The sequence below is a fragment of the Doryrhamphus excisus genome, chromosome 23, assembly GCF_030265055.1.
Source record: "Doryrhamphus excisus isolate RoL2022-K1 chromosome 23, RoL_Dexc_1.0, whole genome shotgun sequence".
Taxonomy (NCBI): Eukaryota; Metazoa; Chordata; class Actinopteri; order Syngnathiformes; family Syngnathidae; genus Doryrhamphus; species Doryrhamphus excisus.
This window is the reverse complement of record NC_080488.1, coordinates 4421763-4555000: the sequence shown is the minus strand read 5'-3', so window position 1 is coordinate 4555000 and position 133238 is coordinate 4421763. Positions and strand designations below refer to the sequence as shown.

At 39.0% G+C, this 133238-nt stretch overlaps 4 protein-coding genes across 5 annotated transcripts; 3 read left to right on the top strand and 1 right to left on the bottom strand.

Annotated features, from left to right (window-relative positions):
• Window positions 1-51858: 51858 nt before the first annotated feature.
• nkx1.2lb (NK1 transcription factor related 2-like,b) lies at window positions 51859-57255 on the top strand. The gene is made up of 3 exons (XM_058063738.1): window positions 51859-52346; window positions 53920-54142; window positions 56238-57255. The coding sequence occupies exons 1-3, from the start codon at window positions 52050-52052 to the stop codon at window positions 56978-56980; spliced, it is 1263 nt and encodes a 420-aa protein (XP_057919721.1). The 5' UTR covers window positions 51859-52049; the 3' UTR covers window positions 56981-57255.
• uvssa (UV-stimulated scaffold protein A) lies at window positions 54594-77581 on the bottom strand. The gene is made up of 15 exons (XM_058063737.1): window positions 77486-77581; window positions 76980-77107; window positions 76740-76893; window positions 76325-76501; window positions 74870-74990; window positions 74316-74717; window positions 73375-73484; window positions 73157-73288; window positions 68544-68655; window positions 64682-64880; window positions 63977-64105; window positions 63715-63898; window positions 62261-62366; window positions 59959-60136; window positions 54594-59188 (listed from the first exon to the last, which is right to left on the bottom strand). The coding sequence occupies exons 1-15, from the start codon at window positions 77552-77554 to the stop codon at window positions 59095-59097; spliced, it is 2295 nt and encodes a 764-aa protein (XP_057919720.1). The 5' UTR covers window positions 77555-77581; the 3' UTR covers window positions 54594-59094.
• A 219-nt stretch (window positions 77582-77800) lies between these two features.
• Window positions 77801-85127, top strand: spdl1 (spindle apparatus coiled-coil protein 1). Of its 2 annotated transcripts, none has more exons than XM_058063443.1 (14): window positions 77801-77969; window positions 78372-78542; window positions 78761-78937; window positions 79580-79774; window positions 79851-79991; window positions 81082-81180; window positions 81280-81390; window positions 81911-82051; window positions 82291-82391; window positions 82502-82622; window positions 82767-82833; window positions 83788-83973; window positions 84041-84113; window positions 84627-85127. In XM_058063443.1, the coding sequence occupies exons 2-14, from the start codon at window positions 78372-78374 to the stop codon at window positions 84769-84771; spliced, it is 1728 nt and encodes a 575-aa protein (XP_057919426.1). In that variant the 5' UTR covers window positions 77801-77969; the 3' UTR covers window positions 84772-85127. The 2 variants fall into 2 exon arrangements, with proteins under 2 accessions (XP_057919426.1, XP_057919427.1); XM_058063444.1 differs by having other exon boundaries at window positions 77843-77963.
• A 954-nt stretch (window positions 85128-86081) lies between these two features.
• Window positions 86082-107578, top strand: trappc11 (trafficking protein particle complex subunit 11). The gene is made up of 30 exons (XM_058063810.1): window positions 86082-86227; window positions 86833-87063; window positions 88124-88293; window positions 88399-88469; window positions 88608-88722; window positions 89834-89933; window positions 90004-90077; window positions 90543-90639; window positions 90928-91061; window positions 91683-91824; window positions 92479-92572; window positions 93843-93922; window positions 94111-94189; window positions 96106-96160; window positions 96258-96403; window positions 97619-97680; window positions 99072-99204; window positions 99378-99508; window positions 99595-99720; window positions 99822-99997; window positions 100102-100250; window positions 100360-100481; window positions 101286-101405; window positions 101475-101540; window positions 101670-101817; window positions 103372-103483; window positions 103652-103743; window positions 104825-104958; window positions 106111-106275; window positions 106973-107578. The coding sequence occupies exons 2-30, from the start codon at window positions 86857-86859 to the stop codon at window positions 107015-107017; spliced, it is 3345 nt and encodes a 1114-aa protein (XP_057919793.1). The 5' UTR covers window positions 86082-86227; window positions 86833-86856; the 3' UTR covers window positions 107018-107578.
• Window positions 107579-133238: the final 25660 nt, after the last annotated feature.

Sequence of the window (133238 nt, the reverse complement as noted above, 5' to 3'; positions counted from 1 at the left end):
CAAGCAATAACAAAACTATGTTTTCCTAATACTGGACCAGACGGGTATTTCTTACTGTTTGTTTTCATGTTGCATCTTGTTGTTTGTCGTGTTTTTGTAGTGTTTTGGTTTGATTACAACCATGGAGGAGGTGGCTACACAGCTGACTGAAGGAGGACATTATATCATTCATTCATTCATTCATTCAGTTACCACTTCCACACAAAATAGGAGAACTTATTCATTCATTCATTTTCTAACGCTTATCCTCACGAGGGTCGCGGGGGTGCTGGAGCCTATCCCAGCTGTCTTCGGGCGAGAGGCGGGGTACACCCTGGCCAGCCAATCACAGGGCACATATAGACAAACAACCATTCACACTCACATTTTGGAGTCGCTAATTAACCTAGCATGTTTTTGGAATGTAGGAGGAAACCGGAGTACCTGGAGAAAAAACCCACGCATGCACGGGGAGAACATGCAAACTCCACACAGAGATAGCCGATGGTGGAATTGAACCCAGCTAGTCTCCTAGCTGTGAAGTCTGGCGCTAACCACTCGACCACCATGCCGACCGACATTATATCATTCATTCATTCATTTTCTACCGCTTTTCCTCACGAGGGTCGCGGGGGGTGCTGGAGCTTATCCCAGCTGTCTTCGGGCGAGAGGCGGGGTACACCCTGGACTGGTCGCCAGCCAATCACAGGGCACATATAGACAAACAACCATTCACACTCACATTCATACCTACGGACAATTTGGAGTCGCTAATTAACCTAGCATGTTTTTGGAATGTGGGAGGGAACCGGAGTACCCGGAGAAAACCCACGCATGCACGGGGAGAATATGCAAACTCCACACAGAGATGGCCGAGGGTGGGGATTGAATCCTGGTCTCCTAGCTGTGAGGTCTGCGCGCTAACCACTCGACCGCCGTGCCGCTAGACATTATATCAATCCCCCCCAAAAAAACAATTGCAGTGAAACCTTGGTTAGCGTCATTAATCCACTCCAGAAGCTCTGGCTTAAACCAAAACGTACTCTAACCAAGTAAGAAATGCAAAATTGTGGTGTCAGTTTTTGATGTAAATAAAAAAAATTCTAACCAGGTTTCTACTGTGTCACCCATTGTGATTCAGGGAGATATCGTTGTTGTACTCGGAAGAAGACACATAGGAGGCCAGGTGAAATGTTGGGTCAAACGTCTAAACCACATCGACAAACGCACACACACACACGTACTTTATGACGTGCTTACAAACAGAGAATGGTAGCCAGAGCAATGAAACGCTTGGCCAATATAATGTGTGTTTGTATGTTTTTTTTATTTGCTTCAGCCAGTGTGTGTGTGTGTGTGTGTGTGTGTTGAGTTGTGTATCAGTGTGCTAGCTGCTGATAAATGGTCGGATCTTTAGCGAACTTATCTCTTTAAGTGTTGTAGCGTGAAGGATGACATTATTTGGAACCGCTGGCTAACTTGCTGTCATGACGGCACCTCACCAACCTATCCATTTACCAGATGGCCTGATAGTGTCCCTGCACGGGGGACGTGCACACACACACACACACACACATGCACACACACACACATATGCACGCACACGCTTACACACAATAAGAAACCGTGTGAAAATTACAGAGTGTGTCAGTTCCCACAACTGATATACATACACTTCCCCGATAGGAACACACACATACAGATAAAATGCAGCCACCAAACAAGCAGCCCCACTCTTACTTCATCTTATCGCATCTTAGCAGAGAAAAATAAGGATTGATCAAATTACTATTTTTCAAAGTATCCCACATAGATCTGTGTCTTTGTGTGCATTGCGTGTGTGGAAAATGCTGAGGTGAAGTGGGCAGAATTTAATGAAGTCCTTACATGGTACATGGACAAAATAAAAAGCCAAAAAGTTACCACTTCCACACAAAATAGGAGGAGAACTCATTCATTCATTCATTCATTCATTTTCTACCCTTATCCTCACGAGGGTCGCGGGGGTGCTGGAGCCTATCCCAGTTGTCTTTGGGCGAGAGGCGGGGTACACCCTGGATCGGTGGCCAGCCAATCACAGTTTTGCACATATAGACAAACAACCATTCACACTCACATTCATACCTATGGACAATTTGGAGTTGCTAATTAACCTAGCATGTTTTTGGAATGTGGGAGGAAACCGGAGTACCCGGAGAAAACCCACGCATGCACGGGGAGAACATGCAAACTCCACACAGAGATGGCCGCGGGTAGGGAAAGACAAAATAAAAAGCCAAAAAGTTACTACTTCCACACAAAATAGGAGAACTTATTCATTCATTCATTTTCTACCGCTTATCCTCACAAGGATCGCAGGGGTTGCTGGAGCCTATCCCAGCTGTCTTCGGGCGAGAGGCGGGGTACACCCTGGACTGGTTGCCAGCCAATCGCAGGGCACATATAGACAAACAACCATTCACACTCACATTGATACCTATGGACAATTTGGAGTCGCTAATTAACCTAGCATGTTTTTGGAATGTGGGAGGAAACCGGAGTACCCGGAGAAAACCCACGCATGCACAGGGAGAACATGCAAACTCCACACAGAGATAGCTGAGGGTGGAATTGAACCCTGGTCTCCTCGCTAACCACTAGACCGCCGTGCCGCCCTAGAATAATAATATAAACATAAAATTGTGGAATGTTTAATAAAAAACAAACAAAAAAAACAAGCTAAGTGCACAAACTAAGTATTTGATTTCCTGCTGATTTAGTATGTGAACAGTCCCTCATTTTTATGATAGCTTTATTTTAACAGAGAAACCGAATAAAAAAAAGCATTAAATAAAGGTTATAAATCTCCCTGAGCTTCCACCTTATCGCGGTGGAGGAGTTTGCATGTCCCAATGATCTTAGGAGGTAAGTTGTCGAGGGCTTTTATGCACCTAGTAGGACCACCCAAGGCAAACAGGTCCTAGGGGACCAGACGGAGAGGAACTCAAAAGACCCCTCGCCCGGATGTGGGTCATCGGGGACTGTGAGTGAGTTTCAATGGTGAGTATGTTTTGGTCGAACTGAGCTTTGGTGTCTTTGGTGGACAAGAGGGTGGTCTTCATGTGGGGGGGGGGGTCATCATGACCATAGTCTCCACAGTTCAGTGAAGTGGCCGGGGTGAGAATCAACACCTTCAAGTTGGACTCCACAGTTCTACCCCAGTGGTGGGCAAATGTTTTACAAAATTTATGGGGGGGGGCATCAAAAGGTTGTCTCAAGCCATGATGCCAGGTTATATGTTAAGTTTAAATTAAATACTTTGGAAAGAACCGGCGGGCCATATTCAAACACTTGGTGGGCCGGATGTGGCCCCCAGGCCATAGTTTGCCCATCCCTGTTCTACCCCATAAAAAGGGGTGGAGGATGAGATCCTGTGCTAAGATTGGTGCAGCATCTACAGTAATGTCTACTACTTACAAAAATTGTACGCAAACCAAACATTTTTCTCAGGGGCGTACCTTAACCAAGGTTTACCTGTATAACTATTTGCATAATAGTTTGATTTTAAAATTTGATTGGTATAACAGGATACATCAGCGGCTATTTTTAGCCCAATCATTTGCCTCGTCTTACGGCAAGTTCTTGCAATCACAGGGCACATATGGTTGTAGTGAATGGTTGTAGACAAACAACCATTCACACTCACATTCATATCTATGGACAATTTGGAGTCGCTAATTAACCTAGCATGTTTTTGGAATGTGGGAGGAAACCGGAGTACCCGGCGAAAACCCACGCATGCACGGGGAGAACATGCAAACTCCACACAGAGACAGCCGAGGGTGGGGAAAGACAAAATAAGAAGCCAAAAAGTTACCACTTCCACACAAAATAGGAGGAGAACTCATTAATTCATTCATTTTCTACCGCTTTTTCTCACGAGGGTCGCGGTGGTTGCTGGAGCCTATCCCAGCTGTCTTCGGGCGAGAGGCGGGGTACACACTGGACTGGTGGCCAGCCAATCACAGTTTGGCACATATAGACAAACAACCATTCACACTCACATTCATACCTATGGACAATTCGGAGTCGCTAATTAACCTAGCATGTTTTTTTGGAATGTGGGAAAAAAAAGGAGTACCCAGGGAGAACATGCTAACTCCACACAGAGATAGCCGAGGGTGGGGAAAGACAAAATAAGAAGCCAAAAAGTTACCACTTCCACACAAAATAGGAGGAGAACTCATTCATTCATTCATTTTCTACCGCTTTTTCTCACGAGGGTCGCGGGGGGTGCTGGAGCCTATCCCAGCTGTCTTCGGGCGAGAGGCGGGGTATACACCCTGGACTGGTGGCCAGCCAATCACAGGGCACATATAGACAAACAACCATTCACACTCACATTCATATCTATGGACAATTTGGAGTCGCTAATTAACCTAGCATGTTTTTGGAATGTGGGGAAAAAAACGGAGTACCCAGGGAGAACATGCTAACTCCACACAGAGATAGCCGAGGGTGGGGAAAGACAAAATAAGAAGCCAAAAAGTTACCACTTCCACACAAAATAGGAGGAGAACTCATTCATTCATCCATTTTCTACCGCTTTTTCTCACGAGGGGGTGCTGGAGCCTATCCCAGTTGTCTTCAGGCGAGAGGCGGGGTACACCCTGGACTGGTGGCCAGCCAATCACAGGGCACATATAGACAAACAACCATTCACACTCACATTCATACCTATGGACAATTCAGAGTCGCTAATTAACCTAGCATGTTTTTTTGGAATGTGGGAAAAAAAACGGAGCACCCAGGGAGAACATGCTAACTCCACACAGAGATGGCCGAGGGTGGAATTGAACCCTGGTTTCCTAGCTGTGAGGTCTGCGCGCAAACCACTTGACCACCGTGCCGCCCACTTTAAGAATTATTATTCTTTTTAAATTAAAGCCGTCAAACAAACAAACAAGAGTAGTACAGTTGCCTCCAACCTTTGCAGATTGTGATGAAAGTAACACAAAAGTATTTTTTTTAAATCCATAATGACATGCTTCTAATGTAAACGTACGCTTGTGTACGTGTGCGAGGCTCTAATGTTATGTTGTGACAGGGACTAATGTCTAAATCAGCAGACTCTATCGGCCTGTCGCCCTGTTCTGCTACAAATGTCAGCTGTTCCCGGCCAGTGATTTGCATAATGCAAAGCCTCTCAGTTGTAACGGTCCGATTAACGCCAGGGAGCGACATGACCAATCCTGAGGCACCAAGCCATTAACTGTTGCTTTGGCTGGGAACAACTGTGATTAGTTGTAATGGATATGTGGGGGGTTGAACACTTGAAGAATCAAGAGAGAAACGCTCTGTTTTCACTCCTCTTTTTCATTATTATTAATTGCAGATATTCACCGCAAAGGAAATCTGTACTGTAGGATGAAATAAAATAGATTGTTTGTGTCTTTTATACACATAATGACTTGAAATGACTTTCTTAAAGAGACAGGACCCATTTGTGTACTTGCTGGTTGTGAACTTGCTGATCAAATACTTCTTTATCTCAGTGTCATACAGTCGAACCTTTGTTTTCAAAACATCACGTTTTTTTCAGTTTGAGTCAAAGTGTTTATGCATTGTCTCGGTTTTCGTACCCGGACCTGGTGTGCTAGCCTAAATTTGATCTTAAACACATGTAAAAATTAAATTCTAATGCCATGAAATTGTAATAAAAGACCAGAATTCAAGCAGGGAGAGTGGTTAGCGCACAGACCTCACAGCTAGGAGACCAGGGTTCAAATCCACCCTCGGCCATCTCTGTGTGGAGTTTGCATGTTCTCCCAAGTGCATGCGTGGATTTTCTCCGGGTTCTCCGGTCTCCTCCCACATTCCAAAAAAACATAAATTAATTAGCGACTCCAAATTGTCCATAGGTATGAATGTGAGTGTGAATGGTTGTTTGTCTATATGTGCCCTGTGATTGGCTGGCCGCCAGTCCAGGGTGTACCCTGCCTCTCACCCGAAGACAGCTGGGATAGGCTCCAGCAACCCCTGCGACCCTTGTGAAGATAAGCGGTAGAAAACGAATTAATGAATAAGTTCTCCTATTTTGTGTGGAAGTGGTAACTTTTTGGCTTTTATTTTGTCTTTCCCCACCCTTAGAAAATATTTTTTTAATATAGAAATTAGCATTTGAACAAAAAACCCAACACAATTAGGCATTTGGTATTTTGCCAAAGTGGTAAGAAAAAATGATTAATCTGTTAAGTTTTTGGAGCAGTTTTGAAAATGCAGTGCAAAAAAATGACAAAAAAAATTATTAATTATATATATAATTAATTTAATATTTTTATAACATATATATAAAATTAATTTTATATTTTTATAATATATATAAAATTAATTTAATATTTTTTATAATACATATATATAATAAAGTTATAAAAATATTTTAATTGATATTTTAAAACACAGAAATGCACTTCCCGTGTCATGTGACCACGCACTATGCCTGATTGGCTGGCAATTTTTTTGCGTAATTTGTTATAAAAATCATTCAATAACACAATTCAGTGTGTAAAAAAGCAACAAACCGTCACTTAAAGACTATTAGCAACTGGGCTGTTTCCAAATCAGATGTCAGAGTCAAGGCCAGCTAGCAGGCCCACGGTCACATCTGACAAATGTATACTCATCAATGTCATCAAGGAGTAGTATATTTTGCAAACGTGACCCATGTAGTATATTCGCCATCATTTGACTTGCTAAACTTCCTGAATGGATTTTCCTTTTCCATGACTTAAACACCTGCTATTACATCCATGCGGTCTCACCCCATGCCGCTCCCACCTTCCCAACACTCTATTATCTTTATGTATTTGGTATTTCATTTGGTATTTTGCCTAATTTGAGAAAAAAAGAAAAAAATGATTAATCTGTTAAGTTTTTGGAGCAGTTTTGAAAATTCAGTGCAAAAAAAATACTAAAAAAATTATTAATTATATACATATATATATATAATTAATTTTATATTTTTAAAATATATATATATATATATATACAAAATTAATATAATATTTTTTATAATATATATATAATTAATTTAATATTTTTATAATATATATAAAATTAATTTAATATTTTTATAATACATATATAATAAAAATAAAAAAATATTTAAAATGATATTTTAATTGATATTTTAAAACACAGAAATGCACTTCCCGTGTCATGTGACCACGCACTATGCCTGATTGGCTGGCAATTTTTTTGCGTAATTCGATATAAAAATCATTCAATAACACAATTCAGTGTGTAAAAAAAGCAACAAACCGTCACTTAAAGACTATTAGCAACTGGGCCAAGGCCAGCTAGCAGGCCCACGGTCACATCTGACAAATGTATACTCATCTATGTCATCAAGGAGTAGTATTTTTTGCAAACGTGACCCATGTAGTATATTCGCCATCATTTGACTTGCTAAACTTCCTGAATGGATTTTCCTTTTCCATGACTTAAACACCTGCTATTACATCCATGCGGTCTCACCCCATGCCGCTCCCACCTTCTTTTTTCGCCGCCTCTCTTTCTAATAATCCAGCGGCAGTGTTTCTAATCAGAGGTGAGGAGAGCGAATTAGCAGCCGTCCGATCCCCTCTCCCGTCTCATCAATCGGCTGTAACCGAGTGGAAGCAAATCTCCTCTGCGAGACAAAATGAATATGTAGCAGATCGGGCCGGGTGTGCTCGCCTAACCTTTTGGCGCCACGTGACCCGTATCGTGGGGGTGGGGGGGCCCACGTGCGGGTTTGTGTATATTTGAATGTGTCAGGGCTGTGCAGACGGCAGATAATGGGATGACAATTGGCTGTATGGCAGAAATCAGGGAAACACTGAGGTGTGTTATCTGGCTGACAAGCCTTCTTACTCGTCCAGATGCAAACTCCCGCACACATTCACCTGGATGCTTTCTCCCCGCCCCAAATTCAATCAGACAGTCCATCCGCCCTGCAGAGCAATGTGCCACTGCCCCATGCATGACAGTATCAATTCAATTACCCAGGAAATGGATCCATATTCAACTCATATGAAGTCATACACAGGCCAGGAGGGGCTGCTGCTGCTGCCGAGACAAAGAAATGTGCATTTACGCTGTAATAACATTCATTTGGAAAGCATTCTCAGCCAGGCATTTGTCGCTGTCACATCACGTTATCCGCAAATCAGGCTTACCAAATATCAATTCATTTTCTAGCAGAGCAGCCAAAGCTAACAGTGGGGAGAGAGCAACACACACACACACACATATACACACATATTAGGACACATGCAAAGAGAGAAAAAAAAAAAAAAAAAAAAAAAAAAAGAGATCATGGACTGCTGAGGGGCCCCTTGTGGCGGCAGCACATTTCTACTCACAAATAATCAAATGCAGTCAAGACCTCGCTAATCTCTTCCATTTCAACCTTTACGCTTCTCCTACAAAAAAAACACACACACACACACACACACGTCGAAAGTAGCGCTCATTCCCACACGGGTGCTGCGACGGTACGCCGTAAGTCACGGTTCGGTACCTTAGTTGAAGGTCACGCTTCAGTTCATTACAGTAAAAGAACAAAATGCAAAACCCAAAACTGGCAAGCTTTTTTCCCCCTCAAGTCAAACTACTATCAGGCAAACTTTTCATAATATTCGTTTTTTTTTGTAAAATTGTGACTTTTTCCCCTCACAAAATTTTCTTAGTTTTACAATTTTTTTTCAGGCGGCACGGTGGTCGAGTGGTTAGTGCGCAGACCTCACAGCTAGGAGGACCAAGGTTCAATTCCACCCTCGGCTATCTCTATTGAGTTTGCATGTTCTCCCCGTGCATGCATGGGTTTTCTCAATGAATTTTTTTCAATGAATGAATGAGTTCTCCTCTTATTTTGTGTGGAAGTGGTCACTTTTTTTTGCTTCTTATTTTGTCTTTCCCCACCGTCGGCCATCTCTGTGTGGAGTTTGCATGTTCTCCCCGTGCATGCGTGGGTTTTCTCCGGGTACTCCGGTTTCCTCCCACATTCCAAAAAAAAAACATGCTAGGTTAATTAGCGACTCCAAATTGTCCATAGGTATGAATGTGAGTGTGAATGGTTGTTTGTCTATATGTGCCCTGTGATTGGCCGGCGACCAGTCCAAGGTGTACCCCGCCTCTCGCCCGAAGACAGCTGGGATAGGCTCCAGCACCCCCTGCAACCCTTGTAAGGATAAGCGATAGAAAATGAATGAATGAGTTCTCCTCTTATTTTGTGTGGAAGTGGTAACTTTTTGTCTTCTTATTTTGTCTTTCCCCACCCTCGGCCATCTTTGTGTGGAGTTTGCATGTTCTCCCCGTGCATGCGTGGGTTTTCTCTGGGTACTCCGGTTTCCTCCCACATTCCAAAAACATGCTAGGTTAATTAGCGACTCCAAATTGTCCATAGGTATGAATGTGAGTGTGAATGGTTGTTTGTCTATATGTGCCCTGTGATTGGCTGGCCACCAGTCCAGGGTGTACCCCGCCTCTGTGTGCCTGAAGACACCTGGGATAGGCTCCAGCACCCCCGCGACCCTCGTGAGGAAAAAGCGGTAGAAAATGAATTAATGAATTTCCACTTGTATCCCATGAAATTACGTTATTTTTCTTACAATATTATGATTGACTTTCATCTCGTAATATACAATGTTTTCTCGTAATATTAAAATTGTGTTCTCGTGATGACTCATCTTGTAAAAATGACATCATTTGCTCTTAATATTCAAATCTTATGAAATGATGACGTTTTCTCATGTTACGATTTTATTCTCATAGAACGACTATTTTGCAAAATGACTAAATAATAAATGAATAATAAAAAAATAAAAAATAAAAAATAAAAAATAAAAAATAAAAAATAAAAAATAAAAAATAAAAAATAAAAAATAAAAAATAAAAAATAAAAAATAAAAAATAAAATTAATAATAATAAATGAATAAATAATAAAATGAATGAAAATGAATGACCCTCATTATAACCTCCTTCTGTCTGTATTATATGTTAACAACACTAAAGCATAACGGCTTCAATATAAACATACACCGTGTCAGCGTTAACAATAATTACAAAGTGGCAGAAAGCAGCAGCATTTTAACAAATCAATTGAAGAATGCTTAGCTTGTAAAGCTGTGTGTGTGTGTGTGTGTGTGTGTGAGACAATGCGGGTATTTCTAAAGAGACGTACTTGGCCTCACTGCTGGAAATGTGTAATTGGAAGGATAGCTACGGGCCGAGCCACAAATACAATGTATTGATCCACGGCTTCTCCAATAAAGAGCCTCAGGCTAAACACTCACCACAGCATCAGCAAGACGTGATACCGACTTTATTCACATTTTGTTCTTATCACTTGTTCATCATGTAATCAATACGTTTCTCATTTCTTTAAATGGGCCAAATATCCTGAATATGATTTGCGCCGTCTACGCGTGGAATGTTGCTTTAAGGAGTTGAATAAGAAAACTTATCAAAACTGCGATAAAGCAGGAAGTCAAGTTGTTGATGTTGAGCCATCGCCGGTTTGCAGGAAGCCATTAGTTGACCTGAGCATCATTTGCATGTTAAGTGGTGTCAATCTGCATCGATTCCCAGCTAAATGAAATGCACTTCTTCAATAGCGCCTTTGCTTTGCAAAGCCCTCCTAGCCGCTACAACCCTTTTTTATTGGATTCAGATTAACATGCTCGCTACAGCCCTCTAAACCACTTATCTTTAATTAAAATCACTTCCTGCTGTAGATTCGCCAAACGGGATTCTTACCTGCCTGATCCGCAACTGCACAAATGGCTTTGGATTTTTTCCTCAGGGCTCATAATGAATGGTGAGACCGCTTTCAAGTGTGCAGGCATAGAACTACATTTCCCATCATCCCTCTCTGCAGTATTCACTTTCAGATTGTATTTTTTTTTATAGCCTGCAAAGCTTTAAATATGGATAATGATAATGCAGGGACGAAAATCACAAGCAGGATAATATCACTGACTTTTCCTGTCTATGGAAGTACGGCAGTGACAAGCACCTTCCTGCCCAGTCCTGGTTCTTTGTTACTTGGAACACAACACAGCTAAGATGTTGATGTCCGATAATTAATCAGCTGATATCAGAAGAGTTGGACAATATCAGCAAAAATATCCGACCTCCCTAGTATATATAATTTGAAAAATTGGGCTGCACGGCTAGGAGACCCGAGTTCGATTCCATCCTCGGCCATCTCTGTGTGGAGTTTACATGTTCTCCCCGGGTACTCCGTTTTTTTACCCACATTCCAAAAACATGCTAGGTTAATTAGCGACTCCAAATTGTCCATAGGTATGAATGTGAGTGTGAATGGTTGTTTGTCTATATGTGCCCTGTGATTGGCTGGCCACCAGTCCAGGGTGTACCCCACCTCTCGCCCGAAGACAACTGGGATAGGCTCCAGCACCCCCGCGACCCTTGTGAGGATAAGTGGTAGAAAATGAATGAATGAATGAGTTCTCCTCCTATTTTGTGTGGAAGTGGTAACTTTTTGGCTTCTTATTTTGTCTTTCCCCACCCTCGGCTATCTCTGTGTGGAGTTTGCATGTTCTCCCCGTGCATGCGTGGGTTTTCTCCGGGTACTCCGGTTTCCTCCCACATTCCGAAAACATGCTAGGTTAATTAGCGACTCCAAATTGTCCATAGGTATGAATGTGAGTGTGAATGGTTGTTTGTCTATATGTGCCCTGTGATTATACCCCGCCTCTCGCTCGAGGCGACAGCTGGGATAGGCTCCAGCAGAATGAATGCATATATCAAAGCGGGTATTCGTCTTTCAAGTACATCCCCGTTTTGTAGGGGAGTGTATATACTAGTACACGGATATTTGACCACATTTGAACCTTAATTAGGGGCGTCACTGTGCTGCTACACAATCCAATTATGTTGCGTTACATGATGCATGCACATGTCTAATCAAAATAATCTTCCACAATGCTATCATCCGTATCCTCTCGCAGGTAATTTTGGACACTCCTTTATCAGACTGGTAATAGAGGGCTTTGCTCTGATATCTCACATCACACACGGGGGCCACTATCCAACTAATTAGCTGCACCCCGTGGGCGGGAAGATGAGGGGGCATCCACCGCCGCTCGTACAAAGACACACGGAATTTGAATATTAAAAGAAAAAATTCAATCAATAAAAAGGCACGGTGCAAGTAGCAAGTACCCCCCCCCCTCTTAACATTAACAATTATAGTGATTAACAGTGACACCCAGAGCTCATTTTTCACCAGCAGCGGCAGGAGAGAGAAGAGATAAGCTTGTTTATTGGAGAGGGCCCTTTTCTCAAGGTGCACTCGTTCATCATTTTGGTTGAGGGGGTTGGTGGTGGTGCTGATGCTGTGTGTGTGTGTGTGTGTGTGTGTGTGTGTGTGTGTGTGTGTGTGAGAGATGCTAACGGGGTGGGGGGCAGTGTCTCTATCACTAAAAGAGTGACCTTGTGCCTGGAAATGTTTTTAAATGGTAGTGAAATGTGGTGGAGAGCTAATGCTTTTCCACCGGACATGTTTTTAAAATGTTTTTAATCGATGTATTAAGTAAGAGTCAAGAGGAAAATCTCCCCTGGGGTGTTGGTGGGGGTGGGGGGTGGGATTAACATGTCACGTTCAGCCTTTTATTTTGTATGCTTCTCTCTACTGGTTCTCCTTTTGGGGATTCCTTTAGACATAGACTTCCTTTATTGTCATTGCACAATAACAAAATGTTATTGCCTGGCCCCCGTATAATAATAAATATAGTGGGGAATAAATAAATGACATCAAATATGAACAACAATGTAGAGCGTAAACAGTAAATTGCACAAATAATGAAAAATAATTTAGACATACTTGCAGCCATTTCCCAATTAGTGGCGTTCAAAAGTGTGACAAAAACTGGCATCTCCTGCAGTTTTTCTACTACAGTCTAGTATTTTGTACCAATTATGGTAGATTATCTTGATCTTAAAGGGTAGTTTAGATTTTTTGACGAAGTTTTATGACATATGTCACAACAACAACAACAACAACAACAACAAAGGAGGCGGACAAGGCCTGACTAAACAATGCTAACATTTAGTGCCACAAATTACACAACACCCGGCGGCGGCAACACAGGCTACAACACCCGGCGGCGACGACAACACAGGCTACAACACCCGGCGGCGGCGACGACAACACCCGGCGGCGGCGACAACACCCGGCGGCGGCGGCGGCGGCGACAACACCCGGCGGCGGCGGCGGCGGCAACAACACCCAGCGGTGGCGACAACACAGGCTACAACACCCGGCGGCGATGACAACACAGGCTACAACACCCGGCGGCGGCGACGACAACACCCGGTGGCGGTGGCGACAACACCCGGCGACGGCGGCGACAACACCCGGCGGCGGCGACAACACCCGGCGGCGGCCGCGGCAGCGACAACACCCGGCGGCGACGACAACACAGGCTACAACACCCGGCGGCGACGACAACACAGGCTACAACACCCGGCGGCGGCGATGACAACACCCGGTGGCGGCGGCGACAACACCCGGCGACGGCGGCGACAACACCCGGCGGCGGCGGCGACAACACCCGGCGGCGGCGGTGGCGACAACACCCGGCGGCGGCCGCGGCGGCGACAACACCCGGCGGCGGCTACAACACCCGGCGGCGGCTACAACACCAGGCTACAACACCAGGCTACAACACCGGCTACAACACCGGCTACAACACCCGGCTACAACACCCGGCTACAACTACAGCCAAGCTCCGGCCGTCAGTCTCTCCCCTCATGTGTCCTCACCTCAAGGCTTTTTATGCTCTCAAGGTGTCACCCAGCCCAGGTGTAGCGAGTTGACCGAATTAGCAGCTACACCTGGTCCTGCAGTAACATGGAAATAGAGGACTCTCCATAAGGCATCATTATTCCTTCCTTTTATGGGTCTGATATCCAAACAATATGTAAAAACAGTATCCATCATTAATTGATGGTTAGGAGACCGTAGACAGTGCAAAAAAGGTAATTGGGTCAATTGGGTAATTGGGTTAATCTACACAGATCTGTGTAGATTAAACCGATTAATCGACATAAACTTCAAAGTGTTGTAGTGTCTCCATTTCGATCGTAGAGTCATTTTTTCAATATTACATGAATGAATATTACAAAAAAAAAAACAGGTTGGTTTATAGCTTTGTCAACCGGTTGAGATAACACCGCACCTGGCGTGGACATGGCGTGCGAAGGTGTTGGAAACCGCATACTTACCTGCTACTCATACTAACGTATTGAGTATGTAGTGTGTCTACACTGGCAGTATGAGATTTTTGAGTTCACGGATGCGTACTGCATTTGCCAGAAATGTTGAGTATGTATCGTCGGCTTACTACTCATACTTAAATTACCCAGGATGCAACGTGATGTCGCCGCTGAGCAACAGGATGAACCAAACAGCGATGTCAAGCAGGATATATTACGAGTTGGTTCGCAATATAAAATATAAATAAGTATAAAAATAAAAAATAAAAAATAAAAAATAAAAAATAAAAAATAAAAAATAAAAAATAAAAAATAAAAAATAAAAAATAAAAAATAAAAAATAAAAAATAAAAAATAAATAAATATAAAAGTAAAAGCAGTGATTGATCACTATGTTTTTTTGTATGAGAAAAGTAAGGGGGTGTTTTATTTTGTGAAAATAACCTGAAGTGCGTTGCTCACTTCGGCTAGCTTAAATTTTTCATACTTAAATTACCCAGGATGCAACGTGATGTCGCCGCCGAACACTGAGCAACAGGATGAACCAAACAGGGGTGTCAAGCAGGATATATTGCGAGTTGGTTCGCAATATAAAATATAAATAAGTATAAAAAAATAAAATAAATAAATAAAAAATAAAATAAAAAATAAATAAAAAATAAAAAATAAAAACTAAAAACTAAAAAACAAATAAATAATAAATAATAAATGATAAATGATAAATGATAAATGATAAATAATAAATAATAAATAATAAATAATAAATAATAAATAATAAATAATAAATAATAAATAATAAATAATAAATAATAAATAATAAATAATAAATAATAAATAATAAATAAATATAAAAGTAAAAGCAGTGATTGATCACTATGTTTTTTTTTGTATGAGAAAAGTAAGGGGGTGTTTTATTTTGTGAAAATAACCTGAAGTGCGTTGCTCACTTCGGCTAGCTTAAATTTTGCCGAATTCGTCGGAACAAAATTGTAATAGGTTGCTATTTGGACAAATAAATGGCACACTCGAAATCTAAATGGCCACTTTCTCGCCTGATTTAAAAAAAAAAAATCTCAATAAAGTTATATATTTCAAAGAGTTTAAAGCGAAAGTGAAATCAGCTTCAGCCTGTCGATTTCGTCTCAGGTAGGAGCACAATGCATTGTGGGTTATCATGTAGTACGTTGTAGTGTAAACACTTTGCATACTGCATCTAATGGATTGGGTATGCGGTATGTAGCATGGAAGTATGTAGTAGTTAGTATATGGTTTCGAACACAGCCATATTATTTTAATAAGTTAGTTAATTTGAGAAGTCTCTTGCAAAACGAACGATAGTAACCGACAAGACCTAAAAAAAAAAAAAAAAAAATTTTTTTTTGGTTAGCGGGATATTTGGTTACCAGGATATTAAATACCATGTTTTCCAGACAATAGGTCTTTTTTTCATAGGTTGGCTGTTTCTACAAATTATACTCCAGGGTGACTTACAAATGAAAAAAAAAGGCATTAAATAAAACTATTATTAGTATTACCAATACAAATATCCAAAAATGCACAACACCAACAGTTTTTTGTCCCACTAAGTGCCGAACCAAAACTAAAAAAAACTCAACTCGACGACCCCCCCCAGACGAAATCCAAAGTGACAAGATCCTACTTCCTATCAGGGACTAAATACAGTACAGGACAGATGTATACTCACTTTTAATCTATTTAAATGCATAAAAATATTCACAATCCACAGCACACGGCTACCAAACAATTCATGAAGTCAGTAACTCCAAATGGAAAAATGTCATTGACAACCAAGATTGCACTTAGCAACACACCACACGGCCAACAAACATCTATGGCCATCAGAAAAACAACCGCAAAAATGGCAGCAACAACAACAACAACAAAGGAGGGGAGACCAGACCTAACCAAACAATGCCAACATTTATTACCCCAAATTACTCACTCGTGTCCTCACGTCGAGGCTTTTAGGCTCCCAAGGTGTCACCCGGGTCCAGGTGTAGGGAGTTGACCTAATTACCAGCTACTCCAGGGCAAAGCAGAGCACAGAGAGGGCGGGGGGAGGAGCAACACAAACCTGGCGACAGGGCCTGTCACACCTTCCCCATCGGCGGTGTAGTACATCAGCGGTAATTTACCCTCCATTTCATCCCGAGAGCCCAGTTCTGGTCAGATAACAATTAATTGTCAATTAATTGTTGGTCAATTAACAGGCAATAAATTAGGGATGATTGTAACTGTAATTGTAATTGTAAATGCTTAAATAGCATATTTATAAATCGTATCGTATCATGTACAGTACTGTACTGTATCAGGGTGTTCATATCTAGAAGGCTCTAATAATGTTAAAAAAACATATTTAGAATACTGTAAACATGTTTTCTATGCTGTAACTATGAAAACATTTGATTTATAACTATGAGGAATCGTACTTCACAGAAATTCACTTATCACTCATTTTAATTTATCATTAACTGGTATAAGTGAGGGATGACTGTACAGTATTGTACAGTACTGTACTGTATTGGGGTGTTCATAACTGGAAGGCTCTAATAATGTTAAAAAAACATATTTAGAATACTGTAAACATGTTTTCTATGAAAACTACGAAAACATTTGATTTATAACTATTAGGAATCGTACTTCACAGAAATTCACTTATCACTCATCTTAATTTGTCATTAACTGGTATAAGTGAGGGATGACTGTACAGTATATCAATATTAAAAAAATCAGGGTAAACAGGGTAATTATCAAACTGTTCAACGGTTCATAAAATTGTAGTTTTTTTGTTTTTTTTATCAACTCCAAGTCCAAAAAATACGGTATTATTTTTTTTTGCTCCAGGGACTTTGTGGTCAGCTCCTACTCAGGTCCTCCCTTTTCCCGATATGTTGAACCTCCAACACGCTCTTGTCCGTATACGTTTAACAATAACACAATAACATCATTAATTACCGCTAAGCCTAATTAAAATGACACCCATCCAAAAGGTCGCAGCCGCAGCCTTGTGTACGATAATGTCACCCAAGCAGACATCAGAGGACATTTTATCCTCAAGAGTTCCTCATCGTTTGGACCTCGATGCAGACACCAGAGTTATGATTGTTGTCCAAAAACAGTTAATTAGAAAGATACACCACAGGAGGACAATATATGAATATGAAAACATGCAGGAAAGGAAATGTTTGTTTCAGACATGCTGATTACTTTAAAGAATATTTCCAAAAATGCGCCTGACGCTTCTCCAAGAAAAGCTTTCATACTTTGGAACGTTGGAAAATCTGACTTTGGATTTATAATTTTGGATTTATAATATCCATGCATCCATTTTTGTACTGCTTATCCTCACTAGGGTATGTCAGCCAGTCAGCCAGTATCTTTAATGCATTTGACTGCTCTAAAAAATTACTTTCTTCACCCTTCATTCATTCATTTTCTACCGCTTTTCCTCACAAGGGTCGCGGGGGTGCTGGAGCCTATCCCAGCTGTCTTCGGGCGAGCCAGATAGTATCTTTAATGCATTTGATTTCTCTAAAAATTACTTTCTTCCTCCTTCATTCATTCATTTTCTACCGCTATTCCTCACGAGGGTCGCGGGGGGTGCTGGAGCCTATCCCAACTGTCTTCAGACAAGCCAGTCAGTATCTTTAATGCATTTGACTGCTCTAAAAATTACTTTCTTCCTCCTTCATTCATTCATTTTCTACCGCTTTTCCTCACGAGGGTCGCGGGGGTGCTGGAGCCTATCCCAGCTGTCTTCGGGCGAGCCAGCTAGTATCTTTAATGCATTTGATTGCTCTAAATATTACTTTCTTCCCCCTTCATTCATTCATTCATTACCGCTTTTCCTCACGAGGGTCGCGGGGGGTGCTGGAGCCTATCCCAGCTGTCTTCAGACAAGCCAGTCAGTATCTTTAATGCATTTGACTGCTCTAAAAATTACTTTCTTCCCCCTTCATTCATTCATTTTCTACCGCTTTTCCTCACGAGGGTCGCGGGGGTGCTGGAGCCTATCCCAGCTGTCTTCGGGCGAGCCAACCAGTATCTTTAATGCATTTGACTGCTCTAAAAATTACTTTCTTCCCCCTTCATTCATTCATTTTCTACCGCTTTTCCTCACCAGGGTCGCGGGGGTGCTGGAGCCTATCCCAGCTGTCTTCGGGCGAGCCAACCAGTATCTTTAATGCATTTGACTGCTCTAAAAATTACTTTCTTCCCCCTTCATTCATTCATTTTCTACCGCTTTTCCTCACCAGGGTCGCGGGGGTGCTGGAGCCTATCCCAGCTGTCTTCGGGCGAGCCAACCAGTATCTTTAATGCATTTGACTGCTCTAAAAATTACTTTCTTCCCCCTTCATTCATTCATTTTCTACCGCTTTTCCTCACCAGGGTCGCGGGGGTGCTGGAGCCTATCCCAGCTGTCTTCGGGCGAGCCAACCAGTATCTTTAATGCATTTGACTGCTCTAAAAATTACTTTCTAATAATGTTAAAAAACGTATTTAGAATGCTGTAAACAGGTTTTCTATGCTGTAACTACGAAAACATTTGATTCATAACTATTAGGAATCGTACTTCACTGAAATTCACTTATCATTCATTCATTCATTTTCTACTGCTTTTCCTCACGAGGGTCGCGGGGGTGCTGGAGCCTATCCCAGCTGTCTTTGGGCAAGAGGCGGGGTACACCCTGGACTGGTGGCCAGCCAATCACAGGGCACATATAGACAAACAACCATTCACACTCATATTCATACCTATGGACAATTTGGAGTCGCTAATTAACCTAGCATGTTTTTGGAATGTGGGAGGAAACCAGAGTACCCGGAGAAAAACCATGCCTGCACGGGGAGAACATGCAAACTCCACACAGAGATGGCCGAGGGTGGGGAAAGACAAAATAAGAAGCCAAAAAGTTACCACTTCCACACAAAATAGGAGAACTCATTCATTTATTCATTTTCTACTGCTTATCCTCACAAGGGTTGCGGGGGTGCTGGAGCCTATCCCAGCTGTTTTTGGGCGAGAGGCAGGGTACACCCTGGACTGGTCGCCAGCCAATCACAGGGCACATATAGACAAACAACCATTCACACTCACATTCATACCTATGGACAATTTGGAGTCGCTAATTAACCTAGCATGTTTTTTTGGAATATGGGAGGAAACCGGAGTACCCGGAGAAAACCCACGCATGCACGGAGATGGCCGAGGGTGGAATTGAACCCTGGTCTCCTAGCTGTGAGGTCTGCACGCTAACCACTCGACCGCCGTAAATTCACTTATCACTCATCTTAATTTATCATTAACTGGTAAAAGTGAGGGATGACTGTACAGTATATCAATATTTAAAAAAAATACGTTATTTTTTTTTTTTGTTCCAGAATGGAAATAATAAGTAAAATAAGTCTAACAAATCAATAAACGTAAACATATAAACCAAGATGATGAAAAGGGTAAAACATTTGGGTGCAAAATAACCCGTACGAGTGAATGATCTTCAACGTGCACACCAATATGCAGTAAAATGTCAATCCAGCAACGGCGCTTGGCGTATTGATTTTGATAGCAGGGATTAGTCCATTTGCAGACCGAGTACACAAAGCTTGCAGTTTTTTTTTCCCGCTGGTCTTATCAGCGGGTGAAAGAGTGGTGTAAACACAAAAGGCCTACGGTGGTAGGTCATTGAAGTGCTCACGCTGATTGCTCTCTCTATCTGCTCCATCTTAATAGGAGCAGTCATAATTTAGCGTCCAAGTCTCTTTCAGTCACCTTGCTTTAATTATGACGTATCGATCGCCTGCTCAGGTGTACTTTGGCTTAATGAAATCTATTGTTACCTCTCATTTTCTCTTCTATTTTCCTGTCTCTGGAGGCTCTTTGTGCTACGAGGAGACCACTTCTCTAATCGGGAGTCGTTTTCATTTTCTCTCTTTTGTCTTTTGGCTGTAAGTGTGCGTTCTAAACACGCGCGTTTTTTTTTTTTTCACATGCGGGATTCTTGTGTGGGGGGGGGTCCGTACTGCTGTCAGCGCTTATCTGCAGCTTCCTGATTCCCTTTCATTGACTCTCAGCAAATCAATTCACTAAATGATGCAATTACACTCTCTCTCCCTCATCAGCCACACATTTAAAGTTGAGAGGTTTATTTTGGATCAATCCAGACCACTTTGTGTGCAAATGACACAATTGTATTATCTTCGCATTCCTGTGTCATCCAATTGGACCAAACCCAGGGTGTGAATGTCTAATGGGAGAGCATGTCCTTCAAATACACTCTGTCCAGCACAGGAGTTACAAATATAATATACAAGAATATTCCCAACATTCTGGGAAAAATGTTTATCCAAAGTGAATATGAAGCGTCCCCTTTGGAGAAGAGGAATCGCTTTGGGCTGTTTTGAGAAATAATAAGCTGATTTTGTAACTGTGTCAAAGTATTTTGATCACTGAAAACCGATACTCCAATGATACTCAAAGTTGACTTAAAGATGCCCTATAATTTCAATGCCTCCACCTTATAAACACAAAATAAATTAAAAAAATATTTATTCAAAATTTTATAAACTGTATTACATTTAATTATATATTTTAATTAATTCTAAATATAGTTTACATAGTGTAAATATTAATAAAAAATACAATTATTTATTGATAATATATTAAAATTAAACATTCATTAATTTTCTACCGCTTTTCCTCACGAGGGTGCGGGGGTGCTGGAGCCTATCCCAGCTGTCTTCGAGCGAGAGAACATGCAAACTCCACACAGAGATGGCCGAGGGTGGAATTGAACCCTGGTCTCCTAGCTGTGAGGTAGAGGAATAAATCATAATTAAATATTAAAGAAAAAAGTAAAACAGGCTAAATGGAGGTTGTGCAAAATCTGGACAGGGAAGGGTCCGAGAACAAACAAAACAAAACAGGGGTCCAGGCAGCGGATGTGGTTGGAGGGACTAGACCGCTGTGCCGCCCATTTAATTATATATTTTAAATAATTCTAAATATAGTTTACATAGTGTAAATATTAATAAAAAATACAATTATTTATTGATAATATAATTAAAATTAAACATTTAAAAAGTAAATCAAAAATACTCTTCATAGCTCCCAAGGGCTCCCGAGGACTTCCGGACAACAGCCGAAACCCACTTTCTAATTTTGTCGGTATAGGAGTTGAGAATAAATGTGGTCAATACATGTTTTTGACGGACTACCCGTATTTAAAAAAAAAGAGCGACAGCATATCCCGGGAATGCCCATAGGAAGGAAGTCCGTATCGCATTGGCGTAACAAACTCTGAAACAACATTCAGCGCATTGGCTGGTTAAAGCCGGGGAATCTACTGTATTTTTAAAATATTGATGATTTCAAACTGTATTTTGTTTCTTGTGGATGTTATATTGCACCATTAGTCCTCCAAGATGGTGAGCTGTGAGGTCTGCACGCTAACCACTAGACCGCCGTGCCGCCATTACATTTAATTATATATTTTAATTAATTCTAAGTATAGTTTACACAGTGTAAATATTAATAAAAAATACAATTATTTATTGATAATATAATTAAAATTAAACTTTAAAAAAGTAAATCAAAAATACTCTCCATAGCTCCCAATGGCTCCCGAGGACTTCCGGACAACTGCCGAAACCCACTTTCGAATTTTGTCGCTATAGGAGTTGAGAATAAATTTGGTCAATACATGTTTTCATCCTGTATTTTGTTTCTTGTGGATGTTATGTTGCACCATTAGTCCTCCAAGATGGTGATCATCCGTCCATCAAAGTCAATATCAATCTGTTTTTCCAACCACATATAGCAGCTGACTTGTGTTTACACCATCCAATGAAGGTGTTCAAACGCTGCTTTCCACCAATTCATTTTTAGTGCATGTAAGCGTAGTGAGTTCCTGTTCCAACCTCCAACCCGACCCTCAGCAGTCCATTCTCCAAGGATAACAATCCATTGTGCTTTGCTTTATGTGCGTGTGAGCGGCACAGCTGTGGCATGGCGGTACAGCTTTAAGGGAGTCAGTCACCCATGTCCTTGTTTGACCCCAGTCCTTTGCTCCCTCTGTCTTGGCTGCGTTTAGGTTGCTTCTAACACCAGTCATGTAGAAAATACTCTGATCCCTGGCTTGACGAGTCCCCTGTGTGTGTGTATGAGGCTGAGCTGGACAAATCTAGCAATCTATTAGCTGGCACCGGCGCTGTCTCGTCAAACATTGTTGACTGAAGAAATGATGGCGTGGCTTTGTCGGCGTTACATCATCACCTCATCATCACTTTTCATAATATTCATCTTACAGACCAAATTTTCAGACGTTTAGATGCCTTTTTGGGTTATTAAAAAGACAAGCATTATTAGCCGATAAGGATTGTCGGATTTGTGTGCGGAACACAGACGATAAATGTATATATTTGTGAATTTGTGAAGAGGGAAAAACATCATGATAGAAACAGAGGGGGACCTATTAATTCAATATTTTATAAATTTAATAATTACATATATTATTATTATTAGATAAATAAATGTGTAATAATTAATAATTATATATTATGATAAATTATATATATATATATTAAATATTATAATTAAATAATATATATTTGAATTAATTCTAAATATATTTTACATAGTGTAAATATTAATAAGAAATACAATTACTAATTGATAATATAATTAAAAGATTTTTTTTTAAAGTAAATCAAAAATACTGTCTATAACTCCCAAGGGCTCCCAGGAACTTCCGGACAACTGCCGAATCCCACTTTGCAAAGGTATTGTGGGTCAATCAATATTATTATTATTATTATTATTATTATTATTATTATTATTATTATTATTATTATTATTATTATTATTATTATTATTATTATTATTATTATTATTATTATTATTATTATTATTATTATTATTATTATTATTATTATTATTATTATTATTATTATTATTATTAGATAAATAAATGTGTAATAATTAATAATTATATATTATAATAAATTAAATATATATATAAAATATTATAATTAAATAATATATATTTGAATTAATTCGAAATATATATATATATAATATTATAATTAAATAATATATATTTGAATTAATTCTAAATATATTTTACATAGTGTAAATATTAATAAGAAATACAATTACTAATTGATAATATAATTAAAAGATTTTTTTTTAAAGTAAATCAAAAATACTGTCTATAACTCCCAAGGGCTCCCAGGAACTTCCGGACAACTGCCGAATCCCTTTTGCAAAGGTATTATGGGTCAACCACGTGTGTCACCCACATCATAAATGTCTCTTTCAGCTGTCATACGACATCAGTCAGTCGACAGTAATTCAAACGATTCCTGATTCGCCGTTACGGCTCGGTGGCAAAGTCGCCGGTGAATTGATATCAGCAGTGACACACCGAAACAAAACATTCTGTCATTGTTAAGAACGGCCATAGTAAAGCTGCTTGATAGAACTGTGCACCATAAGCCCTCCACCTACATTACAGTATTTTGGTACCCAAATGTCCTTCCCACTGTCCACGGTCGTCAGTAGTACCAAATCTCAAAAGCACCCACTCTCTTCTCGTCATCAGTATTGTCCATGACTGACTCCCATACGGTACGTGGCCATGGGAAAGACCAATCCACATTTTAATGGGTACAAAATCACCTTCCTTTTAGCTGACAACTGTTTTTTTATGCATCATGTTCGGACCAATTTGGACCGCCTGTGTGAGGCACACACACACACACACACACACACCACTAAACATTGACAATAAAAACATAAACCATAAAAACAAAACTATGTCCTGAGGGCACCAAAGATGATGATGCTAAAACAATTTGTGCTGTCCTTACAATTTGCTGTTTGACTCCACTTTGAAGCTGGTTTGGAACAGGTTTCCACTAGCTAGGTTGTTTCTGTCCTTCCGAGTAAATTTCATAGTACCGTCTAAGTCAGGGGTCTCAAACTCGCGGCCCCACGAGCCGCATTTGGCCCGCAAGACGCTAGTTTGAGGCCCCCCACCTTGATACCAAAGTTTAATGTTAAAATGACAGCTTAAAGCTGTATGCACACCGGACACAACATGATTTTGCCCCCGCCCATACTGTTACCCTACCCTGTTACCCTGCCCTGTTTTTCTTTGGATTAGCAATGAAGCTAAAGGCTTATATGACGCTGGGTACAAATAAATGCAGGAAATTATTTGGAATAAAACGGAGAATACACGTCAAGATAAAGCATCTCATCAAACATGTTGTTAAAGTAACGATGCTATTTGGGTGATGCTAACTTGCTAATTGGGTAAAATTATTAAGTTTCATTAATGTTCATGTTAAAGGTTAAATAACTGTTAATACTGTAAAAAATAATTTCTCTACCAACTGTATGTGGTTTCTTACGTTTTTATTATTTGTTTTTTTATTATTATTTTACTTATTTATTACTGATTGATTGATTTATTGTCTTTATTCTTAATTTGTTTTTTTTTAATTTTTATTTTGTGTATAGAAAAATAAAAATTAAGATATTTGAGAACAGTGGAATTTTTTATCAGATATTTTGGTGTGGAAAACCGGAACCAAAGTACTGAAAAAGTGTAGCAGAAGCAAAAGCATTGAAGTTTTTTTATTGATTTTTTTCCAGTTTTTAATAAATGCGTTTTTTTTTTTTTTTTTTTTAAACCTGATGCCAGAACCTAGCTCCGGTGGCCCCCGGGTAAATTGAGTTCGAGACCCCTGGTCTAAGTACAAGTGAGCTGTGAAGGAAGTTGATGAGTACCCCCTTTGTCAAATAATAATACAGTGCAGCTCTTTCCAAACACAACAACCGAATAAGACAGAATACAAAATCTAATAATGAATCACTTTTATCACAAATGTTGATCCGAAATCTGAGAACATCACCGTCAAGGAAGCAGGCGATTTTTGAGGGGGCGGGTAAAAATAGACATTTTTATGAGCGTATTAATTACTCGTAGTTCTTCACCACTCACTGGTGGTCCCGGAAGGTAACACCCACAAAAATAGGGATAATTTCAATACAGCACATTTAGGACATTTTAAGTGTTCTTACGGGTTAATAAACCAAGCAGTACACAAATCACGTTCATTGTACTTTGTGTTGAAGTAATTTACAATTAAAATGTGAACTTATATATATATAATATTACATATATACAGTTATATAACGGCTACAGGAATAGGAAGTTCCATTTAGTCATTCAAATAACCTTCACTTAAATGCTAATGTTATTTTAAAATTATAGAGGAAAAAAAAAAATATGAGGAAGCAGAAGCCGGGTCTATGTTGAGCGAGGAGGGGGAGGAGGAGGCCCTCTAAATCAGTGAGCTTGGTGTCAACACCTCCCCAGGGCCTTCTGAAGCCACTGAGCTGAGAATAACAAATGGCCGTCACTGGCCGGGCAAAAAGCTGTGATTATAATTATCACATCCCACACTGACCTTGCATAAACCTTAATCCTTCTCCAATGGAGCATTTAAATAGGCTGCCAACAGAGATGGGAGCAAGAGGAGGAAGGAGGGAGGTGATATGAGAAATGGAGGACATGTGCAGGAGAGAGCGAATGCAGTGAAGGAGGTGGAGAAGAGAAAAAAAAGAGCAAAAGCGGAGCTAATGTAGGCTTCATCATCAACGTCGGCGTCATTAGGCTTATTTTGGGGGGGCTCACGCTTTCCAGTAATATTCTTAAATCATTTGTTTTTATTTTATTCTTTTAAAGGTTGTTTCATATTCCTGAGATCCTGAGGGTCATTGAACATCTCACTCAGAGGAGCCGAATACGTCAAGACACGGGACAATACATTTATTTCTAGTCTTCTCACATTATTAACCGAAAAACCTGAATGTAAAGCAGGTTTAGCCACCTCTGCTGGGTCCCTCCAACCGCATCCGCTGCCTTCCGACAGGGCCCCCTGGATCCCTGTTTTGTTTTGTTTTGTTTGTTCTCGGACCCCTGACTTTTTTCTTTAATATTTTATTACGAGGGGCGGCACGGCGGTCTAGTGGTTAGCGCGCAGACCTCACAGCTAGGAGACCAGGGTTCAATTCCACGATCAATTCCATCTCTGTGTGGAGTTTGCATGTTCTCCCCGTGCATGCGTGGGTTTTCTCTGGTTTCCTCCCACATTCCAAAAACATGCTAGGTTAATTGGCGACTCCAAATTCTCTGCAAGGTAAGCTTTCTAGATCTTCCAATCTCTGCACCTCTTCCTACTTCTGACCCAAAGGATCTTTACTATACCTCTGTATTATTAGATATTCATTCATTCATTCATTTTCTACCGCTTTTTCCTCACGAGGGTCGCGGGGGATGCTGGAGCTTATCCCAGCTGTCTATAGGCGAGAGGCGGGGTACACCCTGTACTGGTGGCCAGCCAATCACAGGGCACATAAAGACAAACAACCATTCACACTCACATTCATACCTATGGACAATTTGGAGTCGCTAATTAACCTAGCATGTTTTTGGAATGTGGGAGGAAACCGGAGTACCCGGAGAAAACCTACGCATGCACGGGGAGAACATGCAAACTCCACACAGAGATGGCAGAGGGTGGGAAAAACAAAATAAAAAGCCAAAAAGTTACCACTTCCACACAAAATAGGAGGAGAACTCATTCATTCATTCATTTTCTACTGCTTTTTCCTCACGAGGGCCGCGGGGGATGCTGGAGCCTATCCCAGCTGTCTATAGGCGAGAAGCGGGGTACACCCTGGACTGGTGGCCAGCCAATCACAGGGCACATATAGACAAACAACCATTCACACTCACATTCATACCTATGGACAATTTGGAGTCGCCAATTAACCTAGCATGTTTTTTTTGTTTTTGGAATGTGGGAGGAAACCGGAGAACCCGGAGAAAACCCACGCATGCACGGGGAGAACACGCAAACTCCGAGGGTGGAATTGAACCCTGGTCTCTTAGCTGTGAGGTCTGCGCGCTAACCACTAGAGCGCCGTGCCGCCGTATTATTAGATATAATATAGATAAATACTTATTTCTGTGATTATTGCGATTAATTATTAGTTAACTACGGACAATGTGCGATTAATCACGGTAAATTATTTCAATTGAATGACAAACCTGATACATATACACGTATATATGTACAGTATATACATGTCTGCCACCGTTTCAAAGTCTTATGATAACTCCTTGATAACACCTCGCTTCAAAGAGGAACAGTCGCAGTTTTTATTTTTTAAAAGTGTATTGATTCAGTACATCAATTTCACTTCTGTTGAAAAAAAAAAAAAAAACACTTTACTTTCAGCCAGCAGAGAATAATTCAAAGGTCTCTGTGATTACTGGGCCTGCTGTTCTTGAAATCAAGAAATGAAATCCATTTTTTGGTCTGATGATTTTTCTAAGCAATGTTCAACATGGAGACCACCTGCATCTACACCAGGATAGGAGATGAAGAAATGAGATGCCTTTTCATCTGGAGCAGCAGGAAAAGGAGCAAACATTGGTGCAATAGAGAAGATAGCGTTTGATCAAGTGTTTACGTGCTTGACTGACTACTTGGGTGGAGGCGGGCGTAAGATAGCAGATACTTTTAAAAAGTGGAATAACACCACCCAGTATTACAGTAGCTGTGTACTCACACGCATTATGTCGTATTCATGATCCTTTATTTCAGTTATACTTCCGATGTGGGATGATACAATGTACACGCTTTCAATTTATGCTTTTCTGCATACACTATCCACGTATACATGGACCCAAATATTCCGATTGCATTCGGTTTATTTGCTCAAACGGAAAGAATTGAACCTTTGTATAATTTAATTTAACCTTCCGAATAAAAAGTTCCAATCCGAATGAATATATAATCAGGTTCACGGAGGTGGAATATTCCTTTCCCGAATCCGATTGAGGTATCTGAGGTATCTATTGAAGTAACTGCTCAAACGGAAAGTTGTCAGGGTGCGTTTTTTTAGAAAATGAATGAATGAATGAGTTCTCCTCCTATTTTGTGTGGAAGTGGTAACTTTTTGGCTTTTTATTTTGTTTTTCCTACCCTCGGCCATCTTTGTGTGGAGTTTGCGTGGGTTTTCTCCGGGTACTCCGGTTTCCTTCCATATTCCAAAAAACATGCTAGGTTAATTAGCGACTCCAAATTGTCCATAGGTATGAATGTGAGTGTGAATGGTTGTTTGTCTATATGTGCCCTGTGATTGGCTGGCCACCAGTCCAGGGAGTACCCCGCCTCTCGCCCAAAGAGAGCTGGAATAGGCTCCAGCATGCCTGTGACCCTTGTGAGGATAAGCGGTAAAGAAATGAATGAATTAATGAACATATGAATCATTTGAGTGTTAAGTTGCTGTGTGATGAATTTAGTGCTGTTAGTTATGTGTTCTTTGAAAGATGACACAGTGTGTCAGACCGTTGACCTCTTGAGATTTTTGATGGGTTGACATTATTTGGCTCCAAATTGTCCATAGGTATGAATGTGAGTGTGAATGGTTGTTTGTCTATATGTGCCCTGTGATTGGCTGGCGACCAGTCCGGGGTGTACCCCACCTCTCGCCTGAAGACAGCTGGGACAGGCTCCAGCACCCCCACGACCCTCATGAGGATAAGGGTAGAAAATGAATGAATGAATGAGTTCTCCTATTTTGTGTGGAAGTGGTAACTTTTTGGCTTTTTATTTTGTCTTTCCCCAACCTCGGCCATCTTTGTGTGGAGTTTGCATGTTCTCCCCGTGAATGCGTGGGTTTTCTCCGGGTACTCCGGTTTCCTCCCACATTCCAAAAAACATGCTAGGTTAATTAGCGACTCCAAATTGTCCATAGGTATGAATGTGAGTGTGAATGGTTGTTTGTCTATATGTGCCTTGTGATTGGCTGGCCACCAGTCCAGGGTGTACCCCGCCTGAATAAATGAATGAATGATTAGCGAACCATGATTTGCATGTCGAGGTGTTTGTTATGACTTCAAAAAGAAATACTACGGCTGCACGTCATGTTTTCATGCTATCATTCTTATTTCGATATTTCTTTTCTTTTTCCCCTGTTGCTTCCTTATTTTCATCTCTCATTCTCCTCTCTCGGCCCCTTCTCTTTTCTTCACCCCCCACTCATCTGTCCATTTATCAGTATTTTAGCGTGAAACAGATAGCATCATTACTTTACTGCGACACAAAGCTGACAGTCTGGCTGCCCTCGCCGTGGGGCTTTAAATGCACTAAATCAATGCCTGAAAGAAGTAGATATTTTGCCACTGAGATAAGCTCATTTCCTGGCACGTATTCATTGAAATGATATAATAACTGACACGCTTAGGAGCGCGGCGGAAGAACGGAGCAGTGATGAATCTGGGTTTTTTTTTTTTTTTGTTGCAAGTTTTCTTTTGTAGCGTGAAGATGCCTTCTTTCTGCAGCAGAGGAGAAAAAGGAGGGTGAGGGATCTAAACGTTGACACGAGATGGTGGTAAATTGAATGCCATGAGCCGTCTGAGCCTCTCTGTCTCTAAAAAGAAATCCAATTAAGGCGTATTGGAGCCTTGTGAATGTGGCAGTGACTGCGCTCCCGGCGGCTGATAAGAATGCTGCTATAACCGAAGCCCGATCACTCGCTGCTAAACGTGTAATCCCCTCCAGCTCAACAATATGGCCGCAAGTCCGATTCAATACAGCGCCAGCCAATTCCCCCACATTAAATCAACACAGGGAGGCCAGAGTTGTTAACACACTGCCTCAGGCTTAAGTCACACTCAGAAATCAGAAAGCTCGAGCTGGTGACAATGGCGACTATCTCCTTTCAACACACACACACACACACACACACACACACATGCTGCATAAAAGCTCCCAGGGGAAGTGATTTCTGTCCCTTCTGTGTTAAGTACCTACCGTACGTTAAGTCAATCCACCACCCGGGCCACACTTGTACCCTCGGTACGTCTCTGTGTGTGTTTCTGCGGGGGTTTTGTGGTTGTAAAAAAAAAAAAAAAAAAAAAAAAAAAAAGATCATCTGTGTGTTTGCTGTTCAATATTCTATTAGGATAAATCCCTTGAGATGGGGCATCTTGACTTGGATAGGATGGGATGTCCTATTGAGTGTGTGAAAGCATTCATACTTATGTATGTAATGTAACCCTGTCATAAATCAAGCCTGCGTTGTTATTGTTACCACCTTCCTATGCACACAACGTTCCTGAATATAAGAAATATGGTGAAAACTTTTCAGATGTCGGAATATATTTTTCAAATCCATTCGTTTTCTATGCCACTTGTCGCAGCGGGGTTGCTGGAGCCTATCCCACTTGACTTAGTGGGGTACACGCAAGACAGCCAATCGCCTAAAGACACACAATCATTCACACTCACATTCATATATATGGACAATTTATTAATTTATAATTAATATTTATAATGAATTTTTAATTCTGGGGCGGCACGGCGGTCTAGTGGTTAGCGCGCAAACCTCACAGCTAGGAGACCAGGGTTCAATCCCACCCTCGGCCATCTCTGTGTGGAGTTTGCATGTTCTCCCCGTGCATGCGTGGGTTTTCTCCGGGTACTCCGGTTTCCTCCCACATTCCAAAAACATGCTAGGTTAATTAGCGACTCCAAATTGTCCATAGGTAGCTGGGATAGGCTCCAGCACCCCCCGCGACCCTCGTGAGGAAAAAAGCGGTAGAAAATGAATGAATGAATGAATAATTATAATTATTAATTTATATTTTTAAATAAAAAACATAACCACAATAATAGATAATAATAATTATAAATAATATTCATTCATTTTCTACTGCTTATTCTCACAAGTGTCGCGGGGGTGCTGGAGTCTATCCCACTTGACTTCGGGCAAGAGGCGGGGTAGGCGCTGGACAGCCAATCGCCTAAAGACACACAATCATTCACACTCACATTCATATCTATGGACAATTTATTAATTTATAATTAATATTTATAATCAATTTATAATTCTATAATTATAATTTTTATAAATTTATATATATTTTTAAGAAAAACACAACCACAATAATAGAAAATAATTATTATAAATAATAATTAATTAATAAATAATAATAATTATTACAAAAAACTAAAATTAAACAAATGTAAAAAAAATAGTTGAGCCACTGCTTTATAAGAAATTCAGAAAATCTAAATTCTGTCCGCTCAAAAACAATTAAAACCACAAGCACTGGACAAAAAGTATGTATGTGTGTTAATCAAACAATTAACTGCGATTAATCACCTGTTGTGATTAATGTTTTAATGTCACTTGTTATCGATAAAGATTTTTATATCTGTGATGAACACCGGAGTTAACATGTAATTAATTACAGATATAAAAGTTGAATCATTACAGAGATTAATTACAGAGTTAACTCATAATCAATCACAGATATAAAAGTTGAATGTATTTCTTTATGTAATGTTGCCTGTTTCTTCCTGGCCAGCACATTAATTGGAGTATTTGTAATCAATTTCTCCAATGACAGATCTTAACGAGGTCATCAATCAAGACTTTCTTAATGACTTTGTGCTGTGTTTGTGTACAGGTGTACGGTACTCATCATACACCTGCATGTTGGATATCATGGTGAGTGGGTCTTTACGTACACACCGCAAGTTCAGTACAGTCGTGACGATCGGGGTGTTATTTCCTGTCTAGAGGGCTCTGGTAATAATAAAAACTATACTCAGAAGGTCATAAACAGGTTTGTATATGCTCTAACTACATAAAGGCTTCATGAATAAACAAGGGATCCTACCTGGTGCACATTTACTTATCACAGAAACAATTAACCAATTATCTGGAACTAATTAATTGCAATAAATGAGGGATTACTGTCGTCGGAAATCTTATAAGCTCCCTCAGCCTCATATTAGAAATATACAACATAAGGTGGCAAGAAACATTTCAATATTGAACAAAGCAAAACTTGTTCTCAATCAGAAATCAATATATATAAAAAAATAATAAAAATAAAAATAAAAATAAAAATAAAAATAAAAATAAAAATAAAAATAAAAATAAAAATAAAAATAAAAATAAAAATAAAAATAAAAATAAAAATAAAAATAAAAATAAAAATAAATAAATAACAAAATAAAAATAAAAATAAATAAATAACAAAATAAAAATAAAAATAAATAACAAAATAAAAAATGAATAATAAATAATAAAACAATGTTAAAAAATATTTAAACTATATTAGGAAAGCAGGAAGTGAACAAATGTAACAGTTAGTGATTGTAAAAGTACCAGATGGAGGGGTAGGATTTAATAAGCTTTGCTTCTTCCTACTCCTTTTGGACATGTGGAACTGTGAACTGATTATGTGATGCATTCAATTGTAATCTGATGCATTTTCAAATGAAATGAAACCATTACCATTACCAGTTCAAAACAGCCCGGTATGGGTATTGTCTTGCATTCCCAAAGTGGTTCCCAAAGTGGGATAGGCGTACACCCAGGAATACGCCAATTGTCATAGAATTGTCCATAGACAAAGCGTATTCAAGGATCAAAATATGTGTCTGCAAATCATCCACATATTGCAAGACCACAAAACCCTTAAATGTTGCCACCTGCTTAAACACTGATCCACTATGCAATGATTCAATGATTATCAGTTAAACACTAAGCACTAAAACCATTTATTTACCCTGTAAAAAATACATCCGTGATGACATGTACAACTACATAGACCACAATATAGTACTCAATGTGGGGACAAGGTACATCTACGTGGGTGTGCAGTGGTGCTGTCTGCTGTGGGTCTTGGGTCAATCAGAGAGGTTTTAATGCATTACACACACTAATTTCATGGGGTCAAGAAGCGGTGGGCCCGAGCAGATCTGAGGTCAGTTGGGTCTTTCCTGTACCCTCCTACATACTCCTCCATTACTGAGTTCCAGCCATCCATTTTTTTTTAATGGCGATTGTCCTCACTAGTGTCGCGGAGTTATGCTGGAGCCTATCACAGCTACCTTTGGGCCCTCGGCTGGTCGCCAGCCAGAAAATGGAGTTCTTTGGCATGGAGTGGTCTCAGTAGAGAAATGGTGAATATCAGATATCAGGAATATCAATGGTGAAAATAAGAAAATAAGAAGTGTTTAGTGCAGTGCAGCTTTTGGCTAGCGGGAGTCATGGTTATTCATTCATAATTTTTATATATTGTTTTTATGTTCATTCATTCATTCATTCATTTTCTACCGCTTATCCTCACAAGGGTCGCGGGGCTGACCCAACTGTCTTCGGGCGAGAGGGCGGGGTACACCCTGGACTGGTGGCCAGCCAATCACAGGGCACATATAGACAAACAACCATTCACACTCACATTCATACCTATGGACAATTTGGAGTCGTCAATTAACCTAGCATGTTTTTGGAATGTGGGAGGAAACCGGAGTACCCGGAGAAAACCCACGCATGCACGGGGAGAACATGCGAAACATGCAAACTCCACAAAGAGAGTGGAATTGAACCCCGGTCTCTTAGCTGTGAGGTCTGCACGCTAACCACTCGACAGCCGTGCAGCCAATACCAAAACTTTTCCAGTGAAAAACACGTCATTACAGCAATCCAAGGGACTCCGTCACAGCATATCTAAGAAGACCAGGCATTGATACAAAGCAGAGTGGGGGTTTGTTTACAAAAAAGCATGATGCTGTGTGAGGAGCATGCTTTATTAGACCAAGTCCTGCAGAAATGTCATATTTTATGTGTGTTTTTTTACGATAGATTGTTAGCTAGCTGGGCGGCACAACGGTCTCGTGGTTAGTGCGCAGACCTCACAGCGAGGAGACCAGGGTTCAATTCCACCCTCGGCCATCTCTGTGTGGAGTTTGCATGTTCTCCCCGTGCATGCTTGGGTTTTCTCCGGGTACTCCGGTTTCCTCCCACATTCCAAAAACATGCTAGGTTAATTGGCGACTCCAAATTGTCCATAGGTATGAATGTGAGTGTGAATGGTTGTTTGTCTATATGTGCCCTGTGATTGGCTGGCGACCAGTCCAGGGTGTACCCCGCCTCTCGCCCAAAGACAGCTGGGATAGGCTCCAACACCCCCCACGACCCTCGTGAGGAAAAGCGGTAGCAAATGAATGAATGAATGTTAGCTAGCTTATTATTAGTTACTCCCGGCCAGGCTGGTCAAAAAGACCCATAATGTAGTGTCAGTTTTGGGGTTTGCCTTGGGGGAGGCCAGTCTCCAATGTGACTTGACAAAAGGTTATTGGTCCTTACGCACAAGAACGCCTCTTCTACTGGAACACACACACACACACACAGAGTGCATCTGCACGCCCGTATAAGGAAGCCCGCCAATCTGTGACATCACACATCGCCAGTGTTAGGAACGCCCTCTGAAACCGAGCGTTCCGAGCCATCCCAAACTTCTTTGAGGGCTCACTTCCAAACATGCAAACCTCATCATCAGAAACTTTGGTATGGTTTAACACGAGAAGACAACATCTAAGTAGATTTAGAGGTCAGAAAAGTGGAAAAAGCATAATAGATCCTCTTTAAAACTTACTTCTGCACCCAAAAATGACCTTTAATTACTTTTAATATTCTAAAACTGAGTTACATACCAAACGATGACGTTTGTAAACCCGCCCCAAAGGAGGTGGTTTGATTTTGTGTCCGAGTCCGTGTGCCGTGTATGACTTCTTAGCCTACTGCTCTCCACATTTGTCATAATCACGGCAAGTTTTCTCATTAGTGGAAAGCATTAGCCATTAGCGCTTTGTGCCTCTTATCGGAACAGCACTACCACAAACACGCATGCACGCTCCCGAGTATCCAGCAGCTCTGCAAACGAATCGAGACTACAACTACAAATAAAATGAATAACAGAATAAAGCTACTCATCTGGACTCAACCTTCTCAAGTAAGCATCGCTGACCTGACACATGGAAGTGAAGAGCTTCAGTAGTAGTCGAAGTAGTACTACAAAGCGACCCGTTTTAATCTGGATCCATTAGCAGTATCTGTCCCTCCCCAGTTGCTGAGCTTTGTTGAGCTGTCAGGATGACCAATGATGTCACAGCGGCGCCTGATTCATGACGACGACCCTGAGATCATGTCTGATGGGAGCATCAGGCCAAATGAGCAAATGCAGCCAGCAAGCTATTATAGTCAATTTATCTAACTGGACATCTAATGGGAGCACTTCTTCCCCACTCCCAACACAGTGATGCTATCGCGCGAGCTTTGCTTAAGACTTTGACTGCTCGGCTGAGGCTATCTGGCATCGTGCAAGTTCCAAAATGGAACAGCTGTTGACCCTTGACACCTATAAAACACATATCACCCACCGGAGGCCGGTGGAATCAAACTCTGCTTTATCAATGAACTGTGTATTACTGTCATAAATACTGTTATACATACTGTGTATACTGGATTGATGTCATATGATTCACAATCACTGTTTTCAATGTTTGCTGAATGACATCAGTTTGTGTGTTTGTGTTGCCAGGTCTCATGAGAAAAACAACTGGCTCCAAATTGTCCATTGTGCAGAAAATTGTGCATGCGTGGGTTTTCTCCGGGGTACTCCGGTTTCCTCCCACATTCCAAAAAAAACATGCTAGGTTAATTAGCGACTCCAAATTGTCCATAGGTATGAATGTGAGTGTGAATGGTTGTTTGTCTATATGTGCCCTGTGATTGGCTGGCCACCAGTCCAGGGTGTACCCCGCCCTCACGCCCAAAGACAGCTGGGATAGGCTCCAGCGACACTCGTGAGGATAAGCGGTAGAAAATTAATTAATGAATGAGTTCTCCTCCTATTTTGTGTGGAAGTGGTAACTTCTTGGCTTCTTATTTTGTCTTTCCCCACCCTCGGCCATCTTTGTGTGGAGTTTGCATGTTCTATCCGTGCATGCGTGGGTTTTTTTTCTCCGGGTACTCCGGTTTCCTCCCACATTCCAAAAACATGCTAGGTTAATTAGCGACTCTAAATTATCCATAGGTATGAATGTGAGTGTGAATGGTTGTTTGTCTATATGTGCCCTGTGATTGGCTGGCCACCGGTCCAGGGTGTACACCGTCTCGCCCGAAGACAGCTGGGATAGGCTCCAGCACCCCGCGCGACCCTCGTGAGGATAAGCGATAGAAAATGAACGAATGAATGAATATTTGGATCCTATCGAAAATTTCCAAATTAATTTTTTAACATTATTAGAGCCCTATAACACCCATTTAGTCACTCCTATTATCCATTGTTTATACCACACTGTGCAACTCTTAAGTTGCAGGGATACTAGCCAGCAAACAAGCTAGCAATCTAACCTAGCTTACCACTTACCACACGGAATGGGATTTTTGTTTTTGCACCCAATCATGCCGGACATGCCACGGCTGACTTCATGCAGTGTTAAGGCAAAGTAATGTAAGGTAGTGTCTCAGTTTTTGTGTCATTACTACCACCTAGTGACCAGAATACTAAATAGCAGTTACATTTCAATATATTTTGACTAATTATAGACCGTAGGCTAGGAGTATGTGTGTTTGTGTTGCCAGGTCTCATGAGAAAAACAACTGGCTCAAAATATATATCGAACTTCAGAATTTGCAAGCGACATCGCAAAAAACAAGCTAGGAGTGGTCTCCAATCAGCGGACTTGGCAACACTGATGTGCCTGTGTGTGTGTGCATTTGTCTTTATTATGGCCGTATTTAGAAAGTCCTAAACAGGCTTTCTATGTTCTAACTATTATTAAATATATTTTATTTGTAAATAGAGAATCCTACTTAGGATTACGATACGATATTCACTTAGCACAATCGGGTCTAGAACAAATTTATGACAAACAAGGGACAATTGTACAGTGCTACCACTTCCACACGGAAAGGGAGGAGAACTATGTTGTGTCGGACATGCCATGCAGTGCGAAGGTAATCTCATTGAATGTCATGTAACGTTACTGACACTGAGTTGCCAGAATACTACATATAACTAACTAGGGCAAGCCTACAGCGCATAGCCGGGAATGCCCATATAAGGAAATCTGTCTCACTGTGACATCACAGTGAACTTGTGTTAGAAAAAACTCTCTGAAACCAAACATTCTGAGCCATCACACACTTTTCTTAGAGCTCACTTCCAAATGAATAAACCTAGTTTAACACAATAATACAACATTCTAACAACATTTATAGGTAAAAAAAAAAAGAAAAAAGCATCATAGGTCCCCTTTGAGATCGTTACTGTAAAGGTTAAACTTATGCTGTGACTCTAAAAATGAACAAATGAATGAAAACTTTACAGTTAATAAAGTAGTTAAGGCCCCATCATTTTGCAGTACATGCATATACGATACATCGAGAAACAAGGGTTGCATGTAATCTTCCATACATTGTATCTTACACAAAGGGTGTGCACGCACACACACACACACACACACACACACGCTTCATAGATAAGTGTGCTCGTGGACACAGTGCAGGCAACCACTGTCATGATTCCAATGCATAAATCATAATGTTTCAGTAAAAGCAGGATTTCATTTCCCCGCCAGGGTCTTATCAGGCTAAGGAGGGACATACTACCTATCATTATGCTCATTTATCATATCTGTGAATAGGATGTGGCACCAATAAGGCTGGGACCTGGTAAAAGCAGTCACAGGACAGGATTAGATGAATAACTAGACCAACATAATAGGCTAATACCAACAGGACCATTACCAACCTATTCCATATTTTGATTTTCTTACCATACTAAAAAATCCTTCCGGTAGAACAATTACACACATTAAATGCTTTAGAGTTTGACCCTGACCCTGACTAATATACAGTCGTCCATCCTTTATAGCGGTTAATTGGTTCCCAATCTAATTGTGATAAGGAATTTCTGCTATTTAGGATTTTAAAAATTATAAATTAAATATTTCCATATTTCCATAGCTCTGAACGCTCGGTTTCAGAGGGCGTTCCTAACACTGGCGATGTGTGATGTCACAGATTGGCGGGCTTCCTTATATGGGCGTGCAGATGCACTCTCTCTGTGTGTGTGTGTGTTCCAGTAGAAGAGACGTTCTTGTGCGTAAGGACGAATAACCTTTTGTCGAGTCACATTGGAGACTGGCCTCCCCCAAGGCAAACCCTAAAACTGACACTACATTATGGGTCTTTTTGACCAGCCTGGCCGGAAGTAACTAATAATAAGCTAGCTAACCATCTATCATAAAAAACACCCATAAAATATGACATTTCTGCAGGACTTGGTCTAATAAAGCATGCTCCTCACACAGCATCATGCTTTTTGTAAACAAACCCCCACTCTGCTTTGTATCAATGCTTGGCCTTCTTGGATATGCTGTGACGTAGTCCCTTGGATTACCGTAATGACGTGTTTTTCACAGGAAATTTTTGGTATTATTTGGATTGCGTAAATCAGGGGTCTCAAACTCAATTTACTTGGGGGCCACTGGAGCTAGGGTCTGGATCAGATTTCCAAAAAAAAACCCCCAAAAATGCATTTATTAAAAACAAAAAAATTAAAAAAACTTTGCTTTGGATCCAATTTCTGGATCCAAAGCAAGATCTGATAAAACATTCCACTGTTCTCAAATATCTTACTTTTTATTTTTCTACACAAAATAAGATGAAAAATAAATAAACAAATCAAGAATAAAGAAAATCAACCATAATAAATAATAAATAAATAATAATAATAAAACAACAAATAATAAAAACTTAAGAAACCACATATAGTTGGTGGGTAGACAAATTATTTTTTTTCAGATTAAAATGAACAAAGCATTATTAGAGCCCTGTAGATATGACAAAACACGACTATAGTCACATTTATACTCTTTTTATTTACAACATATTGCGCAACTGCAGGGCCTTGAGACACATGCTAACTCGCAAACTAGAGAGCTAGCGACCTAAACGGTAGCCTTCAAGTTATTTCCTTTAAACTTAAATAGCCAAAAACTTACCACTTCCACACTGATAGGGAGGATATTTAACAGTTATTTAACCTTTAACATGAACATTAATCAAACGTAATAATTTTTTCTGGGTACATGATACCATACAGCATCCATATCAAACTTGCGCGGGCCGCACTAACATTAAAATTTCATATCAAGGCGGGGGCCTCAAACTAGTTTCCTGCGGGCCACATTTGGCCCACGGGGCGCATATTTGAGACCACTGATTTACAACATATTGTGCAACTGCAGGGTCTTGAGACACATGCTATGTAACTCGCAAACTAGAGAGCTAGCGACCTAAACGGTAGCCTTCAAGTTATTTCCTTTAAACTTCAATAGCCAAAAACTTACCACTTCCACACGGATAGGGAGGATAACTATTAACAGTTATTTAACCTTTAACATGAACATTAATCAAACGTAATAATTTTTTCTGGGTACATGATACCATACAGCATCCATATCCGCACTAACATTAAACTTTCATATCAAGGCGGGGGCCTCAAACTAGTGTCCTGCGGGCCACATTTGGCCCGCGGGCCGCGTGTTTGAGACCCCTCTCAAACACCCTCCAAATGCCCTCTACACACTGGAACAACAACACCGAGGGACTTTTGCATTAGTGGACCACCTTTCAGGGTTTAACTCCCTTACCCTTTCCCGTAAAAAGATTGCATTGGCTTCAGCCGTGTCAGTCAAATTGATAATCCAACGTCATTAAAATCGAGAGCGTCATTTTTCAGGTGTGTCATTTACTGTAGCGTGAGCCATTTCTGACAGTGGGTTTATTACAGTGATAAAACTAAGCTGCAGTTAACACATACAATTACCAGTGACGGCTGTAAATGAAACATGTAATTAATTTGGACTGGAATCTAATAGATTCTTTTCCATTGTCGACTTTAATCTGTCTTTTATTTAAGCAAGATCATATTCAAGAATAGGTATGGATTTGGAATGACATTCTTGAAGACAAGTGGAATTACTAGGATTGGATGTGCAGTACATCGTTAAGTGTCAGCGTATATGATGTCAATTATTACAATCCAATTATGTGACATGTGAGTTTCTCTTAATTAAGAGATTAAGGAAGTATCTATCTATGTTTTCTGAACTTGCATTGATCTTTCCATTTGGAATACAAATAGTAATTGATACATTAATGAGGCATAATGATGATACAGTAAACCTCGGATATATCGGACTCGGATATATCGGAAATTCACTCACAACGGACAGATAAAAAAGAAATTTTTTTTCTGTAATGCATTTCCAATAAAAATTCATTGCATATATCGGATTTTTTATAACGGATTTCGCCTATTTCGGACAAAATCTCCAGTCCCGTTCCAATGCATTTCCATTAAATTTCCCTCGCATATATCGGATGGCCGCATCGTGGCGCTCCGATTCGCCGAATCGTGACAGGCCGCTATACGACGTCATTTGCAGCGTTTGCAGCGTTGCCTGCGCGTCCAGGTACATTGGAAACATAGTCAAGGAAGTGCCTTTTTATAACGGATAAAATCCGATTTACGCATATACCGGATATAAATCCGATATATGCGTAAAACGGACATTTTCCGGTATACGCATATAACGGATTTCGCTTATATCGAACAAAACCAGTGGGAACAATTAAATCCGATATATCCGAGGTTTACTGTATAATGAATTTTGGATAACGTTTTCTTGATTGATGATTTCATCCTGGATATTAGAAGAAAAAAAATACATTATGGGTTTTTTTGACCAGCCTGGCCAGAAGTAACTAATAATAAGCTAGCTAACCATCTATCGTAAAAAAAAAACACCCATAAAATATGACATTTCTGCAGGACTTGGTCTAATAAAGCATACTCCTCACACAGCATCATGCTTTTTTGTAAACAAACCCCCACTCTGCTTTGTATCAGCGCCTGGCCTTCTTGGATAGTAGAAGAAAAAAAAATCCTGATATAAAGTATAACTACAGTCTGAAAAATGATTTGCATTGGCCATAATTATTCATGTGATGTTTACACATTATGCACACAATTTCTGCTTTCTGTTTAATATTAAAGTACAGGAACTGAGTACAACGATTGTTATGGAAAGAAGCTGCTAAGCCATGCAGAAAATATCGCTAATAAACAATAATAATAAGCTGGCAGCAACAACACGTGTATCCGTATCGAACCGTTCAATACAGGCGTCACGGTTTGGTACAAATGTGTATCGAACAATATGTAACACAGTGGACAAGAAACATAGAAAATAGCAGATGGTACTGCAATGTTGCCTCTGTCCACTAGAGGGAGCAACTGGAGCCGGGAGCACGGAGCCCAGAGGGAGGCAGACGTCATCGCAGCGCCCCATTGAATGCATTGCGATGCAATGCTTTATAAGAAAACTTTTAAAGAATATTTGCATGTTGTATTTGTCAGGGGCGGCACGGCGGTCGAGTGGTTAGCGCGCAGACTTCACAGCTAGGAGACCAGGGTTCAATTCCACCCTCGGCCATCTCTGTGTGGAGTTTGCATGTTCTCCCTGTGCATGCGTGGGTTTTCTCCGGGTACTCCGGTTTCCCCCCACATTCCAAAAACATGCTAGGTTAATTAGCGACTCCAAATTGAAATTGATGTACTGAATCAATACACTTTTAAAAAATAAAAACTGCGACTGTTCCTCTTTGAAGCGAGGCGTTATCAAGGAGTTATCATAAGACTTTGAAACGGTGGCAGACATGTATATACTGTACATATATACGTGTATATGTATCAGGTTTGTCATTCAATTGAAATAATTTACCTTGATTAATCGCACATTGTCCGTAGTTAACTAATAATTAATCGCAATAATCACAGAAATAAGTATTTATCTATATTATATCTAATAATAGGGTGGCACGGTGGTCTAGTGGTTAGCGCGCAGACCTCACAGCTAAGAGACCAGGGTTCAATTCCACCCTCGGAGTTTGCGTGTTCTCCCCGTGCATGCGTGGGTTTTCTCCGGGTACTCCGGTTTCCTCCCACATTCCAAAAACAAAAAAAACATGCTAGGTTAATTGGCGACTCCAAATTGTCCATAGGTATGAATGTGAGTGTGAATGGTTGTTTGTCTATATGTGCCCTGTGATTGGCTGGCGACCAGTCCAGGGTGTACCCTGCCTCTCGCCCGAAGACAGCTGGGATAGGCCCCAGCACCCACCGCGACCCTCGTGAGGAAAAAGCGGTAGAAAATGAATGAATGTTTACAGAATATGCACAATGGTACTGCATTGTTGCCTCTGTCCACTAGAGGGAGCCACTGGAGCCGGGAGCACAGAGCTCAGAGGGAGGCAGACGTCATCGCAGCGCCCCATTTATAAGAAAACTTTCAAAGAATATTTGCATGTTGTATTTGTCAGTTTTTGATTTTCGTTTTGTTTGTAAAGTGTTCTTAGTAAAATTACTCTGATTTTGTTTGTTAAACTGTTGTTTAGATGTCACATCTAATATATATGAAGCTGTCTCTAAACATTTCCGAACAATCCCAAACAGTCCAGCTTCAAATGCAGATGCTTGCCTTAAAGTTGAACTGAATCTGACTTTCTAAAGGAAATGGGTTCTGCTGGCGGGAGACGCTTTAATATTCACCAAGATAAGAGAAACGTGTTCCTCTGTGACGGACATGTGTTTAATCACTTCACTCCATTCGGGCTTAATTTCAATATAAAATTAGAAGGGGAGGTCACAGAATGTAGACTTAAGAGAATCGAATCCAGCCAAACAATGATTTGTGTATTCTTACCCAGATTTCATTCTGCTGTCGTCAGTGTTTGCAGTCACTCAACACACAGAGACAAAGAGGACGAGTGCAGCGGGGCCAAGTGCCTATTCTAAAACACACAGCAGCTTATTAACCTACACACACACACACACACACACAGCTCTGAGGCGGGCACCGGCGATATCAGGTAGGAATATATTGAGGTTACATTGAGGTTGTAATGGTGTTATTAAAGCAACAAGCCCGGCTTGAATTGAAAGGAAATCCTATTACAATAATTATAGAGGCCCAGATATCTGTAAGTGTGTTAGTGTGTGTTTGTGTGTGTTTGTGTGCAAGCATGTGTGTGTGTGTGTTCCAGTGGAAGAAGCGCTCTTGTGCGTAAGGACGAATAACCTTTTGTCGAGTCACATTGGAGACTGGCCTCCCTCAAGGCAAACCCCAAAACTGGTACTTTTTTGTCGAGTTAAAGGGGATCTATTATGCTTTTTCCATTTTTCTGACCTTTAAATCTACTTAGATGTTGTCTTCTCGTGTTAAACCATACCAAAGTTTCTGATGATGAGGTTTGCATGTTTGGAAGTGAGCCCTCAAAGAAGTTTAGGATGGCTCTGAACGCGCTGTTTCAGAGGGCGTTCCTAACACTGGCGATGTGTGATGTCACAGATTGGCGGGGTTCCTTATATGGGCATGCAGATGCACTCTGTGTGTGTGTGTGTTCCAGTAGAAGAGGCGTTCTTGTGCGTAAGGACGAATAACCTTTTTGTCGAGTCAATTTGGAGACTGGCCTCCCCCAAGGCAAACCCCAAAACTGGCACTACATTATGGGTCTTTTTGACCAGCCTGGCCGGAAGTAACTAATAATAAGCTAGCTAACCATCTATTGTAAAAAAAAAAAAAACACCCATAAAATATGACATTTCTGCAGGACTTGGTCTAATAAAGCATGCTCCTCACACAACATCATGCTTTTTTGTAAACAAACCCCCACTCTGCTTTGTATCAATGCCTGGCCTTCTTGGATATGCTGTGACGTAGTGCCTTGGATTACCGTAATGACGTGTTTTTCACTGGAAATTTTTGGTATTGGATGCACGGTGGTTGGGTGGTTAGCGTGCAGACCTCACAGCTAAGAGACCGGGGTTCAATTCCACTCTCGGCCATCTCTTTCGCATGTTTTCCCCGTGCATGCGTGGGTTTTCTCCGGGTATTCCGGTTTCCTCCCACATTCCAAAAACCATTCACACTCACATTCATACCATTCATTAATGGTAATTAATTAATTAATTAAGTAATTAATTAACCTATGCTAGGTTAATTGGCGACTCCAAATTGTCCATAGGTATGAATGTGAGTGTGAATGGTTGTTTGTCTATATGTGCCCTGTGATTGGCTGGCCACCAGTCCAGGGTGTACCCCGCCTCTCGCCCGAAGATAGCTGGGATAGGTTCCAGCACTCCCCCTTGTGAGGATAAGCGGTGGAAAATGAATGAATGAATGAATTTTTGGTATTATTTGGATTGTGTAAATTGTTAATTACAAATCATGTCTCCGGCAACAACTTCAGTGTTGTGGACTTCAAGCCTATAACGAAAATTGTCAACCTTTGCAAGACTAAAATGGACGCCAACAGCATCGACAAGAACTTGAAGAAGACTGGAACAGATTAAAGAGCATCTGAATGATTGTAGACCTGCACAAGGCTGGAATGGACAACAAGAGCAGAAAGAAGGAAATTGCTGTGAAAGCTAGCATGATTAGCGCAATCATCACCCACTCCGCTGTGATTGCTCACACTCCGAAGCGCTCCCGAAGAATTCCGGATACATAAGTCCGTATTTACTGAGTACAGGTAATCTCAGTAGAACTCGCTGTTAGAGTATACTCTCTAAAACCGAGCGTGCTGAGCTAACCAAAACGTCTATCTGATGCTTTGTCATTGTTCAACACGAGAATACAACATTGTAACAACATTTATAGGTCAGAAAAGTTGAAAAAGCATAAAAGGTTCCTTTTAATCAACACATCAAATCACTCAGTAATAAGATCAACTCTTCTCAGGCTAGTCGACACTACTACTACATAGAATATTCTGAGATTACATTCTAAATTGCGTTTATAAAATTGTTATTGTGAATATTTTCATGTTTGAATGAGTTGAGAAACATTAAAAGCATAATAAAAAAAATAACAGATTCAATAGGTACTAAAAGAAAGACGTCAGAGTGCCACATAGAGACAAATATAAAGCGACAGAGAGAAATACAAATAATTGGGGTGGAGCTGAGTGGTGTGCTTGACGACCAAAATGAAGTGAAATCAATAGTGTGAGCGTCTGTCTGCAGCAGATAAGACACACACACACACAACGTTGACTATTAAAGACGACACTTTGAGATATTACACTATTAGTTATCCTTTTTAAATCAGCTATCGCGTGTCATTATTTAGCAGGTCATATGATAACGCAGTGTTTTAACCAGGAGTATATGCACTGTAGGCAGCTTATGTGTGTGTGTGTGTGTGTGTGTGTAGAATGGACTGTTATTCGTGTAATAAACAAGATGAGCAGTCTCATCTTTACTACAACACTGAATAGCCACTAAATAGGACGTGGTGGCGGTGTTGGTATGGGGGTAATGGAAACAGGTGACATGGAATATCCAATTATTTGGGGGGTTTTTATAGGCTGTGACAAAAGTACTTTCATTTGTTACATTTACACATTTTTTTTTATCATTACAATTGATCACAACTGATATATTTTTTTATTTTATTGTTTGAGGTCCTTACTCAATCCATTCCATAGTTTGATTCCACATACTGAAATGCTATGGCTTTTTAACGTAGTCCTAGCATAGAAGTGTTTCAAATGTACTTCTTCCCTGAGATCATATTTCTCCTCTCTTGTAGAGAAGTATTGGATGACATTTTTAGCTTATTGGTTGTTTTTATTTATTTATTTAATTTAAAGTCTTTTAAATGTAATTTTAATTTTTTTTTGTATTATTATTTTTTTTAATTTTAAATGTAATTTAAAGTCTTTTAAATGTACTTCTTCCCTGAGATCATATTTCTCTTCTCTTGTAGAGAAGTATTGGATGACATTTTTAGATTATTGGTTATTTTTATTTATTTATTTATTTAATTAAAATCTTTTAAATGTAATTTTATTTTTATTTTTTTTATTGGATGACATTTTTAGCGTATTGGTTATTTTTATTTATTTATTTAATTTAAAGTCTTTTAAATGTAATTTTAATTTTTTTTTTAATTTTTTTTTTTAATTTTAAATGTAATTTAAAGTCTTTTAAATGTACTTCTTCCCTGAGATCATATAACTCCTCTCTTGTAGAGAAGTATTGGATGACATTTTTAGCTTATTGGTTATTTTTATTTATTTATTTAATTTATTTTTATTTTTAATTTTTTACATTATATATACAACTGATATATTTTAAAGCGCATGCAGAGCTAGTGACTGGCATCGTGTGGAGTTGATAAAAAAATATTTATTTACGGAAATTTAATGGCAGCGTCTTTTTATAATTACCCTCTTAAAATTTTTTTAAATATTGATATACTGTACAGTCATCCCTCATTTATACCAGTTAATGATAAATTACGATTAGTGATAAGTGAATTTCTGTGAAGTACGATTCCTTGTAGTTATAAATTAAATGTTTTCGTAATTACAGCATAGAAAACCTGTTTACAGTATTCTAAATATGTTTTTTAATATTATTAGATATTAACACCCCTATAGTAACCTTTATACTCATTACCTAATATTACAGTAAGAGCAAATAAGACATAAATAATACCCATGCTTGTCTTTGTTTTGCTTCAAATAGGAAACAGGAAAGCACCAAAACAGTTAAAAACTCGAGTAACGATTGCAGAACTATATAAATATATATATTCGCAAGTTGTTTTACTTATTTTCCACAAATACAACATCTGAAATCCTGAATGTTTGTCATGACAGAACATCCAGACCAGAAGATGCCCAAGTTGTTTTTGTGTGTGGGGGCAAGGGGGGGGGGGGGGGGCATCTTCAGTTATTCTTTGAATTCCGTGTCATGTTCTAATGCAAGCTGTGTTTAATTTTATTTGTACAATATGTCGCCGGCCAATGAAAAATGAGCCGCGCACTGCAAATGGCCCCCGGGGCAGACTTTGGACACCCGGGCAGTAAATCATTGTTACACATGAAGGTTGTAGGCGTAATGAAAGCCTCTTTTCCTCGCTGCAGTCGCCATTATGAGATTAGGCAGCTCAAGCTGCAACAGTAATTAAGATTCTTTACAGTCGGTGATTAATTCAATAAAGAGAAGGCTACGTTGAGCTCATTAACCTTAATTATAATTATTAGTCACAATCAAGACACCCACCCACTCACACACACACACACTGACATACACTTAGTGAGTGTGGAGGGGGGCATACTTTTCTCATTTTTATGTGTTTGTCTGGTGTGGGAAAGGGAGGACGCTTGTAATTAAGTTACAGAAATACACGCTTATAATTGCGCTAGCATCGTGTAACATGATACCGTATGAAGTCAGTATAATAAACATAAACAAATAGTCATACATTCTACTGAATTTAATTAATTTGTGATTAAATAATACATTATTAATTAATGGTAATTAATTTCTAATTAATTAATTATTAATTAATAAAATTGATAATTAATAAAAATATAATTAGCATGACACTTAAAATTATAATAGACTATTTAAATATCAAAATAAATTATATATAATATATAGCGCATTACTATATTTTACTAATATATGCTACTAATAATATAGTATATCTAATTTTATATTCATATAGAATTTCTAATTTATTTTTTATTAACATATTTACATAGCACTTTTAAAAGACACTACATCAGAAATAAAATAAAATACAAATAAATTGAATTAAATAAAAACGAGTTTAATCGTTGGGCCGAATCTAAATGCAATAATGAATATTGGTGCTGTTTTATGATTTTTTTTCTCCACCATTAAATGTGAACAATACCCAAAGCGTTTGAAGATAAAGCCGTAAGACTCCCACGTCAAAGCTGAATGTATATCATAATGGTTACAGCTCTCTAACTGGCTAATCATATCTCATTGCTGCATTCATTATTTTGCCTAACTTTTAATTTCTTCTTCTTGGGGTTCATTGAGCAAGGCAATTACTTAGACGTGGTGACGTGTATAAGCAGAACGAGAGGAAAGATGTCCTATCACCTCTTTTTTCTTCTGTGCAACAGCATAAAAGTGTGGCGCGTAGCCCTCCATCCTGTGCTTAAAAGTCACTGGAATGTTAAGATCCCAGTATTAGAATAAACACGTCATGTGTTAAATCAAAATCCAATTCTGTGCTCTATTACTTTCTGGCATAATAATGACCGCCAAGGATTAGGAATCAATATTTCACTGCGGCGGGGACATTACCGGCTTTATTCGTCGGTAATTGAGTTTTAGAGGAGAGGCCCTGGCCTGGAATCAGCATTAAAGATAAGGTGCACAAATACAACTCAAGAGAGGCAACACATCAGTTACACATCATTTAAAAAGGGCACAGCACCACTAAGTAACACTTCACACTCATTCCAACCTCATCAACCTATACTGTACGCATTCATCTAACTGATAACAACATATATTCATTTCATATTGACACCCCTTATTAGCATTTTTTGCTCTTCTGACAGCTTTTCCATAGCACTTTAAGACTTAAAGCCCCATAATGATAACTCCACAGCTTGTTTTCTATGAATTCATTGAGGAAATACAGCAAGAGGAGTTCATTTGGAATATTTGACACCGTGTTAAGCATTGCAATTATTAAACATGGTAACGCTTTACAATATGGTACACAAAATTACAGTCGTTAATGAGGAACAAACCTAGCTAACGCTAACCATATTTAAGATTAAGATATTAAGATTAAGATATGCCTTTATTCGTCCCTCAGTGGGGAAATTTGTATTGCACAGCAGCAAGAGTACAGAGTCAGTTAAGCAGTACAAAATACACAATATAGAAAAATAAACAATATAAACAACCCAAGTATTAACAAAATCAACAGTTTTTCCCAGAGTTATATACAAATACAGTATGTAGATAATATGAAACTAGATGAGATATATGACCAGTCTATACACTGAGATCTTGTTAGAGAGTTAATATGAGGCATTATGGAAATACTTCACATAGAACTTAGTATATTGCATTTAGGGTCCTTAATATTGCACATTTGATCAGATATTGCACAGTGAATGGGGTCTGGAGTAACTATATTTATTAGTTCCTCAGAAACTACTCTAAATGTATGTGTCTTAGTTCCTCGGTAACTACTCTACTCAGTAACTACTGTATTGTTGTGTACCTTATTGTAAAGTGAGACCTCAAAAATACCTTCCAAAAATAAGCTTACGGAAATTAGGTAGTTCCTGCTGCTATTTTGGGAAGCCGTAGCCTCCAGTCACATGACACGACAAACACTACGAAATGTTCTGCATAGTTTATCTGTGAATGTGCTGAAATGGACACAAATAAGCACTTGGCAATAAGCTAGCTTAGATGACACGCTGCCATTTTGGGGAAGCCATTACATGACAACCATTCCAAAATTGTGAGAACAGCTAAAAATTGAAGCATTGGGATAGTTAATTGGCTTTTAAATGAGCTTAAATGACAAGGAATTTTAGCTTTGGGAAATGAGCTAGCTTAGTTGACATGCTAACATTTTGGGGAAGTCATTACCTAAGATAGTCACATGACAACCACTCCAAAATTGTGAGAACAGCTAAAAATTGAAGCATTGTCATAGTTAATTGGCTTTTAAATGAGCTTAAATGACAAGAAATTAGCTTTGGGAAATGAGCTAGCTTTGTTGACACGCTAACATTTTGGGGAAGTCATTACCTAAGATAGTCACATGACAACCACTCCAAAATGTCCCATAGCTTGTTTCATATGAACTCATTGAATATCTATTGTGACAACAGCTAAAAATTGAAGCATTGGGAAAGTTATTTGGCTTTAAAATGAGCTTAAATGACAAGAAATTAGCTTTGGGAAATGAGCTAGCTTAGTTGACATGCTAACATTTTGGGGAAGTCATTACCTAGGAAACATTGGAATGTTTAATTGGCTTTAAAATGAGCTTAAATGACAAGAAAGTAGCTTTTGTAAATGAGCTAGCTTAGTTGACATGCTAATTACCGAGAATAGTCACATGACAGCCACTCCAAAATATCCCATAGCTTGTTTCATATGAGCTCGTTGAATATCTATTCAACAGATAGAACAGATAAAAATGTAAGCATTAAGATAGTTAAATGGCTTTAAAATTAGCTTATATAACAAGAAATTAGCTTTTGCAAAGGAGCTAGCTTAGTTGACATGCTAACATTTTGGGGAAGTCATTACCTGGGATAGCCACAACCACTCCAAAACGTCCCATAGCTTGTTTCATATGAACTCATTGAATAACTAATGTGACAGAAGCTAAAAATTGAAGCATTGTAATGTTTAATTGGCTTTAAAATGATCTTAAATGACAAGAAAGTAGCTTTTGGAAATGAGCTCGCTTAGTTGACACGCTAACCGAGAATAGTCACATGACAATGCTCCAAAATGTCCCGTTGCTCGTTTCATATGAACTCATTGAATAACTATTGTGATAACAGCTACAAATTGAAGCATTGGGATAGTTAATTGGCTTTAAAGTAAGCTTAAACGACAAGAAAGTAGCGTTTGGAAATGACCTAGCTTCATTGACACGCTGCCATTTTGGGGAAGCCATTATCAAAGATAGTCACATGACAACCACTCCAAAATGTTCCATAGCTCGTTTCATATGAACTCATCGAATATCTATAATGAGAACAGCGAAAAATTTAAGCAGCGGGATAGTTAATTGGCTTAAAAATGAGCTTAAACAACAAGAAATTCGCTTTTGAAAATGAACTTAGTTGACATGCTAACATTTTGAAGAAGTCATTACCTAGGATAGCCACAACCACTCCAAAATGTCCAATAGCTTGTTTCATATGAACTCATTGAATATCTATTATGAGAACAGTATTATGAGAAAAGTATTGGGATAGTTAATTGGCGTTAAAATGAGCTTAAATGAAGAAAAATGAAGAAATTAGCTTTTGGAAATGAGCTAGCTTAGTTGACATGCTAATTACCGAGGATAGTCACATGACAACCACTCCAAAATGTCCCATTGCTCGTTTCATATGAACTCATTGAATAACTATTGTGATAACAGCTACAAATTGAAACATTGGGATAGTTAATTGGTTTTAAAATAAGCTTAAACGACAAGAAAATAGCTTTTGGAAATTAGCTAGCTTAGTTGACACGCTAATTACCGAGGATAGTCACATGACAACCACTCCAAAATGTCCCGTTGCTCGTTTCATATGAACTCATTGAATAACTATTGTGATAACTGTTAAAAATTGAAACATTGGGATAGTTAATTGGTTTAAAAATAACCTTAAACGACAAGAAAATAGCTTTTGGAAATGAGCTAGCTTAGTTGACAAGCTGCCATTTTGGGGAAGCCATTTAATGAGTTTAAGCAAAGTTGTAAGGGCACATTTAAACACAAACATTACTGACAGAAACACGAGTTAAACAAATAACTAGCGACTTAATAAAAGTGTATTAACTAGTAGTGGGCCGTTTAGTTGAGAAAAGAAGGACTCAAATGTGCTGACAGTAGCGCCATGGTGAATGATGATGATGATGATGATGATGGTGGTAGTGGGTGGTGACAGGAGTTCTTCCCGCCCCTTCTTCTTCTTCTTCTTCTGGTTCTTCTTCTTCTTGTAGTAAAATGTGTTGGAGCAAAAGGCGGTGACAAGGTGATGGATCTGGACGCGGAATGAAGACACGGATGAAGAGGACAAGGACACACAGGCTGGCCGGAAAGCTGCGAGGTACAATTCCCGCCGCCGTATTCCATGGAAGTCATTTTGGAAGGCTTTTTATCTATGGGAGTGTTAACATGGCGGAGGTTAGCTCTCACTAACTTTTGAACGTTGAAAGAGTTTTTCATGTGGACGTTAAGTCATCCGCGTCCTCAGAGGAGTCCCGTCATGGACAGTGACGTAGCGGCACACACCGGGACAGTCTCCACGTGCACGGCCATGGACACGGAAGAGCACGTACACGCTTTCGGCGAGGACACGGTCCCACACATGGACAGCCTGGACACTTTGGACACTTTGAACCGAGCGGCTCCTCCTGGGGACAAAGTCATCTTCTCCAGCGCGTCCGGGATTAGAGACCGAGAAGCGGAGAACCACTTGGAACCCCCACCCACCAACCCGGTCTTGGTACCACCGCTGCAGGTACGTCCCGCCTTATCACGCAGCATCATACACCAGGATACTCATAATAATAATCATGTTTGTCACGTGTTTCCACGTGCACACTTGGAATATATATAATCACCAATAATAATAATAATAATAATTGCATGAAATGTCACAACTGCAGTATATGCAAATTCGATAATAATAATACTATAATAATGTTTGCAGTATATATACAATAATAACTATAATTATATAGATATTACATGTCACGTGCAAAATTGAAAAATGTACAATAAAAAAATAACAGAATAAAATAGTTCACCAGCGAAGTAGCTAGGATAGTTATATTTGTGTTTCTAATAAATGTAATTATAATAAATAATTATATTTAGCATGTCTGCGACGCAATACAAATATGTACATACCTTCACATTTTCACCCTAAATAAAAAAAACACGCCTGCAATACTTCATGTAAAGGTGCCGAAAAATAAATAGTATTTCATCCTTCATTAAAAGTCAGAAGTACAACAACAACGAAATAATAACATAAATATTAATCCAGCTTCATTACAATAATGAATGATATTGTTACTTTTATAGAATAAGAATACATTAAGCAATAAATCAATGTATGCATTATCCTACCTGAGTGCAATTATTAAGTGTAGTAGTGAGTGTACTATTTATGAATATTGATATATACACATATAGAATAATAAATAGAACAATCAAACAATAACATACTTGGAATAATATACTAATAAATGAAAACATGGTTAATAATAATTTAAAAAAGGATATTGTTTCATATGGTCCTTAATGATCATGTAGTTCTTGTTGGAAGTCAAAGTACTACTATACTATACTACATACTATATATGCAGGTCTGGACACATATACTTTATAATTTACAATACTGTGCATACATTTTATTTTACTATCTATTACAATTATGTATTTTTAATTAATTGTTGTATCATATATGTATTTTATATATTCATTATGTATATCCACACAGCTTCTATATTGTTTTCTGCACATATAAAAATAATTTGTCCATTTCCTGAATGCAGGGGTGTCCAAAGTGCGGTAAGGGGCCATGGACGCAACTAATACAATTAAATAACCAAAACAGCACAAATACAAAAACAAAAAGGTGTAAAGTCATCACAGAAACTGTAGTAGTAGTACTAATAATTACCACTTATGATACACAGTTTTTTTAAATATATAAAATGTGTGTTTATATAAAAAAGAAAGGATATGGGTATTTATTTTTTATTTTTCAGTGAGTGTAAGAGGCTAAAAGCATAAACATTATTGACGAATTGTATTGTTGACAACAGTAAAACTTGTTAGTATTAAGTGCAGCAGTTTTGCTCGGTTTTTTCGTGTATAATTTAAATTTTAAGTAAAAAACATCGGCGCGGATAAGAAACCAATTGCGAGCCGTAGGCTTACATCTTTCAGAACCATGATCATGAAGGAAGTCTATGAATAATAATAATAATAATAATACGTCAAACAAGCAGCCATTCGTACAGCTTTATCTAAAAAAATAGTTTGGTCAAGGTTGTTATTTTTTAATAAAAAGTCTTTTCTAGGGTCCTGCCGGTCACCGGACTACCTCATTCTCAGTACTGGACATTCTGGACCCGAACAAGTTCACCAGTCGGCGACACGACAACCACCGCGGTGAACAAGGCCGAGAGAACCGGAGAGGATCCACGGGAGGATCCACGGGAGGATCCACGGGAGGATCCACGGGAGGATGCGATGCGGGCCTGGAGTCCAATAGTGACTCTTATTCACGTGATTACCACAGTAGTAAGTCCCATTTATTTTATCATTACATTTATATTCCACCATTATTATCATCTTTTTCGTTTAACACTATTATATCATATATTATTATTATTAGAAAACATATTATTTATATCATATTATGGGATTATTTAAAAAAACAAACCGGATATATCTATAAGACTATAAAATGTTTGAGTTGACATAACTAATATTAAATAGTCATGTTACATAGAATAATTTATATGGCGTAATTACTGAGGCCTTTACCGATTACAGATAATCTAATTTAATTTCTCATCCGTTTTGTCGTTTAAGGCCTTAACAAAAAATGACAATAATTTGTAATAAAACATATAAATATGTGAAAATAGGCTATTGTATGGATTTCTTTAACTAATTCGTTTTTAAAAGGATTGAAAAGTCTGCAAGGGATCAAAATGTGTTGTGTTAATATGATTTAATAATAAAACATTTATTTCATTGAAATGTCAATATGATGAAATGTTCATGTCATATTTCTTTCAAATTTTGAATCTTTGCCTCCATGATAGAACAAAAGCAGTAATTCAAGTCAACCAAAGACTGAACTGGAAACCATAAAATAATAAATACAAGGAAAATAAGTAATGCTAATAATAAATACACGTACAATTATCATATATGAAAACATATATTACATAAATGCAGCAAAAATTGTGAAAAAAATAATAATTTTGGCAACACTTGTGACCTAAAAAGAACACAATGAAGTAAGGCGGTGGTGTCTAAGATGCGGCACCGGGGCCGTTCGTGGCCCACAGCTTGTTTTTTTATCGGCCAACTTTAAATACCTACAATTAAACATGAAAACAAACAAATAAACAACCACACCTACACCTTTTTCTCGGTTCAGGCATTCTCGGCACGCTGTTGCTCTAAAATGACGCCTGCGACCCACAATGCATTGTGCAATCACGAGCAAGTATCGCAAGATTTCGTCTTCTGCACGTGATCCAAGATGGCCACATACACAAACCGGACGGCATTTTGGACGCTAACCAAGTGGTTGATTTTAGATGTTAACCTAAAAACACGCTAACCAGAGTGGATGTTAACCAAGGTATCACTGTGTTTTATTGTGAGATTTGCAAAAATATTTATGTCACACAAATTTAGTGATTTTTACTTAAGAAAATGTCAAAACTATTGAACTCATACACAAAATATATTTATATGATCATATTTAAAATACTGCAACTTCAAGTTATGTGTATTTATACTGATTAGTTACCAGTTACCATAGCAACACAAACACAACTAGCAGTATGGGCATCCTGTACTATCAGAAAATGAATCAGGTTGGCCGTCTATTTTTTTTTTTTTATATGTAAGGATGTGTACTGGTAGATGTGGGGAAGTACTTCACATGGATATTTATTGCTTCCAAGTGATAAAGGGATTCAATATGAAAGATAGCCATAAACCATATTTATTATGAATGTAATTGTTATGGTATTGTGTAAATCATATACTCACTGTGACAAAAAATATCATTTATGTTGCACTGCAATATTATCAGATGTACTAGGTTTCTTCTCCCTCTGTAGTGTTCGAAAAACAAGAAATACTAGTTCATAAAATGTAAAAAAAAATAAATCAACACTAATTGAGAAAAATATGAAATTAATGCATGATGATGCTGTTTGATACAGCAGCCTAAAAAAAATCGCAAAAAAGCGCACAATGCTTGTCTTCTCAAGAAGACATGCATTAATGTACCATATTTACAATATTGACAATAAAAAGCACATTTCACCATGGACATTCAATTCATCTATACTCCACTCTATACTAATGACTGTAATTGTGCAACCACAATGTACCTCTACCTTTGAGAGGACTGCAGTTGTCCTATCAAGTCATTTAGCTGGAATGAGTGGAAAAACATCTAAGACAACCTGACCAGTCCAGTTGCCAGTAAGCCAACAATAATGGCAGTATATAAGTCGTCAGCTTTACCTCTCATTACCTTAAAGTTGCAGTAATAAGATGTCATCAATAAACCTTAATTACTACACAGTATATAAATACATAGTACTGTATACTAGTATATCTAATCTTTATGGTTTTATTGCAGAAAACTTTGGCTATAGAAGTCCAGATGAGGATGGCTACAATGAAGCTGGTACCCCAGAATCGGACGTACCAGACGGTCCCTACAGCAGCGAGGAGAGTAGTTCAGCGATACACTTTAGTGGGGATCGAGATGCGGGCCAGCAAAGCCCCCGGGACCCCAACAAAGACTCCAAAAGCCCCAGAAGAGGCCCTGCAGGCCAAATCATCAGCGTGCAGCCCAACGGGGGCCACGGTCCACAAGGGAAACCCAAAAGGAAACGCTCAGGCACAGACTCCAAGTCGGGCAAACCCCGCAGAGCACGTACCGCCTTCACTTATGAGCAGCTGGTGGCGCTAGAGAACAAGTTCAAATCCACGCGATACTTGTCTGTATGCGAGCGCCTTAACCTGGCGCTGTCCCTCTCCCTGACTGAGACCCAGGTCAAGATCTGGTTCCAGAACCGCCGCACCAAGTGGAAGAAACAGAACCCGGGGGCGGACACTTCAGCTCCCACCAGCGCGGGAGGCACGGCGGGCGCCGGTGGGAGCCTAGGCGGCGCTCTGGGCAGCCTCAGCCCGCTAAGCCCATCCCCTCCAATCAGCGGGCATCTGGCCATGCACACGGGATATAACCCCGCCCACCATCACCCCTCTGCAGGCAGCCTGGTCCAGCTCCCCTTCCTCACCAGCAGCCATGTTCTGTCTCCATTCATGCTGGGAACACAGAGCTACGCTGCACCTGCCTTCTACAGCTCACACCTGTAGACGCACGTGCACGCGCACGTGCACCCACTGAGCCAAGTGACTGATGTGTTTCAGCGTAGCAATGAACTGGTTTTTACAGATAAAGCTTTAATTTGGACTGAATGTGAATAGACTGTACATAATTGGATGGCTCTTTAAAGTCAGAGCAAATATTTCTCATGTCTGTCCATCAAGTATCTGTACGGAAACGTCAATGTTAGATATGACTAACGGAATGATCTATTTAGAAGTACCGTGTTGCTTCAGCAGTGAGTGTTTTTCTCTTTTTCAATTTGTTGACAGGAATTCATGTGTCAACCAATCCTCCGCTAAAATTACATCTTTGATAATAAATCATTACACAAAATTGAGTGTCTTTTTTAAATATACGTAACCTTCTAAAACCACAGGAAAAGTAACGGCTTTGTTGTTTGTTGTTATTGGTATTCGCAAAAGAGCATCGGGTAAAAGTACGAGTATCTCATAGTATTTGCATTTGAAAAGAAGGGAGATTTTTTTTGAAAAAAAACCTCCCTGCCCACTGCTAGTGCGCTACATTGTCCTTGGAGACTGCCACCATTGTCACCTGCATGACTTAGCATGCTAGCAATGCTAACATGCTAACACCTAGCGTCAGAATAATTAGGCTAAATGTCTTTTTTGTGTGTCACCTGCAGTACCGGAGAAGATTTTGCATGCTAGCAATGCTAACATGCTAACACCTAGCATCAGAATAATCTGGCTAAATGTCTTTTTTGTGTGTCACCTGCAGTACCGGAGATTTAGCATGCTAGCAATGCTAACATGCTAACACCTAGCATCAGAATAATCAGGCTATATGTCTTTTTTGTGTGTCACCTGCAGTACCGGAGAAGATTTAGCATGCTAGCAATACTAACATGCTAACACCTAGCATCAGAATAATCAGGCTAAATGTCTTTTTTGTGCGTCACCTGAAGTATCGGAGAAGATTTAGCATGCTAGCAACGCTAACATGCTAACACCTAGCGTCAGAATAATTAGGCTAAATGTCTTTTTTGTGTGTCACCTGCAGTACCGGAGAAGATTTAGCATGCCAGCAATGCTAACATGCTAACACCTAGCATCAGAATAATCAGGCTAAATGTCTTTTTTGTGTGTCACCTGCAGTACCGGAGAAGATTTAGCATGCTAGCAACGCTAACACCTAGCATCAGAATAATCAGGCTATATGTCTTTTTTGTGTGTCACCTGCAGTACCGGAGAAGATTTAGCATGGTAGCAATGCTAACATGCTAACACCTAGCATCAGAATAATTAAGCTAAATGTCTTTTTTGTGTAGCTACACGCACAAATGTCAATGCCTGGAACCCAACGGTGATGCGGCTCACCACCAATATTTAATCAGTTCTTCCGCATCCCATTTCCGACAATTCCTGAAAATGTCATCCAAATCCATTCAGAAATTTTCAAAAATACAGAAATACAATTTTATGTGATTTATACTCAAATACACAAACATAATAGCACAACAACCATTGCCTTCATGCAACCAAATGAAGAATGAAGATTATTTGTTTTCCATTCTTTGCACACACATTAGAAATTATATTTAAGACTTCTGTGAAGTTGATTTTCAATGAATATGTCATAACAGATCCAAAAGATAGTAAATGTAAAAATAAAAACCGGAATCAGTGACCATGCCGTCATGTCAAAAGTGCAGATTCGAGTCTTTAAATGGTGTAAATCAGATAAGTCCGACCCCTTTTATGATCACTTTATATTCACACTCATGTAGTCTTTGTGCCGTTTGAGTGTTTGATCAAATCTGATCTTTTTATGAAGTCATTCACATTACTTTTGGATATGGCAGTTTGTGGGGAACTTACTTCCACGTCTGTTTTTAGACACTGTGGGTGAGGAGGCGGAGCCAGCAGCGATGGGACATTGATGTGAGTTCAATCCCTTCGATCTTCTTTTCCGCCATGAACCGTTTTCTGCTCCACCGTCCCACCATTTATCTTAGCGCCTGTCTATTTTGAGGACAAATTGTGACAATATTATATATCCATATACAGATACATATCAAAACTACAGTACTGTCCTCTCTTGCCACATCACGGCTAGATGTCCACAGCAAGAGCCGTAAAGGTCAATTGAGAGCGTAGTTGAACTGGTTGGAAAACTTTTCATGTTTCCTGCTGTCCACTTTATTCATGGTCTGAGCTACTCGCCGCATGGAACTCCTGCGGGGGATCAAAAGCACAGCTTCATATAATGAAAATAAATACAGTAAACCTCGGATATATCGGAAATTCGCTCACAACGGACAGATAAAAAAAAACAAATTTTTCTGTAATGCATTTCCAATAAAAATTCATTGCATATATCGGATTTTTTATAACGGATTTCGCCTATTTCGGACAAAATCTCCAGTCCCGTTCCAAAGCATTTCCATTAAATTTCCCTCGCATATATCGGATGGCCGCATCGTGGCGCTCCGATTCGCCGAATCGTGACAGGCCGCTATACGACGTCATTTGCAGCGTTTGCAGCGTTGCCTGCACGTCCAGGTACATTGGAAACATAGTCAAGGAAGTGCCTTTTTATAACGGATAAAATCCGATTTACGCATATACCGGATATAAATCCGATATATGCGTAAAACGGACATTTTCCGGTATACGCATATAACGGATTTCGCTTATATCGGACAAAACCAGGGGGAACAATTGAATCCGATATATCCGAGGTTTACTGTATATGAAAGTCCATGTCATTATGTACAGTGTAAACTTGGTTAGCATGAATTTGTTCCAGAAGGTTAGACTCTAACCAAAACGGACAGTAACCGAATCAATTTGTGCCATAAGCAAGGCACAACGTTGATTAGAAGTACCATAACCAAGACATATTCCTGGTACCGATTTTCATTGAAAACTGAATCCTACAAAATCCAGGCTACACATAAACTGTTCCATTGTAATTATAGCAGAAGAAAAAAAAAGGAACCTACTTGTTGAATACTCGACTCTCCAGCCGAGACCGTGATGTGTTGGCACTTTGTTTGAGGTTGCTGAGGTTGGGGTACTTAGTCTTCTTTTTCCTTTTCCCCTTTTTGCCCAACTTGTCAGAACCAAGGTTTTCTCCTGTTTGTATCTCGATGTCCCGAGCGAGCTCTGCATCGTGCCAGTCTGTAATGTACAACAAACATCCTGATTGGCCGAAAAGAACTATCCTAAAGATGTCACCGCATCAATACCTTGACATACACCCGTATGAAAAATCCGAACTTCTCCACCTGACTGCACTCAAACTATGTCATGTTGTACATTTGATGAGTTTATTAAGAAATTATGAAACAATAAAAAAAAAACTGTATGTGTCCTATTCATGTGTGGCTTCGGAATTTAGCAGCGAGGAAAAAGCGGGATGAAGTACAAAGGCTAAAAGGATAAAGAGGCTTCAGACATGAATGTTGCAGCAGGGCTAATTTCTCTTTCAACACTCCTTAGCCAGACGAGGGGGGGGGGGGTGGTTGTTTGGACAAGTGTGTGTCTGAGCCGTTAGCGTGGACCACACACACAAGCACTAATGCATCAGGGCTCTTTTGCTTAGTTTAGGTGTTGCTTGTAATCCAAGCACTGGGGCAGTGTGTGTGTGTGTGTGTGTGTGTGTGAATGACTTATATCTCATCTTTTATCATCACAGTGTACAGAGTACTTTATTCATCGAAGCAAACAAATACTTTATACTGCCAATACTCTAGCTAACTCAAATACCCAGCTAACATAATGCTGTGTACTTTACCAGATATTAATACTAGTTTTGGCTGCACGGTGGACGAGTGGTTAGCACAGAGACCTCACAGCTAGGAGACCAGGCTTCAATTCCACCCTCGGCCATCTCTGTGTGGAGTTTGCATGTTCTCCCCGTGCATGCATGGGTTTCCTCCCACATTCCAAAAACATGCTAGGTTAATTAGCGACTCCAAATTGTCCATAGGTATGAATGTGAGTGTGAATGGTTGTTTGTCTATATGTGCCCTGTGATTGGCTGGCCACCACTCCAGGGTGTAAACCGCCTCGCGCCCGAAGATAGCTGGGATAGGTTCCAGCACCCCCCGCGACCCTCGTGAGGATAAACGGTAGAAAATGAATGAATGGTTTGACTACAGTGTAAACTAGTCCTTGCAACAGCATGTCATTTGTCTACTGCAGGGGTCTCAAACACGCGGCCCGCGGACCAAATGTGGCCCGCAGGACACTAGTTTGAGGCCCCCACCTTGATATGAAAGTTTAATGTTAGTGCGGCCCGGGCAAGTTTGATACGGATACTATTTTTAGCCAGGAAGTTGATCAGATGCTGACTGGCGTTTTTCCGTTACTCTGTGAGAGAAGATTCTCAACATTGAAGTTCTGCGGAAGAGTCATATTTGGGGTTTTTTGGGGTTGAGAGCTTTTGGGGTTTCTCATTGGTGAAAGGCCGTGTTTGAGGTGCAACCAGGAAGTTGATCCAAGCACAGTACAATCATTTATTCATTGATTCATTCATTCTCTACCGCTTTTTCCTCACGAGGGTCACGGGGGTTGCTGGAGCCTATCCCAGCTGTCTTTTCGGGCGAGAGGCGGGGTACACCCTGGACTGGTCGCCAGCCAATCACAGGGCACATATAGACAAACAACCATTCACACTCACATTCATACCTATGGACAATTTGAAGTCGCTAATTAACCTAGCATGTTTTTGGAATGTTGGAGGAAACCGGAGTACCCGGAGAAAACCCACGCATGCACGGGGAGAACATGCAAACTCCACACAGAGTTGGCCCAGGGTGGAATTGAACCCTGGTCTCCTAGCTGTGAGGTCTGCGCGCTAACCACTAGACCGCCATGCCGATTTCACTGTAACACAAGCATGTCGTGTTGCCAAACAGTCTTGTCCAATTGTTTTTGGGATGCTGAATCCCAGCTTGTGTGGTCCAACGCTTCTATCGAGAGTCCCTGACGCTGAAGGTCACTACGTGGGATTTAAAGTCGACAGAAGCTGAAGACACAGCTGGCAATGAGCTCCTCCTCGTCAAGCCAATCAAAGTGAGCGGTTAAGTCCTCTGGGACGTCGGAGCGTCCACGGATATTTAAAAAAAAAAAATCTTGTCACCTTTTAATCACATGGGATCTTGTGACACCCCCATAGATTGCTATAGCAACGCTGGTTATATTATAATGGTGAAACATCTGAATATAACACCACTCCTTTCAAACATCCGCCTAAACAATGTTTGTATATGTTTTTGTTTTCCTTGTTTGCTCACTTACTATTTCTCTCTTTCTTCCTCTTCTCCTCGTCTTCTCTCTGACGGTCCTCCTGGCAGCAGGGCCGGCCCTCCTTGTCTCGAGGAATGATACGACCGTGGAAAGGACACTAGAGGACACAGTCCAATGCTGAGTCAGAAAACTCCTCCGCGGCACATTTTGGCCACTTGGAAGTCATCAAACCGAATACTGGATTGCTATGGCGGCAACATCACTACATCAGTACGTCCACCGATGATGCAGGATTTGAACCCTGAAGTATAATAATTGGTCGTCAAGTTACAGTGCGGAACTCCTCAATCATCAAGTTGTACCAGCAACAGTAGTGTAGTGTAGTCAAAGGAGGGGGGGTCATGATAAAGAAGTAATAATACAATAAAATTCATTCATTCATTTTCTACCACTTATCCTCATGAGGGTAGCGGGGGTGCTGGAGCCTATCCCAGCTGTCTTCGGACGAGAGGCGGGGTACACTCTGGACTGGTGGCCAGCCAATCACAGGGCACATATAGACAAACAACCATTCACACTCACATTCATACCGATGGACAATTTGGTGTTGCTAATTAACCTAGCATGTTTTTAGAATGTGGGATGAAACCGGAATACCCGGAGAAAACCCACACATGCACGGGGAGAACATGCAAACTCCACACAGAGATGGCCGAGGGTGGGGAAAGACAAAATAAGAAGCCAAAAAGTTACCACTTCCACACAAAACAGGAGGAGAACTCATTCATTCATTCATTCATTTTCTACCGCTTATCCTCACGAGGGTCACGGGGGTTGCTGGAGCCTATCCCAGCTGTCTTCAGACGAGAGGCGGGGTACACCCTGGACTGGTGGCCAGCCAATCACAGGGCACATATAGACAAACAACCATTCACACTCACATTCATACCTATGGACAATTTGGAGTCGCCAATTAACCTAGCATGTTTTTGGAATGTGGGAGGAAACCGGAGTACCCGGAGAAAACCCATGCATGCACGGGGAGAACATGCAAACTCCGAGGGTGGAATTGAACTCGGGTCTCCTATCTGTGAGGTCTGTGCGCTAACCACTTGTCCACCGTGCAGCCCTACGATAAAATCAATATTACTATTTGTCGATAAAGATGTATTTTCTGTATACACAGAGAGATGTTATGGACTCCACCTCTAAAGGTGTGGGTGCGTTCTTGAGCTAGGAGGTGCTTGTCGCTGCCGTCCTTCCTTAAAGAAGAAAAGCCACATTTTTCCTCCATCAGCACCAGCTAGAGCTAGATTTAGCAACGCGTCAAAAGCATTAAAGATGCCAAATGAATGAATTTGAATGAAATTGAGAATTAAATATGCCCAAGCTAACCAGAAGTTGAACAGACTTTTACAACAAAGTATCAGAGCTTTTCCTATGTCATATGTGCCCAAAGATGGAACTCCTATGTGTCAATTTAAATGGAGATATCATCAAATTACCTTAAGCCGGTCCTGTCTCTTACACAGTTTCCCATCGCCTAACGGTGCATGGCAATAATGGCGGACAGGAGTAAATTGGCCGGGAAAGGAAATGTATCTGCATTTGCTCTCCGCCAGCATCTCCTTGTTCTCCACCTCCTCTTCCACATTGCTGTGAACCCAGAACTGGTGCTGAGAGGCCGATCTGAGGTTACATACACAAGTAGATCAGAATGCTGCATTTTAGACAACGCTACCCATGCATGTGTCCCGGGTGTACTACTTGATGATCTTGCCCGAGTTGGGCTGCTCCTGGCCCCAGTAGTACAGATCCAAACCAAATGGAACCACCGGGGCCTTTGAAGTCGTTTGGTCTGCGTTGGGCTCAGTGGAAGTGGGATCCGAGGAGCTCCTGCAAGTACAAATTGCATTAAATTAGTAACTATAGTCATGTTAAAACATATAAAAATAAAAACAAATGTCAATAATAACATATATAGTTAACTTATTCATATGGAGTAATTGGGCGCCATAACTAGCTTCTTGATTTTCAGTCGCTGTGTGTTAGAGCCAAACAGAAGGTGTTCAAACCCATTCCCGCTGTAATTATCATCAGTGCTGGCGGTAGTTAACTATTTAAACTGTGTGCCTATTTTGCAAACCGCACCATCGATAACGACTTGCAGTGCAAATCAATTTACAGGAGGCAATTACGCTTCATGTCAGAGCCAGACAATAAAACCATGATATTCCTGTTAGCATAAAATCATCAATCAAGATGTATAAAAATATCAAAGATTCATTTTATCATCACTATACTTCAATAATGTAACGATTAATTTCAGTTTCACCTACCAAAAACTATTTTAAAATATACATAAAATGGAAGATGCTTATAAAAATCCCCATGTTAGGGAATATGTTATATATTGTATGTATATAAGACAACACAGCAGACATTATGAAACGATTGCAATTTTTTTTTTACCGAGATACAGCAGTCAGACGAAGGTCTTTTCGAAGGATGTTTAACGTTGCAGCCGCACAAGTTGGATCCTCCTCTTCTTCTTTGAGTCTTTTCAGCCTCCTGGAGTGCGAGGAAGAAGCTAAGGGTGGAGTGGAAGGTCTTTGGACAGGAGTTCTTTTTGTGACGGACAACGCTTGGGTGGATGTGGAGGGACTCAAACCTAGCAAAAAAACAGGTGAAGTTCAAATGGGTAAAAGGAATTACAGTAAACCTCGGATATATCGGACTCGGATATATCGGAAATTCGCTCACAACGGACAGATAAAAAAGAACCGATTTTTCTGTAATGCATTTCCAATAAAAATTCATTGCATATATCGGATTTTTTATAACGGATTTCGCCTATTTCGGACAAAATCTCCAGTCCCGTTCCAATGCATTTCCATTAAATTTCCCTCGTATATATCGGATGGCCGCATCGTGGCGCTCCGATTCGCCGAATCGTGACAGGCCGCTATACGACGTCATTTGCAGCGTTTGCAGCGTTGCCTGCGCGTCCAGGTACATTGGAAACATAATCAAGGAAGTGCCTTTTTATAACGGATAAAATCCGATTTACGCATATACGATATATGCGTAAAACGGACATTTTCCGGTATACGCATATAACGGATTTCGCTTATATCGGACAAAACCAGTGGGAACAATTGAATCCGATATATCCGAGGTTTACTGTACAAGCAAATTAGCGCTGGTGTACATTTTCTAACTCCACAGTGGCGTCAGACATTTTTAGGAAGGGTGTGCTGAGCTGCTAAACGGGGGAAAACTGAAATGGCCGATAAGGAAGGCCAGCACCCCTCCCCCGACGGTTGCGAAGCTATGACGGACAATGAGTCCGAGCGCGTCCACTGCCAACCAGACACAAAACACTCAGCAACTCCTTCAAACAGACTCCTTCATCCCAAATGTGTGAAGGAGAAGAACCAATGTTGGTCTCAGTTATTTATACCTTTACTCATTTATACTTCTAGTACTAATTCTGTGATGTTTACATTAATAACAAATATCTAGGTCTTCCGGCACCCATTGCTTTCCACATGGCATTCTTAGACATGAAATGATGATCTTGAGAAACAACTAATGAGAGCAGAAAAGGAAAAAACAGAGAAGAGGTAAAGAAAAAAAAAACAACAGCGGTATTGATTTTGCAGGGTTAAGCGGGGCCTGTAATTAACATGTTAATTTGAGAAAGAGGGCGATAGCGTCCTGACTGAGCGGGGATAAAAACACTAATAATCAGGGTGACGGATAAGGACGAGAAGGATGTAAAAAAAAGAAAAGGGTTCACCACGTTAGTAAACAATTAAAATGGGAACAAAACTATAAACGATAAACGTGCACCACTCAAGTGTATATACTGTATATATTGAAATGTATATAAACAAATACGGTGCAATCTTTAATCAGCTTAATAACAGTTTTCAAATTAATTAATCATGATTAATCACCATCTGCAACTAAATATGTCAATGTCAATTTTCACAATATCTAATGAACAGAATGATAAATGACAGGTGTCAGCATGGCGGTCGAGTGGTAAGCCTCACAGCTAGGAGACCCGAGTTCAATTCCACCCTTAGATTGTTATACATGTTTGTTTACTAGATTACTTCTTCATCATCAATTTTGCATCGGATTTATATGTATTGGACCACCCCAATACACCACAAGGATGCAGAACACAATGCATGTTCATATGCTGTTGAAAAAATATGCAAAATTTCACTTAAAAAACTAGCGAGGGAAAACTGCACTAATTGAGGTGAAAGATGTGTGATGTTATGTACATGTGTATAATAATATTATTACATAATATTATTATTATTATAATATATTATAGTAGTCGAGTGGTTAGCGCGCAGACCTCACAGCTCGGAGACCAGAGTTCAATTCCACTGTTAGATTGTTATACATGTTTGTTAACTAGATTACTTCTTCATCATCAATTTGGCATCAGATTTATATGTATTGGACCGCCCCAATACACCACAAGGATGCAGAACACAATGCATGTTCATATGCTGTTGAAAAAATATATGCAAAATTTCACTTAAAAAAACTCCACGAAAGATGAACTGCGATAGAGCGAGGGAAAACTGCACTAATTGAGGTGAAAGATGTGTGATGTTATGTACACGTGTATAATAATATTATGACATAATATTATTATGGTTATAATATATTATTGTAGTCGAGAGGTTAGCGCGCAGACCTCACAGCTCTGCGGTGGGAAAGGAACCTGAGCTGGTGTGTGAGGTTGAGAAGTTCCGTCAAGATATCATCGGAAACAGTTCACTCGATAGAGTCAGACTCGCTTCCAATGGGCAGGGGTGGCAATATATGTTGACCGCCCCACGCAGCTCAGTACCTGTATGTTGGAGTTTAATCAGGTGTCCGCCCTCCCTACCGACTTTTCCATTCCCTATCAACACAATGCGGGGGTGGAGCAACCCTAATATAACGGAAGGGTCAACACAGATTATGTTCACTAACAAGAAATTAATAGAGCTTGGCCTTGACAAGTTAAGGTGTATTCACACTGAGCTAGTCGTGGAGAGCCTGGGCCCACCTCACACCTAAAAGCATGGCACATGTGAGGGCACGGAACACTATGACACAACTGGAGGAGAGTAGGTAGGCAAAAAACTGGATTAGAGGGGATCCGCTGTGACGCAAGAATAGAAATAAAATACAAATAAAATACAAAGAAATGAAATGAAATAAGCTGCACGGCGGATGAGTGGTTAGCACGCAGGCCTCACAGCTAGGAGACCCGAGTTCAATTCCACCCTCGGCCATCTCTGTGTGGAGTTTGCATGTTCTCCCTGGGTTTCCTCCCACATTCCAAAAACATGCTAGGTTAATTAGCGACTCCAAATTGTCCATAGGTATGAATGTGAGTGTGAATGGTTGTTTGTCTATATGTGCCCTGTGATTGGCTGGCCACCAGTCCAGGGTGTACCCTGCCTCTCGTCCGAAGACAGCTGGGATAGGCTCCAGCACCCCAGCTACCCTCGTGAGGATAAGCGGTAGAAAATGAATGAATGAATGAGTTCTCCTCCTGTTTTGTGTGGAAGTGGTAACTTTTTGGCTTCTTATTTTGTCTTTCCCCACCCTCTGCCATCTCTGTGTGGAGTTTGCATGTTCTCCCCGTGCATGTGTGGGTTTTCTCCGGGTATTCCGGTTTCCTCCCACACTCCAAAAACATGCTAGGTTAATTGGCGACTCCAAATTGTCCATAGGTATGAATGTGAGTGTGAATGGTTGTTTGTCTATATGTGCCCTGTGATTGGCTGGCCATCAGTCCAGGGTGTACCCTGCCTCTCGCCCTAAATCAGCTGGGATAGGCTCCAGCACCCCCCCCCCCCCGCCCCCCCGCGACCCTTGTGAGAATAAGCGGTACAAAATGAACGAATGAAATGAAATTCAATGCCACGCTCGTTCACCCATGACGACATTCATGTGCTTAAAATCACCAGTATGACTGCCGCCACCTTACACAATAATCAATAATCAGAATGACTCCAAATAAGACTTAAATGGAACACGTTGTCACAGAAATTACAGTACAACAGTAGAACACAAAAAGTGACGGGATAAGTAAACATGTCATAATACAATAGATCCGTGTGAAAACTGGCCAGCGAGGGCCAGGATGAAGGGGAGGCTAATACCCAAGTCCAGCGGTCGAGAACCTTTTTGGTTAAGAAAGCCATGAAAGCCACATATTTTATACATATTTCCATGAGAGCCATGTAATACATATTTTTAACACAAATACAACTAAATGAGGAAGAATGCGTGGTGTGTTCCAACTAACCATATTCCTCCTGTAGATGCTCAGGGATATGGGGCTCATATCCTTCTTTCTCTGGTACCTCACTGAAATCATCATCATCATCATCATCGTCCTCCTCGCCATCTGATGAAACCTTAAAGACAGAAAGAAACACGTTTACAGTACCGTATTTTGTGGACTATAAGTTGCTCCGGAGTATAAGTCGCACAAGGCCAAAAATGCATAATTATGTAGAAAAAAATATACATAAGTCGCACTATGAAAAAAAGTGCGACTTATAGTCCGGAAAATACGGCATATATATTACCGTATTTTCTGGACTATAAGTCGCTCCGGAGTATAAGTATCATAAGGCCAAAAGTGCATAATTAGGTAGAAAAAAACATACATAAGTCGTACTGGAGTATAAGTCTCACAAGACCAAAAATGCATAATTATGCAGAAAAAAACATACATAAGTCGCACTGGAGTACAAGTCTCACAAGGCCAAAAATGCATAATTAGGTAGAAAAAAACATACATAAGTCAAGCTTGAGTATAAGTCGCACGAGTCCAAACATGCATAATTATGTGGGAAAAAAACATACATAAGTCGCACTGGAGTATAAGTCGCACAAGGCCAAAAATGCATAATTATGCAGAAAAAAACATACATAAGTCACTCTGGAGTATAAGTCGCAGGAACAGCCAAATTATGAAAAACAGTGCAACTTATAGTCCGGAAAATACGGTATATATATATTACTGTAATTTCTGGACTATAAGTCGCTCCGGAGTATAAGTCTCACAAGGCCAAAAATGCATAATTAGGTAGAAAAAAAAACATACATAAGTCGAGCTGGAGTATAAGTCGCGGGTAATTTATTTTAAAAACCACTTAACCAAAACAGACATTACGTCCTCTTGGAAGGCAAGTTGTAACAATAAAAGAATAGAGAACAGGCTGAATAGATGTAAGATATGCTAACACAATGCTTATTCAGCTACACAAAAAGTAAACAGAAACAGAAAAGGTGTCCAGTGTTTATGTAACATAAACACTTTTTTCATTTATAAGTCGCTCTGGAGTATAAGTCGCAGGAACAGCCAACCTAGTGTGACTTATAGTCCGGAAAATACGGTATTTAATACATTGTTCATTTATCTAAACACATGAGACAGGGTTATATTTATAATGAATTTATATCAATGCTTATTATTCTTACTGTTGTGTGGACATTATCATCCACTACTTTGCTCTACTGATTATTCCGAGCATCACAGACAAGCAGATCAAACACTAATGAGGAAAAAAAAGCTTGAACCTATTCTCTCTGCCAACTACATCCTCTATAGTGTTTTATCGCAGCCCTGCCCCCCAAACACCCAGTTCCTTTACCTCAAGGGAGTAGTCGGTTCACATGATCTGTAACGTGACATCTTTATATCACTAATCACGGGTGTCAGGTCTATTAGCCCGGCCAGAGCTTCACAAACCATTTTCTGTCAGGGAGTGTTTTCTCTGCTGTCTAGTTAAAGGAAAACTGCACATTTTTTTTGGAAGTTTGCCCATCATCCACAATCCTTATGTGAGACATTAACAGATCTATTTTCTATGCATTCTAAAGATATAAAAACACATAAAAAATGCACATGAAGGCAAACATTTATTCAGCCTCAGTATCTTAAGACATGTTTAGATTCCGCTAAGGACCACCCAAAAACGATACAATGTCTAAATTAGCCGCCCCCCCACCCACTCGTCCGAACCCATCTCTGATACTCTCAGTGGATCCATCACTATTAATGTTCAATTCCCTCGTTTCATACAGTCAGGACCTCTAATGAAGTTGGACTGTGCCGGCAGTGCCTCAATCCTACTATTAGCCAATAAAGCAACGTTTGACAATGAATTGCAAGTACTATGCTTATGTTGTCACACAATGACATTTTGACAAAGCACAATTCCGTTCATTATCTTCTTTTTTATTTTTCTCCATCTTGCTAGTATTTGTGTTGACGGGCCAAAAACAACACTGACGTCAACATAATAAACAATGACATTATTAACTGGATAAGGCTGTGTGTGATTGCTGAAAGCGACAAACCTGAACTGAAATGCGGTAGGGAAAATGTCGAATTACGGGGAAAATGGGAATTTTTGTAACGTAAAAATTAGCCAGATACGAAAATGGGACTTAATATTTTTAGGCGTTGGAATAATTTAAATCAGTTCAGAAATTTGTGTTTGGAAAATGTGGAATTTTATGAAAAGTGGGATTTTTTTATATCCTGAATGAGTTTTTTTTTATTCCAACATGGTTTCATTCATTCATTTTCTACCGCTTTTTCCTCACGAGGGTCGCGGGGGGTGCTGGAGCGTGAGGCGGGGTACACCCTGGACTAGTCGCCAGCCAATCACAGGGCACATATAGACAAACAACCATTCACACTCACATTCATACCTATGGACAATTTGGAGTCGCTAATTAACCTAGCATGTTTTTGGAATGTGGGAGGAAACCGGAGTACCCGGAAAAAAACCCACGCATGCACTGGGAGAACATGCAAACTCCACACAGAGATGGCTGAGGGTGGAATCGAACCCTGGTCTCCTAGCTGTGAGGTCTGCGCGCTAACCACTAGACCGCCATGCCGCCACTGTCCATTCATATTTTGGAATATGTCAATAAATAGCCCATCATGCCCCGAATGATCTGTCAGGTCCAACTTCCTGTTCACCTCAGCTCCACTCCCATTGGCTGAGCTCCAGCATTGCCTTGTCGGGTGTTCCACCTACCACCCTGTCAACAGATTTATGACCTGATCATGTCCTCTAGGTCCTTCACCTGCCAACTTCACCCTCTTTGACCTTGTTAATTAACAAATTTGTACAAACACACTCCCCTCTCCCTGGCTAACCCAGCTTCTTCTGGTGGAGGCGTATCAAGGCCCGACTAGATGCCTCATTTGGCTCCTTTCATTGCAGAGGAGCACGCTGATGGACAGGAAACAGAGGAAACCCATTTTGGCCACTTGTACCCATGTCCTTTCAGTCATGACCCAAAGCTCATGAACGGGGGTGAGGGTAGGAACGTGGATCAGCGTTCCAAATCACATTCCTTCAATATTGAAATTGATGACTGTTTTTTAATAATAATTTAATTATAGGATTATTTAGTTTATTGTCTATAAAGTGACAAAACCAATTGAGACGACAACAAGCAGTAGCTTGATACCGTTTGTTGTACAATGCTACCATCTGCTGGTCACTCTTTATAGTACACCAACATTCTGTGTATACAGTTCCATCACTTCAAGAATGACACCACAGTAGAAAGTCAAAGTTGGGCAATCAACTCATAATTATAGTCAACATTATTTTATTCTTGTTATGATATTCTTGTAGGTCGAGTGGTTAGCGCGCAGACCTCACAGCTAGGAAGACCAGGGTTCGATTCCACCCTCAGCCATCTCTGTGTGGAGTTTGCGTGGGTTTTCTCCGGGTACTCCGGTTTCCTCCCACATTCCAAAAACATGCTAGGTTAATTAGCCACTCCAAATTGTCCATAGGTATGAATGTGAGTGTGAATGGTTGTTTGTCTATATGTGCCCTGTGATTGGCTGGCGACCAGTCCAGGGTGTACCCCGCCTCTCGCCCGAAGACAGCTGGGATAGGCTCCAGCACCCCCCGTGACCCTTGTGAGGAAAAGCGGTAGAAAATGAATGAATGAATGAATGATAATCTTGTTTTTTGCCCTCCAGCCTCACCCATCGGAATTCAGTCTTTTCAAGTAAACTGATGGTTGATGGATATACTACAGTAAACCTCGGATATATCGGACTCGGATATATCGGAAATTCGCTCACAACGGACAGATAAAAAAGAACCGATTTTTCTGTAATGCATTTCCAATAAAATTCATTGCATATATTGGATTTTTTATAACGGTTTTCGCCTATTTCGGACAAAATCTCCAGTCCCGTTCCAATGCATTTCCATTAAATTTCCCTCGCATATATCGGATGGCCGCATCGTGGCGCTCCGATTCGCCGAATCGTGACAGGCCGCTATACGACGTCATTTGCAGCGTTGCCTGCGCGTCCAGGTACATTGGAAACATAGTCAAGGAAGTGTCTTTTTATAACGGATAAAATCCGATTTACGCATATACCGGATATAAATCCGATATATGCGTAAAACGGACATTTTCCGGTATACGCATATAACGGATTTCGCTTATATCGGACAAAACCAGTGGGAACAATTGAATCCGATATATCCGAAGTTTACTGTACAAGTCTAGAAGAAATTCTGACACTGACAGGTAAGTGACCCAAGAGATTAATAAACACGTCCGTTTTAAATCCTGAACTGATAGTACACTGACGGCTTGTGACTACTTTGGGGTGGGGCGGACCTCACAGCAGAGGAACAGAAACTGCAATTAATACGTACTTTTACTGTTAAATCTGCAAATACCAGAAAACTCTTCAACAACGCCAGATTTGTCGCCTAGTAACAAAATCGCCAACCTGGCAACCCTGGCCTCAAGAAGAAGCCAATTAAGATCCTGGAGTGACCTAGCCAGTTATTTAAAACACTAAAATACCTTAAAAAGAAACACAGTCCCAAAGTAAAGTACCTAACTCACCACTTTTCTGACTTTTCTGCTCTTGGAGTCAATCTGCAGCTGGTTCAGTTTCTTCTGGGCCGCTTCGAGGGACCTCTTCAGATCCAGAGCTCTTCTCAACAAACGCTGGTCTGCACCTGACTTGGTGAAGACCTGCCAACACACAAACATTAAATGCTTCATCTGAGCTTCCTTCCGAGAGGATACTAAAGCCAATAAAAAAAAAGGTTGTGACAAACCTGAACCCAATGACGCACGGCTGGTAGATGTTTGCTTGTTAGGAGTCTTTGTAGATCCAACAATGTCGAAACTAAAGCTTCATTATCCTCAGTCTCGGCTACATGAAGACCTGTGGTCAATAAACACACATTGGGACTGTATATACGTATATATATATATGTATATAAAATATAGTATTATAATACTATATATATAATACTATAATATTAAAATGATCATCAATGAACAAAATAAAACAGAAAAGGTCATTTCCTTTTGGAAATGTGTATGACGGCTTCCCAGCATACCTTGCGGGTCATAAATTGACATTTCACAGTAGGCTATGAGGTGCATGGGTAAGGGTGTAAATTTACGGCTTAACCGATATAGCGTCAATGAAATGGGGATGATAAAGGTTATTCGATAAAAATATAACCATATCACCTTGTACTTTGGTATGTGACAAAAATAAAAATATTTAAATAAAAAAAATAAAAATAAAATTAAAAAAAAAAAAAAAAAAAAAAAAAAAACTTAAACTATATTAGGAAAGCAAGAAGCAGTTATGTTATGTATACAGTATATACACACACAGTGTAAAAAGTTTTTTGCATGTTTTTCACAAATATTTCAGATAAAATTTGAAGATTGGTCAATGACAACACAACATGCAGTTTTTAAATAAAATAAAAAAAACAAAAAAAATTAATAAAATAAAGTAAAAATTATAAGATTATAATTAGGAATTATATTAGGAAAGCAGGAAGTGAACAAATGTAACAGTTACTGATTGTAAAAGTACCAGATGGAGGGGTAGGATTTAATAAGCTTTGCTTCTTCCTACTCCTTTTGGACATGTGGAACTGTGAGCTGATTATGTGATGCATTCAATTGTAATCTGATGCATGTTCAAATGAAATAAAACCATTACCATAATTACATAAGCATAAACTGCACCTACCAGGGCTAAGGTTCAAGTCCAGACAATATGAGCGGGAGATAAGACCAGAGTTTTGAATAAAGGCGTCTCCATGAAGAGAGTCTTCTTCTGGTTCATGTCTTCGGTATCCCTCATCGTGTTTCGTCTGATGACGTTGCCCTTCTTCCGTCTCCTCCAGCTCGTCACTGCAGTTGGATTCTTCATTCTCACCCATCCTCTCCTTGTTTCCTTGTATGCTACCTTGGCCGTCACTGGTCAGATTTTTGCTGCAGCAGGGCTGTTCATCGTCTGACAAATGTGCGACGGTTGTTTGACTGGTTAGTGGATTTGTCTTTTGGTCGTCCATCAGATCAAAATGAGGGAAAAGCAGCGTCAGGCAGGAGTCCAATTCAGTCAATGCTACCTCAATTTCTGGGGAGGAGTCTGTAAAATAAATAAACTCTTGTTAATTGTCACTTGTGTGAATTAGGATCAGATATTAGATTATTTCAATTGTTCTTGAATGGGAGAGTCTAATCCATGTGTTACTCTCTGTGGACTTCTATTGTCTCTTTATAAATATAAATCATATTTACCATCCAAGTCTTTCACGGCTGCTTTCAATCTTTCACTGTATATCTTCTCCATTTTCCTTTGTCTCTCTCTTTCCCTTTCCCTCTCTGCAACAGTCCTGGCCTCAGCATCCTGAAAGTCCACCTGAAGAAAACCACAAAGGGAACAAAAGCAATTGTGTCATGCCTACTGTCAATCACGGGGGTGCTAGTATCATGTATGTATGTTTTATTGCCTGTTTTAGGACAACCTCATATCAAAAGCTAGACATAGACATAGACATAGACAGAGACATTTCACCCCCTTGCCCACAGAAAAATAGCATGGAGCCGCAAAAGTGTAGTGAGTGTGTATGTGTAAGGGATGCCAACTACAGTAAACCTCGGATATATCGGATTCAATTGTTCCCACTGGTTTTGTCCGATATAAGCGAAATCCGTTATATGCGTATACCGGAAAATGTCCGTTTTACGCATATATCGGATTTATATCCGGTATATGCGTAAATCGGATTTTATCCGTTATAAAAAGGCACTTCCTTGACTATGTTTCCAATGTACCTGGACGCGCAGGCAACGCTGCAAACACTGCAAATGACGTCGTATAGCGGCCTGTCACGATTCGGCGAATCGGAGCGCCATGATGCGGCCATCCGATATATGCGAGGGAAATTTAATGGAAATGCATTGGAACGGGACTGGAGATTTTGTCCGAAATAGGCGAAATCCGTTATAAAAAATCCGATATATGCAATGAATTTTTATTGGAAATGCATTACAGAAAAATCGGTTCTTTTTTATCTGTCCGTTGTGAGCGAATTTCCGATATATCCGAGTCCGATATATCCGAGGTTTACTGTAGTAGGGTTATCATGGCATCATCACTATCTGACGCCTGAAGGAATGCGTAGCACAGTAAATTGACAGCCTTGTTTTGGATGTCAAATTTGGAGGGAACTTTGGGTTATCAAAGTAGTTCAGATAATAAAAGACGAGTTGATGGAGTACTCTTGCTAGTATTGGAGATGAACTTACATAAATGTATGTGTCAATTACTGGAAACTTACATGATTTGTTTAGTGTGGCGTAAACAAGTTCCCATGTTGCTGTTTTTTTTTTAAATGATCTCCAATTTATGTTTGAGAATGTCAAATAGCTCTGGGAAATTATGACTTTTTTTCGCCAATGTTTACCTTGTGGGAGAGAACTGAATAGCATCCTGTCTGCTCATTCTCCTGCTCATCCAATCACCAGTCAGAACTTGGTCACAGGATGCATTCATGGTATCACACAAAGTTGGATTTTTTGAAAACTCATTACAAAGACGTGCTTTTTCCCAAAATATTTGAGCATTGCAAAGGGACCCACAACAAAGAGGCTGAAGAGCTACATGTGACTCTGGAGCCGTGGGTTGCTGCCCCCTGCCTTAGGTAGAACTGGAACACGTGGCCAGAGATCAGAAGACATCATCTCACTCACCTTTTTAAACTGTTTGAGAAAGTGGTAGCCCAGCTCCAACTTCTTATATGCTGACCCGTACGAGGATTGCCAGGTCTGGATGGTCTGGACAGCAAGTGACCTTAGTTTTCTGGCAACGAGCTGAGGAGGAGGAAGGGGCCGCTCAAAATTGGTCTCCACTGTCAACTCCAATAGCTCCTGCCAAAGAGAACAGATGAATGATAAAGACACTTTTTTTAAAAAATAATTTTCAGATGACAAGAAAGCTTTTGCCTACATCGGTGAGTCTCTGTAAACACAGCATTCGACGACGTATAGGTCAAATATATGCGACCTGAACGTTCATACTGCAGTTGCATCGCATACATATCAGATTTATATCCATATATACTGCTTGCATTCAGTTTTTGTTTCATGAAAAACATAACTTCTATACCTGGAAATTGTCTACAAGGAGTGTTCTGAAGTGATGCGATCGGGAGAAGAGCTCAGTGGCAACCTGAAAGGCTGATAAACGGATCTCAGCGTGGTCTTGGTTGAGCTGGGACATTATTGTGTGGTACACATGATCAACGCAGTCATTGGACTCCCTACAGGCAATCAAACAGGTAGAAATAGTTCATTAAAACACAAATTAGCACAGTGATGAGATCTATTTTGGTTTGACCTGACTTACTTGCATATCTTCTTGACTTCCTTCATCTTGTCCTTGTCGATATGAGGCTGACCAGAGGTAGTCAGCTCCTCCACAAGCTCAGACAGTCTGTCCCTCTGAGACAACTCCATGGGTAGCAGTTGCGATGCCTGCAGACAAACGCCACTTGGTTAAATGGGGTCCTTTTCTGACAAGCCATCATTTCAAAGCAGCTTCAACAATGCTGATAATGATGTGCCAGTGTATTTGTAACTCTCGCGATACAGAGAACAGATGATAAATTGTAAACGTGACATGGTGGACATAAAAAAAAACATGCTGTTAAGTACGTGACATAAGTCTTATTACGTGTTTCACAATATATAGACATGTCTTGTGTTACGACGCGATACAGAACATTATACATCTACTGTTAGAATTTTTAAATCTTTATACAGTATATACTTCAACTTTGTAATAGTAAAGTGACGCGTACAATGTGTAAATACAGTTAGTAATACCGAATTGTATCGGCGTAAACAACAAACCGTGAATTTTGCTCCTTCTTGACTCCGCCCCCTTTTCTTCTTCTGTTTATTGGTGGCTGAGAGGTGCATGGTCGCCACCAATCGGACGGGAGTACTGTTACTCCACTTCCGGTATTCTGTAAGCAACCACTGGGTAGTGCTATATACAATGCTAAAGTCGTTTCCTATAACAATAACAATCATAAGTTGTTAAGAATGATAATACGATGTCAGCTTTAACACAAAGCAAAATTGAATTTAGTGTTATTTCTCCCATTAACTGCTATTTTTTGTTTTTTTTTAATGATTATTGGCTATGGTGAACTCGCACTTTACACTCCAGTCCAAATGGAGGCGATATTGCTCAATATAAGATAGTAGCAAACAGCCAGACCAGCAAGACGACGAAGAAGAGGAATTCGACGACGAAGAAGAAGAAGAAAAAAGGCGGAAAATAGGAAAAGTCAAAAGCAGTTTGGGCAAAGTGTACATCGATGTAGTAAGCGTATGTTTTGTTTCTATTCTTGTGTATAGATGTTATGTTTTACTTCATCTAAACATGCTACAGCGCCTGTGTTAAAATGCATGCGAACATACGAGGAATGCTGATTGACTATATTACTTATACTATGACTAACTGTCAAACTAAATCTGCCACACCGACAAGATACAGGATACATAATAAAATGAGACTTTAGAGACATTTAGAAAGTCGTATATAAGATTATATTCTTAAACATTTGTTATGCCTTTCATGTTTTTGATTCACTTTTTGTTCCCCACAATGTTATTACTCCTTGCTGCAGCATAGCTAAGGCGTTATAACCAATCATGCAAATTCGACTATTACCTCATTATTTGACACATCCGGCCAGGATTGCATTTATGTCATTTTTGTCCGTTTCAGATGTCTGACACTGCAAAAGAGGATGAGATACAGCACCTCCGCTGCCAACTGAGGCAAAAGGAGGAGCAGGTCCAGCAGGCTGCCCATGCTGGCTTGGATCTGCTCAATCAGCTTGCGGAAACGCAGACCAGGCTAGAAGAACAGAGAATAGACATGACAAGTGCGCTGGAGGTACGACTCTCGCATGGTATATACCAAAAGAAAGCTTAGACTCTCATCTTTCTTTGGTAATCAGCAATAGAACGTAGGTAATTTTCAGCAAAACCAATAAATAACCAATCAATAATTTCCTTGATGCCAATACAGTTCATATTGACGATCATGGTTGCTTCCACTTTTAAGTTTTATTCTTATACATACCCTTGGTCTGTCCCTCTGATGTATGGAAGGGTCTTGAGCAAGAGAAGTATAGCCTGCAGAAGGAAGTGGAGTTGAAGACCAAGCTCCTAGATTCATTGCAGTCAGAATTTGACTATTCGAAGAAGCAGCAGCGACAGAACATGGACGAGGAGAAGGAGCAACTGGAGAGGAGCCATAAGACGACACTAAATGACCTCAACAACAAGGTACGGCGACTCCTTTTTAAATCTAATACAGTCTAAAAAGAAATGATATAAACCACACAAATAAAGTAAAAAATGTAAATATTAATATTTGCTTACTCATTTGACTTTCGTAAGCGTAATAAGTGTAATGTCCGAGGTAGATCTGGTAACAGGATGCAACAAGAGTTGTATTGAATATAATATAAATGACCATTTAAGACATAAATAACACTCCTATTAGTGTGTGTTGCTGCTCAGTGTTTTAGCTTGGCATGGGTATGGCGCCACCAGTAGCCCTGGTCGGGATTATTGTGCCTAAATCATGCTGTGTGGTGGTTGAATATGGCCTATATTTAATGAAAACATGGATTTAATAATTCTAAAACTGTATTCAGACGGTCGTGAACAGGTTTTCAATGCTCTAAATACAAAAATATTGTATTTACTAATGATGATATCGGTATGGGAAATTGCAAAATCTATGGGTGTGTGTCATAATACAGATGGCCATAGAACGAGGACCGCCTCTGTACCGTATGTCTGTGTTGTGTCTTAAAATATTTGCAGTCGTCTTTTTTTTTTGTAATTGACTCCCTTATTTGCTTTTAAAAAAGGTGACAAAGGTGTTTACCGTAATTATGTGATGCATTTGTTACCTGGTAGATGCTGGGATTACAGTCTTCTTTGGATGATTCACGGCTGATTGAGAAACAGCTGAAAGAAAAACTTGATCTTCAGACCAAGCTTCTGCATGACAAAATGGAGGAGCTTCGTGTCCTAAATGAGCAACCTCAGAATTCGCCAACCTCAGAGCTACTGGTGTTGCAGAACAAGGTCCTCGAACTGGAGAACATGAAGGTGAGGACGATGCATCTGATGCTGCGTATTTACATGTCACTTATGCTAGTACCCGTCCATCATTTTCATCTTCTAGTTGGAGTTGGACCTGGCTCTGACAGAATCACTGCACAGAGAGCAGAAGCTACAGTTGACCAATAGCAGCTTACAGCACAATCTCCAACAAATCACAGAGGAGAGCAGCAAAGAAGCTGCCACGTGGTGTAAGGCATTAGAGGTATGTATCCATTAGTATCCATTACCGACAGCATCACCACAAACGATGTTGGTGCAATTTTAGGGGAACACTTTGTGAAGTTACTGTGTACTCATACTAAGCCAATCTTAGCGTGCCTGAACCCAAAACAAACTTACTTGAAAAGGCCAGAAAAATGCATCAATATTAAGATTATTATAAGATTAATTCATATTTCTGTCCATTGCTTTCATAGCATTTAAACCAGATTACCTAGTAGCCATTATACACAATGCATGCTCTACTACTTGTTAGCATTGGCTTTAGCATCTATTAAACATACAATAAATAGACACATTCATTCATTCATTTTCTACCGCTTATCCTCACAAGGGTCGTGGAGGGTGCTGGAGCCTATCCCAGGCCGGGTACACCCTGGACTGGTCGCCAGCCAATCACAGGGCACATATAGACAAACAACCATTCACACTCACATTCATACCTATGGACAATTTGGAGTCGCCAATTAACCTAGCGTGTTTTTGGAATGTGGGAGGAAACCAGAGTACCCGGAGAAAAAAACCCACGCATGCACGGGGAGAACATGCAAACTCCACACAGAGATGGCCGAGGGTGGGGAAAGACAAAATAAGAAGCCAAAACGTTACCACTTCCACACAAAACAGGAGGAGAACTCATTCATTCATTCATTTTCTACCGCTTATCCTCACGAGGGTCACGGGGGTTGCTGGAGCCTATCCCAGCTGTCTTCGGGTGAGAGGCGGGGTACACCCTGGACTGGTGGCCAGCCAATCACAGGGCACATATAGACAAACAACCATTCACACTCACATTCATACCTATGGTCAATTTGGAGTCGCCAATTAACCTAGCATGTTTTTGGAATGTGGGAGGAAACCCACACATGCACGGGGAGAACATGCAAACTCCACACAGAGATGGCTGAGGGTGGGATTGAACTCGGGTCTCCTAACTATGAGGCCTGCGCGTAAACAGAAACAATTATTTTAAAATTATAACTGCTGAAATTAAGATAACAACACAATAAGAACGCAAGCCAATGACAACCACTAGTCACTTGTTCATGATTTGCCTTTCTTCTATGCCACAGAAATCTCGGGAGGCAAACCGAGAACTTCAACTCCACTTGGACACCTTTCTACAACAGGCCCAGGACCCAAACAGCAAAGGCAATTCTCTCTTTGCTGAGGTAAGACCAGAAATCTCGAGGACTCGGTGTACCACTTCTGCTTCCTGTCAGCATGAGCTTCATTGTATAATGTTAGTTTCACCTTTTGCTGTATTTCAGCTGGAGGATAAACGTGCCGAAATGGAGAGAAAACTCAACAGCATGAACGTCCGGTATGAGTCTCTTCAAACACAACATGCTTTTAACAAGCAGCAGTTGCAGCGCATGAAGGTAAAAAAATATTTTAAAAATATTTATGTTATTTATCCTCATGAGACCACCTAGTGTGGTAAAACTGATTCAGAAACAGGTGAGGGAGCAGCCCAGCCCCTGATGATGAGCCCAGCAACCGCATCTCTATACTGTCAAACATTGTGCTTTAGGGATGTCTCTGCCTTAAGAGTACAGGAACCACTTCACGACATTGAGACACTGATGAGCATGGACTAGTACTGTACAACAGCGGTTGTACAACATGATGTTCAGCTGCAAAATAGCAGTTGCTCGAGAAGAAGCACATTATGATCCTTGAGTGGTCAAGCCAGTCTACGTCCATAGATCTCTTTGAAAATCTCCAGTGCTCCAGACTTACGCAACCTTTGGCTCCAAAATATTGACTCATGAAGATATTGCTTGCAATAAAATGATACTGTTTTGATACAACTATTTTTGAGCCCTTGTATGTACATAATTGTTCAAACATAAACGGTTTAAAACTGTATCGTGAACTAAAACATAGCATGTCGTTCAGATCCAGATCGCCACTCTGATGCAGCTCCAAGGTACCAGGGCTGACCCCTCTCAGGTTGAGAGGCTGCAGTCAATGCTGTCTGAGAAGAATGAAGAGATACATCATTTGATGAGCAAACTTCAGAAACTGGAGAAGCTGCAGGTTAGTGTTGACCAACCGCAGATGAGCCTCTGCTCTCCGATTGCTTTCATAATTTATCGAGCCATGGCTAAAAAACATTGCTTTCGCAGGAGTTACGTTCCACCCTTACCACCATATTGACACACCCATATACGTAAACAGCCTTGTTACAGTTGTCATAGCAATATACCTCCACTGCTGTATTCACACCACTGGAAATTCAATATAAAGCGAGTCCATGCATGCATGTTTATTTGTAGATATTGCTGAAGACCCAGGAGAATATTCCCTCTGCAGTTAGCGAGGGCCAGGATGAAACATATTATACTGACCTCCTCAAAATGAAGCTTAACAAAACAATGTGAGTAAAGTTTTTTTTTTGAACATTGAATATGTTACTGTATAAGCAGGTCATTGCATTATGTTATATAATAATTGTTCAGCTATTAAATCATCTACCTGTGTGCGCAGTAAGGATTTCGAACGTGTAGAAGATGAACTTTCCCTGCAAAGGATGAAGGCTTTGTCAGAAAGCCAGAAAGCTCTGGAACTGGAAAGAAAACTATTCACCTCTGAACGTCTTGTTAAAAAGGTACGATGCTATGAAAAGTGCATGTGTGTGCGCGTATCGGCAAATCGACTGGAACATCCATTATTAATTCATTCCCAATACTCTATGATCATTTCATAGCGTGCATGATGGCTTCCAGTACATGAATATTTGTGTTTCCGACAGACCCAGAGTGATAAGATCAGACTACAGCTTCAAGTGGAGGAGCTACAACACAAATATGAACCCAAAGGTAACTGCATGGATTCAAACAACCAGCGTTTCAAACTATATTGAAAATATTCACAGTCTTTCACTTTTGCCACATTGTGTTATGTTTAAAATGCTGAGGTGAAAAATGACTGTACTGTTGTGCCTTGTTTATTGTGGTTAATTAGTTCCATGATTGAATATTTCATTGTTAGAGCATAGAAATACGGAAATACTATACATATAGAAATACTTTCTAAATACAGTTGTCATCATTAGAGCCTGTGGAAATGAAGGTAAAAAATGGTGAGCGCTAACGAGCATGCAGACATGTCTTCCTCGCAATGTTGTCTGGTCTAAGTTGGAAGCCAGTATCCACTGCTTCAATACAATACATTGTTAAGGTAATGTAACATAAGGTAATGTCTCATCAATGTAACATTAGTGACACAGTGACCAGAATACTACATATGAATTCATTTATTTTTTACCCCTTATCCTCACGAGGGTTGCGAGTGGTGCTGGAGCCTATCCCAGCAGACAGGGTACAGCCAATCACAGGGCACATTTAGACAAACAACCATTCACACTCACATTCATACCTATGGACAATTTGGAGTTGCCAATTAACCTAGCATGTTTTTGGAATGTGGGAGGAAACCGGAGTACCCGGAGAAAACCCACGTATGCACCGGGAGAACATGCAAACTTCACACAGAGATGGCCGAGGGTGGAGTTGAACTCGGGTCTCCTAGCTGTGAGACCACTCATCCGCTGTGCAGCCTACATATGATTTGTCTTTCAATATTTTTTCCCTAATAATACGCCATACTTAACCACAAAACAGCAGACATTTATGAATTATTTTTTTTAATTGCGATAGAGTGAGGGAATGGAGTTCGAACCTCAAAGCTGTAACAAGAAAATGTGCAAAGAGTGAAGTACCGTGATGACTTTAGTGGATGGACTGTATCATTGGCTGTCTTGTTGTTTGCAGGGACACACACTTGCTTATCCCAGCGTGCAATGAAAGAGAAACTCCCTACAAATACCGTACCACCCTCTGAGGAAAGTGCACTTGATAAGGACAAGCAGACTGTTTCAAAGAAAACATCCATCACACCCGCTATGACTCCTGAGACAGACACAAGTCCCACTGCTGAGGAGACATGCTTGCCAGAAGGTGTGTTGAACTCACAATGACATTTTGTGATGATGTCAACATAATTTCCTTTTTGCGTTGTCTTTAGATGTCCATATGGAGCCTAAAGCAAAGTGTGCAAAGATCTGCAAGGATGAACCTCTTTTCATCCCCAATCCCAGGTCAGAGTTTGGCTTGTGAACGGCAGTATTCATGCAGGATTCAAATGTTTTTCATAAAAAAGTCAGGTAATATACTGTATAAAAAATATGAATGCTGAAGAAATTAGTGTGGAGAACAAATATTTGCCCCCCTGTTGCTTTAGCAGGTTACCCCCTTACAAAAATATAAACAGTACAAGCTCAAAATGATATTAAAGATGATACCAAGCAAGCATATGTATTCATCAAACACAAAAAAGGACTCCTGTATTGTAAGTCATTATGTGGATAAAAGACCAGAAGAATGGAATTGACTACGGCTGATGATGTCAAGGGAGTTGGGAGCGGAGTCTGCAAGAAAAGCATTAATAAGACACTTTGCTGTAATGGGCCGAGATCCTGTAGTGAGCCTTTCTTTACCGTTATGTTCTATACATGTTTGATATTCTGCCTTTCTTTATTGTTGCACAGTTCATATCTTTGGAAGGGAGTAAACATACTAATTAGATTGTATTTTTGTTTTGTCATCCTTAGCGTCAACGTGACCGACTGCACCGTGGCGAAGACGGAGAATTACCAAGAGCAACACACACATGAGAGCAAAAAGAAAGTTCAAACAGTGGAGATGATCCACGTGGGTTCTAAAAGCAGTATGGAAAGTCAGTGCTCTCAGCAGTAGGGCCCTTCTACAGTTAAATATATATTATCTGTCTGACAATGACAAATATTTCAATACACTTTATAACAAATATACAACAGTTTTATTAATTGTTTTAAGTTTTTACCCAACTTGAATATTCTGTATGATCTGTTTTTGGGGTATAGAACACCAATAATACTAGAGTATTTATTAAGTGGAAAATATAACCAGGAGCAAATGTAACTGGCATAAGATGTTTTTTTTGTGGGTGGGGGCAAAGCCAATCAACCTCCAGTATTTTCTGGAAAAAAATGACAAGGCCAGGAAGCCAAAATAACAAAAAATATGTTTTTGCATTTCAATGAAAGAAATAAAATGAAATAAAATACAATGGTATTGACCCAATATCTGTGAATACACCTCACATTCTTTTCTATGCTGTTTGTTTGCTGTACACAAACGGTGTGTGACCTTTTTTACATCGACTACTTTACATTGTAGTCAAATTAAATTTGTGAAATTACGACATTCATTGCAGTAAAATATTTTTTCTTTTACATATTAATATTCATTAATGTTTTTAATTCGAGGAGGCTCTTTTTGAGGTGGAAAGGAAACATTCAATACGGACCGGAAATAACCAAATTAAGAGCACAACACATAAATTCCATGCTCATGAGAAAGACAACCGAAGTAATTTCCGGACACATATTTGGAATAACCACACGAGTACAACTGTACACGGTGTTATTTCGATACTAATCATTTTTAAAAGTTATATAAATTATGTACCAATAAATGGAAAGCGGTGAATCCATTTACACGCTGTACGCATGCGTAGTACGGCTTGTTGATGGATTTACTTCCGTAAGCAGGTTGAAACATTCAATACGGACCGGAAATAACCAAATTAAGAGCACAACAAAAATAAATTCCATGCCCATGAGAAAAGACAACCGAAGTAATTTCCGGACACATATTTGGAATAACCACACGAGTACAACTGTACACGGTGTTATTTCGATACTAATCATTTTTAAAAGTTATATAAGTTACGTACCAATAATAAATGGAAAGCAGTGAATCCATTTACACCCTGTACGCATGCGTAGTACGGCTTGTTGATGGATTTACTTCCGTAAGCAGGTTGAAACGTTCAATACGGACCGGAAATAACCAAATTAAGAGCACAACAAAAATAAATTCCATGCTCATGAGAAAGACAACCGAAGTAATTTCCGGACACATATTTGGAATAACCACACGAGTACAACTGTACACGGTTTTATTTCGATACTAATCATTTTTCAAAGTTATATAAATTATGTCCAATAATAAATTTACACCCTGTACGCATGCGTAGTACGGCTTGTTGGTGGATTTACTTCCGTAAGCAGGTTGAGTTCCACTAACAGCAGCAACCTTCCCTCTTTGTTTTGCTAAAAATTACCAACAATAGTACATGTGACCTTTGTACTTCTTTCCGAACCTGAAGGTATGTTCCTTTTTGTTTAGACCAATATCAGTAGTACGTTTCGCTTGTACAAATCCAGATTAACAACAATGTAATTATGTCGGTTTTATCAGCGAGGTTGTTTTAGATGAGTGACAGTCTTATGTGGATGACAATTACACTAACACGTCTTGTGAACGTTCATCATCACGCATACATGTATAAATATGTGACGGCTTTTTGCTTGTCATTGCTAATGCTAGCATCGCCTTGCATATGGTCTACGTGGTCGAATTAAGTATTCAGCCAGCAACACGTTAATCCATAAGAAGACGTGAAATGTATTAAGATGTGTCCTATACAGCTTTGTGCTTGACTTGAACTCAACAAGTAAGTAACGTATTGTAACATTTTTGTGTCTGTCACGTGACAGTCATGTGACTTTTCCAGCTGGTGGATGCTAGAGACATTTTCAAATAAGGAATACATTTACCATGAACAATTTTGCATACATGTAACATGACTTAGTAGTTTTTAAATGGCCACCATCATATGACTTGAAATGGGCGTGAGTTGAAGAGAAGCGATAAACATTGGTAATTTCATCCCAATAAATCGATATCATGTGTTATTTCCATGTTTTTCAGGGTTGTGTCGGTTCCTGAAAGTGTATGATGGCAGGTTTGCAATGGGAGCTTCCTGCAGAGCTGTGCTGTCGGCCGATGGCGTTTGTGGCTCTGACTGGTTTGGATGTGGTGTACAATGCTGTGCACCGTGCTATTTGGGATGTCTTTAGTACCAACAGACGGGCGGACCGAGTTCCCATCTCTTTTAAAATTCTCCCTGGAGACCACGAGTATCCAAAATGTCGTACTAAGGTGTGCCAAGGCAGAAGAGTTGAATGATTTATTAATAATAACACATATGAAGAGCTTGCAACCAAAAGGCGCTAAATCAAATTTTCACTAAGTTGCATGTTTTTCATGAGTTTAATAGACATCTGTCATGTGTATCCAAATCACGTATTTTGGTCTTGAAACCATTTTAAAAAATATGAAAAAAAGTGATATGAAATTTATGCTTTCAACCAAAAGGCGCAAAATCCCTTTCTTTATTCTGATTGGCCCAAATTTCCCATCTATTGATAATCTGACCAATCAGAGAGAAGAATACAATTGGCACTGCACATACAGAAAGCCAGTATCAGTGCGCATCCTGTTTTGTTTGTGTACATTAAGTACACGTGTGATAGTTACAGTATGTTATGCAATTCAGGAGAACACAAATTGTGTTTTTACAGTATTCTGTAACATGGAAGTTTTTTTTTACGCCATAAAAGGCATGTCTCTACCTTGACGCCTCCAACTTTCATAAGAAACATTATTTTACTTGTACTATAAAACATACAATGTAAAGAGTTTGGAATGAGATGATTTTTGTCACTGTCACCTTCATGGTGCAGTCAAATATGAGCACTGCTTTTAATAACATTTTTATTAATTTAATTAATAATAATTATTTTGTATTGTATGTTGAGAATGGCTTCTGTGTTGTAATTATTTTATTAGCATAGCACATTAAAGCACCTTACATTCTTTTACAACAATGCCATTGAAGAAGTTAAAGGTGACTTCAAATTTATTTCAGCCAAAAGGCGCTAAATCCGAAAAAAAAATTAATAAAAAAAAAATATAAAATACATGGTGTGTGCATGATTTTTATAGCATGCATTTTTATGACCTATATTGATAGCTCTTTCATTTGCAATATAGACTTGATGACCAAATAGATTGATATGTGCGTAGTTAAAAAACATTGATTTTCTCGAAATCAGTCAAAATGGATTTAGCGCCTTTTGGTTGCAAGCTCTTCATATATAAATGCATGTGGTAGGACTTTTAACAAGGGTCCTGACTTTCCTTTTGTTCCCGTGTGTAGCGTACGTCCTATGAGTGGTACATTCCAAAAGGAATCCTCAAGACATTGTGGATGAACAAGCACCTGAACCTGGTTCCGGCGCTGGTTGTGGTCTTCTATGAGTTGGACTGGGATGACCCACAGTGGAAAGAGAAACAATCTGAATGCGCTACCAAAGTAGAGATTGTCAGGTATGAAAAATATACATTAGAACTAATTTATAGTTGATGTTATTGAATGTGAAATATGACATTGGAAATGAGATACTATATATATTTCTTTTTTTTTCTGTTTAGGTCCAGTCTTCAGAGCAGGAATACCAAAGTGGCTGTTGTCTTAATTCAAAAGAAAACTCCTCTGCCACCTGGTAAACACCACTTTAAATTGAATATGGTATTTACATAGTCACGATTACAGCTATAGATTTCTGTTCATGTATATGTTGCATCCTCCTAAATGATGCAAGAACTGTGTGTGTATCTGTTTTCTCTTCCTGTTTGTGTAGGTGAAGACTTGGTGGCATCGGAACGAGCTGCAGCTCTTTGCCATGCCTGTGATCTGTCAGGAAAGAGTCTGTTTGTTCTGCCGCATACTGACCACCTTGTTGGCTACATGATAAGGTACTATGAAAGCATGAATTCATTTTCATTATTATAGCTTCATATGGAGGACCAAAACTGCCAAAATAATAAATAAATAAATAAAAGTGAAAAAAAAAAAATGAATGCACAAAAATAAATATAAATGGAAATAAAAACAAAAATAAATAAATATATACATAAATAAATAAATAAATGCAAAAATAAATACAAAAATAAAAAACAAGATTCAAAAATTAAAAATAAATACAAAAATAAATGTAGAAATAAATCCAAAAATAAATATATAAATAGAATTACATATCAATAAATAAATAAAAGCACTCTGCTCTCATATGTATTAATTTCATGCTGCAGACAATGTCAGCTTGAAATGCAGAAGGAAAAACTATTCAAATGAGGGGGCGGTCCTAAGTGTGTCTTGGGTTGAACTGTTCGCCTATTGGTTGATCGACACGTGAGGGCGAAAATCGACTAGGTATGCCTGCAAACAGCCACAGCAAGAGGAAGTCACCACACCACTCTCAATGGCGGTAAATATGGCTGCAATCTCCAGGGATCTCCGTTTGCTAGCAGATATTTCGGATAATGCTTCCCCGGATTACCTGCTTTTCCGGGTGGAAGCCTTATTGGAGCCTGATCGCTCTCCTCCCCGACGGAGCTTTTTCGCACTCACATGTCGATCAACCAATAGGCGAACAGTTCAACCCAAGACACACTTAGGACCGCCCCCTCATTTGAATAGTTTTTCCTTCTGCATTTCAAGCTGACATTGTCTGCTGCATGAAATAAATACATATGAGAGCTTTTATTTATTTATTGATATGTAATTCTATTTATATATTTATTTTTGTATTTATTTCTACATTTATTTTTGTATTTATTTTTAATTTTTGAATCTTGTTTTTTATTTTTGTATTTATTTTTGCTTTTATTTATTTATTTATGTATATATTTTTTTATTTTTGTTTTTATTTCCATTTATATTTATTTTTGTGTATTTATTTTTTGTATTTTTTTTTTCATTTTTGTTTTTATTTTCACTTTTATTTATTTATTTATTTATTATTTTGGCAGTTTTGGTCCTCCATAGCTTCAAGCCAAACTTCACTATTGTTTATTATCTGCGTAGGCTGGAGAATGCTTTTTATGAGCACGCTCAGACGTACTATTACAATGAAATTCGCAGAGTTAAATCCCACAAGGAGTTCCTCAACAAGACAACACATCAGGTAACTACTAGAAAGGATATATTGCATGTGATTGGTATTATTAACATCATTTTTATTGTTTTGATGATAGCTGCTGTTTGTTCGACACCAGTTCAAAATTGCTTTCTTCAGTGAGCTGAAGCAAGACACCCAGAATGCTTTAAAGTAAGTGATCTCGTCACGCCCACTAATGCACAAACGGGATATAAAAACTCATATATTTGCAGTCTGTAGTCACTTGGCCAATTATACAAATTTGACAATTACATTAATAATGATGCATTTTATTTGTAACCCAATGACACTGCACATAGACACAGATAAAAGCAGACCGGGTACAAGAATAGAGGTAGTATGGGGGCTGAAGGATGTGTGTAGATGGAAATTAGCATACCAGATAATGTTGCTGATGTGGAAATGGGATTACAGCAAGCTATCGATGGTGACACTGAGACTCTTAACCTGAGAGGAGTGGGAAACTGGTGTTGTCTATGTTGCGGGAAAAGCTGTAAACTTTGCAGAGTGTAGATTTGGTACCAAGAGGTAGAATATTTCTTCGAGGATATACATGCAAAGGTGAAGAATGGAAAGTTTGGCCACTGCTTTAAGTGTATTGTATGTTTTCTGCAGGCACTACAGGACTGCATATAGTCTCGTCCAAGAGCTCAGAGCCTACGAGTCAAATATGCTGGAGATCAAAACTTTGGCAGGCTTCATTAACTACAAGGTTTGTAGTAAATAATATCCATTCAGATATGAGCTCAACCCACATAACATTGTTACCCATATAAAATGTAGTCCATTGTTGACTGTGCTGTTTGTGTTCCGACTGTCATTTGCTCTGCGATTATGCAATTATTAAGAGTTACGATACCATCTACTGGATGGACTAGTAACGTCATTTTATAATGTGACCGAGAGCAATTGCGAGAAATAGCACCAAATCTAAAAAAAAAAAACAAAAAACCCAAATTACCACTTGAGTGACAAATGTTCCTGCTTTCTTTGTCTTTAGGTTTGCCGTCTGTGTTTCCAGCACAATACTCCTCTTGATGCTATTTCTCAGTTCAGGAAGCACATTGACCTTTTTAAGAAGAAGATAGGTTGTGCCGAACTCGCCTTCGAGCATGCTGCATGGATGTCGAAACAGTGAGTGACCATACACACACACACACACACACGCACACACACATGCACACACACACACAAATGCTCACATACTACAGTAAACCTCGGATATATCGGATTCAATTGTTCCCACTGGTTTTGTCTGATATAAGCGAAATCCGTTATATGCGTATACCGGAAAATGTCCGAATCGGAGCGCCACGATGCGCCCATCCGATATATGCGAGGGAAATTTAATGGAAATGCATTGGAACGGGACTGGAGATTTTGTCCGAAATAGGCGAAATCCGTTATAAAAAATCCGATATATGCAATGAATTTTTTATTGGAAATGCATTACAGAAAAATCGGTTCTTTTTTATCTGTCCGTTGTGAGCGAATTTCCGATATATCCGAGTCCGATATATCCGAGGTTTACTGTATTTGATGAATGATAGAAAGTGATATCGGACAGATAATAGTTTTTATTTTAAATGGGCACATATTTGGATTTGAATAAGGTTGGGTTGCGGTGGTATAAACTTTGATACTTTGTTGTAAAAGTCTGTTGAGCTTCCATATATATAACCCTCGTTCCTGGTAGTCAAATATAAAAAAAACACTTTCCAGCTCTCACACACTTCTCAACACGTGTGTTCCCAGGTTCCAATCTTTTGGTGAACTGTTTGACGAAGCAATAAAGTTGGGCTTGCCGGCGATCCAGACACAGAATCCTGGTTTCTACTACCAGCAGGCTGCCTGCTACAGCCAGGACAGGAAACGACTGGCATTGCAGCTGAGTCAGGTGGTTTCATCATGTCAGAATGAGCTTTCCATTTGAGGCCAAACTTAATTATACTTGTTATTTTTCGTAAATAAAACTCCTTTATAATTATACTGTAGCTTTATGAACTCAGTAATGTAACAAATAAGTTCCACGCGTGAGTTAAGGTATTACAGTAAACCTTGGATATATCGGATTCAATTGTTCCCACTGGTTTTGTCCGATATAAGCGAAATCCGTTATATGCGTATACCGGAAAATGTCCGGATTTATATCCGGTATATGCGTAAATCGGATTTTATCCATTATAAAAAGGCACTTCCTTGACTATGTTTCCAATGTACCTGGACGCGCAGGCAACGCTGCAAACGCTGCAAATGACGTCGTATAGCGGCCTGTCACGATTCGGCGAATCGGAGCGCCACGATGCGGCCATCCGATATATGCGAGGGAAATTTAATGGAAATGCATTGGAACGGGACTGGAGATTTTGTCCGAAATAGGCGAAATCCGTTATAAAAAATCCGATATATGCAATGAATTTTTATTGGAAATGCATTACAGAAAAATTGGTTCTTTTTTATCTGTCCGTTGTGAGCGAATTTCCGATATATCAGAGTCCGATATATCCGAGGTTTACTGTACTAGACATGTACATATTGAATATTGTTTTAGGCTGGAGCAGTGTATCCCTCTCCCGACCCACTGGAGATCCAGAGTGGAGGACTGGACTACTATGGACAGAGACCATGGAGACAAGGACATCAGAGTAGGTCATATTTCCCCAGGAAAGGAAGGCCTAGTGTTCCCAAATGAGGGACCTTAACCATGAAAAGGACTTTTGAAGCTCTAGCTTGTCTTTTTGGTACTATATTTGTTTACCAAGCAGACGCCACAAACACTTTCTGTCCGCTACTTTAAATGTCATACTGACCCAAAGGTTCCGTACCTAAAACCTTGCTTCCTAATGTACAACACTAGACACACACAAACTAATAAACACGTCTAAAAACCTCAGGTAGGGTTTAACAAGAAGATACTGATGTTTGGGTTGGTCACCTGTCCAGACACAGTCTCAAGTTCTTGTTTTTTAATGCATAAGATTAGACACATGCAATCCAGAAAATAAGTAAATGTTATTTCATCATATATATCATATCATTATTATTTATTATTTATTATTTATTATTTATTATTTAATATTTATTATTTATTATTTATTATTTATTATTTATTATTTATTATTTATTATTTATTATTTATTATTTATTATTTATTATTTATTATTTATTATTTATTATTTATTATTTATTATTTATTATTTATTATTTATTATTTATTATTTATTATTTATTATTTATTATTTATTATTTTATTTATTATTATTATATAGTTGTTAAAAAAGTGGGCTACTAAATAGACACACAAAATCTGCGTATTTCAGAAAATAACAGATGAAATGATACAGCACTCTACAAGAAGCAATGAAGTCTGTAAAATTAAATAATACAAAATAAAAAATAAAAAAATCACAAAATTTTCAACTCTAATGATGAAAATGGTAATATTAATGATGATTATAATGATGGTAATAATGATAAAGATTATAACAATAATGATAATGATAATAATAATAATAGTAATATTACAATGATAATAATAACAGGGGAAACAAGACTGTGGCATGAACATGATTATATCTTGCAAAAAGGGGTAGGCATTTATAAGCTTTTGCTTCTTCCTACTCCTTTTGGATTTGTCATCAGATAGTTGAATACAAATGTAAATAATGGAAAGTTATATTTTGATTGATGTAAGAAATGCACTGTAATGATTCATATATTTGCCCAAATAAAGGAAAAAAAAAAATCAGATTATGAATACACATGCCGTCACTCCAACTACAGTTTCTAGATGTGTATTATGTGTCCTTGTACGTGAAGACATCAACATGGATTCCATTCCTTTGTACCTTCACTGTGAGCGTAGCCTCACAGAATATTCCTCTGTAGTGTTTTGACATGTACTTGCATGTTTAGGTATCGATCCTCCTGACCAGGACAAAGAAAAGAGAGGAATTCTGGCATTACAGATGAAAGAAAAAGATGTACCACATTCGGTAAGTGCATGCAAATACACAGTATGCGTCAACTTATATTAGAGTAGTCAGTGTACAACTTGTAACAGTGTAAAAGTATAGTTTACCATCCACTGAAATTGTGTCATCATGCAGCCATTATTGCATATAAGCAATATCACGTGTAAATGTATGATGTTTGAGAACTCCAACAAAGATCTTCTCCACAGGAGGTGATCATCACTCTACTCAGCAACGCGGTGGCCCAGTTTAAGAAGTACAAGTGTCCACGAATGAAAAGTCATCTCAGTAAGTAGCACTTTGCGATAGTGGATAATTCTACTACACTACTATACAATACAGGGCGGCACGGTGGTCGAGTGGTTAGCGCGCAGACCTCACAGCTAGGAGACCAGGGTTCAATTCCACCCTCGGCCATCTCTCTGTGTGGAGTTTGCATGTTCTCCCCGTGCATGCGTGGGTTTTCTCCCACATTCCAAAAACATTCATTCATTCATTTTCTACCGCTTTTTCCTCACGAGGGTCGCGGGGGGTGCTGGAGCCTATCCCAGCTGTCTTCGGGCGAGAGGCGGGGTACACCCTGGACTGGTCGCCAGCCAATCACAGGGCACATATAGACAAACAACCATTCACACTCACATTCATACCTATGGACAATTTGGAGTCGCTAATTAACCTAGCATGTTTTTTTTGGAATATGGGAGGAAACCGGAGTACCCGGAGAAAACCCACGCATGCACGGGGAGAACATGCAAACTCCACACAGAGATGTGCCGAGGGTGGGAATTGAACCCTAGTCTCCTAGCTGTGAGGTCTGCGCGCTAACCACTCGACCGCCGTGCCGCCCTTCCAAAAGCATGCTAGGTTAATTAACTGATTAATTAACTGATTGGCTGGCCACCAGTCCAGGGTGTACCCCGCCTCTCGCCCAAAGACAGCTGGGATAGGCTCCAGCACCCCCGCGACCCTCGTGAGGAAAAGTGGTAGAAAATGAATGAATACTATACTATACTAGACCAAATATGACTTCTAGTAACGCTTGATTGTTGATTTATTTTGCTGTGTCCATCCAAATTCCCACACCTATCCCCTAATCCATCAATACGTCCATCTCAAATCATCAACCCATCAATCCCCAGTACATCTATTGTCATCCACGCACCCGACCTCATCATTCAACCTTATAACACCAATAAAAACAACAACAAAATCAAAGTACAAACTTAGTAAAGAACTGCTGTCATCCACCAGTATAGTGAAATGAAGTAGTGATTTTCAAACACATCCATTGTATTTATTTATTTATTTTAACTGCGGCCACCTTGGTTGTTTCATCATGTCCAGAACACTGTCCACCAACCATTCATCAAAACACAGCCATAAATGTACAGTAAAGCCAAGAAACAATAACACAGTAATAACATTAACATTCACTAGTACTAGATACAAAATTATCACATACTATAGTATTAATTGTACCCTGTACCCTAGAAACCGCCCATGAATGATACGGGAAAAGGCCGAAATGATACTGTGTCAAAGCCCAGGGCAGTGATACTGATAAAATATAGAGTTTAACCATGTCCAGTATCAGCCTCCGTAGCTGTCCACTCAGAGCGCGCTGCTCTGGTATCGTGCCCGTAAAACAACCAATCAGAGAACAGCTCACGAGTGCTTAGTGCCTAGTGCTTCTCCAGTCACCAAAAAACCCAAACTTGATTAATGGAACTTTAATTGTCAGACATTGATAAGATAAGACTGTTGATCAAATATTATTGTTGAAATATTTTTGCAATTATTGTGTTTACACTGTTTAGATATAATACATGTAATAAACTGAACATTTTCTGGAAACAAAATGGTCTTTTGATTAAATAGTATGTGATAATAAGCTCATGATTAAATAGTATGTGATAATAAGATCATCACATGGTTTGTCTGGTATCAGGCCAGGTATCATGCCCCCGCGTGCCAGTATCAGCACATATCTGATACTGACACTTGGGGGCATGATACCTGGCCTGATACCAGACAAACCATGTGATAACCTATAAGTATCATATAACAAAATATATAACAAAAATATCATCCATAAGTATGTTGTTAAACTGGCAGTGATTGGATATTAGAATTTGTTGGTTATTGCAAGTTTTTTGAATTTTTTTGAATTATATTCATGTTAACTGTTTTGCATGTTTTGCCAGTGGTGCAGATGGGAGAGGAGTACTATCATGCTCACGATTATGCCAAAGCCCTCAAGTAAGTGAAGAGTTTTTACTTACACGCAAACATCACATTTCATCTCATGCTTTTATTTTCATGCTTGAAATGATCGGGCTTTATGCTTTGTTCTTAGGCTGTTGGACTATGTGATGTGTGACTATCGCACAGAACATTGGTGTGGAATCCAGTCAGCCATATTAACCACAGCTCTGCATTGTGCCTATCTGATGGCTAGTGTTAAGGATTACATCATATATTGCATGGAACTTCTGGGCAGAGGTAAGACGTTTTATTATTCTGACTATATCTACTCTTATGTTTACTCTATGCCAGGGGTGGGCAAACTACGGCCCGGGGGCCACATCCGGCCCGCCAAGTGTTTGAATACGGCCCGCCCGTTCTTTCCAAAGTGTTTCATTTAAAGTCAACATACAAGCTGGCATCATGGCTTGAGCCGACATTTTCATGGTTTGGCTGTTTTATCAATTTCGTTATTTGATGCGGTCTGTTGTTTACAAAGTGCTCCTGAAAAAAGGCACACGAGCACATAATGATAATAATAATAACAAATAATAATATAAAATAATAATAAATAATAAAAAAATTATTCTTATTATTATAAATTTATAACGCACTTTACATCAAAAAAATGATCTGAAAGTGCACATATAGCAGATTGCATAACACTTTTACAGATACAATAATTTCGTTATTTGATGCAGTCTGTTGTTTACAAAGTGCTCCTGAAAAAAGGGACACAAGCACATAATAATAATAATAATAGTAATAATAATATAAAATAATAATAACAAATAATATAAAATAATACTAAATTTACTCTTATTATAAATTTATAATGCACTTTACATAATGATAATAATAATAATAAAATAATAATATCAAATAATAATAAATAATATCAAATAATAATACATTTATTCTTATTATTATAAATTTATAATGCACTTTACATCAAATAAATAATCTTAAAGTGCACATATAGCAGATTGCATGACACTTTTACAGATTTAATAATTTTGTTATTTGACGTGGTCTGTTATTTACAAAGTGCTCCTGAAAAAAGGGACACAGGCATATAATAATAATAATACAAATAATAATAATAACAAATAATATAATAAAAATAATAATAAATGTATTATTATAAATTTATGACGTACTTTACATCAAATAAATGATCTCAAAGTGCCCATAAAGCAGATTGCATGACACTTTTACAGATACAATAATTCCAGCTGGGCTGTTACGTGTAAAATATCGAGTCTGCCCCCCGTCAATTTTGTTAAATGAATGCGGCCCGCCAGTCAAAAAGTTTGCCCACCCCTGCTCTATGCTGTGCTATTTTCCACACTATGATAACATAAATTAGTCATAAAAGCCTCTGGAAGTCTTACAGGGACATGTTTCTCAACATCACTTGTTCACATGGTGGCAGTGTTTACTTACCAGTGCTGATGTTTTACTGCATTTCAGCTTCAATGCTGACCAAAGAGCAGAAGTCCAGGATTGAGCAGAACCTCATAAAAGTTCTCAAGGTGCGTAAACCCCATATTTACCGCCAATTTATTGTAAATAAAAACCCAAGTACCATATTTTCTGGACTAGAAGTAACTTCGGAGTATAAGTAGCATCTGTCACAAAATACATCATGAAGAGGAAAATAACATATACCTGTGTAAGTCTATAGGACTATAGGTTGCATTATCTAAACATGTAAAATTCAATATAAAGGGGCATCAAGAGAAGCTCTACATCAGGGGTCTCAAACTCAATTTACTTGGGGGGCCACTGGAGCTAGGGTCTGGGTGAGACTGGGCCGCATCAGGTTTTCAAAAAAACACATTTATTAAAAACAGAAAAACGAATAAACTTTGCTTTGGTTCCGATTTTCTACAAGAAAAGCTCTGATAAAACATTCCACTGTTCTCAAATATCTTACTTTTTATTTTTCTACACAAAATAAGATGAAAAATAAATAAACAAATCAAGAATAAAAAAAAATCAATCATTCAGTGATAAATAAATAAATATAATAATAATAATAAAACGGCAAATAATAAAAACTTAAGAAACCACATATAGTTGGTGGGTAGACAAATTATTTTTTTCAGATTAAAATGAACAAAGCATTATTAGAGCCCTGTAGACATGACAAAACACGACTATAGTCACATTTATACTCTTTTTATTTACAACATATTGCGCAACCGCAGGGTCTTGAGACACATGCTAACTCGCAAACTAGAGAGCTAGCGACCTAAACGGTAGCCTTCAAGTTATTTCCTTTAAACTTAAATAGCCAAAAACTTACCACTTCCACACGGATAGGGAGGATAACTATTAACAGTTATTTAACCTTTAACATGAACATGAATCAAACGTAATAATTTTTTCTGGGTACATGATACCATACAGCATCCATATCAAACTTGCGCGGGCCGCACTAACATTAAACTTTCATATCAAGGCGGGGGCCTCAAACTAGTGTCCTGCGTGCCACATTTGGCCCACGGGCCGCATGTTTGTGACCCCCTGCTCTACATACTTCATAACTGAATTTTTTTTTTTTTTTTTTTACAGTATACAAGCGTATTACATCAGGGATGTCCAAACTTTTTTTCACCCAGTGCCACATACTGAAAAAAGAAAGGATGCAATGGCCACTTTGATATTTTCTAAACCAACACATATAGTAACTATGCTAAGAATTACATAATTTTTCATCGGTCCACACTTTAAACCCCCTTGCATTACATACTTAATTTTTGGGAATGTCGATATATATCTTTTTTTTAAATTGCAAGAAACCACAAATTGAAATGTGACTTTTATGGCATATATTTTAATATAAATGATATTGTAAATGACTTTATGCTGTAAATCCTGGACACCAACAACCGTCTTTGCCATCTGTTGTTCCTATTAGAACAAGATACCCGATGCGGAGCCTCAGTGTGATCAGTCTTCTGCTGCTGCGGCACGGTCACTATGGAACGAAAGCGTGGCTTTAGGTGGCGCCAATGAATTCATTATTGATATGCAGGACTACATACCTTTCAGTGAGTAATACACAGTACATCCATTGTACTCTACTTAATATAGTTATCATTGGGTGAGATGTTTATTGACAAAAAAAAACACATTTTCAGTGTGTTATATATATATATATAAGTGGCACTTTTTGGGTTTAGTTTGGCTAGTCCTGGGACTTATATTATAAGTTTGGTCCTAGTTCAATGTAAAGCCCAGTTCCAGTCTCCCAGCTTCCATGTGGATGAAGCCATCCGACTGCAAGTATTCCTGAAAGCTGACTGTCCGCATCCTGTGTCCTTCACCAAACTGTCTGTCAGCCTCAGTAATCAGGTACTATACAAGAACAATTTCACAATATTTAACAAATTAAGGCTGATTTTCTATCATCATTTGGTCATTGTCTTGTTTTGTTATAGGAGTACAATCAGTGGTGTGTTGTGGAGACGTCAAGTCAGGAATGCAAAGCCCTTTTGCCCGGTAAAACCAGATGTTACAACTTCAGCTTTGTGGCAAAAACCAAAGATATCGGCAAAAAAATTGAGGCGAGTTGATTTATGTGTGTTGGTGCTGTATTTATATGTAATTTCTCTTAAAATTAAAAACAAATTATAACACAGTGATTCATTGTTTTTCCATTCATTAGGTGGCAGGTATTGAGGTCATGCTCGGCAGCGGTCGCTGTGTCTTTTTGAGATGGAGGGGGGCCGGCGGGGATGCGGGTGTAACTCACGAGGTCCTGCCGACACACAGGACATCAAGGAGGTGTGATGCGGACGACGAGATTGATTGGGACTGCTTGAACGTCCTGCAAAGTACCATGTGAGGCTCGTCTTCATTGCATCCTTCACAAAACGCCATGTTTGTTTGCACTGCGCCTTTGGTCTTATACTTTGTCAATAAAGTTAGTATCACATGATGTGTAGGATCATCTCAAGAGTCCCGAAGATCTCTGTGGAGCTTGGTCATCAACCTCCTGCTCTCAGCAATGAACTGTACTGCATACACTTCACCGTCCAATCACTGGAAGATGCCATAGCCAAGGACGTGAAGCTGACAGCAGGACTCAAACCTGGTACGTGAACACAACTAATACCGCATTAGTCAGCTTAGCCAACTGGTATGAAATAAATCGTTGATCCGCTAGCAAATATTCTGTGTATTTATTTTCAATATCGTTTTAGGCCAAGATGCTAATTTAAGCCAGACTACACGCGTGACACTCGATAACTCCAAGATTTGTGACGACACGGCGCCTCCTCTGCTCCCTGATATACCTCTGGGTAATCTGAAACCAGGTGAAAAGGTACGTGTATGCACGTCTTAGCACTATGGGGAGCAGGGCTTTCAGCCGCTCTGCTCCCCAACTCTGGAACTCATTGCCACCAGACCTCCGTAACTCTGCCGCCCTTCCCATCTTCAAATCCAAACTCAAAACTCATCTGTTCAAACTTGCCTATTCTCTTTAACTGCTTCACATGCCCCCCCCCCCATTTATCGTATGTTCTTATTTATTGTATGTTGTCTTTTATCTTGTATTTTATATTGGTGTTTTTTATCTTCTGTACAGCAACCTTGGGTGTCCTGAAAGGCGCTTTTAAATAAATTGTATTATTATTATTATTATTATTATTATTATTATTATTATTATTATTATTATTATTATTATTATTATTATTATTATTATTATTATTATTATTATTATTATTATTATTATTATTATTATTATTATTATTATTATTATTATTATTATGTACTTTAATTTGGACAGGGTTTCTTTATAATATTTTCAATGTTATTGTTGACTATTTCTTTATTATTATTTCTTTTTTATACTATTTTTTTTTAAACACTTTACCACATTGTTCCACACAACTTTAACATATTTTCGTTTTATTGTTGACTATTTCAACAATAGTCCTTGCATGAGTTCTCAGACCGTCGGTCTTTATAAGGAATAAGCACTTTGAAATCAGTCAATTGGAACAAAACGCCTCTGTATTCAAACCAAACTCGCTACAAAAGCAACAACACCGCCACCTGGTGGTCACTACAAGTTGCAGCACTTCTCATGAGCACACTGTTTTGAAGCCAACCTTTGTGTGTGTAGCTGGAGAGGTGTGTCTACGTGACGTGTTCAACAACTGGACCAAGGCTGTTCCTGTTCCACGTAGCTTATAGCGTCGACGTGACTGTGGATGGACGCCAGATAGTCTGCAAGTGTCAGAAGGTAACCGCACAACTCTTTCCTTAAGTGCGTTCTTGTCTCGGAGATGTTGACTTCTCCATTGTCTTGCAGGATGAAACCATTACCATAGAGACAGTCGTCCCGTTTGAGGTTTCTGCCAACTTTATGTCCACCAAGGTATGTTGCTGTGGCTTTACGTATATTATTATAGATTATTATCTGTCTACTCCGTGGATTGAACACCGACTCATCTAAAGACATACATATGTGGTGGTTTTATTTGAAATAATGTGTTGTCTTCTTCAGTTTGAGCCCCTGGAGCAAGTAGCGGTGGATGTCCCCTTCCTGATGCTAACAGAGATCCAGTCATTGTCACCCTGGCCACTCCTATTGGCTTCTTCATCACTACAGAACTTCACCATGGTTACCAACACACCACACCAACTACATGAAGGTAAATATTTTATTTTATCTCACCACCACACAAGCATGTGACAGTTTTATATTGAGGGTTAAAATATATAAACTAGTGAGCTACAACGGCATTGCATATAAAAAGGTATGCTAGTAGCAGCTGTGGGCACCCCCATGTAGTTAGACTGGTACAATCTTCGTCACATGACATTGTCATATAATTGCACTGTGAGATTGGATATTTTTAGCCTTATGCATTATTTTAGCTGTTTGAAGACGAACTATATCAGCAAGTTGAAGTATTTGTCATTTTAGAAATAAGGAGTTAGTATGTTCTCTGTAGGCGGCATTATGAATTATCCTTACTGGCCTTTTTTGTATGGAGGACCAAAACTGCCAAAATAATAAATAAATAAATAAATAAATAAAAGTGAAAATAAAAACAAAAATGAAAAAATAAATCAAGAAATTAAATACACAAAAATAAATATAAATGGAAATAAAAACAAAAATAAAAAATATATACATGAATAAATAAATAAAAGCAAAAATAAATACAAAAAATAAAAAAGAAGATTAAAAAATTAATAAATTAATAAATAAATAAATTAATTAATTAATAAATTAATTATTTATTTGTTAAAAAAATAATAAATAAATATATAAATAGAATTATATATCAATAAATAAATAAAAGCACTCTGCTCTCATATGTACGTATTTATTTCATGCTGCAGACAATGTCAGCTTGAAATGCAGAAGGAAAAACTATTCAAATGAGGGGGCGGTCCTAAGTGTGTCTTGGGTTGAACTGTTCGCCTATTGGTTGATCAACATGTGAGTGCGAAAATCGACTAGGTATGCCTGCAAACAGCCACAGCAAGAGGAAGTCACCACACCACTCTCAATGGCGGTAAGTATGGCTGCAATCTCCAGGGATCTCCGTTTGCTAGCAGATATTTCGGATAATGCTTCCCCGGATTACCTGCTTTTCCGGGTGGAAGCCTTATTGGAGCCTGATCGCTCTCCTCCCTGACGGAGCTTTTTCGCACTCACATGTCGATCAACCAATAGGCGAACAGTTCAACCCAAGACACACTTAGGACCGCCCCCTCATTTGAATAGTTTTTCCTTCTGCATTTCAAGCTGACATTGTCTGCTGCATGAAATAAATACATATGAGAGCTTTTATTTATTTATTGATATGTAATTCTATTTATATATTTATTTTTGTATTTATTTTTAATTTTTAATCTTGTTTTTTATTTTTGTATTTATTTTTGCTTTTAATTATTTATTTATGTATATATTTTTTTATTTTTGTTTTTATTTCCATTTATATTTATTTTTGTGTATTTAATTTTTTGATTCTTTTTTTCATTTTTGTTTTTATTTTCACTTTTATTTATTTATTTATTTATTATTTTGGCAGTTTTGGTCCTCCATATTTTTGCAGTACATTTAGCTTATAATCTGTAAAATATATTTCTCAAGAATGTTAGACTTTGACCGTTTGCATCAAATGAATTAGAAGTCAGTGTTTTCAATTGCGTTTCAGTGTTTGTGTCGTAATAACAGATTTGCTTGTCTTCAGTCATTTTGCAGAAAGATGAATGTGCAAGTGAGTGCTTCAGTCTTCGCTGTCCACCACTGACTGATGTCAACAACACTGTGGCTACTGGACAGTACCAAATATTATGGAGGAGGTACAACACCTACAAACACACACACAATGCTCTGTATTCAAACGATTATTTTTTTTTTGTAAGGATTTCACTCAATAAATGAATACTCTTAAAATGATGTGATGTACGCAGTGGTTTGTTGGCGACTGAATATAACAAAGTTTATTCTTTTTTGATTCTTTTTTAAAGAGAGTCCTCCAGTCCAGACAGTCCTCTCATAGAAACCACAGTCTCTCTGCCGCATGTCCATCTGGAGTCTGTCCCACTTCACATCCACGCTGGTCAGTGGTATAGTATATATATATATACTATATACAAAGAATGATCTTATTTGCACGATAATTTCAACCTCTGCACACTGTAGAATCAATAACAACAACAAGACTCTAAACCAGGGGTGGGCAAACTTTTTGACTCGCGGGTCGCATTGATTTAACAAAATTGACAGGGGGCCAGACTATATATTTTACACATATAATTCATATAAAATTCATATAATAATTCATATAAAACAGTCCACCTGGAATGATTGTATCTGTAAGTGTCATGCAACCTGCTATGTATATGTGCTTGTGTCCTTTTTTCAGGAGCACTTTGTAAACAGCAGATCACATCAAATAAACAAATTGATTAAAAAAAAAAAAACTACCTAAACCATCAAAAGGTTGGCTAAAGCCATGATGTCAGGTTGTATGTTAAGTTTGGAAAGAACGTGCGGGCCATATTTAAACACTTGGCGGGCCGCATGTGGCCCCCGGGCCGTAGTTTGCCCACCCCTGCTCTAAACCATGTGGTGTAATGGTGAACTCCATTCTTTTTACTGACTCAAGTCATTATGCATACTGCAGGATGCTTTCATAGCCATTTTTTTAAACTTAACTTTGGTAATGGTTTAATTTCATTTGAACATGCATCAGATTACAATTGAATGCATCACATAATCAGTTCACAGTTCCACATGTCCAAAAGGAGTAGGAAGAAGCAAAGCTTATTAAATCCTAACCCTTCCATCTGGTACTTTTACAATCAGTAACTGTTACATTTGTTCACTTCCTGCTTTCCTATTATAATTTTAAGATTTTTTTTCATTTTTTTAACTTTTTTTAATTAATTTTTTAAAATTTTTATTTAAAAACTGCATGTTGTGTTGTCATTGACCAATCTTCAAATTTTATCTGAAATATTTGTGAAAAACATGCAAAAAACTTTTTTTACACTACTGTGTGTGCATACTGTATACATAAAATACATCTGCTTCCTGCTTTCCTAATATAGTTTATGTTTTTTAATTTTATTTTTCTCACGAACCGAAGTACGAGGTGATCTTTATCTGCCATGACTGTTTCCTTCTTCTCCATGTAGATATCCCATCCTTTGGGAGAGTACGGGAGTCCCTCCCAGTTTGTTTCCACATTGAGAACAGAACAGCTCTGGTACAGGAAGTGCAGATAGCCGTGGAACCATCTGATTCCTTCATGTTCTCTGGACTAAAACAGGTACAAAGAACAGGACCGTCACAGCTTACATGTATAAAAAGCTACAAAGCTTAATCCATATAACGAAATTCACTTGCCTCAAATTGTAAAGCACATTTACAAATTAACATAAGAGGTTACCGCTTCATTCCAAATCACTTTTGATGTCACAAGAGCGCCCTCTTGTGGCTGTTGACGTCAATGTCGGTTCATTATAATACACAAAACATGTTAAAATGTAAAAACATTCGTTCATTCCTTCATTTTCTACTGCTTATACTCATGTTAAATTGAAAGTTAGTTAGTTAGTTGTGGAGTTAGTTAGACAAAAAATGTCTAAAGTATGGTAAAAGGTTAGAAGGGATATTTCAATGGTCATTTGTCACTCACAAAATATTCAATATCTTTCCACTTGCAGTGCTACTACAGTAAACCTCGGATATATCGGACTCGGATATATCGGAAATTCGCTCACAACGGACAGATAAAAAAGAACCGATTTTTCTGTAATGCATTTCCAATAAAAATTCATTGCATATATCGGATTTTTTATAACGGATTTCGCCTATTTCGGGCAAAATCTCCAATGCCGTTGCAATGCATTTCCATTAATTTTCCCTCGCATATATCGGATGGCCGCATCGTGGCGCTCCGATTCGCCGAATCGTGACAGGCCGCTATACGACGTAATTTGCAGCGTTTGCAGCGTTGCCTGCGCGTCCAGGTACATTGGAAACATAGTCAAGGAAGTGCCTTTTTATAACGGATAAAATCCGATTTACGCATATAAATCCGATATAGGCGTAAAACGGACATTTTCCGGTATACGCATATAACGGATTTCGCTTATATCGGACAAAACCAGTGGGAACAATTGAATCCGATATATCCGAGGTTTACTGTACTACTACTACTACTACTAATAATAATAATAACAGTATAATATAATAGTAATTTGTGCTAAAACCAAATTTATGAATAGTGACAAAAGGAAATTTTCCTAATGATTTCTATGGAAGTCAAATTTTTAGCGTCCCTAAACAGCTCTTACAGCAAGTTTTTAAAAGGTGTGTTTGATGCAAAAAAAAACAACAAAAAAACAAATTTAAATATTAAATTCTGCATGCTTTTGACTTTGACTGGAATCGCTGAGATGTTTTCTCTTGTGTGCAGGTACACCTTCGCATCCTTCCTGGTTCGGAGCAGCAAATGCTGTACAATTATTATCCACTGATTGCGGGTTACCAGATGCTACCACAACTCAGCATCAGCGTCTCCCGCTGGACAAACAACGAGTACAACCTCAAACGCTTCCTGCCTCATCGTGTATTTGTCAAGGTAACGCATTATAGAGAAAAAACGCAAGTCATTGATGCCTGCAAAAGTCATTCATTCATTCATTCATTTTCTACCGGGGGGGGGGGGCTGGAGCCTATCCCAGCTGTCTTCGGGCGTAAGGCGGGGTACACCCTAGACTGGTCGCCAGCCAATCACAGGGCACATATAGACAAACAACCATTCACACTCACACCTATGGACAATTTGGAGTCGCCAATTAACCTAGCATGTTTTTGGAATGTGGGAGGAAACCGGAGTACCCGGAGAAAACCCACGCATGCATGGGGAGAACATGCAAACTCCACACAGAGATGCCCGAGGGTGGGATTGAACCCTGGTCTCCTAGCTGTGAGGTCTGCGCGCTAACCCCTAGACCACCGTGCCTCCCCTGCAAAAGTCATGACTCACTTAAAGAATGAGGTGAATTTTCTGCTGTGAAAAAACGCAGGGTAAATAAATAATATATAACATTAATTGTCAGTAATCTATATTGACATAAAAAATAAAAATAAAAATAAGCTATTTTATTCCCCACCAAAATTGCAAATTTGCAGTGAATCATGCTACTAATCCACCCCCCAATATTACTTCTGGACACCATGGTTATACAAAATATTGAATACTTTTTGCTGTTTAAATATTATGATTAGCCATGCAAATGTAAATAAACTTTTGTCTCTTTTGTCTTTCATTGCAGCCGCAGGGTAAAGAATTGGACAATGATTCCATCGCTGCAGCTTGATACCAACACTTTGAGGTACAACTAAGAATACTTCTCATACTGTAGGTTATACTTCATGCGATTCCGCCCCAAGCGACAGCACATACTCATACATTTTAGTGTTTGCTTCCTGGCATGAGAGAGACATAACTGATCATGAATGGAACTGTATTGATGGAAAATCATTGAACACATTTTCCCACCTTTCCCACGTTTTTACACACAATTAGTTACAATATTTACATTTTCATTGTACATTATTTTTACAAAACTAAACATTAAGATTTATTTTTTTTGTTATTATGGAAACAAGTTATGTTTAATAACAATAATTGGCCAAGTGTGCATGAAAGCTTTACAGGATATGTTTTTTAAATGTATTGGAAGGGGAGGCATAGCAGCATCAAATTGATATGAAAGTACAAATGTATTGAAAGTATAACAAACGAATGCAAATAAAGAGAATGCATTAGAATAGTAAATACTCAACTGTACTGAAACAAGAGTAGATGGAGCCTAATACAGGACAAAATTGTTTTGAATTAAAGTGATGTTAACATGTTTTGGTGTGTTTTACTTGAAAGTGTATTCAAGTGGGGCGGCACGGTGGTCTAGGGGTTAGCGCACAGACCTCACAGCTAGGAGACCAGAGTTCAATTCCAAATCTCTGTGTGGAGTTTGCATGTTCTCCCCGTGCATGCGTGGGTTTTCTCCGGGTACTCCGGTTTCCTCCCACATTCCAAAAACATGCTAGGTTAATTAGCGACTCCAAATTGTCCATAGGTATGAATGTGAGTGTGAATGGTTGTTTGTCTATATGTGCCCTGTGATTGGCTGGCGACCAGTCTAGGGTGTACCCCGCTTTACGCCCGAAGACAGCTGGGATAGGCGACCCTCGTGAGGAAAAAGCGGTAGAAAATGAATGAATGAATGTATTCAAGTGCATTGTCGGAACTTCATTTCCCATCATCCTCCACTGCAGCAGCATCTTCTGAATTGTTATTCCATCACACATTTGCAGTTGTCAAGACCAACAACATACTTCCAGCCTTCACAGTAAAAACGCTGCATGTTTCATATTGTCTGACTGTACATAATGTAACCACTGCTGGACAAAATGCATTATTATTATGGCCCGTCTCAATTTTGCCCCCCCAAAAATTTTTATGTTCCCCAAGACCTTTGTTTTATCTGACAATACAAAACATTTTGGAATGTGTCCCCCCATTACATCTTGCATGAAGGTAACACAGCATTGCAGAAAAAGAACATTATACCAAAAGTAAAATATGGTGGTGGTAGTGTGATGGTCTGGGGCTTTTTTGATTGCAAATTACCGCAGTTACGTTTTGACACTTTCACTCCACTGTAGCCTAATAAAACATACATTTAGCAAAAAAATATGGGCTTTCCAACCGTGTAGTATTTTTACAACAAAGTAATAGCCCTCATTTCAAAAATTGCTATACATGTAGCGTAAATAAAATTTAATTTATTTATGTACAAAAGTATTTTTATAACTTTCAGTGATTTTAATGATAATAACATTTTATGTATTTATGTACAAAAGTATTTTTATAACCTTCAGTGATTTTAATGATAGTAACATTTTATGTATTTATGTACAAAAGTATTTTTATAACCTTCAGTGATTTTAATGATAATAACATTTTATGTATGTATGTACAAAAGTATTTTTATAACCATCAGTGATTTTAATAATAACATTTTATGTATTTATGTACAAAAGTATTTTTATAACCTTCAGTGATTTTAATGATAATAACTTTTTATGTATTTATTTACAAAAGTATTTTTATAACTTTCAGTGATTTTAATGATAATAACATTTTATGTATTTATGTACAAAAGTATTTTTATAACCTTCAGTGATTTTAATGATAATAACATTTTATGTATTTATGTACAAAAGTATTTTTATAACCTTCAGTGATTTTAATGATAATAACATTTTATGTATTTATGTACAAAAGTATTTTTATAACTTTCTGTGATTTTAATGATAATAACATTTTATGTATTTATGTACAAAAGTATTTTTATAACCTTCAGTGATTTTAATGATAACATTTTATGTATTTATGTACAAAAGTATTTTTATAACCTTCAGTGATTTTAATGATAATAACATTTTATGTATTTATGTACAAAAGTATTTTTATAACCTTCAGTGATTTTAATGATAATAACATTTTATGTATTTATGTACAAAAGTATTTTTATAACATTCAGTGATTTTAATGATAGTAACATTTTATGTATTTATGTACAAAAGTATTTTTATAACTTTCAGTGATTTTAATGATAATAACATTTTATGTATTTATGTACAAAAGTATTTTTATAACATTCAGTGATTTTAATGATAGTAACATTTTATGTATTTATGTACAAAAGTATTTTTATAACCTTCAGTGATTTTAATGATAATAACATTTTATGTATTTATGTACAAAAGTATTTTTATAACCTTCAGTGATTTTAATGATAATAACATTTTATGTATTTATGTACAAAAGTATTTTTATAACCTTCAGTGATTTTAATGATAATAACATTTTATGTATTTATGTACAAAAGTATTTTTATAACCTTCAGTGATTTTAATGATAATAACATTTTATGTATTTATGTACAAAAGTATTTTTATAACCTTCAGTCATTTTAATGATAATAATATGTTATGTATTTATGTACAAAAGTATTTTTATAACCTTCAGTGATTTTAATGATAATAACATTTTATGTATTTATGTACAAAAGTATTTTTATAACCTTCAGTGATTTTAATGATAACATTTTATGTATTTATGTACAAAAGTATTTTTATAACCTTCAGTGATTTTAATGATAATAACATTTTATGTATTTATGTACAAAAGTATTTTTATAACTTTCAGTGATTTTAATGATAATAACATTTTATGTATTTATGTACAAAAGTATTTTTATAACCTTCAGTGATTTTAATGAAAATAACATTTTATGTATTTATGTACAAAAGTATTTTTATAACCTTCAGTGATTTTAATGATAATAACATTTTATGTATGTATGTACAAAAGTATTTTTATAACTTTCAGTGATTTTAATGATAGTAACATTTTATGTATGTATGTACAAAAGTATTTTTATAACTTTCAGTGATTTTAATGATAGTAACATTTTATGTATTTATGTACAAAAGTATTTTTATAACCTTCAGTGATTTTAATGATAATAACATGTTATGTATTTATGTACAAAAGTATTTTTATAACCTTCAGTGATTTTAATGATAATAACATGTTATGTATTTATGTACAAAAGTATTTTTATAACCTTCAGTGATTTTAATGATAATAACATTTTATGTATTTATGTACAAAAGTATTTTTATAACCTTCAGTGATTTTAATGATAATAACATGTTATGTATTTATGTACAAAAGTATTTTTATAACATTCAGTGATTTTAATGATAATAACATTTTATGTATTTATGTACAAAAGTATTTTTATAACTTTCAGTGATTTTAATGATAATAACATTTTATGTATTTATGTACAAAAGTATTTTTATAACTTTCAGTGATTTTAATGATAACATTTTATGTATTTATGTACAAAAGTATTTTTATAACCTTCAGTGATTTTAATGATAATAACATTTTATGTATTTATGTACAAAAGTATTTTTATAACCTTCAGTGATTTTAATGATAACATTTTATGTATTTATGTACAATAGTATTTGTATAACTTTCAGTGATTTTAATGATAATAACATTTTATGTATTTATGTACAAAAGTATTTTTATAACCTTCAGTGATTTTAATGATAATAACATTTTATGTATTTATGTACAAAAGTATTTTTATAACCTTCAGTGATTTTAATGATAATAACATTTTATGTATTTATGTACAAAAGTATTTTTATAACCATCCATGATCCATGTTAAAAGGTCTTCAGTGCTTGCACGAGCACACACTGCTGTGTTAATTTCCACCAGTAGGGGACAGTGTATCTCCACAGTAGAAAGATGGCTGTGGCTGTGAACCCAAACCATCCACAAAAGGAGAAAGTGAAAGTTGTAAGCAAAGAAAAAAAGTTGCCATCGGAGAAGGAGCAGATAAGTGTGACTGTTGTAGACATGACATTGATACTGATGATGACGTGACCGGTGACGTCCTGTTTTTTTTTAATGCATCTAACAAGATGAAACGATGTCGTGTTTTTAGACGATTTACATTGTGTTCTCCACATGAAGAACAAACTAAGCGCCTTGATGATGGTGAAGCAGATGGAAGATGTGAAGCACCATCATGCACCCAGATGGTGGTCTCTGTAGATCCACAAAGAATTTGGACGTATGGACACCTGCTTGAGACCACCCAAGAGCCGGTGTGTAGACATGCTTGATGCTCTTAAGAAAAGGATTGCAAGGAAGAGGGAGCGTTGCCAAGACACTGCCCTGTGGAACAAAACATAAAAGCTACAGTATAAACAGCATTAATGAAAATTAAACAGACAAAATTGCCAGCAGGTAATTCACAAATAAATGTATGTGTGTATATGTTATGTATACAGTATACATACAGTAGTGTGAAAAAGTTTTTTGCATGTTTTTCCACAAATATTTCAGAGAAAATTTGCAGATTTAAATAAAAAAAAGAAAAAAAAAGAAAAAAAACAACAAATTATATTAAGAAAGCAGGAAGTGAACAAATACAACAGTTACTGAATCTAAAAGTAGGATTTAAGGTGGGTAGGATTTAATAAGATTTGCTTCTTCCTACTCCTTTCGGACATGTGGAACTGTGAACTGATTATGTGATGCATTCAATTGTAATCTGATGCATGTTCCAATGAAATTAATCCATAAATCATAAAACCATAAATGAAAATTGTGGCCCTGTGTGAACGTAATAGAGATCTGTATGTTATGTATACAGTATACACACAGTAGTCTGAAAAAGTTTTTTGCATGTTTTTCCACAAATATTTTAAATAAAATTTGAAGATTGGTCAATGACAACACAACATGCAGTTTTAAATAAAAATAAAATAAAGTAAAAAAAAAATTACATTAGGAAAGCAGGAAGTGAACAAATATAACAGTTACTGAATGTAAAAGTAGGATTTAAGGTGGGTAGGATTTAATAAGATTTGCTTCTTCCTACTCCTTTTGGACATGTGGAACTGTGAACTGATTATGTGATGCATTCAATTGTAATCTGATGCATGTTCAAATGAAATCAAACCATAAATCATAAAACCATAAATAAAAATTGTGGCCCTGTGTAAAAGTAATAGAGATCCGAGTCTAGAAAAATGTCATAAAGCCATTTTGTGACTCAAGCAAACCACAGAGAGAGCCATTATTCACAAATAGCCAAACCATGCAACAGTAGTGAACCTTCCCAGGGGCGGCCGCCCGGCCAACCAAAATGACCCCAATAGCGCAGCGATGACTCATCCAAGAGGTCACAAATGACTCCTCAACAACATCCAAAGTTCATGACTCAATTCATTTCTATTGTGTACATGTGAGATGTTTGCTGGAGAGCATATATTCCTCTTCTGGTTGCTTCAGAAGGGAGATGGAACAGCCCGAATGGCATGCAGCAGTCGTAGCAGGTGGGGGGAAGCCTCAAAGTTCCCTTTTTAGTTGTCGGTGATTCTTTTCCTGGCAAGAATAAGGCAGTGAAGAACAAATACGCATGTATGTATGTACATACCCTGCATATAAACAGGAGCTCTGCTGATGTTTGAGTTACCCTGAATCTATTGAACAGCTTTTCATCCATGGAATAGATCGTCGACTTAAGAGAAAATAAAATAATGTAGTAAATATAATATAGTAATATAGATTAGGGCTGCACGGTGGATGAGTGGTTAACATGCAGTCCTCACAGCTAGGAGACCCGGGTTCAATTCCACCCTCGGCCATCTCTGTGTGGAGTTTGCATGTTCTCCCCGTGCATGCGTGGGTTTTCTCCGGGTACTCCGGTTTCCTCCCACATTCCAAAAACATGCTAGGTTAATTAGCGACTCCAAATTGTCCATAGGTATGAATGTGAGTGTGAATGGTTGTTTGTCTATATGTGCCCTGTGATTGGCTGGCGACCAGTCCAGGGTGTACCCCGCCTCTCGCCCGAAGACAGCTGGGATAGGCTCCAGCACCCACCCCCCTGCGACCCTTGTGAGGATAAGCAGTAGAAAACGAATGAATGTGTGACTTACGTATACTCCAGTGCGACTTATGTATGTTTTTTTCTACCTAATTATGCATTTTTGGCATTGTGCGACTTATACTCCTGTGCGACTTATGTATGTTTTTTTCTACCTAATTATGCACTTTTGGCCTTGTGAGACTTATACTCCGGAACGACTTATGTATGTTTTTTTCTGCCTAATTATGCATTTTTGGCCTTGTGGGACTTATAATCCGGAGCGATTTATGTATGTTTTTTTTGTACCGAATTATGCAATTTTGGCCTTGTGCGACTTATACTCCAGTGCGACTTATGTATGTTTTTTTCTACCTAATTATGCATTATTGGCCTTGTGCGACTTATACTCAGGAGCGACTTATAGTCCAGAAAATAGGGTATATTTCTGTGCTCTTGTTAGTTACATAGTATTATTTTACTGTGCAGTAACTTGCCTCAGACTCGAGCCAAAACCCCCTAACCCTTTTTCTCTCTAGTGAGAATCCATAAGCCAGACAGTCAGCACCGCGTGTAAAAGCTCAAAGGTGGATGGGATTGCTATCATTAGCCTAGGCCGACATCATTTTTCCCACAGAGTGAGTGGAACAGATTTGAGAGTGTGTAAGAACACTGCATGTTGAATTAGACATGTAGGCCTAACTGCAAGAAATAGGATGTTTAAATTTCACCTCATATTTGCTCACAAAAACAAACAATGATTCTCTATGAAAAACAAACCCCAAACTCCCCAAAAGCTTTAAAAACCAATGTGTCACATGATCCTGATAGCATATTGGCGAAGATAAATCAATTCATTTTACATTGAGATGCCTGTCAGGTAAATTCACACCACATTTCTTCATGTCAAAGCATAAGCACGCACATCAGGAATAGCACTTCTTACACATCATACGCTACCTGTGAGGAGCATATGTTGACAGTAAAATGTGATGGAAGCCAATTACAAGTAAAACAGTGAGAGGTTCGCTCCTCAGGCTGTTAACCAGTAAGAACCCACAGCCGGAAAAGGATGAAGAACCGCCTCCGCTTAAGCCAACAAACTCATCAGTCCGTGTACCTTGACATGTTTCCATCACCATCATCATCTTATATATATATATATATACGTAAACACGCTTGTCATGTAAGTCGTCTATTTAAAGCGGGTGATGATTTAATGCCATTATACTTCATTGCAGGTAATTATCGTGGTATGTAACTAAAAAGGATAGATGCTGTGTCTGGAAAGGTAATATATGCAAATAGGAAACCATTGTTTTACATAAGAAAGGGGGCAATCCGTCTTTGGGTTTTTAATAATTTTCTCCCGACAAAAAAATGTCAGAAAAAGTCATAAGTTAGCTGTTACATAAGGTAACATTTGCACTTATATCTGCGGCTGACATCTATTTTATAAATGATTCATTTATGAGTGTGGAAAAAAAAAAAGGGTAAGCAGCGAGAAATGATGGGAAATTCTCTGAAATGAAGAAAGTAGAGGTGATTGTTAATGCAGCACCTTACAAAGATACCATATTTTATTTTTTTATATTCATGGTAACAAAGGTGTGGAGCCTAACTAGGGTGGTACAACATCTGTCTCATTTTTTTCCCTCTTAATATTCACTGAACGTGATGAGGAACGTTGATAAAGAAAGCCGGAAACACAAAGTAGAAAGGGGATGTTTGTCCCTATAAAGGTTCCTAGTTAACATAGTATGCATGGGGAATGTTTTAAAGGAGGCACATAACAGAAAACAAGCCGGACTTTTATGATGATTGACATCCACTCATGTAATGGTAATGGTTTAATTTCATTTGAACATGCATCAGATTACAATTGAATGCATCACATAATCAGTTCACAGTTCCACATGTCCAAAAGGAGTAGGAAGAAGCAAAGCTTATTAAATCTTACCCCTCCATCTGGTACTTTTACAATAAGTAACTGTTACATTTGTTCACTTCCTGCTTTCCTAATATAGTTTAAGTTTTTTTTATTATTTTTTTATTTTATTTTATTTTTGTCACATAATCAGTTCCCAGTTCCACATGTCCAAAAGGAGTAGGAAGAAGCAAATCTGATTAAATCCTGCCCCTCCATCTGGTACTTTATAATCAGTAACCGTTACATTTGTTCACTTCCTGCTTTCCTAATATAGTTTAAGTTTTTATTTATTTATTTTTTATTTTGTTATGATTATTATTTTTTTATTTTATTTTTGTCACATAATCAGTTCACAGTTCCACATGTACAAAAGGAGTAGGAAGAAGCAAAGCTTATTAAATCCTACCCCTCCATCTGGTACTTTTACAATCAGTAACTGTTACATTTGTTCACTTCCTGCTTTCCTAATATAGTTTAAGTTTTTTTTTTTAATCTATTTTTTATTTTGTTATGATTATTTTTTTTTATTTTATTTTTGTCACATAATCAGTTCACAGTTCCACATGTCCAAAAGGAGTAGGAAGAAGCAAAGCTTATTAAATCCTACCCCTCCATCTGGTACTTTTACAATCAGTAAACATTACATTTGTTCACTTCCTGCTTTCCTAATATAGTTTAAGTTTTTTTTTAATCTATTTTTTATTTTGTTATGATTATTATTTTTTATTTTATTTTTGTCACATAATCAGTTCACAGTTCCACATGTCCAAAAGGAGTAGGAAGAAGCAAAGCTTATTAAATCCTACCCCTCCATCTGGTACTTTTACAATCAGTAACTGTTATATTTGTTCACTTCCTGCTTTCCTAATATAGTTTAAGTTTTTTTTATCTATTTTTTATTTTGTTATGATTATTTTTTTTATTTTATTTTTGTCACATAATCAGTTCACAGTTCCACATGTCCAAAAGGAGTAGGAAGAAGCAAAGCTTATTAAATCCTACCCCTCCATCTGGTACTTTTACAATCAGTAACTGTTACATTTGTTCACTTCCTGCTTTCCTAATATAGTTTAAGTTTTTTTTAATCTATTTTTTATTTTGTTATGATTATTATTTTTATTTTATTTTTGTCACATAATCAGTTCACAGTTCCACATGTCCAAAAGGAGTAGGAAGAAGCAAAGCTTATTAAATCCTACCCCTCCATCTGGTACTTTTACAATCAGTAAACATTACATTTGTTCACTTCCTGCTTTCCTAATATAGTTTAAGTTTTTTTTTAATCTATTTTTTATTTTGTTATGATTATTATTTTTTATTTTATTTTTGTCACATAATCAGTTCACAGTTCCACATGTCCAAAAGGAGTAGGAAGAAGCAAAGCTTATTAAATCCTACCCTCCATCTAGTACTTTTACAATCAGTAACTGTTATATTTGTTCACTTCCTGCTTTCCCAATATATTTTTTTATTTTATTTTTTTTTATTTTTGTCATGTATCGAAGTACGAGGTTATATGACCATACAATGACATAATGGGTACCATAGTAACTGTCAATATAGTGATATATATTAATAAATATATATCTTTTATATATATATAAAATTGCTTTTATAGTTATTAGCCCATATTTCCACACAATAAGTAAGATATGGTAGAACCAGAGAGCAATAAAGAGTGTGGAGTGATGATTTTAGTTTTACTTAAGTTCAAGGACAATCTATTATCATCAAAACAAATGTTTATTCATCAATTTAATTCCTCATTTTATATGGATTTAACTTTGATTTGTGCACTTTTCTCTTGTTTTGTGTTGGTATTTTTTGCATTAATTATATTTATGTTATTTCTTATGGAAATAATTGCTTGTTTTGGTTTGAACTTTTGGAACAAATGAATGATGAACATGGAGGATCCACTGCATTAACAGATACTTCTGTTAAAGGTTAATCTTTGGCTGATGATGAATTTTTGAGCGGAATAAGTTTCCATCAGACCAGACAACCCCCGCGTATGTGTGTGTGTGTGTGTGTGTGTGTGTGTGTGTGCTGGAGTGTGTTAGTAGTAAGATCATGTTAACGGCGGCTGACAGCCCGGATGAAAATGAGCAGTTTAATTTTGTACAACGCTCACGCCCCCGAATTCACAGATGAAATTGTGCAAGCTTGCTTGCGCTGTCACAGCCCATCGTTCTCAGCCAGCCGTGCACTTTCCTCCTCCAGTTGCCACGGCAGCGTTAAAAGCATCTGATGGGTGTAGTCAGCCTTATGTCCTGTGATTTGGAATTGCTGTGAAAAGGGTAGAGCAAGTGAACCCAGACCGGGGGAGGCAGCGTGAACCCGAGAGAAAGTGTCGCAAAAAACACTGCATGTGATTGGTTCTGCTCCAGCAAATAACGGCGCCTTCACAAGATGGAATCATTGCATTGAAAAAATGCAACTCATCCATTCTAGCGCCATGTGAAGGATCCTATGCAAATCATGGACCATTTGTGAAATCGCTAATCTGCCTTCAGGGCAGGATCAAGGTTTTAGCTGCAGCACATATGCCCCAATAAAAAGGCAAATAACCCGGGGGGGCAGACAAAAAGAAGGGGACAAAGATTGCATTTCAGCCTTGTGGTCGCTCTATTGAGCTTTATTTCATCACGAGTGCATTTACCAAGACACTGAAACCCCCCTGCATGGACATTTGCCTCTCATTCGAGCAGGCTTCATCGGTTCGTGGTTGTATAGACTAGATAGGACAGCTCTCGTCGAGCATGAGGCGAAATGTTTTGTCAAGTGTCAAGAACAGCATTTTTTCACTGACGAAACATTAAAAAAAAAATCTGAAATTTCCTGCTTTTTGTAAAGGTATCACATATAGTTCGAACTGACTTTTGACTTTTTGATCTACCACCAATCCTGATATTCATTCATTCATTCATTCATTTTCTACCGCTTTTTCCTCACGAGGGTTGCAGGGGTGCTAGAGCCTATCTCAGCTGTCTTGGGGCGAGAGGCAGGGTACACCCTGGACTGGTCGCCAGCCAATCACAGGGCACATATAGACAAACAACCATTCACACTCACATCTATGGACAATTTGGAGTCGCCAATTAACCTAGCATGTTTTTTGGAATGTGGGAGGAAACCGGAGTACCCGGAGAAAACCCACGCATGCACGGGGAGAACATGCAAACTCCACACAGAGATGGCCGAGGGTGGGGAAAGACAAAATAAGAAGCCAAAAAGTTACCACTTCCACACAAAATAGGAGGAGAACTCATTCATTCATTTTCTACCGCTTTTTCTCACGAGGGTCGCGGGGGTGCTGGAGCCTATCCCAGCTGTCTTGGGGCGAGAGGCAGGGTACACCCTGGACTGGTCGCCAGCCAATCACAGGGCACATATAGACAAACAACCATTCACACTCATATTCATACCTATGGACAATTTGGAGTCGCTAATTAACCTAGCATGTTTTTTGGAATGTGGGAGGAAACTGGAGTACCCGGAGAAAACCCACGCATGCACGGGGAGAACATGCAAACTCCACACAGAGATAGCCGAGGGTGGGGAAAGACAAAATAAGAAGCCAAAAAGTTACCACTTTCACACAAAATAGGAGGAGAACTCATTAATTCATTCATTTTCTACCGCTTTTTCTCACGAGGGTTGCGGGGGTGCTAGAGCCTATCCCGACTGTCTTGGGGCGAGAGGCAGGGTACACCCTGGACTGGTGGCCAGCCAATCACAGGGCACATATAGACAAACAACCATTCACACTCACATTCATACCTATGGACAATTTGGAGTCACCAATTAATTAATTGTTTTTTGGAATGTGGGAGGAAACCGGAGTACCCGGAGAAAAACCACGCATGCACAGGGAGAACATGCAAACTCCACACAGAGATGGCCGAGGGTGGAATCGAACCCTGGTCCTCCTAGCTGTGAGGTCCGCCGTGCCGCCCCAATCCTGATATTCTATTTTTCTATTGGTTGAGACAGACAGCAGCCCCAACAGAGCCTTGGTTCTGTTTAGTGATGGGTCAGTCATGAACGGACGGGTCAAAAGAACTAGTTCTTTTGTGTGAACGGAATGAATGAGGTCACCGCCCCTAAAATACCCGTTCAGGCCGTTCAGTTGCAAATTCTTTTTTTTTTTTGATTGGCTGGAGAGTCAGTTCATCGTTCCTTTTTTTCAGGGCGGGACTATCTGCGTGCTTGCCGGTCTTATCCTATAGTCACGCCTCGCTCTGTGGGTGGGTGGGGTTAGCTGACTGAAAGACCGACACCGAGAGATTGACCGACACTGTTGTTGACCTTGTTTACTCCGTTCACAAAAAAAACTAGTTCTTTTAACCCATTCGTTCATGACCGACACACCACTAGTCATCACGTGTTGTTGCGATCTTGAGTCGGAATGAACGTGAACATGAGTGAACGGACTGACTCGACCCGGCTGACCGGGTCTATGTACACGGGGGTGTGGGGTTGGGGGGGGTGGCTCACAGGCTAATGACCAATTGACAGAAATGAACAAAATGAACGGATCATTTTACTGAATGACCCGGAATGATCCGCCCACCTCTAGTTCTGTTCAAGGTTTCTTCCCCAAAGGGAGTTTTTTCCTTGCCTCTGTCGCCAAGTGCTTACTCATGTGGGGGTTTCATTTGGTTCTACGTTTCCATTCACGAGTGTGCGCTTCATGTGTATCTCACAGCGCCATGAGATAAATCCCCATGTTGTGATTTGGCACCGCATAAAAAAAAACTATTTCATTTAATTCAACTGGGAAAAAAAAAAACATGACGGTATAAACATCCGGAGAGCCAACATTCATTCGGTAAATCTTCAGAGACTTCAGCATATCTGATCAGACTTCAGCTGACCCCCCCTCTGTCGATCAGCTCCGCCCCCACTGCAGCATCCAGAATCATGTCTGCCGTGTGGGGGACAAAAAAAAAAAAAAACATGCCTCATGGGGGGGCGCTTTGACAAGTCCTTTCCCCCCAAATGGCGTCCCAATTTAAAGCTTTTCAGAGTGTGGTGAGTTTTCAAATGGTCATGTCGGAGCATCCTTGGGCAAGACACTGACTGACCCCCCCCCCCCCCCCCCCCCCCCCCCCCCCCGCCCGTTGCTCCTGAAGCTGTGTCATCAGTAGGCTATGGGTACCGGGAATAACATTCGGATTCAACATGAAAATTTTTTGGACCTTTTTGTACGTCCGTCTTGGGGATCGTCAGGATTCTTCTGTGCTAAAATTAAGATGAACCTTAATGCTTTTTTGGTTCAGTCTTGGTTTTGGTCTTGGAACTCAGTCATGAACACTGATCTTCACTTTGGTTGATGTTGTTGGGTTTGTGGGGTCTTTTGTGACCTCTTGGTTGAGTCATCGTTGCGTTCTTCAGGTAATTTTGGTTGGCTGGCCACTTTCCCGGGAAAAGTTGTGTTGTCGGGCTGCACGGCGGACGAGTGGTTAGCTAGGAGACCCGAGTTCGATTCCATCCTCGTATATCTCTGTGTGGAGTTTGCATGTTCTCCCCATGCATGTGTGGGTTTCCTCCCACATTCCAAAAACATGCTAGGTTAATTGGCGACTCCAAATGGTCCATAGGTATGAATGTGAGTGTGAATGGTTGTTTGTCTATATGTGCCCTGTGATTGGCTGGCCACCAGTCCAGGGTGTACCCCACCTCTCGCCCGAAGACAGCTCCCTCGCTACCCTCATGAGGATAAGCAGCAGTAAATGAATGAAGCTGTGTTGTCATCACTCATATTTAAATTTATTTGATTGTTTGAAACATGGGGCGGCACGGCGGTCTAGTGGTTAGCGCGCAGACCTCACAGCTAGGAGACCAGGGTTCAATTCCACCCTCGGCCATTTCTGTGTGGAGTTTGCATGTTCTCCCCGTGCATGCGTGGGTTTTCTCCGGATACTCCGGTTTCCTCCCACATTCCAAAAACATGCTAGGTTAATTAGCGACTCCAAATTGTCCATAGGTATGAATGTGAGTGTGAATGGTTGTTTGTCTATATGTGCCCTGTGATTGGCTGGCGACGAGTCCAGTGTGTACCCCGCCTCTCGCCCGAAGACAGCTGGGATAGGCTCCAGCACCCCCGCGACCCTTGTGAGGATAAGCAGTAGAAAATGAATAAATTAATGAGTTCTCCTCCTATTTTGTGTGGAAGTGGTAACTTTTTGGCTTCTTATTTTGTCTTTCCCCACCCTCGGCCATCTCTGTGTGGAGTTTGCATGTTCTCCCCGTGCATGCGTGGGTTTTCTCTGGGTACTCCGGTTTCCTCACACAGTCCAAAAAACATGCTAGGTTAATTGGCGACTCCAAATTGTCCATAGGTATGAATGTGAGTGTGAATGGTTGTTTGTCTATATGTGCCCTGTGATTGGCTGGCCACCAGTCCAGGGTGTACACCGCCTCTCGCCCAAAGACAACCGGGGTAGGCTCCAGCACATACATACGTACATAACTCCTATTCGCCACTGTAATATTTTGACTAACCATTTTGCCAGTATACAGACCACTTCTCATTTAGTGATAAACCCCACAAAAACACACAACTCTTCCTTCCTCTTGTCCAAAATTGTTACTCTTCCTGTGTTTTATGTATTGTGTTGTATAACCCTCTCATGCAGGTATGGAATAAGTACATGCAAACTCCATGAATCCCAATTATCTGCATTGTTCGTAAGGATTGTGGATGATGGGCAAAATTCCCCATAAAGTACAGTTTTTGAGTGCAGTTAACATGAAACACAGAGCATCTTTATTGTTTTTCCATGTCCTTTGTGTGTGTGTGTGTGTGTGTGTGTATGAGAGTGAGAGCAAGAGAGGGGAGAAGGGTTGCTAATAAGGCCCATTGGTAAACACTTTGAGATTGACAGGCAAATCTGGGCGAATGTAATCGACTGGGCTTAAAGGCTCAGTGCTTCTCAGTGAACAATTTGCAGAGTGCAGTGGTGTAAAACACACTTAAACCTCTCTCTTGTGTACCTGCTTCACTAATGTGTGTGTCTGTGTGCTCATTTGACGTGGAGGGTGAGGATCCTATGCGCTGATATTTCAGTATTTCATTCATGTCTGTTAAATATTTGCACATCGCGCATTCATCAAAGTTCATCTGAAATCAATGAACATCATCAGAGATGAATTCAATTTTTAAAAAGGCATATATACATCTTGACGCACGAGACCGGAATAGCAAGATTGTCGACCTGCACAAGTCCGGAATGGACCATCGACAAAATTGTGGACTGACACAACACTGGGATGACCAGCAAGACAGTCCAAAAGACTGTAGACCTACACAAGACTGGTATGGACTACCAGACCATCAACAACATTGCAGACCTGCAAAAAAAAAAATGGAATGGCCTACAAGACCATTGACAAAATTGTAAACCAACACAAGACTGGATTGGACTACAAGACCATCAACAGGATTGTGGACCTGTACAAGACTAAAATGGACTACCACGCTGTCAATAAGATTGTGGACCCTCACAAGACTGGAATGAAGTACAAGACCATGAACAAGATTGTTCACCTGCAAAAGAATATCAGGAAGGTAGTAGACCTGCCCAAAACTGGAATGACCTACAAGACCATCAGCAAGATCGTAGACCTGCCCAAAACTGGAATGACCTACAAGACCAAGATAGTAGACCTGCACAAGCCTAGAATCAACTACAAGACCATCAACCAGATAGTAGACCTGCACAAGCCTAGAATAGACTACAAGACCATAAACCAGATAGTAGACCTGCACAAGCCTAGAATAAACTACAAGACCATCAACAAGATAGTAGACCTGCACAAGCCTAGAATAGACTACAAGACCATCAGCAAGATAGTAGACCTGCACAAGCCTACAATAGACTACAAGACCATCAACGTAGATGGTAGACCTGCACAAGCCTAGAATAGACTACAAGACCATAAACCAGATAGTAGATCTGCACAAGCCTAGAATAGACTACAGGACCATCAACGTAGATGTTAGACCTGCACAAGCCTAGAATGGCCTACAAGACCATAAACCAGATAGTAGACCTGCACAAGCCTACAATAGACTACAAGACCATCAACCAGATAGTAGACCTGCACAGGCTTAGAATAGACTATAAGACCATCAACGTAGATGGTAGACCTGCACAAGCCTAGAATAGACTACAAGACCATCAACCAAATAGTAGACCTGCACAAGCCTAGAATAAACTGCAAGACCATTAACCAGATAGTAGACCTGCACAAGCCTAGAATAGACTACAAGACCATCAACCAAATAGTAGACCTGCACAAGCCTAGAATAGACTACAAGACCATCAACAAGATAGTAGACCTGCACAAGACTGGAATGGACTACATGACCAACAGATAGTAGACCTGTACAGGCTTAGAATAGACTACAAGGCCATCAGCAAGCTAGTAGACCTGCACAAGCCTAGAATGGCCTACAAGACCATAAACCAGATAGTATACCTGCACAAGCCTAGAATAGACTACAAGACCATCAGCAAGATAGTAGACCTGCACAAGCCTAGAATAGACTACAAGACCATCAGCAATGTAGTAGACCTGCACAAGACTGGGATGGACTACAAGACCATCAACGAGATAGTAGACCTGCACAAGCCTAGAATAGACTACAAGACCATCAATATAGATAGTAGACCTGCACAAGCCTAGAATAGACTACAAGACCATGAACCAGATAGTAGACCTGCACAAGCCTAGAATAGACTACAAGACCATAAACCAGATAGTAGACCTGCACAAGCCTAGAATAAAGTACAAGACCATCAACGTAGATGGTAGACCTGCACAAGCCTACAATAGACTACAAGACCATCAGCGAGATAGTAGACCTGCACAAGCCTAGAATAAACTACAAGACCATCAACGTAGATGGTAGACCTGCACAAGCCTAGAATAGACTACAAGACCATAAACCAGATTACAGACCCGCACAAGACTGGAATGGATGGTTGAATGAACGATTGTCTTATTAAAATATTGCTTATGTATTTCTAGGTGATCTGTCATTCTTAGCACATCATTCATTACAGTGCGATTCAAACATCATATTTTTTCAATAACCAAATATAACCCAGTCAAAAATGATCATCCACACCTGATTACTTATTTATCATAATTCTCGGCGACCACGGTGGACTTTGTGGATACCATGTGACCTGCAATTAAAGCTTGTAACCTTAAAGTAATCTTTTGTAAGGAGTCACGGTGGTAAGAATAATAATAGAACCACATCGCTCTTCACAATCTGCAGGAATTGGTGGAAATAATGGAGCCACACATAGCAATTATTGCAATAATTATGAGCGGGGGATACTATTTAAAAAGCACATTATAATGATAAAGTTGAAGCATTCAAATTGTCCCCATGATAAAGAAAGCCCCCACAGCAAAGAGAGAGGAATGATTCACCATAGCAACACACACTTCTTTGCCACTGCTTGCGAGAATACTCATCCAGTATACTTTGGCTCTTTGCAACAATCTGGAAAGCATGAAAAGGAGCACTTGCTGGCATTTGAACAACTCGAATGTAGGATCTCAAATAATGCTGATTATCTGTGCGCTGAGAATGGATTCCTCTGTATTCATGTCACATGACTGTGTTCTCGATGCATGTTTTAACCTACAACTAAACACTCACATTCATACCTATGGACAATTTGGAGTCGCTAATTAACTAGCATGTTTTTGGAATGTGGGAGGACACTGGAGTACCCGGAGAAAACCCACGCCTGCACAGGGAGAACATGCAAACTCCACACAGAGATGGCAGAGGGTGGGGAAAGACAAAATAAGAAGCCAAAAAGTTACCACTTCCACACAAAATTGGAGGAGAACTCATTCATTTATTAATTTTCTACTGCTTATCCTCACGAGGGTCGCGGGGGTGCTGGAGCCTATCCCAGCTGTCTTTGGGCGAGAGGCGGGGTACACCCTGGACTGGTGGCCAGCCAATCACAGGGCACATATAGACAAACAACCATTCACACTCACATTCATACCTATGGACAATTTGGAGTCGCTAATTAACCTAGCATGTTTTTGGAATGTGGGAGGAAACCGGAGTACCCGGATAAAACCCACGCCTGCACGGGGAGAACATACAAACTCCACACAGAGATGGCCGAGGGTGGGGAAATACAAAATAAGAAGCCAAAAAGTTACCACTTCCACACAAAATAGGAGGAGAACTCATTAATTTATTCATTTTCTACTACTTATCCTCACGAGGGTTGTGGGGGTGCTGGAGCCTATCCCAGCCGTCTTCCGGCGAGAGGCGGGATACACCCTGGACTGGTCGCCAGCCAATCAGAGGGCACATATAGACAAACAACCATTCACACTCACATTCATACCTATGGACAATATGGAGTCGCTAATTAACCTAGCATGTTTTTGGAATGTAGGAGGAAACCGGAGTACCCGGATAAAACCCACGCCTGCACGGGGAGAACATGCAAACTCCACACAGAGATGGCCGAGGGTGGGATTGAACTGAAGGTCTCCTAGCTGTGAGGTCTATGCGCTAACCACTTGACCGCCGTGCAGCCTAAATTGAGTCATATCTCTCCATAATCAACACTCACCTACACTGCTCTCCATTATTGGTGCCATCAATGCTGAGCTAAATGATCTTTACTTCCAGCCTGATATTTCATTGATGTTACAAGACTCTGATGACAGATGCACTTTGGTGATATTGTGGGCTGTGGGGTTCACAGACATTAGTAATCATTACAAGGTGCATGAGTAGCCGGCTGCTCTGTCAACCTTGAGCAGGTGGTGCGTTTATGGCTGACTGGAGGCTCAGTAAACACCGCCTCATATGGACAGGATCCCACAGGCTTGTTAAAAAGCAACGGTAAAACCCAACCAGCAATAATCAATGCATCATGAACATACGTCATCTTTATGATTAACAAATCATGCTAGTTAACCTTGTATTATGTTACGGATCAATTTGACCCGTTTCAGTTTTTGTGTTCATGATCCTAGATGAGGAAAAGTCAAAAAATTTCATGAAGAAAAAGAAAGGATAACCACTACTTTGGTAAACACAAAAACTAGTTAACAAGGTTAACTAGCATGATTTGTTAACCCTTGTATTATGTTACGGGTCAATTTGACCCGTTTCAGTTTTTGTGTTGACCAAAGTACTGGTTATCCTTTCTTTTTCTTCATGAAATTTTGTGACTTTTCCTCATCTAGGGTCATGAACACGAAAACTGAAACGGGTCAAATTGACCCGTAACATAATACAAGGTTAACTAGCATGATTTGTTAACAAATCATGCTAGTTTTGCATGAATTTTTCTTCATGAAATTTTGTGACTTTTCCTCATCGAGGGTCATTAACACAAAAACTGAAACGGGTCAAATTGACCCGTAACATAATGCAAGGTTAACTAGCATGATTTGTTAACAAATCATGCTAGTTAACCTTGTATTATGTTAAAAAAGACCATATGACGTACTTGCAAAGGTTAACTAGTTTTGCATGAATTTTTCTTCATGAAATTTTGTGACTTTTCCTCATCGAGGGTCATTAACACAAAAACTGAAACGGGTCAAATTGACCCATAACATAATGCAAGGTTAACTAGCATGATTTGTTAACAAATCATGCTAGTTAACCTTGTATTATGTTAAAAAAGACCATATGACGTACTTGCAAAGGTTAACTAGCATGATTTGTTAACAAATCATGCTAGTTAACCTTGTATTATGTTACGGGTCAATTTGACCCGTTTCAGTTTTTGTGTTCATGACCCTAGATGAGGAAAAGTCACAAAATTTCATGAAGAAAAAGAAAGGATAACCAGTACTTTGGTCAACACAAAAACTGAAACGGGTCTAATTGACCCGTAACATAATACAAGGGTTAAGTGAGACCATTCCACCCAAAACCAGTAGAGGTTCTAGCTGTGCACCATATGGGCAATTGCGGTATTCTGCGAGGGGGAAAGAATGGTTCCAAACTGAAATTTCTGTCTTTCAAGATGAAACGTGTGCTCTCGGTCGCTGATTTTGGCAATAAGCGATGCTGCTGGTGATATTTTTGTATTGCTGCACACAAACAAGGAGGTCTCTGACTGCATGCTGGGGGCCAGGAGGGAGTCGGGAATATTGAAAATAGAATTTCATCCATGCGTGGCTCATGATAATTGAACAGAAGTACATATGATGAAAATTTAATAGCCTTTGACAGGAGGCAGCTGCACTGGAATGGTGCCGTCCCCTTGACCGCTGCCCTCTGCGAGTATGACAAGCCGTCACTGCGAGACAAGCGTCTGTTCACATACTTTTCCAAAAAACAGTCCATCTCTTGTTGTCCGGTGAACAGGTGGGCTCCGGTCCCGACAAATGCTATTTATTGTTTCCCCTCTGTTGCTCCTTGGGAATAAAAACAATTCCTGCTGCTGTGTTGACGGTGTTTGGGGCGGAAGGTGGGATTTCACCTCTGCAGTTGTGAAAGTTGCATCCTGTGAAGTCTCATTAGGATTCAGACAGGTGGAATTTCATTTCTTCCCTCCCCATGGGAAAGATGCTCGTTTTTTCTCTTCACTTTGTCATTTATTTGTTTGCTTTAGTGCATAGGGCACAAGGTGTTGGCTCCGGAACACAGTAAAAAAAAAAAAGACCATATGTCGTACTTGCAAAGGTTACTTGAAAGTTAAGACAACTTATATTTCCGTATAACGGGAGTGGCTAAACCTTTTCCTCCCAGGGTTGCACAAAAATCAAAGAATATGGTTATCATTTTCAATATATAACCAACACATGTAGAATGAGACGTTCATATTTTCATTCATTCATTTTCTATCGCTTATCCTCACGAGGGTTGCGGGGGTGCTAGAGCCTATCCCAGCTGTCTTCCAGCAAAAGGCGGGGTACACCCTGGACTGGTGGTCCGCCACTCAAATTTCATTTAATTTCCAGTTCAGTTCAATTCATTTCCAATTCAATTCAGTTCAATTCCAGTTCAATTCCAGTTCATTTCCAGTTCAATTCAGTATATTTCCAGTTCAATTCAGTTCAATTCAGTTCATTTCCAGTTCATTTCCAGTTCAATTCCAGTTCATTTCCAGTTCATTTCCAGTTCAATCCAGTTCATTTCAGTTCAATTCAGTTCATTTCCAGTTCAATTCCAGTTCAATTCCAGTTCAATTCCAGTTCATTTCCAGTTCAATTCAGTTCATTTCCAGTTCATTTCAGTTCATTTCCAGTTCATTTCCACTTCAATTCAGTTCATTTCCTGTTCAATTCAGTTCATTTCCTGTTCAATTCAGTTCATTTCCAGTTCAATTCAGTTCATTTCCAGTTCAATTCAGTTCATTTTCAGTTCAATTCAGTTCAATTCAGTTCAATTCAGTTCAATTCAGTTCATTTCCAGTTCAATTCAGTTCATTTCCAGTTCAATTCCAGTTCAATTCCAGTTCAATTCAGTTCATTTCCAGTTCGTTTCCAGTTCAATTCAGTTCGTTTCCAGTTCAATTCAGTTCATTTCCAGTTCATTTCCAGTTCAATTCAGTTCATTTCCAGTTCAATTCAGTTCATTTCCAGTTCAATTCAGTTCATTTTCAGTTCAATTCAGTTCATTTTCAGTTCAATTCAGTTCAATTCAGTTCAATTCAGTTCATTTCCAGTTCAATTCAGTTCATTTACAGTTCAATTCAGTTCATTTCCAGTTCAATTCAGTTCATTTCCAGTTCAATTCCAGTTCAATTCCAGTCCATTTCCAGTTCAATTCAGTTCGTTTCCAGTTCAATTCAGTTCATTTCCAGTTCAATTCAGTTCATTTCCAGTTCAATTCAGTTCATTTCCACTTCAATTCAGTTCATTTCCACTTCAATTCAGTTCATTTCCTGTTCAATTCAGTTCATTTCCAGTTCAATTCAGTTCATTTCCAGTTCAATTCAGTTCATTTCCTGTTCAATTCAGTTCATTTCCAGTTCAATTCAGTTCATTTCCAGTTCAATTCAGTTCATTTCCTGTTCAATTCAGTTCATTTCCACTTCAATTCAGTTCATTTCCACTTCAATTCAGTTCATTTCCTGTTCAATTCAGTTCATTTCCAGTTCAATTCAGTTCATTTCCAGTTCAATTCAGTTCATTTCCAGTTCAATTCAGTTCAATTCAGTTCATTTCCAGTTCAATTCAGTTCATTTCCAGTTCAATTCAGTTCATTTCCAGTTCATTTCCAGTTCATTTCAGTTCATTTCCAGTTCATTTCCAGTTCAATTCCAGTTCAATTCCAGTTCAATTCCAGTTCCAATCCGTTCCATTCAATAAAATAAAATAAAATAAAATAAAATAAAATAAAATAAAATAAAATAAAATAAAATAAAATAAAATAAAATAAAATAAAATAAAATAAAATAAAATAAAATAAAATAAAATAAAATAAAATAAAATAAAATAAAATAAAATAAAATAAAATAAAATTAAATTAAATTAAATTAAATTAAATTAAATTAAATTAAATTAAATTAAATTAAATTAAATTAAATTAAATTTCTGCATGGAATAGACATTTACATTTAATAATATAATTAAAATCACCACATCTAAGTGAATCAGTGACAAAGGGCATCCTTGGTGGAGGCTAATGTTTCCCGGAAACAGGCTCGACTTGTACAAGGACTGAGTGGCACGTCGTAGCACCATCCCATATTCCTGGAGCACTCCCACAGGAGGAGACCACGAAGGACACGGTTGAAGGACATATAAACCAGTTGGGCAAACTCCCACTAACACTCCTGTACCATTGCCAGGGTGTAGAGCGAACAAAAAAACATATTCACATCACTGCATCTCCTTGTATTGCTACACGTTCTTTCTTCTTTTCTCTTCCTGGAAGACATGTGCATGGACCTCAACCACAAATGAAAGCAAATAACACAAAATGACACAGTAAAATACTTCAATGAACAAATGGAAAATGGAAGGCTGTTGCCTTTGCTGTTGAACAGAATGACAATTGTGTCCAAGTATTGCATTTACTAAAGTGCCGCAATTGCCATGTCTGAAATATGTTTACTACACAAGATGCCTTCATGGTGATTACCGCTTTCCTTTCCAGTTCCACACGTACACTTTCAGGGACAAGACAAGACAAACCAAGAGTCATTTTTTTTCAAATTCAAAGTTTGGGCCAACTGGTGACCTTGGTCTCCCTGACAATGTATTCAATGCAAATAAGAGGATTTCTATTGTTCCCAATGTGGCAGGTAGACTCACTTGAAATGAAGAAGTGCTGAAATTTGCATGCATAATACAACTTACTGTTGAATTCCACTCAGCTTATTAGGGCTGATAAATTATTCAGCAAAGCTGCCAAATAAAGTTTATTCAAACAGGCATGGCTGCGGCTGCTTTAAAGACACACGATACGTATATATTCCATTGTCATATTTATGCAGTGATCCATACTGTACGTATACAGTATGTTCGAAATATTATTAGCGATCACATGGTCTGATACAAGGGTATGCAATCTTTTTCCACTGAGGGCTACATATGTACGTACTTGAAATAATGGGCGGGCCTGGAGATAATTAACAGTGATAAACGAGGACATGTTCATTCATTCATTCATTTTCTACCGGGCGAGAGGCGGGGTACACCCTGGACTGGTGGCCAGCCAATCACAGGGCACATATAGACAAACAACCATTCACACTCACATTCATACCTACGAACAATTTGGAGTCGCCAATTAACCTAGCATGTTTTTGGAATGTGGCAGGAAACCGGAGTACCCGGACATGCAAACTCCACACAAAGATAGCCGAGGGTGGAATTGAACTCGGGTCTCCTAGCTGCATTCATCATTTAAATGAAGTAAAGTAAAAATATGAAGCCGAATTAATGTAGAGAACAATAAGTAAAAAAAGAACAATGATGCTCCCAATGCTAACAATGCTAACTTGTGTATCTAAGTAAGGCCTTTATTGTCGGAATTTTGAACAGATTTTGGCTTTTAGAGCCTGTGGTCTTAAACTTGAAAAATCAATTTTAGTTCATTCTTATTATTTTTTGAATGACAAGTTCCACATTTTTGCGTATTGTAGCTCTACTTAAAACCTCATTAAGGTCCAAATGAGCAAAATACATATTCTAGCAATTTTTCTACTCGATTTTGATGGTGGCCAGCCAATCACAGGGCACATATAGTCAAACAACCATTCACACTCAAATTCATACCTATGGACAATTTGGAGTCGCCAATTAACCTAGCATGTTTTTGGAATGTGGGGGGAAACCGGAGTACCCGGAGAAAACCCACGCATGCACGGGGAGAACATGCAAACTCCACACAGAGATGGCCGAGGGTGGAATTGAACTCGGGTCTCCTAGCTGCATTCATCATTCAAATGAAGTAAAAGTAAAAGTAAAAATATGAAGCCGAATTAATGTAGAGAACAGTAAGTAAAAAAACAGTAAAGTAAAAAAAGAACAATAATGCTCCCAATGCTAACAATGCTAACTTGTGTATCTAAGTAAGGCCTTTATTGTCGGAATTTTGAACATATTTTGTCTTTTAGAGCCTGTTGTCTTAAACTTTCATTCATTCATTTCTACCGCTTTTCCTCACGAGGGTCGCGGGGGTGCTGGAGCCTATCCCAGCTGTCTTCGGGCAAGAGGCGGGGTACACCCCGGACTGGTGGCCAGCCAATCACAGGGCACATATAGACAAACAACCATTCACACTCATTCATACCTATGGACAATTTGGAGTCGCTAATTAACCTAGCATGTTTTTGGAATGTGGGAGGAAACCGGAGTACCCGGAGAAAACGGGTGGGGAAAGACAAAATAAGAAGCCAAAAAGTTACCACTTCCACACAAAATAGGAGGAGAACTCATTCATTGGGATGTCACCTTTTGTGGAAGGTTTTCTACTGCTTTTCCTCACAAGGGTCGCGGTGGTGCTGGAGCCTATCATAGCTGTCTTTTTTGCTTTTTTGTTTTTGTTTTGTTTTTGTTTTTGGAATGTGGGAGGAAACCGGAGTACCCGGAGAAAACCCACGCATGCACGGGGAGAACATGCAAACTCCACACAGAGATGGCCGAGGGTGGAATTGAACCCTGGTCTCCTAGCTGTGAGGTTTGCGCGTTAACCGTGGTCTTAAACTTGAAAAATCTATTATTTTTTGAATGACAAGTTCCACATTTTTGCGTATTGTAGCTCTACTTAAAACCTCATTAAGGTCCAAATGAGCAAAATACATATTTTTGATGGTTTTTTTTTGATGATTTTGATGGTGGCCAGCCAATCACAGGACACATATAGTCAAACAACCATTCACACTCACATTCATACCTATGGACAATTTGGAGTCACCAATTAACCTAGCATGTTTTTTTTTATCCTATCCAGAGAAAAAGGCTCTGTGAAAGAACAGGAAGTTCCACAAATATCCCAGCTAGGTGGCCACATGGACTGGCAACACAACACTGAACCAACCCCATCAAAGTGATGACGCTGGGCTTATGAACCCAATTGATTGCGACGGCAAACATCTGTACACAGTTCCGCTCGGGTAAAGAGGCTGCATACTACACTCAGCAGGATGCACACCATGCAAAAGAAAAGCACAAAACAGGAAGTTAGCCTTAACAATGAAATACTACGCATATAGTGATGGTTCTACATTTATGATGGTCATTTATTGCTCCTTGAATTAACTTCTTGTTCCAATCCTTCTCAGACGATACCAACCCATGACAGTGTGTGTGTGTGTGTGTGTGTACATATACTTGTTATCCTCAAAGATCTTTAATTAGACATTAATTTCCATTTCTATTTGCATAGAAATGGACACAATTATGCAGAGCCGTCTCTCTTTGTGAGATGATAAAGTCGACTTGATGAGGGCTAAATACATGAATGAATAAGTACACATTGTAAAAATATGTACTTATTCTGCAGTACCGAGAGGTCTTTGCTGTATACATTTTGTAGAAGAAAGGTTTTATCATCTTGGTCGAAGACGCCATAATTATCTTTCTCAGAGTTCAACAATCTGCCAAGGGGGAATTGTTTACAAGTTTAAACATGACAATGAAGGCCTCTAGTCAGAT

What these genes read in the sequence shown, in the direction of transcription:
- nkx1.2lb (XM_058063738.1), top strand. Translation starts at nt 52,050, where the DNA reads ATGTGGACGTTAAGTCATCCGCGTCCTCAGAGGAGTCCCGTCATGGAC. An exon ending in TCTTGGTACCACCGCTGCAG is followed by an intron (nt 52,347 to 53,919) that starts GTACGTCCCGCC and finishes AGTCTTTTCTAG; the next exon opens with GGTCCTGCCGGTCACCGGAC. An exon ending in TTCACGTGATTACCACAGTA is followed by an intron (nt 54,143 to 56,237) that starts GTAAGTCCCATT and finishes GTTTTATTGCAG; the next exon opens with AAAACTTTGGCTATAGAAGT.
- uvssa (XM_058063737.1), bottom strand. Translation starts at nt 77,554, where the DNA reads ATGCACCTCTCAGCCACCAATAAACAGAAGAAGAAAAGGGGGCGGAGT. An exon ending in GAAGTCAAGAAGATATGCAA is followed by an intron (nt 76,894 to 76,979) that starts GTAAGTCAGGTC and finishes GATTGCCTGTAG; the next exon opens with GGAGTCCAATGACTGCGTTG. An exon ending in TTCTCAAACAGTTTAAAAAG is followed by an intron (nt 74,991 to 76,324) that starts GTGAGTGAGATG and finishes GGTTTTCTTCAG; the next exon opens with GTGGACTTTCAGGATGCTGA.
- spdl1 (XM_058063443.1), top strand. Translation starts at nt 78,372, where the DNA reads ATGTCTGACACTGCAAAAGAGGATGAGATACAGCACCTCCGCTGCCAA. An exon ending in AGCAGTTGCAGCGCATGAAG is followed by an intron (nt 81,391 to 81,910) that starts GTAAAAAAATAT and finishes CATGTCGTTCAG; the next exon opens with ATCCAGATCGCCACTCTGAT. An exon ending in CTTTTCATCCCCAATCCCAG is followed by an intron (nt 84,114 to 84,626) that starts GTCAGAGTTTGG and finishes TGTCATCCTTAG; the next exon opens with CGTCAACGTGACCGACTGCA.
- trappc11 (XM_058063810.1), top strand. Translation starts at nt 86,857, where the DNA reads ATGATGGCAGGTTTGCAATGGGAGCTTCCTGCAGAGCTGTGCTGTCGG. An exon ending in ACCTCATAAAAGTTCTCAAG is followed by an intron (nt 97,681 to 99,071) that starts GTGCGTAAACCC and finishes TGTTCCTATTAG; the next exon opens with AACAAGATACCCGATGCGGA. An exon ending in CTCATCGTGTATTTGTCAAG is followed by an intron (nt 106,276 to 106,972) that starts GTAACGCATTAT and finishes CTTTCATTGCAG; the next exon opens with CCGCAGGGTAAAGAATTGGA.